Source organism: Xiphophorus maculatus, chromosome 16, assembly GCF_002775205.1.
Source record: "Xiphophorus maculatus strain JP 163 A chromosome 16, X_maculatus-5.0-male, whole genome shotgun sequence".
NCBI lineage: Eukaryota > Metazoa > Chordata > Actinopteri > Cyprinodontiformes > Poeciliidae > Xiphophorus > Xiphophorus maculatus.
The window spans coordinates 19,573,819-19,703,016 of NC_036458.1; the positions used below are offsets into that span (position 1 = coordinate 19,573,819).

The following is a 129,198-nucleotide window of genomic DNA, read 5'->3' on the forward strand; positions in this document are numbered from 1 at the left end:
TTGCATCAGACCAATAAAAGCATTATAATTCAGAAATGTGGGCTTGACAAAAGAATGCCTAAAATTTGACAAATGTGCCTCATCAGAATTCACATTCTACGTTATTTAATATGCCTGCATATATTTATATCACTAGAAACCTAATTATATAGCGCCGCATGCAGGCAGTAAGTGTGTTTTAACATTGCTATTAAACCTAATGTTGAAATAATTTATTTTCCATTTTAAAATATGTCTACATATATAACTGGAATACATATATTTCTGTTTATATGGCAATAAACATGTAAGTATTTTCTGTGTAATCCATATGAGCCGCCTCCAGTCCAGTAATGATGGTGTAATTATAGATTCTGCACTCCATAGTTTAACAGTAAACTATATTTACCATCAAATGTTATTTCACAACTTTTAGGATAATAATAGAAGGCTGTAAGGCAGTCTTTAATGGTAAATACTGTTTTCTAAAAAGTAGTTTGTTGGAGAAAATGTGGCAAAACATTATGAAAAAGAAAATTTAAATCTACACGGAAGTCACAGTTAGGCATTGCTTTATGTCTCTATGGAACTACAACTTGTAATAAGCACAAACAACCTAACAAGTAGAGAATTGGTCCTACCAAAGCAACATTTAGTCTATTTTCTTGAATTTATTTGAGTGGAAAAATGCAACAGCGGAGACAGGGAAGCTGATAAAAACATTGGAAAAGAATAAAGAACGTCATCATACAAAGATATTAAAAAAACCAACACATTTGGCTTCATGATGGGAAAGAAAGACGACTTAATCGTGAGTTAGAAAGCATGTGCTTTGAGCTGCTGACAATAATCTCGTAACTAGTGACCTTTCCCTCCTAATTATAGAAAAAGAGCGGCTCTACGTCTCCCTCTAGCGGCGGCTGTGGAGCACAAAGAGGAGGAGCGAGCGACTTGCTGGGTTTTATTCAAATTAACACCTATTTTATCAGGTCTTTCGGGAGACTTCGTGGCACTGGACATATTCAGACAACAGTTCTCCTCCCTGTTGAAACTCTGGTAGTTTTATAGTGGAGAAACCGAGTCCGCGGCTCAGTGAGAGTGAGAAGAACCGTGTCTTTAACTTTGGTCGTGGCTAAAACCTGCGGGGAGGAAAGCCGCGCTCTTTATACACTCTTTAGCGTGGATATCTTTAGGTGGTGAAGATGCACATTTAAGTGTGAAGAAATAACTTCCTTCCTGTTGCTTCGTTTGGATTTGGCGCATTGTTTGCGCAGTTTGGTGGTTTTGGCAGAAGAGGGTGAACGTTTCCTGTTCTCTTCACCAAACCACACCGTTCTGCTTGTCTTTCCGTTTGATGTCTCGCCCGTGAAAAGGGACATGTTTTTTTCCCCGTGCGCAACTGAACGTCGCGCAAAAAGATGGCAGCATCACCGAAGGCTCTGCTGGAGTGGTGCCGCGTCACATGCGCCAGCTACCCCGCTGTGGAAGTGAAGAACATGTCAGCCTCCTTCAGGGATGGGCTGGCGTTTTGTGCCATCATCCACAAACACCGACCCGACTTGATGTAAGTAGACCAAAGGCTCCAGCCCTCCATCTGAAATACTTGCACTTTTCTTGTCTTTTTTTCCCTTCTTCTTCTTCTTCTCCCTCCTCACACGGACCTTCAGTTCAAACTGAGCTGAAGAGGACCGACCCGTTTCGTTTACAGTGGAGACTATAATCTGCTGGACTAATCCCTCTTCTTAACCCTCTCCAGACCCAGACTGAGCGGATCATCTGACGTGTATTCACGCTGTTAAAGTCTTACTACGATTGAAACTTTAGAGAAAAGAATCATCTGAAAAGTGTGGCGTGTATTTATGTTCAGCTCACCTAACAGAATCGTCTTTTGTTGCGGTTACAACTGCGAGTCTTGTGCAAAGAACGTATATATATATATATATTTGGTTGCAGAGAGGCCGGCCAATTAGCAATAAATCAATTAATTGCATGATAAATGCAATTGATCAATAATTTCCATTTGAAGTATAATTTTTCACGTTTCTCTCTCTGTTGTTGCCACAAACTGGATGACAAAACTAGTACTAATAATAATAGTTTTCAGAACCTTCATAATTCATTGTATTTGTTGTGTAGTTTACTTATCTTGGATATTTAAAATGTCTTCCAGTTCCAGTGGTAAATGTTTATTTAAATTTAAAGTGGATCGATCCCCGAGAATGCATTATCATGTCATTGCCATTACATTACTTGAAAACGGTCTCAACGATGTTATCGTTTGTCGCGATAACTTCGGGGACAATTTATCGTCCAGCAAAAATCTGTTATCGTGGCGGGCCTGACAGATTATTTAATCTGCACTGTGGATCTCTGCAGCTCCTCCAGAGTTACCTCCTTGCTTGTTGACTCTAGAAAGAAGGTTTTGGTAGAAAAAGATGGAAATTACTGAGCTCATCTTAATTTTCCATGTGATTAATTGATTTAATGCTTGTTCCACAGGCCTGTCTCTGCCTTAACATTGGCATCGGCCCAGTAAATGTTTAACGAAGCGATATCGATCCCATGGGTAAAACCGGATCTATGATAATAACTGATGTTTGTTTTCATCTTGTTGATGTTTGTGTCTCAGGAGAGGTTGGCCATATTTGTTTAGGCATGTATCAGTAATGCAGCAAAGGATTGTGGGATGTTTAACTGAGACAGAGAATCAATGTAGGAGTCTGGTCGTTTTTTCCATGGTGTCGAAAGGGCTGTGAACTATTTGCAATACCAGTAAAAACTGTATAGTTACTGGTGTTGACAGTAATATTAATATCGGGTGTCAATATTGGCCTAATTTTTTCTCATCAGTGCGTCTGACCTGTTTGGTAATTATGTGACTTCTGGATGCAATTCATGACACTGGATGAGTTCACAGGAGGAGCCGCCATGACAACGGAGGCTTCGGTTTGAAAGGTTTTGTTCATAGAAACATTTTTAAGATTCCACTTTCCTCCCAAACCATGAAATTACGATAAAGCACACTGAAGGGTGCGATAAAACAAAGTCATAAATGTTCACGTTGATACTTTTTAAGAAACGGTACCGTTGCTGACTCCAGTTTAATCTAATGTGTAATCTTTCATTCATAAATTTTGCTTGTTTCAGTTTATGACAGTCCAACCAGTTGTGATCTTCTTTTCTCCTGCTTCTGACAGTTTCTAACAGTTTTTTTTTTAATCCTTGTTATTCTTGCTTTACTTTAGAGACTTCAGCTCTCTGTCCAGGGGAAATGTTTATCAAAATAACAAGCTGGTGAGTCACTCGCGTCTTTGTCCAAGCCGGCAGGAGTTTCCCGGGCAGCATTGTGTCCGACGGACCGCGGTGTCGCTGAAAACTCGCTCCTCCTCTCGGCTCTGCAGGCTTTCGAGGTCGCAGAAGCGAAGCTGGGAATCCCTCCTCTGCTGGACCCACAGGACATGGTTTCCACGGACGCGCCTGACTTTCTCACCGTCATCACCTACGTCTCCCAATACTACAACTTCTTCAGCGGAGAATCTCCCGGTCCGTTGCCGCGTTTCTGTGCGTTTGTCTTTGATTGCATGTGTTGCTCTTTGGTTAAGCCGCCCGGTTCGTTTTCAGTTTGTGAACTGCTTACCTCACTTCCTCGCGTAGACTTAGACTTACTTTACTGTCATCGCACAAAGACACGACGGTACAATTGGCAACAAAATGTCGTGTAACACTTCTGCTGGACTGGGGTCGTGACCTTTTGCTAATGAAGAGCTATAACCGCAGCGCTTCTTTTAAGACCTAAAGAAGCTTTAGTAAAATCATTAATGACTCCAGACACGTTTTAGTACAAAAGACTCTAAAACCCCAATGTCTATTTTAAATTAAAAGCTCATGATTAAAAGACTCCTGGCCCGCAGCATCACAGATCCTCCACTTTACTTTAGCACTTTGCTGAAAAGCTCAGGTCAGGCGGCTTAAAGATGGCGCCTAATGGTTTGGTTGTCATGGAGACGCTGTCCTCCAGATTTCTAAAAGTACTTTAGAGATCTCTGTTATCTTTTTGGTGGCAAACATCATTATAGGTCAGAGTCCAGCCTTAAAGGGACAGGCTTCTGTGTCACATCACATTTGGACCCCAGTTTAAAAAAAACAAAACAATTATTAATTAGGCGTTTCTAGAAACGTTTCTTAAAATTAAAGGTTAAATAAAAAAATATATACATATATTCAATTACATTAATTGAAAAAGGATAGCTGGGACTACTGTTTCATGTATTGTATCTTTTTCTTTTTACTATTATTTCTTAATCTAGGAACTTTCCCTCCCCACTGATCACATTTTTTAAGCGATCTTAATAAACAGTTTTCTGAAGATCTTTCAAAGTTCCCATTTGGACTTCAGCTGCTTTTCCCCCACAGTTCTGATGACAACAACATACTGCAGTTGATGATAAAGCAAGAGTAGCACTACTTCTACACGTTTTTACCTGAACAAAAGGAAAACGTAGCCAACCGAGTGTGAAAAAGTATTTGGTGAAAATGTTACTTGAGTAGCTGGTCATAAAATCTGATTTAACATTTTGAAAAATGTTGCCATCAACATACAAAATATACCTGTATGTGCAAATTCTGTCATTTTTAAGACGAAAATAAAAACTAATACTACAAATAAATACATAATAACACATCTATACAGAAGGAACACGTTTTCAAACTTTACCAATATTAATCTTCACTGAAAGGCATTGCTTACAGAAGGTAAAGTGCATAGGTTAGAGCAATTTAATCTACTTCCAGTGACAATATGTTGTGTTTTCTGTGTCGTATTAATATTCAAATGGCCCAACAGGCTCAGCAGATAGAAAAATAACATTAAAACAACAGAGCTGCTGGTTAATAAACAAGAGCTCTGCAGGTGTGTGTCTGCGTCTCGTACGTTTCTTTTTAAAATATATTAACTTTCTCTTCATTGAATTGTATCGAGTATCCAGGACTTTCACTCATATGAGAACAGCAGTAGTTCATAATCATATTACTCCAGCAAAAGTACAAAGATACTTCTGAATCTTTGAGTAAGAAGTTACTCAAGTAAATGTAATTGAGTAGGTGTAACTAGTTACTACCCACCTGTGCTTAACAAAGCTGTTTTGATCTAGTTAGCGACGCTAGCATAGCCGCCAGCATGTGTGCAGCAGGATTTAAACAAAAACAAGCAGCGTTTTGAAAAGTGTTGTTTTCAAAGCAACAATCTATAAAGTGACCGTGAGTTTTGTTTTTTTAAATCAACTGTAATATATTTATGGTTTCATTTCCCCAACTGTCCTGTGTTGACTTCAGGTCCCTGCAGGTCGTGGTCGTCGCAGGTCCTGAACGTCACGAAGGTGCATAAAACTCTGAGAAGCCAGAAGGTACGGCGCCTCCTCGCTTCCCGCTCTCTCTCTCTGTCACTCGCCTCGCGTCCGACTGCCCGGTTTCTCTTCTGCTTTCAGAGCCTGACTGAACTGGAAACCAGTAAAGAGGACGGTCATGCTGGCCTGAGGCGCAGGGCGGTGTGTTCCCTCTGCTTCAAGCCGGTTCACCTCATACAGAAGAGTCTGGCTGACGGGAAGGTTTACCACCGCCGCTGCTTCAGGTGAGAGACGCTCGTCTTTCCCGGTTGGAATGAACTCGACGTTTGTCTCTAATGCGCCTCAGTTCACCTCTTTTGACATTTGACCTCCACACCTGGCTGTGACTAGGCAGTGCCTTGTTGAAGTGTCCGTCCCTCTTGATGCGTTTTGCGTTTTATCTGCCACGTTCTTCTTTGGGATTTGTTTTGGGGGAATTGCTTTTTGTGAAACAGTTAGAAAGATCATCTGGAGACTGAAGTTTTTTCTCCTTCTTTTGTTGCAAAATAGGTCAAGATCAGTCAGATTGGACAGAGAGCGCGTGTGGACTTTAACTTTCTAGCTCTGGAATTTGACTAGGCCGTTCTGACACAGGTCACGCATCACGTCACAACGTTTTCTTCTCACAAAACGTAGGCAGCTTGAAAGTATGCCGAAAACCTGAATGTTGGCCATTCAGCGATGGGTTTTGTACAGCCTGTCCTCCATTTGTGGAGGGAACAACTAATGCATTTTCCAGATTATTTGTGAAAAATATTGTACTTTTCCTTTCTATGTTAGAATTTTGCGCTAATCTGTGTTGGTTTTTTCTTGAAATCGCAATAAAATACACCGAGGTTTGCTGAAAAAAAGCTCGTGTGATGCGTCTTTTACAGTCATGGGCAAAACCTTACCAAGCATCTTTGCTCTAGTTTCTTGTCCAAATATCTTATTACACTTGAAATAGGACAAAACTAACTTACAAGTAACTTTTCAGCAAGACATTGGAGCTTGTTTTAAGTTTATAATTCCTTAATATTGATGACAAATTACTAGTTATAAGTGAAATTATTTACCAGTAGAACTGATCTTTTTTAAATATCAAAATTAAGGAAATATAGAGTTAAAACAAGCTGCTGTATCTCTCTGAAAAGTTACTTTTATAGTTATTAGTCTTAATTTAAGCGTGTGCTAGAAAATAGGCCAAAACTACCTGATGATGTTTTGTGTTTTTGCGGTGAGTCACTCGTGTACTAGCAGCATATTTGAGCTGTAAAGTCTGCAACACCTTTAGCGTTACGTCAAATACTTTGCGTTTGGTCCGTTGTCTTTCAGGTGCAGAGTGTGCCTCTGCGTTTTGTTGCCAGGCTCCTACCCTCCAGGAAGTGATCAGACGTCCTTCATCTGCTCTCATCATGCAACGGACAGAAAAGTTGTCGGCGTTGACAGCGAGCGGCAACTCGGGTCTGCTGGTCATCGGCCCGGTCATCCGATCCAGACGGGTTTCTACTCTCTGAGCGGGTCGGCCATCTGCAGCGTGCCTCGCTACGCCGAGCCGCGGCGAGCCACGGAGGGAGGGGGACTTCCTGTCCCGGCTCCCAGGAGAAGCCTGGACTCCTCTGTGGCTCCTGTTCCCGCGCCCAGGTCCAGAACCGCTCAGGCAATGAGTGACTCCCCCGCTGGAGGTGAACAAGTTTTTACTCGACTTAATGTTCTCTAAATGACGGCGTGCCTCTCCATTCAGAAATTAAGACGAATAAATTGTTTTTGGTTTTTTTTCTTTCTCTTTTTTTCTGCGCATGGATATCAGAGTCTTCACCTCAACCTCCTGTCCTGTAAGTGTACTGCACTTTTTAAAAAAAATAATTATTATTATTTACAAATGACAGTAAAAATGAAGCACAGTTTCCAGTGGTATGGTGGCTGGTTTATCAAATCTTAAAAATACCCAGAAGAGATTTGAAAAACAAATGCGTTCCTCAATAAAAAGGATCTAAAATTTGCAGAAAGAGAAATGTAAAAGTTGCCCCCATTTTAAATGTCATATGCATTAGTTTGGATGAAATGCTTAAAACTTTTGATTACTTCATTTTTTGTAAAAATCTCTATCTGATTGCAGTCTGTCAGATTTTATTTGGAGATCTTGTCACTCAGTTAAATGCAACACAAAGAGCTTTGTGGAGGCTGAAAACTAAGCGCAGCAAATAGGAAAATAAACTTAAGTAAATAAAACAATAATTATGAAGCAAAATTGTGATACAAACCGAACAAACTGATAAAAAGTATTTGCAGAATGGAAGATAGAAAACTCTATAAACATAGTACGTATGAAACTACAAAGTTATATTCATGCCGTCTCTTATTATAGGCATTATATTTTGATTTAATTGTAATTATTTTGTAAAAGAAATAATCAATTTTCACTTTGACACTTGGGTTTTTGTAAAAAGTCTTTGGTAAAAAGCGAAACTTGGGTGGAGTGAATTTTACCACAATGTTTCGTAGTGCTATTGTGATAACGACAAAAATTATCAGAAACTATTTATTACCTTTTATTTTTAGGCAACAGCATTCATATTATAAAACATTCCCATTGGAAATAAGCTTCTTAAAGAAGTATAATTTATTTAAAAAAAAAAAAAATCTGCACAGACAGAATTCATTTAATCATATTTATGAATTTATTGATGCTCTTGTGGAAAAAAACGGGAGAAAATGGTCAAATTAACATTCCAGTCTTTTTTTTTTTACATTAACTGAAATTTATCGTGACAATGATGAGTCAAAATTCTTATCACGACGTGAATGTTTTATGATAAATGCCCATCTTATGCATAAACTGGCCCTAAATGAGGCAAAGCTAATCAGAAAGAGACTTAATATGCACTAAAAAAAGACACATAAAGTACAATACAAATTCAACATTTATTGTGATCACAGTTCAAACAGGCTGATCAGTGCTGAGTGGCTCAGCCAGATAAACCAAAGCTGTGCTTGGCGTTCGCTCCAGAACCGGACCGGGTCAGCCAGAAGTGTTTCCACCAATCAGAGCGCGACTTTACAGCCAAAGGGAATTGAAAGGCGGACAATTGACAAGAGCTGGAGTTTCAGATGTGATTGTTTGACTTGTCCTCTTCCTCAGTCGAGGCATGTTGAAGCAGGAACCGTTCTAGTTTCACAGTCAGGACTTTGACGAGGCTGGCGTTCAGTAGTGAAGCTTACAAAGATTCCTGAAGTAGTTTTCTTAAAATGATGCAAAGAGTTTTCCTTCATGATCGCTTGTTTTTTGTTGTTGTTGTCTCATTTAAGAGCTCTGCGGAGCTCCGGCTGGTTTTTATATAAACAGCCTAAAATGGTCACAAAGTCAAAGACTGTAAGGAAGAAGTGAAACGATCGTTTTTGAACGAAATGAGGGTCAAACAGGAAATGCGTAAGTTCCAGTTACTTCAAAAACACAAAAATCTTACCAAGTATTTTTGGTCTGTAAATATCCCCGTCCACGTGAAATGAGACTAAACTAACTCACAAGAAAAAGTATTTGTTTCATCGGCAGATTATTTCACTACTACATTACTCGAGTCGAGCAAATCTCAATCTCGTTGTAATCTGTTGATGACAATGACAATAAATCTTATCTTATCATTTTTTCCAGTGTTACAAGTGAAATCATTTGCCAATGGAACTAGCACTTTTTCAACAATGTTAAGAAATTATTGACTCAAAACAAGCTGCTGTGTCTTGATGAAAAGTGACTTTTGAGTTAGTTTGGTCTCATTTCAAGTGAACTAAGATATTTGCAACTGAAATTGGACCAGAAATTCTTGGTTTTCTGCTTTTTGCAGTGAAGGAGATCAGAAGCCTCTAACATTCCCTGTTTTCTCTTTCCTTGTGTAACCAGCAGGAGCCCCAAAGTGAAAAGCAACCATCCTTGGATGGCCATCGTGCATCCTGGACCCTGGACCCAGCTGCCTCCGGCTCCACCTCCGGTACCCGTCCCTCGGTCCAAACCCGTCTCCAACACGCGGACGCCATGGAACAGACCCAGGACGCCGTCTCTCAATCCGTTCGAGGAAGAGGAGGAGGTCGATGAAGCTCCGAAGCAGGAGGCGGCCAGTCGGACCGGGCCTTCTGCCGGTCCCTCTGAGGACAGCGGCATCGCTCGCGTCCAGGGCGGAGAGGAACCTGGCAGCGAGTCTGAGCGGAAGGTGGACGGAGGCCAGGACGGGCGCGTGTGTGTTTTTACGGAGGAACGTGAAGGAGCGGAGCCAGACCCGGTTCGGGGAGCGACCGCCGGCGGTAACTCGGCGGGAACCATCAGCGGAGAACTCGCAGACGGAGGTCAGAACGGTCCGTCACACACAACAGAGCCGAGGTCCTCTGAAGCACAGAGGAGCGCCGCTTTACCCAGGAGTCTGTCCGTGCCAGCGATGCCGTCTGAACGCTCCGAGAGCGGCGCCGCGGCCGCAGGGCTGCGTGACGCCAACCGGCCCGTCTCAGCGTGCGAAGGGGAGGTATGACTCAAAACCACTACAGGAAAGAATTAAATATGCATTAATACTTACTTGCTTGGTTCCAGACGGTTTTATGTTAAGAAACATTTCTTACAGTAAGTTACTATCATAAAAAACAAAAACAAACAATACACCATCCCTTGTTACGGTGCATGAAGGTGTTCCTCGAGGATCTATTTTAGACCCCGTTTTCTTCTCCGTTTCTATAAATGAGTTGCTTAGTGGTATCAGTTTCGGCAGAGATCGCTGCTCCCTGTGTTTTACACACGCTCTATAAAATGACACGCAACCTGTTTTTTCTCCTCACTGTCTGACATTAGTTCCCTTTCTGCAAGCAAAACCTGAGTCATGTTTGCAATAAATCAATTGATGGCATGATAAATCAAAACGAACCAGATCGTTTACAGTTGGACAACAGTCGTTGAAAGAGATGCTCCCCTTTAACGTATTTGAAAAGGCGGCATTTTGTGAAACGCTGCAAATATTTGACACCCAGTGCGAAGCAGTTGGCTCGTTTTTTTTGTTGTTTTTTTTCATGACAGTCCTAATTTCCAATTTTGCCTGTTTTCTCTTTTTGAATTCAGGTTTGGTTAAAGAGACTTCATAATACATTATAGTTATTGTGTTTTTTTTTTGATACTTAAAATGTTTTCCAGTTACAGTGTCAAATATTTGTCAGAAATTAAAGGTGTTTTTTTTTAGGTATTTTTGATTGGGCATAATTGCATTAATATGACATTATGATTATTATTACATTAGTTGAAAATGGTGTCAACATGACAATATTATCATTTATAGCAATAATTACTGGAATGATTTATCGTCAGTGAAATTTGTTATAGTGACATTATTTGCATGCAAAATGTCACTTGAAATATTCCACCCTCCAAACGCTGCTGCTCTTTTTCCACCATAAGTTCTGACACATAAATCATTCACCAGTGTTGAAGTTTATTTCTCCCCATTTCCAGTCCGCCTGTAAAGAAGATCCATTCTCGGAGCGACCTGGGATGTCCCGGTCGCAGACGGTTCAGAACCTGTCGTCCACCCGTGGGCCGGCGCCTGGACACGGTTTCCCTCTCATCAGGAGGCAGGTACAGGAAAAACCTCTGATTTGTTCGCAATCGACGTTTGCCCGCAGCAAAATGGCGACGTGCTGTCGCCACGACAGGTGCGGACGGACCGGGACGTTTCCACGGAAGACCTGCAGCAGCAGATGAGGAGCTTGGACGGCGACCTGGAGGCGCTGGAGCAACGAGGAGTGGAGCTGGAGAGGAGCATTCGAGACGGCAGGACGGGTACGGCTGACACTCCGTACCGGAAGGGTTTCCTACGTAAAACTTCGCTTCTCTACGGCGGCTCAGAGTTTCTAGCAAACGTGTTTGTTTCTGTTTCAGGCAAAGAAGAACAGATGCTGACTGAGTGGTTCGGCCTCGTCCATGAGCAACACACTCTGCTGCGCAAAAACAAAGAACTGGTCTACCTGTAAGTGGACCAGACGAAGGTTCCAGCTGTGAGATGCGGCGCCTTGAAATTCTTCCACATTAAAAACACAAACATTGTTGAACCTTCTCGGGATCTTCCTCCGGTAAAACCGACAAAAAACAACAAAAAAAATGTGCAGAACTGAAACGAAAGAACAATAACATGATTTCAAATTCAACCAAAATGAATGATCTGCCCCCTTTACTCTCATACCCCTCAATAAAATCCAGTCCAACCAATAGTCTCCAGAAGCTACCTAATCAGTGGAGAGACCTGTGCGTATTTTATTCCAGCTGCTTTCCGAAGGCCCTTGAGATTTGTTGGAGACAAATAATCAAGATTAAATTCCTCACTCTTAAGGACCAAATGCGACTGGAAGAAAGACAAATTTATTGCCTCCAAAAATATTGTTGAAATAAAGAAAAACTAAGCTACCCAAACACCCGAAACTAACTTCAGTTCTTTTTCTGCAAAGAATATTTTTGCAAGGAAGAACCAGAGAAACATTCAGCGGTCAGATGTGTACAATCTGCTACATATATCAAAACAGCTGCGTCTGATTCTGTAAGGGCGAGCCAATAAAAAGGGTTTTCATATATGTGTTGGTAAAAATGTTGCCGATCGTGTTTTATTGTCCTTCCATTTCACAACCTCTGCGCTACTTTGTGTTGGTCGATTAAACGGATTCCCGACTCGCACTGCAAAAACACAAAATCTTAGTATTTTTGGTCTCGTTTCTACGGCAAATATCTTAAAAATAAGACAAAACTAACTCACAAGTAACTTTTAAGCCAGAAACAGAAGCTTGTTTTAATTTAATATTTCCTTAATATTGATGAAGAAATTTTAGTTTCGAGTGAAATAACCTGCTGCCAGCACAGGTTATTTGTCGCGATAATTTCTGGGATGATATATATCGTCCAACAGAATGTGTTATTATGACTAATGTACTTATGGTTAACTGGTACTTTTTCATAAATATTAAGTAATAATTTACTTTAAACACGCTGCTATTTCTTGCTGAAAAGTTACTTTCAGCAATTTAGTTTTGTTTGGTGATCTAATTGTTTGTGTTGTTTTTGTTTGGTTTTGTTTTTTTCAGCACAAAACAGCAAATATTAGAGGACAGGCAAGCGGATGTGGAGTACAAGCTCAGGTGTCTCCTCAATAAGCCCGGTAGGTTTGAGTCCTTTCTGCTCAACATCGGCTGTCTTGGCAGTGGAAGCACGATTCCAATTTGAGTCTCTTGATTTTTCATGGTTTTCCTTCTGTTTTCTAATCAGAGAAAGACTGGGATCAGGAGGACCGAGGCCGGGAGCAGCAGCTGATGGCTGAGCTGGTCACCATCATTGAACAGAGGAACCAGATCATCAGCAGCTTGGATCAGGACAGGTAGATGGAGACAAATAAAAGGTCTTTCATAATAACAGGCTGAAAACTTTTGTTTTTGTCATTAGAGAAAGAGACGAAGATATGGAAAGCACGAGAAATAAGAGTGAGTCAGATAAAAAGCTTTTTTTCTCTCTCTTTTTTACGTCCAGAGTCGCTTATTTTGCGTTAGGTCGTGAATAAACTGATAACTCTCCTGGATTCTCATCAGGCTTTCAGAAGGACGGGCCGAAGAAGACCAAAGGAAAGCTGAAGGCCCCGAAAGTCTTTAAAATGCTGAACCACAAACCAGAGAGCAGCAAGGAGCCCGTGGAGAAAAAGAGCTGAAAAAGCATTCCCACCGCACTAACAACCCGCAATCCATGTTCATCTCGAGTTTGTTATAAAAACATGCAACATCAGTGTGCTAAATGTATGTATTTAAGTTCTTTATTTTTGTAAAATGCCACTTTTTTTTTTTTGTCCAAGTATCTGCCTGGGCGTTTAAGCCCGTTGATACCTGGTGGTGTGACGTCATTAATATTTTTTGGTCAGTAACATTTTAATTCACAAAGGATTCAGCTTCGTTCGACTGGCTTCATAATTACATTTTGTCTGCTGCTTCACATTTCATGTCATGTTTTTTTTTTTCCCAGTTCAACATTATGATGTGCTCCCAACTGTGTTCTTTCAAGGATCTATAATGATAAATATATGTACTTTTTACAGTGTTGGTGTCCTATGATGTGTTGAAATATGGAATCAAGCTATCAAGAGAGGTTAATACTGGAAGGCATAATTATACGTTTACCATAACTTACAATTTCTGAAAACAATTTAAAAATTTTTTTTTCTAAGTCACAATTGTCTAAATTAAATAAAAAGGTCAATAATAAGCAATCAGTATATAAAAGATTCACTTTAGGAATTGAATTACTCAACATGCATCTACTTTTCAGTTGTACTCTAATTTAAACGAGATAATGAGCAAAAGTCATGCTGGAAAATAAGTCAGCAAGAAATAAAATATAGAACTTGTGAAAAATATCTATATATAATAAGGTTTCTTTACTCACAATAACATTTAGCTGACGTAGCGGAGACGACTAATAATTTAAAGGATTTTAAATTTATTTTAAAACAATACACGAGTTTTTTTTATATTTTTTGTAGAAAACTGAAACAAAGGGTTTTGGCTTGGTTGGATGAAAATTAAGATTCAGTCTAAATTCGCAGGGGGTATTAATAATTTTGAGCAAAACTATTCATAATACGGACAAGAAATGTGTAAAGACTATCGAACTTTATGCTGAAGAAGATTTAAAAAAAATAAACGGAACTCAAATGTTGATCGTCATTGCGCACGGAATATTTCCCGGCGTACCACTCAACCGGAAGTTACATATACCGCTCATGTGGCCCAATGTTGACAACAAAACGAGTACCTGAAGGAGAATAACAGGAATATACAAACGTCTCCAAATAAAACATGTCCGACAACGAAGATAAGTAAGTACTCACTCAGCACTAACAGTGAACATTAAGCTCGGTGTTTGCGGAAATGTTGTATATGAGCTAACTGTGATGCTAACAGACAGTTAGCGATTTAGCTAACATGTTAATAAATTTGTAGCTTCGATGATGGAGATTTTGATTACGCCGAGGAGGATGAAGGATTAGATGACCTCGAGAACGTTGAGGACGTGAGTACCGATAAAACCCCCCAAACCATCTAGATAAATAATAAGGTTCATCCAACCTGGATGTTATTATATTTGTGGTCATGTTAAGTCCGAATCTGTGCGTTTTCTTTCTGTCGGAGCAGGAAGATCAGGAGAATGTGCAGATCCTTCCTGCAGGAGAGGGTCAGCAGGCAAACCAGAAGAGAATCACCACGCCGTACATGACCAAGTATGAGAGGGCCAGAGTGCTGGGGACCCGAGCTCTGCAGATAGCGTGAGTGTGTTGAATTTTTGTCAACAAATCTGAGATGACCTGTGTAATATTGAGTCAGCACAGCGTCACTGTTTCCTCTAAATGTAATATATTTCAGATCATCAAACGAAAATTGTCCAACAAAAATAACCTGAGTAATAAATAGAAAAAAGCATTTTTAAATGATTATTCCCCGTATGGAAACTTCTCCTACTTAACCGTAGTTATTCTGAAAAGCAGCATTAGTTTTATGCCACACGTAACACGATGCAAGCCTTCAAAACCTTCCTAAAGTTTCCCTTTCGTTTCATTAATCCACGTCATATTTTCCAAGAATTTTTGTCAACAAAGCTGAGATGAGCTTACTGACATAGCCGTATCTAGGTCAGAACGCCAGCGCCCAGGACTCAGATTTAAACCATGGCCAGGGCCGGATGCACAAAGACGTGGGACCCTGGGCTGGAGCCAGCTTTGGTTCCCCATGCTCGCAGGAAAAAAATAAATCTTCTACTAATGCAAATTGCAGTGCATAAATAGGTAGTCCTATACACGAATTGGTGAATGGTAAGTTTAATACCGAGCTGTAGCGCCATGTTGTTTCTCAAAAATTAAAATGTCATAATTTTCAAAAACTTAAATATGAGTTATATTCACAAAAATCCCAGAATGTCATCACAATCTATCTGATATGGGCGTATTAGCTTTTATAAAGTGTAATGCAAAACATAAATATATTTAAATTTTAAAAAAGTCTTGGGGGGAATTCCCCACAAAATTGTTGCCCTGGGCTACTGCCCTTTTTAAGCCCTTTTTAAAGTTTGGCCCAGACAATGACCCTCTCTGGAAGTTTTCCTGCTTGCTAAAAACGGTATGGGGAAACTCCCATGCTCCATCGTGCTTATTAGGAAGTACGCTATGTTTCTACTTCTGTGTTTACATTCACCGCCTTAACGTGACACTGGAATTTTGATCCACTAAATTCTCATAATAAAAGCTCATCCTGACGTGTTGTTTCGGCAGCATGTGCGCTCCGGTCATGGTGGAGTTGGAAGGAGAAACGGACCCCTTGCAGATAGCCATGAAGGAACTTAAGTAAGTCCTATTTTGCTTTTTTTTTCCCCCTCTCACAACATTTGAGAACCAAATCCCTTTTTTTTGTAAAGACTTTTTAATCCCTCCGTTCCAACAGAAGCAGAAAGATCCCCATCATCATCCGTCGGTACCTTCCTGACGGCAGCTACGAGGACTGGGGCTGCGACGAGCTCATCGTAACCGACTAGAGATCGGACCAATCACCTCTCGGCTCCTCGCATCACGTCCGGCGTCTCACGAGCTTCTACGCTGCAGTTTGCCACATGTTCACACTGACCGGAGTGAACACTAGTAGAAGAATTTATTTATCCTCACTATTTTAATAGCTGTAGTGCCAGGAAGCGCCACAAGAGGGAAACATAACTTTTTTTTTTTATTATTCATTCAATAGTGCTGTGTTGTAAGATTCCATTAGTTGTTTTCTTCCAGAGAAATAATTTGTGTAAAAGAAATGTTTTATTATTATTATTATAAATAAACTCTTTTCTATAAGATGTGGTTTCTCGTTTGCTTTAATTACACCGCGCCGTGTCACGCAGGCTTGTTGTGGATTACGATTTGCACATGAAATATCAGTTTTGTCTACGATTTGACTACATAAATATGCAATTAGGCAGTGACTGTGTCACGTTTGTGTTTTTCCACAAAACACCACTGAACATATTATTTCCTGTTGTGACCACAAACTTCAGTTTATTTTGTTTTGTGTGACAGACCGTCACAAAACAGCAAGATGATTATAAACTGGATGGAGACGTTTCTTTAACATCAGTTCTTGAGTCTTTTTTTTGACATAAATATGATTTAATCTAACATTAAATTGCAAAAGGCGTTTTACTTAAACGCCATTAACTTAAAGCTCTAAGTTAATGGTCCAACCTTTATTATAACAGGGAAAAAAAGAGTTTAATAAGAAAGATTTGGGTTAATCACAATTAATATGACAGGATTAGCCATATTGTCACAACATTATATTTACCTAATATCCTGAATCTCAAGTAGTGGCTCTTTGAATTATCCAAAGAGCCACTACTAACCTCTATTAACCCTTTAACAATATTTCCCCGCCCCCAGCTTTCCACTGAGAAGTACCTCATATAATAAGCTGAACAGATGCACAGGTGTTTGCTAATTGCTGCTGGCTAGTCTGAAGGAGTTGAGTGAGATAGTAATGGAGGAGGGCTGCTCTGTGAGCCAGAAGCTACAGAAGTTTGGAAATTCCAGCTCCGAGGAGGAACTGCACCGATCAAGGTGGCAGTAGGTCCCTGAATGGTTGCCGTAGAGATCAAAAGATTTGTCAAACATTCATGAAAGAGTCAAAACAACACTCCAGGTGTGTTTTTGATGAGGGAATAACATTATAGCATGATGTAAAACCTAAGAAAAAGGGAAAAAAAGTTGATTTTACATGATACTGCCCCTTTAAGCTGGCTCTTGTGGATTTAAAAACTTTGACGTGTTTTGTGTGGATGTGTTGGCTTTGGATTCCTGGATCCATAATTCAGAGTTCTGGTGTGTTGCACATTTGTTAGTGTTTCTCGATGTACTGCGGGTTAAGCCTGACTCCTAATTCCCTCCGTTTAATCGGCTGTGTGATACTTTGGAAAGACAAAGAGGGCCATTGATGGGAACGTTGGGGGAGGAGGGAAGGAAAGAGGGAGCCGTACCCAACTAACTCCCTCGCCTGTAGCTTCACAGGGACACAAAGGGACCATTACTCTCTGGAGTCCTTTTTCCTCTCTCCCTCCCCATCGCTTTCTCCGATGCTTACCTACAAAATAAACCCAATTTGCTTGTCAGGTTCACTCTGAGATGGAGTGAAAGACACGAAACGTTTTAGTGGTGTGATTTAGTAAAGTTTGCAACACTGGACTCTGGTTGTCAGAAGGAATATTTAGGGCCGGCAACTTTTTAAAAATTATTTTGATTTAAGTATCTAATCATTGTCAGAAATCCAAGGAAGCAGAATTTGGGTCGCACCAAGGAAATGTACTGAGTTGAAAGACGAAATCTGACACGGAGCCGAGCGACAACAGTGTAGTCAAAACAATTTAAATTAAAACCCAGATTATTACGAGTCCGCCATTCTCAATAAGTTTCATTGTCTTTAGGCCAGTTGATCAAAAATAAATAAAATCACGTTTCCTAAAGTGCAACAAGTGACCAAGAGAAATCGTGACTGATCAGAACAAACCAAACAGAGAGACCGTAGCAACCATAACTGAGAAAACTAATGGACAAAACATGAATATTCGGCTACAAAATCATTTTGTTTGCTGGCTTTAAGGTGGCCTGATGACCTCACAGCGGTTGGTAGGGTGAGCATCACATGGGCTGCCCTCTCATGAGACGAGCGCAGCATCAGCCTGAGGCAACGTCTCCAGAAAGGATTCTGTATCCTAAACTTGGGTCCTGGTCATACCCCCACATTAATTACAAAGGAATAAAAAAATGTAATATTTTATATTGGCTGTCACAAAGCCCTGAAAATCAGTAAGCGGAAGTAAGTAAGAAAGTAAACTCCTGTATGATACTAAGTGTGACCACAACGCAAAAAAAAAAGCAGACATTTTGTGATGGGACAAACAATTTTCGCGCCACTGTAGATGCCACTGCACACACACGCGCTAAGCAGATGATTCCTCGATCTTTTCCCCAGAGTCACAAATAGTCTTTTCTACAACAAAGCTGGTAATCCTGTTTCTTGCAAACTCTAAAACTCCCTCTCTTCCCCCACCCCCTCAGCTTGCATGTTTCCACCCGAACAGCAAACTCATTCCCACAAAAACAACAGCAACACAGGGACTGTTTGGCTGCTTTGCATGTCCGTGGTGAAGAGCAGGGAGTCTCGCCGGGACAGTTACCTGTTTATCAGCTGGAGTAAACTGGTTACTTCTGCTCAATGTTTATCGCCAGCTTTTATACCTTCAATAAAAATAAAATAAATAAAAATAATTAATAAAAAAAAACGGAGAAAATTACAATAATTGCAATTAGGGTCTTGACTTTATTGAATCTCTCATGTGAGTCAACTTGGAGGGAATTTTGGGATTAATATTTATACTTCCTTCTTTTACCACAGCAGTTTCAAGTTAGGGAGAGCAATAAACAGAGAAGTAGCCAAAAGACCCATGTTAACTTTGGAAGAGCTGCAGCGATTGACAGCTCCGGTGGCTCTATTGACTCAGCAGAATAGGATGTGCAACATTTAAAATCCAAGGAGGAATTTTATCCCTCAGTTCAGCTAAATAAAACTCAATTAAAACAGTTAATGTTTCATGATTTTTCTTAAAAGACAATTCATGTTTTTGGTAAATATCTGTTATAGGATTTCAAACATGACATATTTCTATTCTTGGGTGTTCAAATGCAGAATAATGAAACTTTTGCATAAATTGATGCATTTTCTGCTATGGAAAGTTGATAGTTGTGGGAAAAACGAATTAGAAAAATTGATCTAAAATATATTGTTGGTACTTTTAGTGTCATCCTGCTGTGGAAATACAACGCAATTATTAATTGAAAAACAGATAACTTCTTGGTTTCAGAAAGAGCATAATTTGTTAAAGTGACAGAGGCCTGATTGCAAACCATTAAATCAGGAAGTAAAATTTATTTTAAATCATATTTCATATATAGAGCATTTGTATTACAACTGAAGGTAACATAGTTACTTGATTATGCTATGAAACAGCACTATGTGACTTGAAAACATAATACTTTAACTTTGAAGTAAACTAAGCAGCTGCTATGGGTCTCCACACCAGCAGGGGGTATATATATATATATATATTTTTTTTTTTTTCACTGTAAATGGTAGTTTTATTTGACTTTTGTCTTAGTTTATTGTCAGTTAAACAGCCTTTATCTTCTTACAGAAATAATTAAAGAGGCAGTGTTATGTTCAATCAGACAAATAGCTTTATTCCAATAGAAAGTAAAGGAGCACAGCACATTTTCACATGTTAAGGCTTTTAGTTCCTGTTTTTATGTGGTTGAGCCATACTCTGCTTCTAAAAAACATAAAACACAAACCATATCAGTAAAATGGGTCATAACAAAGAGAACAAAACAGTGCAAAATAATACAAAACACACACATAAATAAGGAGTGCAGCACTCAGAAAACACTCCAGCCTCTCGTTGCGAAGGTAAATGTTCAAATAAGCACAAACAGCTTAGATAGAGAATGACAATAAACAGCTTGGATATGATGACCAATGGTGATACAAACAAGACATGGCAAATTATTTATTATTATTATTATTTGACCTTTGTTTAGGGTTAATTAGGTCCTCAGAAATGCAGATATGTCAGAATTACAAAAAGAAAGATTAGGCATGAAATGAAAGAGATACATTAAAGTTATAATTTAAAAATTCAATGACAAGAACATGAAACAGTCTAGAAGGTGTTACCCCTCTGCACCAATTATTAGCATGCATTATTAAGGGCAACACACTTTTTTTTTAAAGTTAATATCAGACTGCATTAATACACAAGTGGCAGCTGCTTCTTATTATTGGCTTGTCAAACACGGAATACTGAACTTTTACATAAACAATGAATAATAACGCTCAAGCAAAAAGCAAAGACAGCAGTGAAGGCTTCCAGTGTAGTTACGTCGTCATGGCAAACATAAATTCAGCAGTGTAATTACAGCAAACTGTTAGAGCTAGAAATGTGTTCTCGACGGCCCACTTCCACAACCAATAAAAATAGTTAATTGACATGCTGAGAAATAATTCATCATCGGAATTAATGCTAATGGACAAATAACGAGGCAAAAGTTAATTTTGACACATACAAGTAAAATTATACAGTAAAACAGACAAGAAAGGTCTACTTAGGTAGTTTTGGATGTCACGTTGGGAGAAACATCTTAAAAAATTCAGTTTCTTCTTTAGAAAACATCAAAAGTTTTGGTCATAAAACTTTGGTCAGCTTACATAAAGTTTACATAAATAAATGACAGGTGCTTCACATGCACTGCGTCGTCTTTCTCGATGATAGTGTGAAGTAGTAAAGTTGGTTTTGTGTAGATATACGACGCACTTTGTCTAACTGTTCATGTTGTTTACAAAGAGACGTCAGATTAACATATCGTAATGTCTAAGCTGAGTAGAATCCTGCTTTCTAGGTTTGTTGTGTAATTAAATGTCAATCCTGAGTTAGAGTGGAGAGCCGACAAAGGAAGTAGCCCTCGGTTTGTGAGGCATTTGATGCGTTTCATAACAAAAAGAATTTGGCTTGCATTTAGTCACACCATTCAAACCCTGATCAAGACCTTACTACTGTGGAAGAGGCTCGTAAAAGACAAAGTGCCGGGGCGTGCCGTGGTGGCGTAGGGGACAGCGCGACCCATGTTTGGAGGCCTTGAGTCCTTGACGCGGCCATCGCGGGTTCGATTCCCGGACCTGACGATATTTGCCACATGTCTTCCCCCCCTCTCCTTTCCCCTTTCCTGTCAGCCTACTGTCATATAAGGGTCACTAGAGCCCACAAAAAGACCCCTTGGAGGGGTAAAAAAAAAAGACAAAAAAAGACCAGCCAGCTGTAATTCACGTGAAGTTTCCACACTAACGGGAACACGATGCCCATGCATAGTTTTGATGTTGGAAGTGTCAGAAACTCTGCTGTGGATGTTTTTCTTCGCATTACCAAGGTATTATAATCCCAGACTCCTACACCAAGTGCCGGCGGCGACTTAAACTTGATTAAAAGGTCCACACTCGGTACACTCGGTGCTGTAACAGCATGCGCTCCACCTGGCCGAGGTCAGAAGGTGTTTCCCCCTCTGGGTCTCCAGCCGACTCCCCCAGTGCTGGCCCACTCCCCCACAGACCAGAGCACTTCTATCTCTGACGTAGCAAACAGAGCCGCCTCTCCTGCTTTGGTCTGACACTGGGGCTGAACCTGCACCGGCACTTTCTGCTATGGCCATCTGTCATGGCCGCGATAATGTTGTGTAGACGGGCTGCTCCCAGTGCGTGGGGCTGTGCGACTGCGATGCACTGGTTGGGTCAGTGATGGCGGTGTAAAGAGGCCTCTGCGAAGGCCCCATGTAAGAGAAGGCAGAGTACAACCCCGAAGCCTGGCCGGAGTGGCCGTAGTACGTCCCCGAAGGCTGGTGGTCGGCATATTCCGCAAACTGAGCCCTTGAGGCCAACGAGGGGAAAGCAGAGCTATAGTGGGGAAGGCTGAGCGGCGTGTAGGTGACGTGGGCACCTGCTGAGGCTGCTTCCGCAAAGTGAGACCCAGAACCTTCGGCCTCGCTCTTAATCTGCGCCTTGTATGGATCTGAGCCCAGGGGGGAGCTGTGATGTTGCTGCGGCTGCTGCTGCTTCGAGAGCCAAGCTGCGGAGTGACCGCCGGCTGCAGCCAAAGCCGACGAAATGCCGTAGGCAAACGGAGAGGCCGGAGAGGCTGCTGCAGCTCCTCCTGCTGCTGCACCAACCCCTGGATGCCCGTTGGGGGGAAGGTACTGGTCAAACTCATTGACATCAAACGGCTCCATGTTGGCCATCACCTCATGGCTTATCTCACCGATGTCCACGTTACCAAAGTCAATGTGAGGTTTGCCAGATCCAGGAACGCCTTCTGCTCCCGTTGTCCCCCGTGTGCCGCCATTCCCAGCTCCCTCCCTCTTACCATCTCCTGTCTTTCCAGACTGAAGTTCGGTCTTGGGAGTGGTGGGAGGTGTGGGAGGACTGTGGCTCTGACCTGTAGAGACACAGTAAGATTGTTACCCCATTTTTAGTTTTGCAGACTAAAAACATTTATCAAACACTGTGCCTTCTTTTGAAGTTGAATCTAAGGGTGAATTCACACAATCTCTGTTCAGTCCATTTTTATTGGACTCCAGTTCATTTGCCTAGAAAGTCCAATTCGTTTGGGGATGTATGGATGCACAATTGAACTCTGATAAAGTCCAAAAAAGTTAACTCTGGTCCGATTGCATGGGTGGACCTCCAAAAGTAGGAAGTCGATTATAACGCAGGGTATTCTTTGTAAATACAACCAAAACAAACATGTCTATCGCTAGTGGGTGAAATGGTTTGTGTTCTTTTACAAAAGTCAAAAGACTTTTGTAACTGCTAAAATCTAATGCTACTCCATTTTTGTTTACATTTCACAAAGAAGGAAGTTGTACTCGGTGTCTTCTTCAGAGGTTTTCATATTGTTTCCTCTAGTGGTTCTCGGTGCAGTGCCCCCACAGGCGGGGAGGGGAACAGGTTTTTCAAAATGTGTGTTTTATTTGACACAGTACAGTGTGAAAGCAAATCGCACCAGCTGAAAATGTAACGAATATTGTAATTTTGTTCCTCAATTGAGCCGAGTCTACCGGACTATCAGGTGTGAAGCCAGAGGGGACTCGGCTCCCCCGCTGTGGGCCACTTCCAGGTGGAGGCCCTTGTAGTGGGATTGGCTGTGGCTGACCTCACCCTCCAAATGGCCATCGGCCTCACTTCCTGACCCGGAGCCGAGCTTCCCGTTTTTACGGCGTCGCGGCTGGTATTTGTAGTCCGGGTAATCCTTCTTGTGCTGCTTCCTCAGCCTCTCGGCCTCCTCGATGAACGGTCGCTTGTCACTCTCATTGAGAAGCCTTGGACAAGAAGAAGAGATTTAAAGGGATGCTTGCAAAGATAAACGCTATGCAATCGATCCTAAATTGGATACGCCTACAGAATTTCAAAGACCTTTGCATAGCACTATAACTTAGGAAAGTCAGATTATCGTTTGATCAGAGAATCATTTATTGTGATAAGTTTCTCATCATATGATTTTTGATTTATCGCTCTTACGGTAAATTCCAATTAATGATGCTTAAACCCTCTCAAAACTGCCTTTATTGTCGAGTTTGATGGTTTTATTATATATGTTTGTTCCATAAAAGCATAAATAAATACCAATAAATTTAAAAATGCAAATACCATGTGCAGTTTAGTGATACAAATTACATTTCTTTATGTGATTGGTGTCCTAAAGAAACGCATTAGAAATATAGTATTTGTGTTTGTGGGGCTATAATTGCTGTGACACACAATTATAGTCATATGGTTACCTAAAAGACTGTGTAATAAATATTTCTTATTGTCAAAATATCGTGATAAAACTTTAATTCCATATTGTCCAGTCCTAATCGTAAGTCAGGGCATTAAGGGTCAGTGTTTGTCTGGAAGGTGAGCCTTAAAATAAAAAATATAAACACACAGTTTATGCTGTACTTTGTTTCGCTTTATTAGAAAGAATCACTTTTGAGAATCACTGTATACCACAAGGACAAGTCAATTCAAATACAATCTACTTCAGATAAATGTGGGATAATGTGTTTTTTGCATTTTAACAAACTGTGCTGAGTGTCGTTTTCTCTTTGTTTTCCCCCCAGATAGCTTAATTTAATCCAAGTGCACCACTGATTTGCCTGCCAGGGGCTTTTGACTGCAGGACAGTAATGAAATAAAAAGGCCAAGGTCGCATCCTGTCTGCGAACACGGAACTGAGCTCCTTCTATTACTACGACTGGAAGGGGGATGGCATGAGAAACCCCTGACCTCCCTTAGCCTCCCTGTTTATCGTGTTCCAGGACCAGTTAACTCATCCTGACTGAGCCCAAGGTCAGCTTTTATCTCATTAATATTTGATCCGATCAAGTTTAATTCCTTTAACTTTGGTGACCTTTATGCCTTGAATTGAGTATCGCTATCACACTTAGCTGCCCAAATGAAACTTTAGTTAGGTGTTTGCATGTGAAGATGAGCATCCAGAAAGCCATTCTCAGCTACTGGATACAGCATGAAATTTAGAATAAGACTTCTGGGGATAACTTTTTCATGCAGTTCAAAGTTTTGAAATAAACATGTAGTGGTATTTGTGTTTAGAATAAATCCCTCTTTTGACAGAGGATAAAACCCTTGACAATGTTTTGCCATGGTCATGTGATCATGATAGAAGTAAGTTGGTGAGCTGTGACCAAACGAGGCCAACAAAATGGGCAGAGCTGTGGTCCTGAGTGATGCTTTGGGATAACACAAGCTAACTAGAAAAAAAAGTGAGTGTTGGACTATTTCTTTTTTCATAAATAAGCACAGCAGGTATCTTTATGTGCCAAGAGGAAAATTAATAAGTGTTTGCAGCCTCTCCCCAAAGCAAAAAATAGTTGAAAAGACAGAAAACACTAGGTGGCCTTCCATCTGAACGACCTAATATTGTTGTTAAAAAAGTGAGTAGTAAAAAAAAAAATCCACAACATTAAATCTAAAGGTGGGTGATTGGAGATGATCAACAGGACTGACGAAGTCACTTTCAGTGTCTTTGGCCAAATGTAAATGGAATCTGTGACACGTAAAACAAGCTGGATAACCTTACAAACTATGCACTGCTACAGCTTTTATGATGGGATATTAAAAAACACGTAGATCATCGCCTGATAACTGGCGAGTCCAAATGCTTCATGCACATTTCTGTTTCAATGCTTCACATAGCTTTTTTTAAATTAATGGGTTTTTTTACTGGTGCCACTATGTAACAGCTCCTGTAGATTCCTAGGACTTAAGAGTTTGCTTTCGGCAAATTGCAGGAACTTCTACTTAACTTTGTGGTTGCTTTCCAGACACTTACTAGCGACTTTCATCAACTTCTTAATAGATTTTCATCTATTACAATTCTAGAGTATTCCAGAATGGCACACCTCAAGGTGGGGGCATGTTGGAGAGCAGCTCTGTAACACAGACTGCTACAGGAGTTTCTTCCTTTCCACTGCCATCAGCATCTACAACAACTCTTTGAAGAACCTTGGATAAGTTACAACATTTAACTTCCATTCAGGATTAATCTTTTTTTATCATTATTTAAATACAACTTATGAGCCTATAATTAGATCTGAAGAATGCTTTCAGGCGTGAAACATTTTTCGAATTAAGAAGATAAGTTCAGTTTGTTTTTAGCACTTTGGACAGCCACTTTCCTCATAATAGAGAATATATAGAAACATTTGGAAAGTAACCTCTAAGTCCAGAGAAAGTAGTTCCTGGTAAGTTCAGGGAAAATAAACAGAAAACGTTCCATATAAGTAGACCTAGTAAGATCTGAAAAATATCGAGAAGTTCATGAGATTCCACAAAAACTCAACACAGTGACATAAAACACCAGCAGCGCGGTGTGGGGCCCTCACCTCCACAGCTTCCCCAGGGTCTTGCTGAGCTCCGCGTTGTGCAGGTGTGGATGCTGGTCGGCCAGTTTCCTCCGCGCGGCCTGCGCCCACACCATGAAGGCGTTCATTGGCCTCTTCACGTGCGACTTGCTCTTGCTTCCGGCGCTCACGCGCACGGGCATCGGCACGATGGTCCAGTCGTAGCAGTTGAGCACCTGACTCACCGCCTCGCGGATGCCGGCGGGGAAGCGCTCGTCCTCGTCGTCGGACCTGGCGGAGGAGCAGCCCGCCGAGGCCTCGTCCAGAGCCGTCAGCTGCGGCTCCTGCCCGCCGAGAGGCGAGTCGATTCCGTCTGCCGCGCTGGAGGAATGACCCGGGGACAGGGAGCGACTGTCGTCCGAGATGCCGGGACTGAGCTCCAACTCTGAAATGCTCTGGACCTCTCTGGACATCTTCTTTGCCCCCCTTTCTCTCTCTCTATTTCTCTCTCTTAGACACTCTCTCTCTCTCTCTCTCTCTCGTCCGGAGTACCAAACTCTGTTCCTGAAAGCTCAGCTCTACCTGTCAGGCTCCGGCTTCTACCTATGTACCTCAGAATGACTCACCGAGCGGAAGCTCTCCCTTCTGTCTCTTTGGCCTCCAATGAAGTTATAATATAAACTGCCAGTCTGTCTCTACTCTGAGCCTGCGTTGCAAAACTCTGTGAGGGTTCCACATTAAAGTTCTTTCCATCCGCGTTGTTGGTATCATAGGCGGCTCAGTGCGCACCTTGGACCCCAGTTTACCTGCTAATGGACAGCGGTCCGTGCCAAACTCACCCAGTCCCACTTCCTTTCTGACTTCCCGTTCTCTCTCTCCTGCGGCTGTCCTGCGGTCGAAATCCAACAGCGAGGACCTGGAGCAGAAAATGTTTAAGTTTAACATCAACTGAGCAAATCCTGTTGGTTTATCGTGAAAATGTTCTCTGTTATTATTATTATTATTATTATTATTATTATTATTATTATTATTATTATTATTATTATTATTAATTCGCTAATGTTTGTGTAACTTGAACATGGGCGTCTCCAGAAAATTCCGTAAAAAAATGAGACCTAATGGGGGCCCGGCCAAAGAAAACAAAAATAATCACAGCAACATAACCATATAAATAGTAAAGTTTATTAAAACTTGCCCTTCCCACTCTTAAATTTATAATAAAAAATATTGTGCCTGTGTGTATGTTTTTAGGCGTTTTCTCCATTGCCTGTACACATTTTAAAGCCAAGTTGAAATGACTGAAAAAATGATCTTCATTCCAACAGTTAGGTAAAGCTATACAACAATGTTCTACATTATTCTTCATAAAATGTTGCTGCCAACCCCGCAAACAAGCTGTTGCGCCCCCCAGTGGACGCCATGGCCCCTTTAAATTTGCCTAACCTTCCAGAAAGTATACACGATGTTCTTTATAAAAATGAATTTCATGATTTAGAAGAATTTAGAATTTAATTCATTGACTTACTATTTGCTTATTCATTCATTTCTCGTTTTTTCCCCCCCACTCAATCTTTTAGCCAACCATGCAGAAACAACGTGAAATTAATAATTGAAATGATTAAAATGAGAAATGGTCTTTGTTCTAGCATTTTCAATGGACACTGCTTTTACGTGGGACTCAAAAAAATGAGCTGATTTGAAAGCACAAACCACACAGAGTTCAAAAGTTTTTTAAAAGCTCCTGAGGTGGATTAAAAATTTGAAAACAATGTAAGCATTTCTGCATAGCAACACGCCTTTAATTAAGTCACACTATGGTTTTCGTTTTTGTTTCTTTTCCGCTAAATATGATTATTTACAGAAAGCGGGAAAGACTTAGCGACTGGCGCAGGAAACATAAACCTCGTGCGTTTCCTTTACGCGTTAGCAAACTAGACAGCGCTTTTGTAAGACGAGACAAAGGTCCACAATCGTTTTCTCAGTGAAATGGACTCCTCTCGTTAACCTAAGTGGATGCATTAGCCGTGTCTCTCGATAAACGGGTTTCAAAAACTAGCATTTAATTGACGGGTGTCGGCGGTGTTCGTTTCCAGAAAACAGGTGAATGACGCTCCGCCACCTGTCCAACGTCTTGAAACTCGCTCACCACCTGGACTACAAGTCCCAATTAGCGGGCTGTCATTAGGTCCCAAGAGATTTCAGTGCGTAAAAGCCGTGCGTAAAAGGTAACCCAACGACATGTATAGCGCCACGGTTTGCTTGTTTGCGTCTCTTGTTTATGTCCGACTTTATTGTCAGATTGTCAACATTGTGTTCTGGAGAGGAAACAAGGAAAACTTTAGAATCTACTGCTGGTTTTCATTAGTCTATTAAGCACATTTACTGGGCATGATGAATTTGGGCGACGGGATCTCATTATCACCGCCTGACTGGCCAATAAGTTGACCTTAATTTGCTCGCTGCAAAACTTTGTTTTGTTTTGTTTTGTTTGTTTCCTATGTTAGGTTCATCCAAGCTGCAACATACCACAATAAAAGAACAAAATGTGATTTTAAACAGTGCGCAAAGTTTTTAAAAAGTCGAATCCAGGCCACATTTTTAAATAGTAAAAAAAAAAAGGTATAAATGAATAAAAGCAAAATAAATGGTCGACGTTGTAATCAAGAAATCCGTCTGCAACAGAAGCACTTGTTGCTCTAATGATTCCAGGAATCTTAATAATAATGAAACAGGACTTAAAGCCATTCAGAGCAAAAATGTTAAAACGTCAAACACACAAACTACTCCACAACTCTTTATCAGCAATCAAAAGCGATGACATTACATTTCTAATTGTGAAGAGGCGAAAACGATCAAACCGCGGAGCCGGAGCGGCCACCGCCGGCAGAGAGCAAAGAGTTGGAAATGCTGAGCGCCTTACTTCGGGAATGAGAAAAGGAGGTCGCCGGTTTAGCACGAGGATCCGTGAGTTCCCGAGTCTCCAGAGTGACGCTCGCTTCCCAGCCCCCTCGCTCGCAGCCCGAGAATGAATGCTGGCTCTGTGTGTCCGTGCCAGGGCTTAAAGAGCCCCTTGTGCGAGGACGGGAGAGGGAAAAAAAGAAAAAGATACAGGGGACGGGTCTTAAAGTCGCAGCGCGCATATATGCAAATTCAGAGAAGTCTGTCTATCTATCTATCTATCTATCTATCTATCTATCTATCTATCTATCTATCTATCTATCTATCTATCTATCTATCTATCTATCTATCTATCTATCTATCTATCTATCTATCTATCTATCTATCTATCTATCTATCTATCTATCTATCTATCTATCTATCTATCTATCTATCTATCTATCTGTCTATCTGTCTATCTGTCTCTCTGTCTGTCTGTCTGTCTGTCTGTCTGTTTATCTATCGTTACAATCTCATATGTTCAGTTTAGTTTGTTGAAAAATAAGATTTTAAAAGCATGCCACATCACACTAGTTGTTGTTTATCGATTTGTTATTCTAAAAAGTAGCTTAAAAATTTTGGCCCCCAGTTTTTCATGGAGCTGCAGACTAATATTTTCAGCAACCAAGAAGTTCTAGATTTGTATTAAATACTCGGGTTGACAGTACATTGGTTAAAATGTGAATGGAGCATATGGTTTATAAACGAAGTGTTCAAAATTTGTTGAATTCTAACAGCCTTAGCTGTTCCGTTGAGGCAACAAATCAACACTTGTTGTTAGAATTCAACTGGAGATATTTATTACATCAGTCTGCTGTTAGCTGTGGTGTCCAGCAGAGCATGTAAAAGCAAATAGCCTGTCCATATCGATTGTATTAAGGATGAATGGATAAATTCAGTAAAAAAAATGAAGAACCGTCCTATTGGCGCCACCGCTTTGCACTTGAAAGTCGGATTTTCCTACTTCCCAGCCGGAAAAGAACAAAGAATGAAACTTGAATTCTAGAAAAGTCAGAGCTTGCTGAGCAGTCAAACGTTCACTTTCCAATATGGCTGCCAGACAGGTAGCGAAAGTTGCATAAAATATTAGCACTTGTCTCTTTAAAGATCTATGGATGATCTGAATTGTGACATTTAATTTTATTGTGGTGTAAATGAGGTATTTTAATAGAATTAGATAAAATGGAAATAAATATACTGATTTTGGCTCGACCTGACCAGTTTGTGCCAAAACCTTAATGCTAGCGCTAATGCTAAAGCTTGCTAGCAAGCTGAGCTTCTTAACCAGAACGTTAAGAACTTTTTAAAAAGTCACATTTGAAGTTACTTTTTTGTAAAAAAAAAATAAAATAAAATAAATAAAAATAAATAAATAAATTCAACTTCGGTGACATTTCTGCCTTCTCAGGCAGACAGAATATTTACTGAGAATGTTAGCTTCTTCGGTTCCCCTTGAGAGATTTTATTATCATTTATAGTTTACCTGGCAACTACATATTTTTGAGTTTTAAATCTTTTTTTATTTATTTGATAATTTTGTTCAAACTTAATTAATTTGCTTTTTTTTTTTTTACAACTAATATGGGAATTCCGCCTTTAAGATGCGCTAATGCTAGCTGCGTATCATTAGCTGGCGTAGCTAACAGAGTTGCTTTCTACTGGTCTGTCTCAGATCATGTGAAATGCATTTCGTTGCTGAAGATTCTGGCTGGGCTTTACCTTTTTATTTTATTTCTTTATTTTTTATTACAGCATAACAGAATGTCTGTGTCCATGGCGCGTTACGCTTTACGCAGGCTTGTCGTGTTTTCTAACTGGATCAGCGCCTTTTTACAAACTGAGACATGAACGCTCGTTGAAATCGAGCATCACTTGTATATAAACAGAAAGGAGAGACTAGAGGGGACGTTATGGGTCGCTCCGACACAAACACAAGCGCTGTTCCCCGCTACAATGACCCCTTGTATCTCTGCCATGCGACACACACACACACACACACACACACACACACACACACACACACACACACACACACACACACACACACACACACACACACACACACACACACGCGCACACACACACACACACACACACACACACACCGGCCCCCAATCCAAAATTCACCACGTTTTTCATTAGCAATGAATGTTGACTCTGATAAGAGAGGCCCTAACAATGATGACCCTGTGCCTCTTTTATTCCTCCTCTCTCCCCTCCTTTTCTTTGCATTTGTTTCCATCTCAGGTGAATTCTAATCATGTGATCACAAACGAGCGCCCCTTTCCCCGTGTTAAAAGAGGAAAAAATGAACAAAAAGAAGTTTTGTGTAATGCAATGGGAGAGAGAAAAAAAAAGACGGAATGAAAATAGTAAAAAAAAAAAAAAAGGCTTGTGTCTTGTTTTGCATTGCCACTCAACCCTGACACGGAGAGACCGACCCTCCGGGAGGACGGCGGCTTGGCCCGGGGAGCTGCGCTGGGACAGTCCGCCTCGCGGTGCTGTGAACCGGGGGAACCGTCGGAGCGCCGCTCCGGGAGTTTGGTCCAGGACGGAGCTGAGGATGAGCGGCTCGGCCTCGGTTTGCTGTGAGTCCTTTTGGGTGCGTGTTTGTGGAGTTATGGCTGAGAAGAAAAAAAGATTAAAAAGTGCGACACACACATAGGCGTAAACAAGCGGATATTTTGTAGATGAATAGAAGAATAATTCTCTTTTTATGAGCTAATGGAGTAGACGGAAGCGGTTGTGCGGAAATTGTCATCATTCCTGGCGCTTTGGAAAAAAAATTATGTGAATTTTGCATTCGTCACATTTTAGTCTGACTCTATAAAGACCCACAAGAAACCAGAGTATGGATTTTTAAAATATATATATTGAAGCACTTTCGTTCTTGTCATAAAACTAACAAATGCACTGTCATTACACATACAATAACAATAAACTGTAAAGGCATCTACGTCAATTACTTCAATTCTAAATATAATAAAACAATACTATCAATACCTGTTTCTCGTTCATGAAAATATTGTCGAATTGAAAATTCCTTCCTTTAAAAAGAAAACAAAAGATCTGAACAGCACTGAAAACAAAACTCTCACAAATAATATTCATTAGTAAAATATTCCATAAGTTTTTATTATTATTATTATTATTATTATTATTATTATTATTATTATTATTATTATTATTATTATTATTATTATTTTTATTATTATTATTATTATTATTATTATTATTATTATTAATAAAATATGAGAATGATTTTTAAGTTAGAAAAATATAGTAACAACAAAAGTGCTAAAATGTTTTCAGTTTATGAAGAAATCTCCATGGAAACATGGAGATTTTTTTCTTCTTTCTTGACAATAAGAGATTTGTTTAAGGGGCGTTCTCTGTAAGATGCACTCCGTTTTGCCTGAAAGTTTGTTGTTGTTTTTTTAATAGCAAAAATATGATGGAGATTTGCAAACTGAAGCAGTAGACCAGTGGTCTGTTTGCTGGAAGGTCATCCTCTCTGACCATGCTATTAAAACTCTGACGTTTTCTCGAGCAGAATCATTTGTAAACATAATTATCAATAATGGTTCAATTCTTTCAACATTAAAGAATTGTTTTCGCAAATAAATCCTATCTTAATATTTTGAGCACCATTTAAAAGGATAATTCACAACCCAGATTTGCTAGCAAGATGAGCCACTGATCCCTGTGCTAATTTTTGTTGAAAAGGTTGTTAGAATAAATTTGAAATTTGTATTTCCATTTCCAATAACCTAATTTCCACAACCCGTGTTAGCAAAGCGCTAACACAAATTAAGGCCACATCCTGGACATCAGGATAAACTGTTCACATGCCTCCTCTATAGAATAGCTTTAAAATGTGCAAACAATACACATTTCACAAATATGTATTACTAATTTTGTAGCATTTTGTGCCTAACTTGCTTTGCTACAGCGCTGTTGTTAATGTCAAGCTTGTTAACTATAAATTTGTTACCTGAGGGAGTTTAAGAGTTCACTGCTACATCTTATCTTTTGTTGTCAGGGGAAAATAAATACATCTCTTTGGAATAGCTTTAAGAAGTTCAAAGCTATTTTATGGCCTCGTCACAAATCAACACTTGTTGCTTTTTAACATGAAGAACAAACTTTGATCTTAATTCTCCATTTTGAATTCAGCCTCATTAGTTTATTAAGTAAACTTTAGCAATTGCTTTGCATTTCAACAATTTATTTGCCTTTTAAACGGTTAAACTGACGTCATTTCTGATTTGAAGCAGTGATTGAAATGTACCCAAATTAAATATATTTAAATTGTTGCACTAATTTTATTCAGTAAATCTAAGTTTATATATTTTTTAAAGTTGCTTACATCAGAGTGGGTCTGACTCTACCTCTCTGTGTTGGGCTGTCTTCTTCTCTTTCATGCACCTGTGTGGGACAAAGCAGGTGAGTCTCTAAATGCCCTCACTGAAGTGGATCAGCCAACCCTGGTGGATCTGGTGCGCTATTAACCCAACAGTTATTAAGTCATTGCTAATGTAATCAAGACTGCCTTTTTTTGCAGTAACTCTAGCTTGACTCCCTCTGGCAAAAAAAAGAGGAGACATTAACAAGATACTGATCGATCCCTGTTAATTTTCCAACCCTGAAGGAAAATTAAGGAAGTCACAGGGTGAGAATAGCGCGCCGAATCACAACAGGGTTTCATTTTACCGATAGATAGCTGCAAAAAAACAAAACAAAAGTGTTTATATGGTATATTTGGGTTCAGTGATGTACTGCAGCTGGGGAAGGAGGCCGTTTTTTATTCTTAAATGAATGGATGAACGTCTGTGGGTATGAGCAGAGTTGTGAATGTGTGTGTGTGTTTGTGTGTGTCTTTGTGTTTCGCTGCTTTAATGAATAGCCCATTGTGTTGTTCTGTTTCATGTGCGCACTGACCAACCGAGGGAAAGAGTCCAGTTACCTCTTGTTGTGTGAGGGGGAACATCTAGAGGAAATTGATATATGGGGGTTAATGTGGGTTGGGGGGCGGAGGGGTCACTCGGGGTGAGCGTCCCAGATGAGAGCGAGAGAGCAAGTAGAGTTTCGTTAAGCTGATCCCTGCTGGTAATCCACGAGTATCAACCTGACGATATAAATGTTACCCCTTGGTCGTAACCAAGGTGTCTCTGTGCTCGGATATTGCTCAGCAAGCTTATTTTAAATAGACAAGTTATTGTTTGTGTTGCATTAAGGATTCGGTGGATTGCTGTTAGTTTTCATCTCTCTTTGATTGCCAGTTGTTATTTTGTAGCAACAAATCAAAACTAAAGGACCCCGTCTTCATACTTTGTCATGTCTCAACCACATATTGACATTTCTGGACTTTAGCGAATAGACCAATGATAGGCGTATTGCATGATTTTGCAATTAAAGGAAAAATGTACATGGTTTTCGAAATACTCAAAAAAAAACCCCAAAAAAAGCAGAAAAATGTGGTGCGCATTTGTAATCAGCACCCCAGAGTCAATAGTTAGCAAATCCACATCTTCGCTACAGCTGCACCTGGAATTAGATTGTATGTTCGCTAAAATGTAACAATTTTTTCATCATCTGACCAGATTAACTTCAACCGCTTGATCGTTGGCTCCTCCACATTTGCTGTGACAAGATGCAAAATTTTTTTGCCTTTCCTCCGACAATTTTCTTCCATAGTAACCAGATTAGTGGAGTGCAGCTGATAGCCATTCTAGCAACAGATTCTCCCACCCCAGGATCGGGGCTGCACAACTCCTCCAGAGTAACCATGACCCTGCTTGCTGCTCTGCTGATTAATGCCACCGTGTCCAGCTGGGAGGTGACTTGGTGGTTTGATATCTTAACGTTTGATATCTTCTTACTGGACCCCAGTACACACACATATCTACACACACAGATTTACCGAGTAGCTGACCTGTGTGAGGGGGATTCTTAGCCCTCAGCTTTATTTAGGGGTATCGCAATGAAAGGGTCTGATATTTCTGCCACCCAGAAAACCAACCCCACTTCACCATACCTTCCCCTCCATGCTTCAAAGTCATAACCGACTGGGAGCAAATGTCAGAATTGGACTAAAAAATGTGCAAGATGTGTGATCCACTGCAGATGTTCAGCATAATTGTTTATGCATTAAAGTGTTTTTATTTTGAAGGTGTTTTTAAACTAGCATTCTTTTTTCAGCTCTGCCCATATTGCTGCGCTTCTGCTGCCGACTGATTGCTCTTCTGAAATGATATGCAGTCACGAGAGCTTAACAAGTAACAAGTACAGATATTGTTTAGAAAAGAAGTGAGGCTAGACTTGGTTGTTTTATAAAAACACATAAATCTGAGGAATACGTCCTTACTTTGTTGTATAATCCCACAGATACACGTCCTCAGTAGTCCACAGTAATTGCTTTGTGCACCGTTATACATTGGGACAGCTTTAGCCAGACGCTCTGAGCATCCCTGTAACACTCCGACCAACATTAAGTCCTTTTGTATTAACCCGCAAACCATAACGTTGTGTGCTGCTCGGCTGCAGCTGCATCTGTAACAAGAGGCCAGAAATTCACTGGGGGTGGAGGACAAATGAGAAACCTCAATGGTTCCTTGTGTCCCTTTTCTCCCTTGGGATAAAGCAGCAAATTATTTTTATCACCGAGTTGCTCCGTGTGCCATAGAGGGAAAAGTAGTACATTTGTTTGCTTATTGTACTTGTTATGACTCAGAGATACACAGCTAAAACCTCCCAAACAGCTCACATCTCCGTGGGACGAGGAGGACGTGGTCGAAGAATGATAATTTAGCGGAATGAGAGGCGAGGGCCACGGCGATTGAGTCATTTGAAGGAAAATGTAGAAAACGATGTTCAAGAATTCGAGTTTGGGAACAAAGGTGTCCTTTGTTGGACGGCTTCTGTCTCATGTCTCGCTGGTTGCTGTTTTGGAGTTCATCACACAGCGATGATGTGCTCCTCTAAAAATATTCGGTTTTAATAGTTTTCCACCCCCGTGGACACAAAACGAAATTCTCAATAAAACAGCCATGTAGTTTGTTAACTTTGATGGTTGCTGAACAAAACAACGTGCTTTTAAGACACATGTAGTCACTGTGTTGGCATCATCGTTATTGTTGAAATGTACAATTTTTTGTTTGTGTCGGGAATTAAAATTTTGTTCAATTCGACAGTTTTGCAAAGGTTTTTTGCAGTTTGTTAGCACTGAAATACAAACTTCATTGTATTTCATTGCAATGTTATGAATTAACCCAACACAATCTAGTGGATAATTGTCCGTCCGTCCGTCCATCCACTTTCTTCCGGTTATCCAGGGTCGGGTCGTGGGGGTAGCAGCTTCAGAAGGGAGGCCCAGACTTCCCTCTCCCCGGCCACTTGTTCCAGCTCTTTTGGGGGAATCCCGAGGCGTTCCCAGGCCAGCCGAGAGACATAGTCCCTCCAGCGTGTCCTGGGTCTTCCCCGGGGCCTCCTCCCGGTGGGACGTGCCCGGAACACCTCACCAGGGAGGCGTCCAGGAGGCATCCTGACCAGATGCCCGAGCCACCTCAACTGGCTCCTCTCGATGTGAAGGAGCAGCGGCTCTACTCTGAGTCCCTCCCGGATGACCGGGCTTCTCACCCTATCTCTAAGGGAGAGCCCAGCCACCCTGCGGAGAAAACCCATTTCGGCCGCTTGTATCCGTGGATAATTGTAAGTGAAAAAAAAAAGATTAAATAGAAAATAGAAAATTTTAATAGAAATCTGAAAAAGTTTGTCCTCTTTTTAAAGGGGCAGTGTTATGTAAAATCTACTTTTTTCTATCTTTACATCATGCTGTACTGTTATTCCCTCATCAGAAACATACCTGGTGTTGCTTTTATTCTGTCATGCATGTTTCAGAAATGTTTTATTCCATGGCAACTGTTCAGCTGTACGAAACGTCTGGTTGGACCTAGCTCCGCCTTCAAGGCGTAGCTCCTCCTCGGAGCTTAAACTGCCTCTTGAAGGCGGAGTTTCAGAAAGTACACAAGTGTTTAGAGAGACAGAGGCCTAATTTTAAGTCTTTAAATTACAAAGTCATATTTTGTAGCATTTTTTACAACAACTGAGGTTACATAGTGTCAGGATTTTATAGTGCTATAAAATGCTTTAAAATTCAGTTGATAGTCTGTGGAAACACTATAAAATTGCTGTTTGCAGAGACTGTTCATTTAATCTGACTAAGTTTGAGCTGTTTTTACGAACAGTAGATATATAAGGGTATCTACTGTTTCAATTGCAAAGCTGGTGGTAACATACTGTAGTTAACTTGCAGCTGTGACTGCAGTGACAAGGGGCTGTGCAAAGTTTTGAGTCAGTGGACTGAATAAAAATACACGCCACAGCTTCTAGACTTTTATTTCTGAAACAATTGTAAACCCATGGACTATTTATCCTTTAAACGTGTTATAGTTTGTGTTGATTTTTCACATAAAATCCCAATAAAATATGTTAAAATTCGTGATTGTGGGCGTGCCGTGGTGGCGTAGTGGTTAGCGCGACCCGTATTTGGAGGCCTTGAGTCCTTGACGCGGCCGTTGCGGGTTCGACTCCCGGACCCGACGACATTTGCCGCATGTCTTCCCCCCTGTCAGCCTACTATCACATAAGGGACACTAGAGCCCACAAAAGACCCCCTGGAGAGGTAAAAAAAAAAATAATAATTTGTGATTGTGATGTAACAAAACATGGAAAAAGTCAAGTGTCATTAATAAGTAAGATAGTAATTTGTTGTCCTGCTCATGGTGCTTTGCAAGTTTAAATATACCAAAGAAAAGTTGGGTAGTTGAGATGTTTTTCACTTCGGCTGTATCTTTTCAAGATACACACAGACTGCAAATAAATAAAAAATTTGAAAAATCATCTCATGACAGTAGAACATCGGGATTAGAACTGGCTTAGTACCGATGCAAATTCAGTGCTGCCGGGTAATTATTGCATTTAAATCTGAATAGAGCAGCACTGACTAGATATAGACAGCAAAACGCAACTCCTCAAAATGACCACGAACCTCTCAAAGCCTTTCAGTTAGTTTAATCTCAGAAATGCTTAACATTAAAGTAAGTTTCCAATCTACTTTATCATTTACATGAGAACGGGTCAAGCAGCCACTTCGTTTGTAGTAAAAAGAAAACAATTCTATTTCTTTCATGCATTGTTGTGCTTTGGAAGTTTTTTTTTTAACATGGGTTAAATTTAGAAAATGAATCCGTAAACCAACTTCTTATCTTTCATTGAATAACAGATCTACCTTGTGGTTCAAAGCCCTATGATAACAGCTTGTTTTAAGTAAGTAAAGCTTAAGCATAATCTTTTTACAGATCCTTATGTAGCAAAGTTAGTTTGACCTTTAGCCTTTTGAACATACTGCTGATAGGTTCCACTGCTACTGTATTTACAGAGGTGCTACTCAAATATCACAGAAATGACACAAGAGATTTAACTTTATGCAACATTATGCAGACTCTTTGTTTGCATGGAACATTCCCTCACCTCAGCATGCTGGATGCTTGAAGTGGCTCCCACAGGTGGCAGCTACAAAGTAAATTGGTTTGCAAAATATACTAATTTATATATATATATATATATATATATATATATATATATATATATATATATATATATATATATATATATATATATATATATATATATATATATATATATATATATATATAAAAAAAAAATATATATATATATATATATATATATATATATATATATATATATATATATATATATATATATATATATATATGGTATATTTATTTTTGATAAAACTGAAAAACCACCTCATCACAGCACAATTAATTTTTTTAAATCAGAAACCTTTTTCTTTTTTTTTAGAAATTGGCATTTTTCCATTAAGCTAATTTATTTTTCATAATTCCAATTTGTGACATTTCAAGGCCAGAGGATATGCTGCTAGAGATTGGTTGATGTTCTACAAGGATGTTAGTTACAAAAAAACATTTAATTGATATCTTGTATGTGTATTTGATGCATTTTTTCGTTTTCCTAGAACAGAAAAAAAAAATTTCCCATTAGAACAGATTATCACATTTTGATAATCTAAAAATATATGAAGAAGAGCTCAAATGACCTTGCTTGGTTGGTGTTGTGTTTGTGTATCACTCAATTGGGCTTTAATACATGTAGGAAACTGAACATTTAACCGACAACCATCACGGACTTTCATTTTCTCTTTCGTGTAAAAATAGTTCTCAAAGCTCCATCATACTGACTTTTTTGTGTCTGTATCCTTTTTTTTTTGTTTATAAGCTCTTTTAGTATCACTGTGTGCTTTAGAGCAGAAAAGGTTGACCTCAGCTTTACTTCCTTTGAGTTGACGGGGGCAAAAAGTTGTTTTGATGTATCTGACAAAAAAACCCAAAACTGAACTGGGCAGAGCAGGAAGATACGGCAACATTTTCTTCGCAAATTTATCTACAAGGGGGAAAATTAAAAAAAAAAAAAAAGTAATTTTCCAATCATGAGTTTTTCTCGGAACATTGAGTTAAGCAGCGTGAACGTTCGGAGGCCTGTGAGGTCCGGGGGTGGCTGGTGGCAAAGTTGGCCCGAATCAAAGGGGGCCGTTGTTTGATGCTTGGAGCCAAAGATGAAAGGCAAGAAGAAGATGGCAAGTTGCACCAGCATCAGTCTCCTCTCGCCTTCTCACCCTGCGGCCCTCCCTCGTTCTGCCCATGTGAGCCAGGGTTCAAACTCAGGACCCACAGCTGCGCCTATCTGCACATCCGTGTGGATGTTGATTTTCGCTTGTTCCCAAACACATGCTTAGCTAACATATGCAGCCATATGTTAGCTAAGCTATATGACCAGAAATGTGGAATTGTGTGGAACCGCCTTGACTTGAAGGTATTGAGCTGGAAACAAGACGCTCTTCTTAGGAAGAACAGTTATACTTTGTGAGGGTAACGAGTCAGGCTTTAAAAAAAAAAAAAAAAAACAAACAAGCAAATTCATTTATTGGCTGATTTAAGATGTCATGAGTAGGCTTTTTAAAGCCTGAATCAATTCTTTTAATCTGCAAAGACACGTCTGAAACACAAATGGCAGTGGGGGTTAGAAACCCCCCCAAAAAAACTTATCACGTATTTAGCTGATTGAAGCCATTCAAAAGACCACATTATTTTTATAGAAATTAATTTTACTTGGCCAGCATGAAATATGTCATTGTATTGAGAAAATAATTACGGGAAGAAACGATGTGGGTGACACAGACTCGAGGCATCTTTCTGGCTAACATTGCAGTCGCGGTGGCACTCCATGGACTCAGACTAGTCATTTTGTCTTTTTAAGTCACTATCTAATCATTTCAAATTAAGCCTATGTGAACTTCAGAGTGATGTGAAGCCAATGTGGACAATGAAATGATGCCGTATGATGCTCTCATGTCAAATAAATCTTGTGCATGTGCTCTGCTTTTCCTTCCCCTTGTGCCTGTTCTCCTTGTCACTGAGCAAAGTAGCAAAGGGGACGCTTCTCTGGCATCTGCAACAATGCCCAATAGTAGTAAAAAGATTGTTTTTATTGTTTCTTACAAGACTGTCACAACCCTAGTCATAGTACTTGTTAATGTAGCAATGTGATTGCCATTTGGTTTAGAAAATAGCAAATATGAGGGTGTTGGTGTGAAAATGGCTAATATAGCAAGTTTTGAGTAAAGAACAATAGTACTTTTCAAGAAGATATAAAATTACAAAATGCTTCAAGAGCCAGCAGTTCAAAAATCACTGTCCACGATGGCATGAATAGTGGGGAAAAAGTTGTGAGAACAGGAAGCAGCTAGGGAAGAGGTCAGCCAGTAACAGAGAAAGCAGTGGGGGGTCAGTGCCTCGGGAAAAGATGGAGAGGAGAAAGGTGAATTGAAGGAGTGTAAATTCCACGAGAGGAATTGAAATGATTGAAATAAGAGGGATGGAAAATACCAGGACTTGATGGATTCTCACTGGCACAGACAGAAACACGCACATCCCATAATTAGCATGCTAGCAGGCAGTTAAGCGGCTCGCACAAAGGCTCATTGTCGGGCTCCTGTTGCTCACGTCAGAGACAATGCACAATAGGAGTCAGCAGGAGCCCCCAAATCACCCTAATAGCCAACGTGGTCCAGATCGGCCTCTCGTATTTTACCCTTCTGCCGATCACACTCCTTCACTCACTCACTGACTCGCTAATGAAAAGCGGATAGCCTCGAGGCCCAAAGTTGTTGAGCTGCTGGCCCCTCTATCCTCGTGTTCGTCCACCAGAATAAGAAAATCCTTCTCTGGTTATTTGGGAGTTTGTAGTTCAGAAAATAAACTGAATAGGACTAACAGTTCTGATGGAAACATCCTGAGACTGACTGACAAAAGATAAGGAATGCTTAATTAAAGAAAGATCAGGACTGGACCTTCATGACGGCTCAGAGCAAAACTTTCTTCGTCAGAAGAAGATTCAGAGGTTGAGCTTTCAGAGCCGACCTACATTATTTCTTGTGGTAACGATTGTATTTATTACAGGAACATAATCTCACAGTGAAAATATTAAAGAGGATGTGTGTTGGAATCCATGTCGGCATGGCAACACAGTATGCAAAAATTTTACAAGGGCAGTATTATATATTTTCTAGGTATAGTGTCATTTTATATAGCACAATTAAGTAATTATGTGACCTTCAGTTGTTATTAAGTCAAATATGCCTTAAAAGAAATTTGATTTCGTAATTTAACATCTTGAAATTTGGCTTATGTCTCTTTAAAAACTCCTGCTCTTTCTGAAACTCCGCCTTCAGGAAGTCACCACAACATGGCTCCTCTATTATTTACCCTTTAACAACGTTTTTTTTTTTACCAGCTGAGAAGAAACTTGTATAATGTCAGCAGATGTCAGCAGATGCGCAGTTCCTCCAGGCGGTTGCTAATTGCTGCTGACTAGTCTGAAGGAGCTGAGTGGGGGAGTCGCATTGCAGGAGGAAGCTCAGCTTGGAAGGCGGCGCTAAGTCCACCACAGAATCTACCTGAATGGTTGCCATGGAAATTAAAGGATTTCTCAAACACGCATGAAAGCATCAAAGCAACACTCCGGGAATGTTTTAGATGAAAGGATAACATTATGGTTCTCTATTTTGTTTTTAGTAAATTTGCTAAAATGTCTGAGGCATTTTTCCACATTGTCAGAACTGGGTATTTGTGAGGACATTCTACTCAAGTTTCCTCAAAATTTGAGCAATTCTAATTCATTTAGTTCTGTTAAATTAATTAGAATTCACCAATAAAGTCTTCACTGTAATTTTACGTGTTTCCAGCAGAGAGCACTGTCTGAACATAAACAGAAAACATTTTCCATTGTTTGCGGACTTTGGGAGATCAGTGGTCTGACCGGTTGAAACAGACTAAGAGCAAATGAGGGCAAAATAAATGCAGAGGAGGGGGGAAAAAAACTGAATTCTGCATTTTTACCCAAGAGCTGAAACCAAACCTAAACAATTATTTAGAAATGTCAGTAACGTCTGCTATGTCCATCAAGAGAAAATCTCAGTTCTAACTATGCATGAGTACAAACTTGTCTTTAATGGGGTAAAAAAGCATACTGTTCAGAAATCAGAAACAAAGCAGATTTCTTTACTCCAATGAAAATGTCCCAGTCAATGTCGCCCTCAGTGGTTTAAAGAGTTCAAGCTTCTTTGTGTTTTGGCGAAGTGGAAGCAGAAATAGACGTAGTTTTCACCTCATCCATGTTACCTTCCTTATAATGCCTTTCCCTTCTTACTTGTTTCCTTCATTTCTCCTTCCAGTCTCTTATTTTCTGTTTAGATTATAAATTGTTGTCTAAATGAGCTTTAGTGTTTTATTGTGCGGTCAATGCAAAGGAAGGGGAGCTGTTGAAAGTTTAGTCTGCAATACTTTTTAAATGAAAAGTGAAAAGTCAGCAGATAAAGAAGTGCTTTATAGTATTTTTCTCCAACCGGTTTTGAGGTTATGTTGATCTTTTTTTGTGTGTGTTTCCTAACTCCACAGGGACATCTAGTGGCTGGAGTTGGATATAGCATAAAGATCTCAGCAAAACTTATTGTAAAAGGAACAAATCGATAGGATAACATAGACATTTATTAACAACGTCAAAGATGAACAAGGGAAAGTAAAGTGCTCTGTATTTCAGGCGTTCCTAAAATAAATTAATAAAATACATTTCTTTCAGTAATGCTCCATGTTCTCTGCAAGAAGAGACTGGAATTGAAATAACAGGAATAGCAAAAAAATCTGCTTGCTTTACAGTTCAGGAAGAACCTGGCAGCAAAGTAGATAAAAAAAAACAAAAACATTTTTTATCTAGATATGCATTTCCATTGTGCACATGTCAAGTAACACAGCTCAAAACATTATTTTTTTTGTCATTTTCTAGAGTTCATCTTATGGAAGCAGAAAGTTAAACATAAAATGAAGTTATAAATTTAATCAGAAGTGGTTCTGATTTATGGGATATGGCTCACCGCTCAGGGCGCCACCCTAAGAGGGCGACAGAAGCGGTGGGGGAAAAAATTAAACCTGTTTCTTCTTCTTTTGCTAATTTGCTTGTCCAGTCAATGAGGAATGTAGTACGAAAATATGGATATAAAATAAATAAACACAGGCATTCAGACTGATAAACTTAGGTCTGTCATTTATAATAATAAAAAAAGAGAAACAGAAACAACAACTTTTGACTGGCAGTGTGCCTATTTCAATTTAAGGATAAATGTATCTGCTTAAAGTTTTTTCTTGGATTTTTACATTTATAAAAATATATTCTATTAAGATCTTTTACTCAGATTTGGGTGATGATACTTTCCTTCAATCAATACATGGACATACAATTGCTATAAAGAAAAGAAAAAATGTGGTTACAATTCTGAGAAGGATTAAAATCAGTTCTTTGAGATTACAATTTACAGTCTGTCTCTTGTAAAGCGGCAATGCTACGTTTGCTTGCTGCACGAGTGAACAGAAACTTAATCATTTAAAACAACATTTTGCCTTTAAAGTAGAAAAAAAAATCTTACATGGAAAGGGAAAGTAATTAGAATTTTAGTATTACCACAGTGACTGAATGCAGTTTTTGGGTAGAGTACATTTTCAGGAAATTGTTTACAAATCAGCATAAATGCAATGGAATTTACCTGCAAAATGGAAGAGATGTCAACAAATTATATTTTCTAGAGAAAGAAAAATTTAGAGCACCCTGTCTTCTTGTAGCTACCATGACAAGCTACTTACTCCACAGCATTTTAATAATCTCAATGCAATGGGTTTTGACTTTCCATTGCCTTAACTCTCTTGGTTAAGCTTAATTTTTGGTCATTTTTATGCCACCCTTCTGTTTCACCGTTCATGTTTTCACAGATGTTCCTGTTGCATGATGGAAGTCCTGGTGGATCCTACATGACCGGATCCTGCCGCTGCAAATGGGCCCCAAACCATGACTCTTCCACCTCCGTGCTTCACAGTTGGTGTGAAATTTCTACATTTGGTTAACGTCCACTGCTTGTGTTCAAATAGTTCATTTCATACATTATTCCAACAGTTCTTTCATAGGGTGTTCTAATTTTTCCCCCCGCTAGCCTTTATTGGCTTCCATACAAGTGGAAAAACTCAATTTCAAATATTTTTGTAGTTTAATGAGCTGCTTGTAAAGACATCCTGAAATAATCAAAATCTCAAACGTAACTTCTTTCAGGTTTTGTTTTTCTTTTCCAACTTTCTTTTAATGATTTCATTTTTTTTCATAATTTTATTTTTGTTTACATTTTCAAAAGCAAATCAGCTTTCTTGGTTTGGTGTTACACCATATGAATGACTTCTGATCCTTAACAAGCAATCATTTATACACAAAGTCCCTAAAATCGGATTTAGATCACATATAGCATCCAAACCTCTCGTCCTCCTGTCCCTTTAAGAAGAGTTGTCGTCCTGTAATATCATCTATTATACAATCATTGCACCAACTCATACCGAAGCACTTCCCATGACATTCAGTTACTCTTGAATTCATCCTTTCTGTGCAAATCCAGTGACATGCTGAACATCTCTGATGACTGTACCAGCAGCCTTCATCCCTTTTGTTTCCTGTTCGGGCCTCGCGGCGACCTTTCACCCTGCCTGCCGTCACAGACACCAAGTACACTTAAACTGCCCTGTTCTCCACATTAGCCACATATGGGATCAGAGGCACTCCTCCGCCTTTCGCTTCCAAACTCCAGACGTTTGGCAAACAGCAGCAGCACAAATACAACTTAAAGCCACTTCTCAGTGTTGTTTCTCTCATCACACCTTCACTAGAAACACAGCTGGAAAAACATAATTATATCTGCATCCAAGCGAATAATCAACCAAAAAAACTCCTACTTTGATTATTTTCAATCCTAGAAAATCAATTTATTTACGTCTTTATAAAATCTGAAATCTAGTTTACATTTTATATTACATAAATGTCAATTTAAGCACTGAACATTTGAAATGCGGGGTTTTTCGCAAAAATTCAAAACAGGCAGTAAAAAAAGCTGTCTTAGTTGTGAAGCTTGTTTACTTGTTTTGTGTGGGGCACCGTGGAGTAACTAGCAGCAGTCATTAACTTCCCTGCACTAGACAGCAGCCAGAGGAGTTTGTAGGATCAGGCATAAATAGCAATAGTTCTGATACTGCACACATACAACATATTACAAAGATATTTGTAATGCTTTACAATAATAATTCCTACCTGAAGCTAACTACTATTAGCAATACAAGCAATGACAAACACTACAGCAAAGCGTTCAACAGCAGAATATGTACAGCGCTAAGAATGGCAAGTGACTTACTGAGAACAAATTGCAAGAGAGAAAAAGCGCAAATTGACTTTTTACCACTGCAACTATTGCTATGTGTGAAACACATGGCAGCCATATTGGTTGTTGAGGTCTGGGTTGGCAGATTTGAGGCTAACTGGATAATCAGTGTCCAACAAAACTGAATAAACAAAACTGAAGAATATCTAAGTATTATATCCATCTGAACTGGTGTGTGATTTTAATGTAGCATTGCTTCAGCTGGCTAATATGTAAGTTGCTTTTCGCTTGACTCTCACATGAGAATATCTGAGTTCCTCAGATCGCTCTGACGACTGCTCCAGGTGAAATTGTGACAACCTGAAATGTTGATTTAAGAAATGCAAATAAACCCATCTGCTACACTAAGAGAATGCCCTGAAATGGCTAAGTTGCTTCAGGGATGTACTCAGAACCTCCCCCTGAAATTGTAAGCTTTTCAGTACAAGACAGAGAAATTTTAACTAAATCAGTTGCTTTCTTCTAAAATCTTTTAGTTACATTTCAAATAAAGTATGTTATACAAAGGTAATTTTGAACCATGTGAAATATACACACGTTCTAAAGTATACTTTAAATTCTTGGTCTTAACATGCTTGTGCTTTCATTTGGTTATGAACTAAAGCCTCAGCATCAGAGATATTTTGTCCACATGCTGAATCAGTCTCCTTGATCACTATGGCCCTCCAAGCACTGCAGTCTTGGAAAAACTGTACTGCTGAAATTTTAACACAATACGTGAAAAGACAATAACAATAAAAAAGAAAGAAAGAAAGAAAGCACTGGAAAGGCAAAATGAACTTCAGCTCTTGTTCTTGCTGATGTAAGCTGAACAGGCATCCAACTTTCTGGACAAACGACCCAAGCTCCCACTTTTTAGGCCTCTTGCTCACTCTTATAGCTGACTGGATCAAGGGGAATCGCAGTCTGTAGGATGTCAAACTCCATCTGGTTATTGTCCATGTCCAGAACACACATGACATTGTGACTGCCTGAGGTTATGGTTGCTGTGTCGTGAAACATACTTTGAAAGTCAACAGAAGTCCTCCTCTCTTCTGCCCTGTCCTTCCCTACCATCTGTGTGGAGTCAAATATGTCTTCCTCTTCCTCCTCCGCACAGCTCAGTGCGACCTCGTTCTCATAGCAGAAGGCGGTCAGAGACCGCGGGATCAAGTCTAGCGCAGACCTATGTGCTGATGCAGGAGATGCAGTGGAGGATGCTCGGCTTGCAGCTTCATCGAGCTCTTTTGCGCTGAGATGGGGCGTTGACGTGACCTCGTAGGTATTGTGGAATCGCGCGTAGTCTACCTTGTAGCGGTCCCGGTCCTCATAGATCACTGGCTCAAACCTGTGACCCCAGAAGATTTCTCTTGCGAGGTAAGAACTACGGAACTGCGTGGTCATGGCTGTGGCCTCCACCATCCCCTCCAAGATCACAACAATCTCAAAGTCGTCTGCTTCCAGATCAGCTCGGCTCAAGGTGTACAAGGGGCTATCCTTGTCTATCTCATGGACTATGACCAGCGGAGACACTAAAAACAGCCTGTCCGTGCCTTCGTCATAGCCCACATTGAGGTCCATCTGTTCCAAAGGGATGAACTCACCCTCAGCTGTGACATACGATCGTATGAGCTGCGCACGGACGTGAGCTTCCACGATGTGGCTCCTCCGCAGGTTGCCCACTCTCCACATCAGGCACAATTTGCCATCGCGAAGAGCAATGACGGCGTTTTTGGAGAACATCAGTGTCTGGTTTCTCTTCTTTGGCCGTGCCATCTTTGCCATGATGGTGCCAATCATGAAGGAGTCAATGATGCAACCAACAATAGATTGTATAACCACTGTCAACACAGCCAGTGGACACTCCTCTGTAACACAGCGCCAGCCGTAGCCAATAGTAGTCTGGGTCTCCATGGAGAAGAGGAGCGCCCCAACAAAGCCCTGAACATGCAGTATGCAGGGCATCCTTTGTGTCTGCCCACCGACTGTGTGCCCAGAGGAAGCTCCATACATTCCTGCCACCAGCACATTAGATTTATGATTAGTGGGCTCATCAAAGTCCCCGTGTGCAAGGGCAACACTGTAAAAGATTACACCAAAGATCAGCCATGAGATCAGGAAGCTGGTGCAGAATATAAGCAGTAGGTATCTCCAGCGGATGTCCACGCAGGTGGTGAAGATGTCGGCGAGGTAGCGCTGACTCCTGTCTTCCATGTTAGTGAACACCACATTGCATTGCCCATTCTTCTTCACAAAACGGCTCCGGACTTGGCTGGAGCCCCTGGTCAGGACCTTCCCGTTGTAGTTGTTCATGCCTCTTTGTCTGCTGGAGCCAGACACGACAGTGGAGGCTCCGGGCCTCCTTCTGCTGTCCTCTCTTTCTGCGTCGCTCTGCTCCTTCACCTTGGCAGAACCGTGACCGTTGTAGAGCGCAAGGCTAGAAATCTTCTGTAGCTCTTCCTCCGGTATGATGTCTGACACAATGCTGTACCTGTCAAAGGATTAACATTGAATATTTTATATGTATAGATAAAATACAACAACAATAAAAATGTTCTAATGAGGAACGATTACAAAATTAAAGTACACTCAAGCATCTGCATGAATGTCACTTTCTTTTGGGACCTTTGAGGATTCATTTGAGTTTTTATTTTGTTGAGGTCAAGTGGTTGTATAAGAAACCATTTGATAGAATAAAAAAAAACAGGAGTTTGAATTTATTATGTTTTTTTGGTATTTTTATTAAACATATGCTCCTAAGTAACTCATACACTTGAAAATGAATGGCCCAAATTTATCATTAAAAACTCAAAACTAATAGGACATACAGTACATTCCCATGGTAAGGGTGCATAAATATTTCATCCACATTGTATGTTACAGATTAATGCATAAACACATTACACACTTATCCTGACATTTGCTGAAAACAGAATAATACCACAAAAGAGTTGAAAGAACATCATGAAGATATTTTTGATGCAGAAGTATGTGTGCTTTGCAACTGTGAAGTTCAAGTTGCAGAGAAAAGTCCTACAAAAGAGTGGTTACACTACTTCATAAGTACAAGTACAAAAATTTAAATGTCTTCATAGGACAATGTACTGACATTGGAGTCAGCAGAAAATAATCTGTGCATCAGGTACCATAAAGAACTAAAGATCAAAGATCACTTATCTTTGGGATCCCTGATTATGTTTTAGGAAACATAGAGAATCTCATAGCAACATGCAGGGAAACATACCGCATGTCACACAGTCAAATGGAAAGATAGAGCACAGAGTTATTGCTTAGTTAGACACAATCCACTCAAATTTGCCAAATTACTGTTCGACAGAGTGGCTCATCCAAAGTAACCTGTCTCTCCTGGAGGATTACCTGCTGGGAAGGTGAGTTCAGTTTAGCGATCTGAGACGGATTGCTGTCATCAGATTACAGGATTAGATTTGAATCAGTGTCATTCTGACAACCTATTTTCAGAGTGACGCGTGTTTATGTCACTTCCATATCTAGGCAAATGGCAAAGCTCCCAGTTGATCATCCATTTACCCACTGACACATAATCGATGTGGTTGGGGAAATACTCCATTAGCAAAGTCAATGAATACTTGGTTGGCACACCCATACAAAACCCCGAGACAGAAGACGTAAGCAATCAGAACCTTGTGAGTATAGAACATTTTAGACCCAGTTATGCTGAACTTTCTTTGTTAACATTGTGAATCCGTTTCAGCTGAGTAACTGACGTAGATCTCTGCCTGCCTACATGCAGGACAATTTAGGGTGGCCTTGGCCTTTCTGAAGATCCTCTTGCTGTAAATACCCCTGAGCTGGGGCTGACTCACCCAGCCAAGCCATATTAACAAGCCCTCTATATTCTCACAGTACAATGTGAGACAGCCACAGCTTCAGTAGAAGGGTTTATAACAACTAAAAACAACATACTGTCAGTCAAACAAAGCCTAAAGGTGGAGGCCGTTTCTACCCGGATGGAGGCTACGCACCTGTTGGATCTACTTCCCACGGCGCCTGTCATTGCTGTGAACGGGCCGCGGTGGGATGACAGACTGCGCTGTACCCCCAGACTTTAGGTCTCCGTGGCTGATGAGGTGCATCTGAAGAGCCACCAAAGAGTTTAGGAACCTAAACAAAAGCAAAATGTGAATGAGATTCAGAATCAGAATAGCTGCAATGTAGCTTGGTAAAAACCAGCCCCTTGTTCTACACTTTGCTTTCTACAGAGGGTCTGGACGGTTGGTCCTTGGGAAACGTTTGCTTCCTCTGTTGAAGTTTGAAACTTTACTCAATTGCTAACATTGACGTATGTAATAATCCAGCTTGACAGTATAAAGTTTAAGATGTAAACAATCATCCTCGACTGTGAAAATAAAAGGCCCAAGTCAAACAAAATGGCTCTTACTGTTATCAATATTTGAAAGCATGGCCAACGCGGACTGAACGGCTTCGATTACTTCCTCCACTACCACTGCTAAAACTACGGCAGACTACAATACTAAAACAGTGCAGAAAAACGGTGTCATCGTTCACAACTTCTCCTTGTGAACGATGACCAATTTTCTGATTGGTCTGGCTGAAATTCTACTATAGGAATCCACTTCAATGGGAGAAAACCCAGATGGAGATGAGAATCAAGTGGAATTGTGTAGGAATTTCTAGGTGGTTGCAACTAGCAGCCGCATGATTGCTAGTTGCAGTCATGTGAATTTTAACTTTCCGCTTAAAGATACAGCACAAAATATCTTAAATTACTACATTTCACACAACTGTAAAACTCCAAATCATGACTTTTTGTCGTTTGTATTTCTCTAGAATGTTGGGTTTCATCAACTGAACATGTTGGGTTTGATTTTGACTGGTGTTCGTTCCATCCATCCATCCATCCATCCATCCATCCATCCATCCATCCATCCATCCATCCATCCATCCATCCACGCTTCTCCTTGCAGGCTTGCCGGGTATTTCAATCAGTGAACTAAAATCTGGATTTAGATTTTATTTTGATCCAATCATGTAAAATATATCAAGGCTCTGTGAACTCCTTTGACCTTCTCTTCTGCATAGACAGTGAAGACAGGATTATCTCGTCACAGCACCTCGCTCTGGGGAACGTCTCTTTGTGGTTTGCTAAATGTAGATGGGGTAATGTAGCTGCACACGTGTAACATTTAACATTCCTCCATGAAGTTCGGATCAGTTTTGCATTTAGATAGGAATTAAGCTAAAAAAAAACACAACAAAACACAGTCCTTAAACACCCATTTCACATGTTTTTATTTTAGCGTCTCACATTTCACTATATATATTTTTTTAAATCGGGATTTGTTGTGTCAAGCCAACACAAAATGGTACATAATGTTGTAATGAGAAGAAAAGAATTGAAGGATTGTTTGAATTTTTCTAACACGCATACATTTGAAATGTGTGGCATGCATTTGTATTCGGCGCGCTTAAATGGACCCTTTCTAGAACCATCTTTCGCTGCGGTTCCAGAAGCAAGTCTTGAAGGAATTATTCTACCAGCTTCTAAAGGTTGATATTTTTAATCATGTGCTTAAATGGCTCAATCAAAGTCCAGGCCCCAGTCCAATCAAAAATCTGGGACAAGGCTTAAAAGGTTGATGTCAATAAACACTATTGTTGCAATCTGAATTTTTGTAAAGAAACATTTGTGCAAAAAAAATAAATAAATTACAGCCATTAGAATTCCTTAAAGACCTTAAAGATGGAGAACTTTCCACCAATGTAGAGGTTTTTCAACTAAATCTTCTGTTTTGGTTTCTTAAAAACACAAAAGTACTTGGTGACAGAAGTGGAAGACTGCTTTCAAAAGAAAAAAAAAGAAGAAAAAAGCACGACTCGCACAATATGGACAGCAGAGTTTTATGCCCTGAGGGGGGCATTCCTGCCAAATGACATTTAGAGAAGCAATTATGCAAAGTAGTCTTCACGCAGGTCATTAAAAGGAGGAAATTAAGACACTGTCTTGGAAAAGGTTTGAATTATTACCTGACACATTCAGTGGCAAGTTATAGAACAAAGGTTTCCTGAGTGGCTTTAAATAGAAAGTTACCTTTGCATTTGTGTTGCTCCGATTGATTTTATTAAAATTAGTCGAACTCAGAAAGATTGGCACATTGATAATTAGTGTCATATTTCCTATTTTATTTGGCACAGTGGCCAGCAGTAGCTCAGACACATTAATGTGTGATCATAATTATGCAAATAGGTTACCTTGAAAATGATCATAAATACAAAGACATTTTTCCAGGACAGAAAAGCGTACTTAGGAAACCTGTTTAGTTGTTTTTATGACAGCAAACTTTCCTCCTCTTGAGTTTTTATCCCTTGTGTGACAGCGTGGGTCTTTGTCATGTTTCTCAACCTTTTTGGGAACAGTTAGAGGGGTAAAAAGCCTTTTTGAAGTAAAGATGTAGATTCAATCAACTCAACTAAGTTCATATTTTTGATTTTATACCATTACCTCTTTGCATTAAAAGCTTTTCATTCATGTAATTTTTAACACTTCTGCTTTATAAACATTTCTAAATCTGATCACTTTTAATCTCATAATAATAACAGTGATTTCTTTTCCTTTTTTTTCATTTTTATTTAATGATAAGACTGATTTCTTTTCCCTCCTTTTCTTTTCTGAAGGTGGCAGAGACACCGGCTTCACTCTGAACGAAAACCAGGCACTCCAACATTGTCGGCTTCTGTTTGAGCTTATAAAGTGTGAACAATTTGCTGAAATGCAAACATCTAAAGTAAAACACAACTTCCCTCATGTGCACATCTTCTGATTATCAAAAATAAATAAATAAAAAGGCTGTGAATTGATGAAAAGCTCTACTCACCCCACAGTTCAGTCGTTGTTGTTTTGCTGGGATGTGTTTTATCCTCCTTGTTCATTCTCTCACTTTTTTAACCTCACGTTCACTTCTCAGGGCGGTGCTCCCATATTCTTCCTTTCTTAGTAATTTTCCTTTATTCCTCCAGTTTTTGAGTTTCTTGTTTTAGTTTCACGCTTGTTGCACATCTTTTATTTCATCCCAGTTGTGTTTCTCTTTTTAATCCTTCATTGTCCTCCTCTTCCTCCTCCACTGATTGTAATCCTGTCTACTCTACTGTGCTGTGTGAACTCACAGAACAGACTGGAAGTGCTGCGTCAATCAGAGCAGGGCATGATGGGAGGGGGAGACGGAGAGGAAAGGAGACGATCAGGAGCTTCCTCCCTGTCTGAGCATCCGTCTTACTTACAGGCACCCCCGGTAAAGATGTGGGGAAAGAATAAAACATTCTTTATTGTAGAAGTGCATTTATTCTGTGGGGAAAATAAAATAAAATAATAATAATAAGTTTATTGTTTGAACAAAATCCTCTCTGTCAGCCTTATCTCTTCTTACAAACTCTGTAAAATGAATATACCAAAATATTTTCTCATAATTTGTAATAAACCTTTTTTTTGAGTTGATTGCTGTGTTTGCAAACTTTCACTTAGCAGTCTGTGACTCCTTGTTTTCACGTGAGACCGAGACCTTCTATGCACTCTTCAAAGTGGGAAAGACAAGAAAACGTGTCACTTCAGCTAGATTTTTGCTGAAGATCATAAATTTAAAAAAACACACACACACACACACACAAAATAGTTGCTGCTGTAAACGCAACATTTACACTCGCACTTGAAATAGGCTGCAAACAGATCAATTGTACAACCGTGCGTCTTTGAAAAGCAGAAGTGGAGCCTCCTGTACAACCAACAAGAATGCGCCAGGTGGTTTCTGGGTGGTAAATCAACAACAAAATGTTTGTCATTTCCAGCAACCATTGTACAGCACATACAGCAGTAAAACCAGCTGACCAAACGTGCTGGAGCTCTTTGGTTCTGGTTCTGGCCTGGACAGTAGAACATCCACCTCAGTGACCACCAGTGAGATGTTTGTCCATGTGTCTCTCAGGACGTTCTGTAGTTTCTCTTTGAGCTCTGACACAGCTGCTGTCACGTCCTCAAAGTGTCTCAGAGGACGGATGTTGATGCTGGATGAGTGTGTAGACTCACTGAGTGCTGGCAGTGAGGGGTAGTTAAGGAGAAACTGATTGTGATCCTCTGTGTGTGAGAGCTGCTCCAGCTCAGCGTCTTTCCTCTTCAGCTCAGTGATCTCCTGCTCCAGCTTCTCCTGAACATCTTTGACTCAAGTCACTTCAGTTTCCAGCTGGGATCTGATCTGCTGCTTCACCTCAGAGCTTCTTTTCTGGAGGAGACGGATCAGCTCGGCGTCTCCACTGTTTTATCAGCAGCGCGGTTGATGGCCTCCTTTTGAAGCAGATTCACATCTTCCTCCCTGTCCTGGATCATCTGCTGGATTTTTTTCTCATCTCTGTGGAGTGCAAAAATCCCAGTCCACATCTTCAGGTCCAGCATAGCGGGGATCAGCTTGCAGTTTAGTCTTCTTCGGCTTTTTTTCCTAAAACAACTGAGTTACCAAAACTCAGCTGTCTAAAATGTAATTTCTCCACAGTATCACATAATGAAATAAAAGAATTTGCTTTTTTCCCCTAATCACAAAATACATTTCATTTTCATGATATGAAAAGCTGATAGAAACATACTCTAGAAGATTGACAAATATCAGTGAAATGGTTGAGTATATATTTTTTTCCTTCCACATTCTGAACTTTGAGTTGATCCATTACATAAAATTCCACTACAATAATTACAAATTCTTTTATTTGTGGTTGTAGTGTGTTTTGTACAAGGCAGCTTCAAACATATCCACAGTCCTTGATGGGGGGAGTGTCACAGCCAGCTTAAAAAGTTTAAAAGCTAACTAACTGGATCTTTTTCTGCAAAAATGTAAATATGACGAACCAACGTGCCCACATTCCATCATCTGAGGAAAACACAACCAGTCAGGCACACTCACTATGCTGTGTGTCTGTATAAATAGCTTCTAATCAGGCCTGAGTGTCAGATTAGTTCCCATAACCTTTTGCTCAGCTCACGGTTATTGTGGCAGTCTTCACATGGGTCAGCTCTGTCTGGGATTTCCTCTGAGAAACATGTGCTGCTTTCAATTGTCTGAGAAAAACACAAACATTTGTAAAATAAATAAATAAATAAAATTACATATATATATTTGAAATCATAAGATATTTCAAATGTTTTGTTTATGGATGGACAGACTCATTCAATAAATTTGAATATTATTGAAAAGTCAATTTCTGAAACTTTATTACTAAGTGAAACACGTGATATAGATTAGTTACACACAAATGGATGTTTGAAAATCTTTAGTTCTGTTCATTAGGATTTCCACTTACAGTTAACGAAAACATGTCATTTAAAATTAGAATACATAAAACCAAAATAAAAAACAAACTACTTGTTTAAAGTTTGTTATTTTCAAAATGTACTTTTAATCTGACAAACGAGACGTATATTGTAATTTATTGAATAAGAGATGTTTTTATCCTTATATTTTCCTGGCGGCAGCTTCTCGCCACCTGCTGCTTTATTAAGGATTTACAGGTTAAATTGCCGTTTCTTCTAGATTGTTAAGTTCCACACAGTAAGAAAAAAACAACAGGAAATCCGTATAAAATGATGAGCTTTCAAAATAAAAGTTTTACAATTTCATTGCCCAAAAACACACAAAGAATTTAGCTTAAAATGACCACAAAACGACAGCTTATGTTTTTGTCTCTGAGTGAAACGCGTGTATGAGGCTTTTTCTTTGCTATTTTAGATGGGTTAAATCTGAACCAAGAGTAAGCACTTTTATTTTGAAAGCACAGACAGAAAACGACGTAACTGTCAGATTCTAATGGGGCTAGCTTGACAGCCACGTCACCTCCTCTTCCCAGCTTCGCCTCTGCAACCATCGTTGCTCTCTCATGCCAGAAGTCTGTTCGGGGAAATTGCGGACTTTTTTTTTTTTTTTTTTTTTTTAAACCTGTTGACATACGCATATTTCAGACAAGCGGCCAACGGAGCCGTCTAACGTCAACTGCGAAGCTGCTAGCTTGTTTTTTCCTCTCTTAATCTGCTCCGAGCTCATTTTCCCTTTGTGGGTCAACAACTCAGAAGTCAGTGTTGTGGGAGTTTGAAGGCCTGTGAAGACTTTAGGTGCGACAGGATGAACATCTTTCGGCTGGCAGGTGACGTGTCCCATTTGGTGGCTATTCTCATCCTGTTGATGAAGATATGGAGGTCCAAATCTTGTGCTGGTGAGCTCCCTCAGAAATCACTGATTTCCTGCTGTGTGTAAATGTACGGCGTCGCTGTAGGCGTGTGTGTGTTTGCAGTGTAAATGCTTCATTTCCTGATGGTTTGCATGCTCACCATAAAGCCTTTTGTAGTCACTAAAAAAATACTAATTTTATGGTTGCCGTTTGCACAGTTATGGTTGCAGTTACGTTTACTTGCATGTGTGTAAAGGCTACGTGGCAGTGTCAACAAACCACAGTGCTCCGCCTACTTTATCACGCTGGGGTTATCATTACACTCAATTATGTCGACTGTTAATGCTAATAATTAGCTTGAAGGTGCTATTATCCACTGCTGCTCATAATCAAGCTTTCCTCTGTCTCGTAGGCATCTCTGGGAAGTCTCAGGTGCTGTTTGCACTTGTTTTTACCACCAGGTACCTTGACCTATTCACAGTCTACATTTCAGCCTACAACACAGTCATGAAGGTATGTTGGAGAACTCACACTGTTTAATGGCCTTTCTTCCAAAGATTAAGTGTGGGGATTAAGTAACAGTGTTGTTCTCCGTTAGGTGAGCCACTTGTAACTTCCCCTCTGCACATTTACAGATTCATTTTCATAAATTTAGAGTAACGTGATGTATTTCAAGCATTTATTTGTGTTCGTTTCACAAAAACCTGCATGAGACCAATAGAAAAAAAATAAAAAATACAGAGAGTAAAACGTTGCGGTCTTCACCGTCACAGGGTAGAGTACCGTCCAGCAGACACTCAACACAATGAGACTAAAGACGTATTTGCTTAAAGAAGCTGGCTGTTTATAGAGTGTTGAATCCAAGCATGTGAAGCTAAGTGGATGGAAAAAGAGTGTGACTGAGGTGTGCATAAGAAATGGGGATGACTGCAGCCTCGAGGGGACTGTGAAGCAAAGTCCATATGTAGGCTTGGTGGGGAGAAGATGCACACAACGTTTTACAAGAGTTTCATCCCCCCCCCACACACACACACGTCTTCATCAACATGTCGATGCAACGTCTAAAACATCAAACAGCCCAACATTTAGTGCTTCAGAAAATGTCATTACTATGATTGCAGTTCTCTGGCCGATCAGTGATCGTTAAAAAGCCTGACCTGCTGATTCCGATTTCCAATTTTTGGCCGGTACCGATTTTATTTTAAAAGGTTGCTAAATGTAACGACTGAGTTGGCGACAGTGGGGTGACTATTAATACCAATGCATATGCAGACGTGACCTGGTGAACGGGACTTTCGCTCTCACGGCAGAGCGAAAGAGGACAGTGGGTGATTTTCAGACCTTTGTGGAGGTAGATAAGATCAATAGAGAAGATCGGTTTCTTATGCAAGTATTGGCCAATTTCCCACAGTTAGGGAACTGTCTGAATAAAGGATTGACACACAGAGTTTAAATGAACTATCAGCTACCTCATATGTTAGCAATTCAATGAGTTGAGCAGCTCTTTTCCGCAGTAGTGATGCAAAGCAGGTAGCTTTGTGCAAAGCAGCAAGTGATGAGTTGAAGGTCGTATCTGTAATCATTGTTTGACTCTGTTCCCAGGTGGTGTTTCTGGCTCTGTCCTATGCTACGGTGTATTTGATCTACATGCGCTTCAGGAACTCGTACGATTCAGAGAATGACACATTCAGAGTGGAGTTCTTGCTGGTTCCGGTGATCGGCCTGTCCTTCCTGGAGAACTATGCCTTCACTCCACTAGAGGTAAACGAATACGAGTCCGTAGGTCCTGGAAACTCTTTCGTTTTTGTTTTTTTTTACGTGGTCAAGGTAGAAACGGACATGTTTCCCTCTCCTCGATCTTTCCTCCAGATCTTGTGGACCTTCTCCATCTTCCTAGAGTCCGTTGCCATAATGCCCCAGCTCTTCATGATCACCAAGACGGGCGAGGCGGAGTCCATCACCACCCACTACCTGTTCTTCCTCGGCCTCTACAGGGCCCTGTACATAGCCAACTGGGTGTGGCGCTACCACACCGAGGGCTTCTATGACCAGATCGCCATCGTGTCCGGAGTCGTTCAGACCATTTTCTACTGCGACTTCTTTTACCTTTACGTCACGAGGGGTGAGGAAATCGCACGCCTACTTCTGTCTCCCGAGGGAAAAAGGGTGCGTTCTCACGGTTTGTTGTCTCTTTTTGCAGTTCTCCGAGGAAGAGGGAAGATGAGCCTGCCGATGCCGGTTTAGGTTTTACGTCAGTGCCTGCCACAGTTCAGCGTCGCGGCAGAATCCTTTCGCCTTTCCCTGTAGCTGTACTTTAGGAAAAGGGACTAAAGGTCTTATATTTGTAGACCAAAATTAAATAGATTTTTTTTTGTTTTGTTTGACTGGTACTTTAAGTCTGTGTTCGTGCATAATCGTATAAGTGCGTATGCAACAATGCGCTACGGATGTGTCATTCTGCTCATCGCCGGTGAACGCCGTGGCTCTCTACAGATTACAGCGTGCAGAGTGTGTATTTTTTGTCCCAACATTTCCTTTTCAGAAACTGCTTTTGACTCTGAAGTTTTTCAAAATAACCAGCCTGGTTTTTGTACTAACAGTCTTGAATGTCGAATGCATGAAAACAAACTTTTAGGTTGTTCCAGCAGGTGTTTTGAGCACTCAGGTAGACCGCAGCTTTAAACTAAACATCACCAAACGTCCAGGCCTACATGTGAAAACCCAATGTTTTATTTTCTCACAGATTCATAGGCACTCCCTGAATAACTTACTGTATTTACTATTGCCAAGTTTGTTACGGTTATTTCTTGTTTACCTTGTCTTGTGTAATTTTTGTTGTTGTTGTTGGGGGGGGGGGAAGGGGTAAAAAAAAGGGCTTAAAATCATATTGTGTTATGAAAAGCCAAAGAAGCTGCAGTAGCTAAACTTTCTCGTTTCTTTTTTAATTTCAAAAGTGTTAGTCAAAGAAATCAGAAACCCAAATTTTTTTTCTTTTTATTACGCGAGGAATTCTCTTTACTCAAAGATCTGGTCATGTTTTGTTTTCAGAAACATTCGCACTACTTCCCAGTCTCAAAGTGCTCTTAAGATGAAAGTGTTTGATGTGATCAACAGAACGCTGTTGCGAGTTTTCCTTTCAACGCGTCGCGTCTTTGTAATAAAGGTTATCCATCTTGATTCAGAGACTCAAACCAACATGTTGTCGGCGAGTCTGTCAGTGCAGCAGAGTTTTCTTGTGTTTCTGCAGCACCTTGCTGCCTTCTTTCACCGCTCCCTCCAGCACTTTCGCAGCCGATTTGATGGAGAGCGGCGACGCCGCCAGACCCATCGCCTTCTCCACCACCTTCACCTTCTTCACTGGTTTGCTTTTGTCCTTTCCCATGATGCCTGCCCCCTCTGCTGCTCCTCTGCCCAGTGCAGTTACCAGCTCGCACCAGAACAACCTTTCGGCTCTCTTCCTGGCTTCCTCTGCCTCTTTCCTCGCTCTCTCCAAGTCTTCTGCGTTCTCCTTTCCTTCAGTTTCCTTGAGAGACGCCGGACGTTTGGCTCCTCTCTCCTCCAGTGTCCTCTCCCATGCCTCCCTTATTGTACTCTCAGCCTCCTTGTACATCACGTTGCTGTAGCAGCTGCCTCGGTTGTTTGAAACAATCTCGTCAATCTTTTTAAGAAGGTTTAAGACTTGCTCTGGGGACTCCGACGTCCCTTCTTGCCTGCTGTTGTCAAAGACGTGATACCCCCCGTGGCAGCTGCTGACAAACCCAGACAGTTCCGGACTCTCGTCCAGAAAGGACTCAACCGATTTGCCTCGGAGCTGGTCGCCCCAGGTGAATAGGACCATGGTGAATCTGGATACCTCGGCCCCAAACATCGCCTTGATCCACTCCAAGGTCTCTCGCTCCTCCTGGGTGTACCTGCCTAGCTGCAGGGTCACCAAAAACACGTGGGGTCCTGGGGAGTACAAGCTAACGCTCTGACCCACCTCGGCCATGACTTCCTGTGGGGACAGGTCTGTATGGAAGAACCCTGGGGTGTCGATTACCGAGACACTCCGACCACCTGCTGTCCCGGTCTGTCTCCTGCACCTTGCGGTGATAGAAGAGGGGGACAACTCAACCCAGAAGGCCGGTCTACCCAGCATGGTGTTTCCTGAGGAGCTTCTGCCCGTCCCAGTCCTGCCCAGCAGTACAATCCTCAAAGGCTCCGTCTTTGATTCGAGAGATGGCCGACTGGCTGAAAAAGAAAGAAACACACAAACTTTGTTGATGCTTTCTTGCATAGTGTCCCCTATCCTGCATAGCTATTAAAAAGCCATTATACAAGTGTTGTATGCAGTAGCGGTAGGTTCTGCACTGCACGGTAATAAGAGCTGCTGTGCAGCGCGCATCCAAACCTCCAGAGCTCTGTTGGAAGATAAGCAAGCAAAACAATGTCGCAAAAAAGAGGAACTTATCCTTCAGGGAGCGAGGATAGAATAAAGACAAGATAAAGATATGGGTTTTTTTTCTTGGTAACGTAATGTTTATGAGAAAGATTTGTGGAGCTGCTAATAGAAACTTGATAGCGACCTGGAACGGTCCGGTTCAGCAGCCGAACATTTATGCTACAATGTTTGTATTGGTGTGAAACCGAGTTTTAACTTTAAATGAGTTGATTCTCGTGGTTGGTTTAGTATATTTCTGAGGGGTTTTTGGCTTCAAAACGGCGTGTTTGATAAAGTTTGATAATAATTCAAACTTTTCAATGTCTGACATTGTCTAGCAAAATGTTTTTTACATCAGGCTACATGGCTGCTGCATTAATAAATCAAATGAGCTACTCTTTCTGTAGTTGGCAATACATGTTAGTTTGCTGCTGTGCACGATCATTGGGGCCTGCCATGCAAAGCAATGGCAGGAACCTATTACTCTACACCCAACAAGGGTCTCTTTAATCTTTATTTTTCTTCCGTAACCGTTAATGCGGCTCATGCCGCTGCGTGCACACCTACAAATGAGGTATCAAAACGTGCCGAAAATTCACGCCATTGGAGCTATTACTTTTGGTGGGATTCGGGGTTAACGTGGCGACATAATTCGCAAAAAACTACGAAAAAACCCCATTATAAGTCAATGGGAAAAATCCTAAAAATATCCTATTTTTGAGGATTTTCTGTGTCGTCACGAATTCACGTAGAAATGCCATTCAAATTTCATTTTGTAGATACGTCTGTGATCTCTTCGAAAGTGAAGACGGCTCGTCGATACCAGTTACGGTTTGTCCACAATTTGTCTCTAAGCGACCCAAAGTTTCTCATTTTTCCTAAAATTAGAGTGTGCCTCAGACTGATTGCCCCTCTGCTAGAGTGAGAAATGAAGAAAATTTTTGACCCCAAAATAATTTTGAAATCGCCATCACGCCCACAAATATCGCACGATTGGTATCAAAATCGGTCCTGACATTGATATGCATGCCTGCTCCGGTAAAATGTTTTCGAAATTTATCTAGACCGTACGGTTTTCTGTCACGGTGCTTCAGAGCATAGTCATGCGACAGGATTTTCTGAGGCTCTCTGAGGCTGTCTCCCATGTATTTGACTAAAATTTCAGATCTGGGCTTACAGTACGCCATGGTTGTTGCTTTTCTTCCTGCTTACACGTATCGGGACGCAGAATAGTGACGTTTGTCGAGTATCAATGACATTCAGGTTGGATGAATCCCACCAGGACGTTAGATCACCTTTGAATCGGATACGCATCCGATCGGTCTGTGTCTTTCTAAGCAGTCATTCCTCCTGTTGCTTCTTATCATTAATGGGTGTTTATGTGTTCAGTTTTAAATTTTTCTTATAGAGAGACTGGTCCCTCTATTGTGAATTTCTTTCAATAATCAATTGACATTACAACGACTTAATAGCCTTATAATTATAATGGATGAATAAATGTTTGTTTTTAGTTTCACCAAGGGATTGTGCCTCTTCCTGAAAACCAACAAAGGCAGCAGAAAGTTTTCTGTGCATGGAGATTCAAATTAAAGTGGGCTTCATGCATAACACTCAGGGTGGCCATGGTGACAGGACGTCAGGCTCTTCAGGAGTTGAACCCCTCTGAGATCAAAAATCACAGGAAGGCTGAAGCGAACCGCTTTGGCTGTTTTTGTTTGAGCCACGATGTGACTGTTTGGAAGTTTACGCTTTCTTTAAAACTCTTTGACACTTGATGATAGACTTGATGTACTTTGATATTTAAATATTGATGTGAAAGCAGGCGAATGCTCGTGTTCTTGTTGGAGCTCTTTAACAAATTCTATTAAATCTAGCCATGAATGCTTATATGATTGCTTTTTCTCTAATAGATTGATTACAATAGCCTGTCATCAGCAATAGTTGATTCTGACTATCTGTAGTTTTATTGTCTTATTTGCCCAGTTTTCTCTGTCTTACTTTTCAGATACAAGATTGTTTTATTTCGGAGCTTACTCATTTTCTTTTCTTTCCTTTGCCATCCTCTTACGGTGTCTCTCAGTTTCAACCTCCACACTTGACTTATTCTTGTTTTTCTAACAGACTCTTAATCGGCAATTACTACAGCAACAAAAAAGGTTATGCACAGGAGTTGACAGAATTGTGTTGTCATGGGATGTGCTAAAGGCAAAACGCAGCATCCACTGAGTTTAATGATCCTGAGTGCCTCTGTTTAAAATCTGTCTCTAAATCACACATGTACATGACACAGTTGGTTAAAGAGCTGCGAGTGTGATTTTGCCTACATGGATGCACACAAGCAGGCCGTCGATGATGGATGACCTCAAGTTTTGGATAAACCATATTTGCATCAGTCTGCTTTCCTAAAATGGCAACGTTTCGTAGTCAAATTACTGAGTTTATTTATACAGAGCTGGTTTACAACAAGACATATCAAAACAAACATTTCTATTTCATATAGAACCAATTTTTTCAAATCAATCTGGCTGTAAAGACAGGTTATATACATTCCAATTCAATCCCAGTTGTATTACAATTAAGTTAGTTTGTAATGCCAGCTGGCTCAAATTTAATTGGTCAAGCAACGATTAAGTATGTCATAAGAAAAAAAAAAATGATGGTATCACACTGTCAATTGTACATCATTCATTCTAAGGCACGTGCAAAGTATGTAACAGGATGTATTGCAAATGAGAAATAGCCTACATATAGATTTGACGGAAGTTGATGTTTCAGAAAACTTTTAACTTCACATTTGAATCTACCTTTAATGGGGCGTCAGATAAACCAACATGAGTAAAAGACAGGAAAAAGCAGGCAGCTCTTGGCTCATATGGCTCACAAAAAACATTGTACGTTAACATTATTGCTCTCTTAGTGAATGATGCAAATTTTATTAATTTACTTATTCATGTATTTATCTCTTTATTATGTAAAAGACAGGAAGCAGAGTCACGATAAAACTTAAAGCAACAACTGTGAAACACTATGGGGAAAAAACTGTCAAACAGAAGAAGTTTTTGCCTGAATAGTCTGCATCTCTGTGTTTTTTTTAGAAAACGTTTCAGCATAGGTAATACAACTTGGTATAAGTTGGTATGGGTATAGAACTTGCTGCTGGTCCTCTCTGAAGTCTCAGCCCTCTTTGTTTGCTGGGATCAGAAGCTTTTTTCTGCTGTAGCTTCCTAATTCCTCAAAAAGCATGTGGTGATACATATATATGTTTTGCCTTCTTTGATTTTTGTTTCCATTCAATTTAAATAAAATGTCTCAAGATAATTGGGGCCTGCCCATAGCAATGCATAAGGAGAGCAGTGACTGACTTGCGAAGGGACAAGGGAGCACTGGGACCACCAGGGGCCGATGAGGGAGGACTGGGAGACACGACATAAAAATGAATGACAGGAGTTTGAACCTCCCGAGGTTCTAAGAGAGCAGTTGTTTGGATCCTGGCAGAGCTTTTTACCGTGTGCGGTTCTGGTGGGTCGTCGGTTTATGAGCTTCTTTGATGTTTGCCGAACTGGTCCATAAATTTATGCAAAACTGTAAGCTTGAATACAATAACTTAAACTTACTACCTGTCTCTTGGTGTTTTATTCACACTCGGCTCCTCAGCCGAACCTTTCTGACTGCCTATTACCATATTTGTAGTCAGGCGCCTAGCCTTAGTTAGCAATACATGTGACTTTATCCACAACAACATAGAAGCACAATTTATGCTGTTATGGGAAGATTCTTACTTGGCCTCACTAGAAGCTCAACAATTCAGAGTTTCTGATAAATCCTTTATTGTCACTAGCTAAATATCATATTCATTGTTCCAGGTAGAGGAAGCCATGCCTTGCTGCATTTTACCATGAAGTTAAGTTTTATATCCCGACCATCAAAGACAAAAAATAGATATTAAAACAATTGAAATCTGTATTGCTTTGAATGTACAGTTGGGAACCGAAGCCCCTTAGCTTGTTGCAATGTTTGTTGCAATGATTATTGCAACAAACTTAGCTTTTTCTTTTTCTTGAACATGTTTATCTGTATTTGTTTTTTCTCGAGGCAGAACAAATGTTTCTCTCTGTCGTTATACAGTGTTAATAAAGTTTTTTTTTAAAAAAAAACATCCCCCCCTTCCCCCCCCACACCCAACAGACTTCTTGTGGCTATGATGTTGAACTGTGATGTCACACATCCTGTTTGTGACATCACTGGTGACTGTCTTTGTATTCCCAGATTCCACAGAGAAATTCATTTGCAGTTTAAGGTTCGAACGAGAAAGAAACGATGGCGGAGAAAGATTTCACGTTACAAAAGTTAGAGATTCTCCAGAAGAACCAGATGAAGCTGAACAGTGAAAATGAGCAGCTTCAGAAAACAGTGGAGAGTCTGAAGAGGAAACTAGAGAGACTGAACAGGACCGATGACTCAACAAATTGGCATGTAGAGAATTGCAAACTCATAAGTTCGAATGGGTATTATAAAAAACAAATGATTAAAGTTAATTTGGAATTGGAGGAAGCAAGAACAACAATTGAAAGAATGCAAAATGATTATTGCAACATGCAACAATTAACAATTAAACTAGAACGGAAGCGGGCCATGGCAAAAAATGACGCGGAAAAATCTTTAAAAGAAAAGTCAGAAAAACTGCTGTGCCTTACTAGGGAGAACGAGGAATTAAATAAGCAGATCGTGACTTTAAAAATCAAGATAGACAGAATGGAATCCAGGGTGGAAAAAACCAAGATTGAGCCACAAATTGATCAAACACAGGAGGAAGAAACACCAAGACCGAATATATTCCGGAGAGTTGGGCGTATTTTTGTTGACATGTATAATTCGGGAACGCTGAGGTACTGGGTGCCACCCTGGATTTTTTAATAACTGAAAAAAATTTCAGGTAACTGGACGTAATTATTGGGGGGTCACTGTGTTGTGAAAACTGGTATGAGGAGGTGGGATCATTCCAGACTAATGCAGACAACAGATCATAAAGGCCTGAGCAAGTGAATCTTGCATTTTGATTTTTTGATGATTATGGGACAAGATATTTTGAATTTACTTATGATGATCATACACCATATATAAAACTGTAATTGAAGTAATAATCAAACAATGTGTTAGATACAGAGGCAAGGGAAAAAGGCAAGTCCGAACATGTCTGGACTTGCCCCAGAGCTGTGTCCCAATTAAGGATCTGAAACTAAGATGGTCACGAGGAAAGTAAGGGAGGGAAGCAGGGTATATGTGGGAATGGCTGGGACTTTCCGATGAGGTAGTTGCATGCTCAAGAGGTCATTTACGCCTTATAGAGGCATGGGTTGAAAGGGTATATAAGGCCAAGGGGACCAAGAAGAGAGGTCTGGCACCCTGGAGCCATGGGGAAGTTGAGACTTCGCACCGCCAGAAGGGACAAGACCCCTTGACCCTCAGCCCTGGTTCCTGATTTGGCTGCCTTACTCTGCCTCAACCCTAGGATCTCAAAGTTGCAGCAACAGACTTGGAGAAAAGACAAAGGTGACTGAGTGATGAAGATCTGAAGTGTTCGAAGGACAACAGCCAGGTCTGCTTTGCTTCTATTTCAAAGAGGATTTTGACTAGTCTGTAACAAGCGCACGTTGTACTTAGAGGGGGCGCTACCGTTAATAGGAGTGGTTATTGAGGTTGTGCAGGTGTGAGGGCTACTCAGCTGATTGCTTCTTAACTGGAAAAGGCCATAACTCTTGGACTGTAGGTAGTTAAAGGCTAGTTGAGTCTCCTTCGACACCAGCGTAGATAGATCATCTCTACTAGACTTGCTTCAGGGTAATACTCCAAGGCTTAGAGATTTTTTGGACCCGTTGGACGGAGAGCTGGTCAGTAGTCACTCCTTGGATGTTGTGAGGTTGAGGGCGGGGCTGACTATTGCGTAACGACAGCTGGTACCATAACGCTGTGGGGTTAGCGACAGCAGAGAGGAGAACTTGGGGGGTAGCTGGTACCAGGATGTTTGAGGATAGCGCCAGCAGAGAGGGGAGCTTGGGGGGTTGCTGGTACCAGGATGTTTGGGGATAGCGACAGCAGAGAGGGGAGCTTGGGGGGTTGCTGGTACCAGGATGTTTGGGGATAGCGACAGCAGAGAGGGGAGCTTGGGGGGTTGCTGGTACCAGGATGTTTGGGGATAGCGACAGCAGAGAGGGGAGCTTGGGGGGTTGCTGGTACCAGGATGTTTGGGGATAGCGACAGCAGAGAGGGGAGCTTGGGGGGTTGCTGGTACCAGGATGTTTGGGGATAGCGACAGCAGAGAGGGGAACTATCATTGTTTCCTCAAGAAATGCTTTACAAATGTCACAGTTAAGACTTTTAAGACATGCATATTAAATGTGCAGCTATTCACATGAAGTATTTAAAATAAGTTATGCTTTATGACAGGGGTGTCCAAAGTCGGTCCTGGAGGGCCGGCAGCCTGCATGTTTTAGTTCTCTCCCTGGTTTAACGCACCTGCCTCAAATGATGGCTCGTTAGAAGACCTAAAGTTTGTTGGTACCACCAGGGAGAGAACTAAAACGTGCAGGATGCCGGCCCTCCAGGACCGACTTTGGACACCACTGCTTTATGATATTTTCTTTGCAGAAAAGACAATACAACAATAGTTAATTGAGAACTTTCTAAGCTCTTCTGGATGCAGATCAGAGCATGTTTACTTAGGGAATATTAGAGCAGTTTACCATATATTTATTTCTCTGTTTTCTTAATTAACTAAGTGGGAGGAGACATTAGAGAAGGAAAAGTGGAAAAGACAGAATTATTAAAGTAGAAGTTTAAAGTATACCGTTGTCTTTCTCATTCACCCAGATTCCTTAGATCAGGGGTCACCAACCTTTTAGAAACTGGGAGCTACTTCACGGGTCCAGAGTAACACGAAGGGCTACTTGTCTGATACAGACATAAATTGTCTTGGCTATATATATATATATATATATATATATATATATATATATATATATATATATATATATATATATATATATATGATTACATGCTGCCTGATCATGTTAATGTTAGGGACTACTGACAGTAGTTATCAGTAATAATTTACCATGGCAGCTATGGTTAATTGCTATTATGTGATCAGAAGTTCTTAGTTCAGAGTTTTGAGTTTGATTCCCTTTTGGAGCTTTTCTGTGTGATTCTAAATTGCCCACAAGTGACTGAGAGTTTGGATTGTTGCAGCAGCAGCTGTACAGCTGGACGCACTGAGAGATTTTCCTTTAAATTAAAAAAAGAAAAGTTATTGTATTTCTATTATCCAACCCTGTTTACTAATAAAATTATGGAGAAGAAAAAGTTCTTTTGTGCCAAAACATCTTGTATGTAGCGCGCATCAGTGTGAGTCTGTGGGGGTCAAAGGGCACCCAAAGCCTAAATCCTATTGGTCAGTTTGCTTTTCCTGTGAGCTAAAAATGATGAGTGGAGTTTGAACCTCCCGTAGTTATAAGATTTCGCCAATCCTCCTCTTTCCGTGGATCTCACTGCTTCGCTTCAATGTCTTTATTATTTAGCATCGTTTGTGTAAAAAAAAAGAAAAAAGAAATAAAAGGGTGCGCTGCTTTAGTGGTTTAGTTTTGTGCCGATGTTTGCGCGTTGGAGAGGTGGTTGTGCTCCTGCAGGTCAGGTGCAGTGATAGTTTTGTACCTTCCAATCTGTCAGACATTTTTTTTCGACATCTGCTTGTGTCAGCCCGCAGGTGACCCGTCAGCTGTTCAGTTCGCAAAATCACAAAAAAGCTAATAAACCGACAACCCGCCAGAACCGCGCACTGTAAAAAGCTCAGGCAGAACCTGAGGTTCAAATGATGAGTGGTTCAAACTCCAGTCATCATTTTTAACTCACAGAAAAAGAAAACTGACCTATAAGATTTAGGCTTCGGCGTTCCCCACCTCACCAACTTAAAACTCTGAACTAAGAACGTCTGACCACAATATAGCAATTAACCATAGCTGTCCTTACTGATAACTATTGTGCATAGTCCCTAACATTAATATGATCAGGCAGCATGTAATCATATTTACTTAAATGAATTTTTGTTGTAAAGAAAATTTATGTCTGTATCAAACAAGTAGCCCTTCGTGTTACTCTGAACCTGTGAAGTAGCTCCCAGTCTCAAAAAGGTTGGTGACCCCTGGTCTAAAAATAGCCAGACTTACCATGATTTTATGTAAAAAGAAATCAACTGTTAAGTACTATTTTTTAAAAAAAGAAATGGTTTCCACTAGTATTTTAACCATTTTCTTTCTTTCCAACAAGAATCCAAACAAGTGTTTGTAGTTGGAAGTTCTCTTTTCCATGACATCATCTTCATTCCAAATTTCTAAAATCTTCAACATTTCAAGGTTAGAAAATTTGTATCCCTAACCTTCTTGAAAACAAGAAGGTTAAAACAAGAATGTCTTGCATGGCAGGCACCTATTGTTCCACACCTAATAAAACTTCTCTTTATTGGGGCCTAATATTAGCCTGCATTATCTTGTTATTTCAGGTTAAGGCACTGGCTTGCGCAGATAGTGCCTATCTATTAGCTTTAGCCTTTGACCTAATGCTAATAGATAGGACTACAAAAAGCCATATCTCTAGTTCTAACTAACACTGAATTAAAACAGAGGGCTGAGCTGCCATTTATGTAGAACTACTGGCTGTTTTGCCAGTAAATAACTCATTTAACCCAAACAACAATTCTATATGAAGCTTACTGAAAATTTCAAGATAAAAGCCTCAATATCCCTCTGAGGATAGTCACAGATTGACTTCCATGCATTTCTGAAAAATTTCTGAGCTCAGCACACACCATCTTTCTCTCATCGCTGTTATTACTGTGAGTGAGGTAGAGAATATGAATCGTGGTACTATTGGAGACGACAAATAGCCCTCTCAGATGCTTCAAACGGTTTTCAAGTACGTATCACGGTTCCCGAACGGGAAGGAGTTGTTAGGACTGCTTTTTTCTGTCAAACTGGCTGGCTCAAAGAAATGGAATTCTGTCAGCCCTGAGTGTCTGACAGACAGGCTTCATTACCATAGCAACAGAACAAAGAACAGGACAGAGCAGTGCAGCTGATTAGGACTACAAAAACGCATCACTGTAGTTCTAACTATGGCAGAACATGCAGGTTAGAACTACAACATGGCAGAACTGTCAGTTACTACAGAGGAGGACTGAGTCTGCCTTTAGAACTACTTGTGTTTTGGGCATTTTATAGCTGATTTTACCCAACCATTGTTACACATGGGATTAGTGTGGCCATTTTAAATTAATCTTAATAAAAATGTCAAAATAAAAGCCTTGACAGTTTTTACATCAGGTAATTGCTCTTTCGGGCATTATATAACTGATTTCACCCAATCGCTGTTACTCATGGGATTAGTTTGGACATTTAAAATGAAGCTTACTGAACATTTCAAAATAAAAGCCTGAATATTCCTCTCAGATCTTTCAGAAAAACAAACTACTTCAAACTACTGGAATTCTGTCTCTTCCTGTCTGCTTCATCACGCGACAGCTGAGCTGCTCTTTAGAACTACAATGACTCAAGGTTAGGACTACAACATGGCGGAACTGTCAGTTACTACAGAGGAGGACTGAGCCGGCCTTTAGAACTACTTGTGTTTTGGGCATTTTATAGCTGATTTTACCCAACCATTGTTACACATGGGATTAGTGTGGCCATTTAAAATGAAGCTTATTAAACATTTCAAAATAAAAGCATTGACAATTTTTACATCAGGTAATTGCTCTTTTGGGCATTATAGAAACGATTTAACCCAATCACTGTTACTCATGGGATTAGTTTGGACATTTAAAATGAAGTATACTTAAAATTTCAAAATAAAAGCCTTAATACTCCCCTCTGGTTAGTGCACGGCCGTAGGCGGTGCAATAATTTTAGCCTGTATTATCTTTCTCTCTTAGGTTAGTGCGCTGCCTTTCATAGCAAGGCAGTACATTAACATTAGCACAAACATTAGCACTTCACTGCCCTCCACTAGTGCACCGCCATAGGTGATGCAATAATATTACCTTGCATTATCTTTTTCTCTCAGGTCAGGTCACTGTCTTGCGCAGTAGCTAATCTTAGCATTGATGCTAATTTTTAGCATCCGAACACTGGGTCCAAACCGACAGGCACACTTTGGCAGGCCCCAGTTAAATTTCTTCAGGAATTTTCTAGTTTATATATATAAAACAAACATTAATTTTTACATCAGCTTCTAAGTTATGTGAAACTTCTCCAGTTAAAATTGTTTGAAGACACAGACTCAGCCCAGTACCGGTCCACATTCTCCGGTGAGAAAGACTCCTGGTATAAGTTACATTTTTAACTATTGTAATTACACCTAAGAAACATTAATTTAATCAAAGAATGTCATGAATATGTGTTCCATCTTAGGCTGGGCTGCACCGACTGCAGTTTTCTGGCCGATCCCTGGTTACCGATCTTCAAAAAGCCTGACATACGTCCAGTATAATTTCATGTCACAACCAGAGTTTGTAAGTTTAGCAGGTTTTTGAATGATTTAATAATCTGACTTTTTAATTGCAGCCGGTCCACATTGTTAGCAGAACAAGAGGGCCCCAAAACCAAATTTTACTTAAGGAGGCTTGGGCCGGCCCTGGTCTTTCTACTGATATTTTAAATAAAGGCAAAAGTTTAAAAAGATTACATATGTAAGTTACAGTTGGTGTCTTTGTAATTTGTAAGGCTTGTGTAGCAAGTACTCCTGTAAAAGTGCTTCTTCTGGGTAGTTTTTTTGGGCCTCGGCTCAAAAGGGTTTTGGGGAGGGGTCAGCTCAGCTCTCTCAAATCCCGACTGGGTAACGGCAGGTGGCTGTAAACGGTGATCCAGGTTTGGCGGGAGGTTTGTTCCTGCTAAAGGGGAGCTGTCCTTTCTACTGTTACCATATACATGCTCAGTTTGACGGATTGCTGCAAAGTTAACGGCTCAATGCAATCAACTATTTATGCAGTCAGGTCCTTTAGAACATATTTAAGTTATGAGTATAATAAACTCAACTGACAATTTATTTCTGTGTTTAAGCTAGATATAATGTTAATAGTGTTTGGTAAAGTGCATTGAGGTTACATTTGTTGGAAATAGGTGTAAAAAAAACCCAACTATCAATCAAACCGACTGAAAGACTTGCAAGTAGAGTCCTGAAGTTAACATCTTAGTCCAATATGGCATGATGCATAATGATTAGGAAAGTATCTCAAAACAGGAAAGGCTGATGTTGAAGTTGGGATTGTTGAAATTGTGCAGAAATGGTTCAATATCCTGAGGCTCAGAAGTAACCTGTGCCAGTGTGAGCCAGGGGGGCTTGTTTTTATATTTCTGTTACATTGAGCAAATTAACGACTAAATTTTTATTTAAAAACAACAAAACATTTAGTCAGTAGCAACGTTTAATAGGCTGAAATGGGGAGGGTGTGAAGTCTAGAGAACACAGAGCTCACCTGGAGAGCATGTTTACTAAATTTCATGAAGCATTACTGAAAAATATATTTTAATATTTATACCACATTACTTAAGCAGGTGGTTAAGGATTTAAAATCTGTATTAATTTTAAGTTCCGTGAATAGAGCCAAATGTAAGATGCCTGCCTGAACCACACTGCCAGTAGGGCAGAGCGAGGTCCTGCGGTATGCAGGAGGACACTTACCTTCTTGTGACGCAGCATTTTCAGATGACATCCTGTCAGGAAAATGCGATGCAAAACCTTGACTGTGATTATTATCCCTGAGCGGATAGTGAAGGAAAAAACGTCAGGTTGCCTGTTTTCTTGCTGTGACTCTGACGTCCTATTGGATGTTAAAAATAAATAAATAAAAAGGTTACATTTTCATCTAGCGTCAGAGCGCAGACGCAGCAGGGGGGAGCAGATCTCCACACTGACGCACAATTTGAGTAAGTTATTGTATGCATTAAATACTTACCGATGGTGGGAAATGCTATAATAATTAAGCAAAAGTCTATTAAATACAATACAATATTTAAAACAGTTTTTGTGAAAACTGAAGACGGTCTGTAGTTCACTTATTTGACCACTAGGAGGCAGTGATCACTCACCGTCGGGATTCCCCGGGAATCGTCGAGGTAGGCCACTAACTCACTTGACAAACATTACTCTCAGGATATTGGTCACATAAGATAAAATAAGACCAATAACACCAACTATATCTAGTTGGTGTCGTTTTTCTTCACACACCAGCTTTCCTCTTCCACACCAGGTCAACGTCAAAGATGCTCATATCCCAATATTACGCTTTCATTTGGAATCTGTAGTAAAAAATAAATACTAAATAACACAACTTTGGAACCATTATTGATGCGGTTAATCAGCCTCGGTGGGTGAAATATGCCCTCGGAGTCGGACACACTGTTTTGTTATATCCCCCTCCTTTTGAATATAAATGATCATTAAAATACCAGAAAAACAAAAGTAACACTGCAAGCCTGTAATGGCTAAACCTTACATAAAAAATTCAAAGGAAATGCTTTTATTTGACTGAATTGAACACAGCTGAGACAAGCACCAACAGAGCTTTGTCCTGTAGTGAGCAAGGAATATTCAAGTCATGACTGCTACTGTAGCTTATTATTACTTTTTGTACATTTGACATGTAGCTCTAGAGAACTGAAGTTGTGCTCATAGATTTACATACACTGACAAAACATGGACGATAACACGAAAACCTTTTCCAACACTCATGGTTTCGCCCAACAATAGACAGATTTTTCTAGTTTCATAACCAGAGAAAAAGTTATATTAAAGGGTCTGTGCTAGAAGGAAACTGAACTGTATAAAACAGAAAAGGGACATGAAAAGTGAAAAATGAGGCATCCAGTTGAAAGTAATCCAAGGTCAGGCAGACCAACAGGTTATTTGACATGCAACCCCCCCCCAAAAAAACAAAAAAAAAAAACATGCACACAACTTTGCCTGATGTAAAAAAGGCTGCAGGGTTGAGTCACCAGAGGAAAAGGTACTGCACCACGGCAACAAAACAGGCTGAGGGCAGAACCTGGAGCAAAAGCCAGAACTGGTGCTGGTTCCCTGAGGGTGCAACACATGGCATGAAATATGTTTTGTAAACTTTTTTATCAGGGTCACTTGGTTAGTTTCTGTTGTCCTAATGATTTAAAAAGAGCAAGCACAATTGCCTGATACCAAATGACTTCATCAACCACTAAGCAACACATGGTTTTGTATTTTTTTCATATTCAGAATGGAAACTTATGAGCACAAGTTTATATGCTAAAAAAATGCAAAATGAAAGTTTGAGAAATGTGCAAAAACAAGTCCAACTTTCTGTTTATACTCATCAAACTGGGTGCAATATATCACAGAGACTAAATCTTACAATATATACTCAATTTAGGGCTGGATAAGGCAATCAATAACAATATAGATAGCTATAGACACGTGATCAGTATCTATAGATGTAATGTCTGATAGAATGTTCAATAATTTCACTGAACTCCAATCCAGAACCGCACAGCATTCTGGGGGATGTAGGCAGAGGAAAGCTTTAGTCGCTCAACCTCTCACAGCTGGTTAAGCAAAGTCGGTGGCATCAACTAACTCACTCACTCACTCATTCGTTACCTAGCAACTCACTTACTCTTTGGTCGCTTAGCAACAACCTGTTGAGTAACTTGCGCAGCAGCAGTTTCAGGTTTCGCCACCGTGCCTCATAACTACTTAAAAAGTTTTTTAAAATGGCGTAGAATGAAAACTGTGGATAAAACAGGAAAGGCCATGTCACCAGTTTGGGAGCATTTCAGATATTTAAAACAAAAAACTAATCAGTAATTATTGATATCGACTGATATGAGCCCTAACATCATCCAGCCCTTACTCAAGTTTTTATACACCATGAATAAATACAGTGATCAAAAAAAGAACAAGTGAGGTTTTTCACTTCTTTATCGAGTGCTGGAGTGTGACTGCAACTTCAAGCTGACAAAGTTTAATATCAGGATGAACTGGTGGACGGTCTGTCCCACTCCACCAGGTTTCTCACTGGAAGTGATGCCCCCTTACTCGGAGCCTCCATCGTCTGTCTATCGTCCCGAGGCGAGGCGCGCCCTGAAAAAGGCGTGTCGCTCTCTGAACCATTTACAGTGGCACAAGAAGGCGTGACTCCCGCTCCGTTTAACACAATACCCTCACAGTGCGTCTCGCTCTCAGGGTTCACCTTTGACCCCCTCCTGTCGTCAATCTCAAAGACAAAGTGGGCGTTTTCCTCCCCGATCCCAAGTCCAAAGTTCTCCAGGATGTCCATTACAGACGGCGTGGATGGAGCACCGGGGTTCTCCTCCTCAATAAGACTCAGCGTCGGCAAGATGTCCACCAGCTCCGCCATCTCCATCGGCCGGATGACGTCTGTGATGCTGGGGTTGAAGTCTGTGGTGTCCAACACCGTGGCCTCTAGCTGTGCCACAGCAGCAGAGTCAAGTCCACTGTCCACTGAAGCGCCGGTGTATCCGTCCTCCGGCAGGCCGATGCCGGACAGGTCCGCCGTCGACTGAGAGCTGATGTCAACAGGGTACCCTCCCTTCACGACGCCTTCCATCAACCTGAGCGCAGCATTCTCCAGGACAACCGGGATTCTTTCTGGAGCGCAGACCTCGGCGGTAACTGGTATGGGGACAGCGGAAGAACTTCCTGAAAAGTGAAGAAAGAATCAGAAAGGAGTTAGGAGTGAGGACGACTTTCTCCACATTCACCCAGGTTTCAATCGTTTGCCTCAAAATAAAAAGAAAAAAAAAGGGTGGGGGTTTATTTCTACAATGAATATGTGAAGGTTTTCATCTTGCATTACTTTCTCGCATTCTGTCCTTTTTACAACCTGAAGCTTAAATGTGTTATGTTGGGATTTTATGGTAAAACTATCAACAGACACTCTCGACCTCAAGCTGCTTTGCAAAGAAAAAGGGGTCAACAATGCACTGTATGTGTAAAGCTGGTAGAAACTTTGTGTTGGTCTCTTTTACAATGAACTTTTGAACATTTCTTATAAAAAGATATGATTATAGAGGGAAGGTGTGAGGAAACGTTTTAGATGTTAGGTGATCTCAGGTGGAACCCAGTTCATATGTTAGTCATGCTAACATTTTATTTTATCTTCTTAGTAAGTCTCACAAAGAGCAACAGCTGATTAAAAAGAGAAGTAAGGGACAAATATGTTTGAATATGACCTTTAGTACAGAATGTTTTACTGTGATCAAACTCTTGTGCAACATTTTCAATCTTTAATCCTAAAAACTGTGCTAAAAAGTTTAAACGAGGCATGCTAACCACCCATGGTGGCGCCATTACTTGCTGCAGATCTTTGTGTTTGGATCCAGCTGGGCCACTTCAACCTTGCAGCCAAGCTGTCTTCCTCTTCTTCACCATCAGGACAAGGCGGTGGGTCCCCACCCATCACCAGGCCCAAAGGCACTGCCCCAACCCACTGCTTGGAGCGGACACACTGCAGACAGTCCATTATCCAACGGGTGTCCCTCCACACCATCTCCAAACGCTGCAGGAAAAATATTTCAATCAATTTTACCGTTGGTCCAACATCCAGGGAGTCCATTTCCTTCGGTAAATGCTCATCAGTCACACAACAAAGATATTTAAGACAATAATCAATTTTTGATTGATTATAGCTTTTATCCAGCTAGCAATATAAAAAGGTTGTTTTTATGCTCTTACACGAGAAAGGTCAGTGAGGTTATTGAGGCGCTCCCGCGCTTCCTGCACCTCTTTGGTGTCCAGCGCTTCACGCAGAGCCTGCTGGGCCAGGTGAGTGTCCAGCTCCAGCCTCACCCAGGCCTGGCAGTACTGACTCAGGAAGTCCCTCTCGTAGGTCCAGAAGTGAACTGGATGAGGAGTCACACAGCAAACAGAAGATTTGATATTAAGTTTAACTGAAAGCTTGAATAGTCAAATTCTTTCTGACAGTAATTTGACTTTTTTTGTTGTTTGTTTACTGCAAATATTTTTCATTTCTGTTCTTTACTTCGTTTGGATATGGCACAAACTGACCTTAAAGTGGCATTTCCATAAAACGAATGACTGCCTTATGTTTTATTAAACATAACGCAACCACACACACGTCTCTTTCTTATGCAGAGGACGCAACGCTTTTCTTGCAAGATTTCCTTCGTAGGTCCATAGAAGTCCCACATTAAAGTGAGGTTATTTTTTTCCACTCTGTTTAACATGAGATATCCATTTTGCAAAAAAAAAAAAAAAATCGCGCTTCTCTATATTCTCCCTGTAGTTTTACAGCCATCTGCAGAAATACACAACTCAGTCAGAAACAACCAATCAGAGCCAGGAGGAGGGTCAATCATGCCATGAATGCTAAGGCTAGTTAGCATGGCCACAGATGAAGGCTGATAAACTGTTATCCTGGAACATTAAGCTGTTTCTCCACCTCTAGCACATTGAGCAGCGAGTACATTGGGGTTCATTGACAGCAATAAAACCCAATTCCTGGCTCCGATTGGTTGTTTTTGACTGGAAGTGGTGCATTTCTGCAGATGCAAATAGTGGGACTGGGGGAAAGCTGAGGAGCTTCATTTGTTGTCAGTTTGTTTCTGATCCCATACTGTACTGTGACAGAGCAGTGACAATGTTAACAAATACACAAAAAAACATTGATTTTTTAAAATAAAAGTTACACAACGCAGCTTTAATCAAGAAGCGAATCACCTAGTCTGCTCTACCTCATTCAAAACAGCTCCAAGCCAAATGGGTTTTCCCTCTTACCCAGTTCAAAGATCTGCAGGGGCAGGGTGAGGCCGGGCTCTTTGGTTCCCACCAGAGGCCAGTAACTGGAGCTGAAGTCCTCACTGGGAGGCAGGAGCAGAAGCATGGAGACCTTCCCACCCAACTGTAGCAGCTCCCGCGTGTACACGCCATACTGGTAGGCCTGTGAGAACCACGGTTGCATAAGCAAAGATGGGGAATGTGCCTTATTTGTCAAATTAGAAAGGAAACATATTGATTGCTGGGTCAAAAGTATATATTACTACAATGGGATAGACAAGAACCCTAATATATGTGTGTAACTGTGAAGCGACAGGATAATCTGTTTCACAAATAAAGATCTGAAATGTTCTTTACAGCCCCCCCTTTTCTGTTACAGTAAATAAATATAATGCAACGGTCTCGCTTCAAAGATGACATAAGTTGCAGAATTCATTGGTTGTAGATATAAATACAGATTTTCTGTAAAGAGTTTCACCTTTATGGTTCACCTTTCTGCAGAACAAACGTTCAGAGCTACAGCTATAATGTGATGCTTAATAATGGCCTAGTCAAAGATCAGATTTAAATCCAACTGATAAATCTGTGGTAAGATTTAACATTTCATGTTTTTAGATGTGCTCCGTCCAATCCCACTGAGTTTGATTCGTTTTGTAATGAGAAATTTAAAAAAATAAAATAAAGTAAATTTCTCAGTGGGTGAAGCTGGAAGGAAAACGTCCCAAGAAGCTGCGACAAAAGTTGGTTCTGTACAGTGTTGGCCATTTTATCTATCACATAAAACCCCCTCAACATGCATACATACATCCACCTGGCTAATCTTAGCGTGATTACTAGAAATGAATGCTGTTGCAAGGCAGTGTGAGGCTTTAAGAAAAGTCATTTTTAGATGAACGTTTTGGTCCGGTTTTACCCTGTAGAGGGGGATGTTGAGCTTCGTCAGGAGATGTGTGACTGCGGCTCTCAGAGACCTGACAAACTCCTCCACTCCGCTGCTCTCCTCCTTCTCCTCCTCGCCGCTCGGCGGGCCCCGAGCGCTGCCGCCATGTGCGGTGTAAACATGACTCTGGAGCCAGGCCCACTCCTCTCTGTGGCCCGGCGACAAAAGAAGAAGAAAACAGGGATAAAATAACTTCTGAGTATTATTTTTCTCTGTGAACTTTAACACCACGGCCCTCGGCGTTAGCGGCGTTACCTGGTCACGTGGGGATTCTGTCGGACCCGCGTGTGGCAGAGGAGGTTTGGCAGCCGCTGCGGCACCAGGACCCTGATCTGGTCCACCGAGCTGCACAGTTTTAGGATGCCCACATACAGGCCGGGCTGGACCCACTGGATGCTGTGCCTGTGGAAGGACAGCTTGTCCTGGAGAGCAGGACATGTTCGATTTGCAGTAATTTAACGTTTGTCTTCGTTTCGGCCAAGCACAAACTCACCTTCAATTGCTCAAAGAGCGTATCCATGGCAGTGGGCTCGGGCAGCAGAGGGGTTCTGCTGCGGTTCCGCTCCAGCCGGTCCAGAGGAATCCAGTGGAATGGAGGGTCAGGAGGGCTAACGTACAGAAATAGAGCAAAACTTTGATGCTTCAGTAAAACTCGGTCATTTTCTTCCAGGAACAACGACAGAAAAGTACGGCAAGCAGAGTGAGAAAAACATCAGACATTGTTGCAGGGTCAAATATCTTGCATTCAACAAATGTTCTACACTGAAAGTGTCAAACACTTTTTCATTTTGGGCCATGTATAGATCACGACTGTCTTGAAAGTGCTGGTTGTGGAAGAATGAAGTGATAAAACTACCCAATAAAAAACTGCTACAAAAACACCCAATAAAAACTCATCTCTTTATTCGAAGAGTACTTCTTGAAATTTTATAATATTTAACATCTTTTCATATCAACATAATGTGGCAGTATACAGATAACAAAAATGGTTTAATTTGACTGATAGGATCACATTTAAGCACTCAGTTATAATCTTGTGTCCTTGAAGAGTCTAGAGGGCCACGGGAAAACTTATAGCGGGCTGGATTTGGCCCGCGTGCCTTCAATTTGGCACACATGTCCTACGGGCTGGATGAAAAGACTCTGTCTCACCTTGATGGAGGATTTGGGAACTCCCTCAACGTCACTATTAGCACATTGCCCTGCCTGTCTTTCAGCGGTTCGTAGTACACCTGACCCAAATCCATTGTTCCTAGAGAAGACTGACAGCAGACACAAGAGCAAAAGGTAAAACTGAGGATATTAAGGATTAGTGCGCGTTAAAACACAGCCTCGGTGCTCGTGTAGATTGGATGAGCTCGGCAAAGAGACGACGAGGAGAAAAGAGGGGGAAGGAGGAGATGTAAAGGAGGTAATTAAAATTGCAATTAAGCAAACATGACGGCGCTTATCTGGAGAATAAGAGGCTTAGCTTCCTACCTGCAGCTGAGAAACAGCTTTTAAGATGTTGTGCCGGTTCTGAAGGAGGGAGGAGGGAGAGGAGTGAGCAGACGACAGGCCCTGCTGAAGGCAGGGCACCTGCTGCCACGCGCAGGACAGCTACGATAGAAAATGGAGCGATAAGCAGGTTTTTTTAGGCATTCAAGTTGCAAAAAAATGGCATGTGCAGTTTTCTACGTTCATCATGGGCATGAACATAAATGTTTATGTTCATATGTTATGAGCCTGTTATGAATTCAGTCTTTCGCACGCTTGTGTTTGCGATCCGCTCACCTTGGCAAACCACAGGAAGTCCTGGGTGATGGAGGTGGAGCAGCACTGGATCTCCACCAGTGGGATCTGATCCTCAGCGGCCACCAGGATGTTGTCCTTGTGGTAGAAAACAGTCGCCAAGTACACACCCCTGGTAACGTAGAGGACCATTGTTAAGACGCTCACATATCACTCACATGAAAATGGAAATAAATGAAAGTAATTTCACATAGAAAGTGAGTGTTGATTTGTATGGTCTTCTGGTTGTTTTAGGGGGGAAAATAAGATCATTTGTGAGCTACAGAAGCCTTAATATGACAGGGTTTCCCACAGTGTAATGTAAGCCTGGCGGGCCACCAGGCTTTACTTGTGTCCCCACCAGGCTTAGCATTGTTTATTTATTTAAGTTTTTTTTAAATTATCATTTCCTTTTATTAAGACTTTATAGTTGGTGTTTAGTGATAATTTCACATTTCTTGTCAACATTTTGTATCTCAAAAACATGGTGGCCGGTCGGATGAATGACTGCCCCAGCGCCCCGAGCTTAGAAAGTTCTCTGGGGGAAACCCTTTGTGACAATTGCTCTTTTCAAGTGTTTGGGTTTAGCCTGTGCAATCTGCACGGCTCTCATTACATCCCATTTAACCGCTGTGCCTCGTTACTCTCAAGGTGAGCTGGGACAGGCCAGACGGACGGGGCCCACCTCTGCAGGAGACGAACAAACTTGGTGGCAGAGTGGAAAAGCTGCTTGATGCCCCGAGACATCAACAGGCGCTTGCTGGGACTCGCCGACTTCGAGCTGTCTGTCGAAAATAACAAGAGGAGGGAAAGTGATGTTTAGCCAGGTGGCGATTATCGAGCCGCTGAGTTATTTCTGAGACACGTTGCGCTAAATGCAATGGGTTTAAAAAGGACGAGTGACGGCTGCGCCTTGGGAAGTGCCGACTAAACGCAGCCAGTGTTGGTTGTTAAATAGAGAATAACCAGGTTATATGGATCGGAGCCAATGTCGTTGACCCTAAGCTGGAGGATGGGCAGCAACAGTTTATTACTAATGTCTTTATGTGTATGTGCTCCATGGCAACAAGCTGGTGTCATTGCCTACAACAGAGGGCTGCAGCCTTTATAACCCAAACAGACATTACTGCCCTCGGTCCGGCTAAATAGAAATTGTTTAGAGCCGCAAATGTCGCATGAGCAAATGTTATCATTTTTGATAAATGTCTATTAAAGAAAAAGTGTTTTCAGGTTTAAATAGCCATAATTTTATTTCTGTTTTTAGATTTCAAAATAAAGAAAGTCAACAATTTTGCAAGAAAGTGGGTGGACACATTTCCTAGAGTGGGATGTTGACATTTGTGTAAAACGCTAAAAAATGTTCTTTTATTTTATTTTTAATTCATTGATATAATTTGCTTGAAATCAAAGTCAAATTTTCTGTTTTTGCTCTTTGAAGTCGAACCTGATTCTGAAGTCATACATCCTTCCCAACCTAAAAACACAAAGAAATATCTAAAATATTTTCTTAGGGTCATTGTATTGTGAACATTTACTGCAATTATTCTGACAAAAAAACTGAAAAATCCCTCAAACCTGAGGAAGATCTATTTTTAAAAACATTAGTTGGTTCTTTATTTCTTTTTTCTCCAAAGTTATTCTCCATATCCACTCTGACCTGCTTCTCTTCCCTCCTACTGAAGAAAAACCTCCCCACAGGATGATGCTGCTGCCAACGTGTGTTCCTGTGAGACTGGTGTGTTTAGGCCAACGTGCAGTGTTAGTTTTCCACCACACGATGCTTTTCATGCAGGCCATCAGAGCATCTTTTTCCACTTTGCGATGGTTAATTACATAAAACACAATAACGTTTGTGGTCCCAACATGAAAATATGTGAAAATTAAAGGGATATGAAAACTTTTGAAAAGCCTGGCAGTCGACCGGTTATGTGCTTTTGCCAGCTTTAACAATTTGCATGATTGAGTGCCCTTTGTTACCTATATAATATCCTCTGTACTGGGATTCTTTGGCATCTTCCAGCAGTTTCCTCACAAGGCCCTCGTGGTTCCTGAGCGGCGTCTTCACACCGACACACTCTCTCCAGCCTGCATGGGAAAAAAACAAATCATCTCTTTCATGCAGCTGGGGTGGGAAAAAAATCATTCAAAAGGCAAGAATTAATTTGCTGCCAAGTCCTGAGTGCTGCTTTTTTCTCAAAGATAAGGAAGCGTTAGCGCTTGCATGACAAAACACCTGCATGCTCTAAAAGTTTCCACGCTTTTTAAAAAAAAAATCCTCAACTTCTCTGTAAGTTGGATGCGAATGAAACTTATCTAATGAAAAGCGTGGCGCTGTTAAACACTTTAACTTTTCAACTCAATTTGGGAAAAAAAATAAGACTGCGCAGCGTTTCTGGAGGCGTAAATTGGAAAGAAAGAGCGAGTAAAGAGAGCAAGAAGGTTGGAGGGAGGAGAGGAAAAGATTAACTCGAACTCAAGGGAGAGCCGCTACAGGGTCCATTGATTCACAGTGACATCCCTGATTCTCCGTGTTTTAATAATTCACGCCATCTGCCAAACCTCACTTGCTTCACGCGGAGCTCGAAGTCAGCTAAATCCAAACATTTTAAAAACGCCGCTCCGAGGACAGAGGCGATGACGGTCCTTCGGCCTCGTCCCGCAGTGCGCCGTACTCACCGGAGGGGGCGGCGCTGACCGGAGCCGAGCTCTGAGGCGGGCCCCATCCCTTCACGTTGTAGGCACTCGCTCTCACGTAGTAGTGCGTTCCCTGTGTTTGGGAGAAGCAGCAGAGCGCCAAATTATCACCGTGCATTAACCTCGCGAATCGGGGCAAAGGAGTGAGAAAGCTCTTTTTGTTATCAATTCCTGTCATTGAGCAAATGTGAGGCTGTGGGGGAAACGTTCTCCATGTGAAACCGGCTTCAATGAGCAGAAATCTAACCAATAAACTCTAGAGTCGCTGCATATTTTTATCAGTACGTTGTGTGTGTGTGTGCGCGTGCGTGCTGCTTAACTCACTGCTGTCAGTCCGTTGATGATATAGGAGGGGTTCCTCGTTTCGGTGACCTGAGCCGTTCCAAGGACGCGTTTGAAGCTGACCGAGGTGCTCCACTCCACTGTGGAGGGGGAAAAAAGAAGAAAGAAAGAAAGAAAGAAAGAAAGAAAGAAAGAAAGAAAGAAAGAAAGAAAGAAAGAAAGAAAGAAAGAAAGAAAGAAAGAAACTGTCTCACTAACAAAATTCTCTCTGGCTTTGCTCAGAGCTCCAATAAGGGAGAACAAAGGATTTGAGTATTTACAGTTCAAAGAACATGGGCTTAATCTACTCTTGGCAGGAGGATATAAAGCAGCTGCAAAAGTAACGCCTACTCTAGATGCACCAATAAAAAGGTTTTTTTTCCTCCTTCTTTTTTTTTTTCCTCCACGCCAGCTTGGCAGTGTGTGGGATTCTAATTTTATTGAAGTGATATAAGAGTCCATGAAACGCTTTTTTTGTTTCTTTTATGTCCCATTCCAAATAATTTATTGTCCCTCTCGCCATCATCCGTCTGCATCCAATAGGGGTGGAAAGATAGGATGTAACACATCCGCTCTGGCCTAAAATTATTTAAAACAAACCTGGATTATAAACAGATTTCACAATATCATTATTTATGTTAATAAAAAAAGATGAAGGCCCTAAGCCCACCCTTGTTGTGAACAAGAATTTAGGAGGAAAAGTAGCAGTCGCGTGCTGTGAATCAAATCAGTGATCACTGATCATGAATGAGCGTCACGACCGCTACAAAGTCAGGTTATTTTTTTCCTTCTTCTGAACATACGGTGTTTTTCTAAATCAATGCCAAGGCAGAAAGACACCAGAAATTATCTAAGGAACACAAATGCTGCTATCCACCAATCTGGGAAGAGTGATAAAGTCGTTCCCAACGTGTTTGAACTTCAAGCAGCAAACATTCAAAAATCTTCCCAGGAGTTAAAAAATCTAAGCAAATTCACCCCAAAGTAGCAGTGCTTTATCTCAATGCTTAGCAAAAGAAAAAAAGACCAACTAACTCCACAGACATCAGTCAATAATTTAAATCTTAAAGTTTAGTTTGAAACACTAAATGCTTGTTTTACAAAATTTCAGCAAAATGTAGGGTGGCAAAGTTTAATCTGTATGTTTTGACCCGCAAATCATCCGTTTTCTGTAACATGCAGAAAACGGATGATAAGGTACGACTTTGTCGCAATAACTACATGCAGTAGTAGCATTAGCAACACCGAAGGGCTCATTTTTACAATGATGCCCAGTAACGGTGGCTCGTGAGGTCCAAAAAGACGCACATTTCCTGCAGCTTGTATTCACACCAGAAGCGAACCACAATTACAGCCTCAGAAACACAAATGCTGCTCTTGAAAAACATTCCCATGCTTTGATTTGCACCATTAAACTGCGGCACACAGTATCTGTATTTTTACACTTATTGTTTATTGATGCTTTCAGTGAATGAACGGTGGGGAAAACAAAGCTATCAATATTGACAATAAGGACTAGCTTGAGGGGGTTTTAAACATCATTACTTGGAATTTATTGTGACAATACATCTAAATTCTTATCATGATAAGAAACTTATCACAATAATTGATAAAAGATATAATAAATGCCCACAACTGACCCTGACCAAGCATTGCAGCATAATTATGAAAGCCATGTACAACATATTTGTTCACACACGTCCTGCCAGTTGTCAAGCACGGCGGTGGCAGAGTGAGGATGTGGGCTTGTGTTCTGGGTACCTTGAGGTCACCGCAGTCTGCCGCAGCGCAGAAAAATACTGCTACCAGCAGATTTAAGATGGATGAACGGCCTGTTGCCATGGCGACCGCCTCTGGCAGTTTGCTGTTTATGGAGCAATGTGTTAACACACTGCTAAGGTGGAGAGACATCAAGAAGTTTAAGAGAAGCAATTCCCAAAAGAAAGTTGTGAGGCTGTTCCCGAACCATTTGAAGTCCATCTTTCTACAGTGGAAAACCTTTATTCAGGAGCGGAAAAACATTTAAGACAGTTGGCAAGTTTCCCAGGACTTCACATCACCAGCAAATTCACCTCAAGGTCGGACACAGAGAGCTTAGAGAAGCTGCGAAACGCCCGGGGGAAATATAAGAGCCTCTGTTAGCATCTCAAATGTTAAAAGTTCAGGACATCACAGTTATAAAAAGAACTTCTTTTTTGGAACGACTGAAGGAGAACGCCTGTTCTCTCTAAAGGATACAGCAGCACAACCTAGACTTGCAAATCTGCATTGGAACAAACCAGAGGGCTGAAGTAAAGATGTAGGTGTTGTGAATCAGCATATCAGCTCAGAGCATGGTGGTAGAGTGGTGATGATGGGGGCCTTGTTTTGGAGACTCATCACCTGCAGTCTTCGAGTTCACTAGGAATTCGTTCAAAGTTTTATATCAAGAGCATTTAAGATAAACGTTGCAGCCAGATTCTGCTAATAAAATGGAACTAAATCCACGAACCATCATCAGTAGGATCGTTTATGTACAGCAGACATTTTAAGAGTTATTATTATCCGAACGCTAAATAATGAATACTAATGAAGTGTATGTTATTTTCCCCACACACAGCTTCTCTGTTTCTGCTTTGTTTTGTTAAATAAGTTATGACTATGGGAAAACGTGCTGTGTTTATCAGGGGTGCACCGATTTCAGTTTTCTGGCCAATCGCCAATTACCGATCTTTTAAAAAGCCTAACTTACCGATACCGATTTTGGCCAATAACAGTTCTTTGTCTGAAATGTTGCTCACTACATCAAGAAAGCTGCTGAATTAACAACAATGGGGTGACTGTTGTTAACTGCAAATGTGCGGACATGACCTGGTCGGCCGGTTTGTCGGTCAAATCTCTCTCACGGAAGAAAAGGAAAGCACAGTGGTTGATTTTTAGACCTTTGGCCAGGTTGATAACATCGGTGGATACGATCCACCGATGTTATCACATGTAAAAATCAGCCAATCACCGATCTCCCAAAATTAAGGAAATCGGCACAGATAAATTGGCTGGCCGATAAATTGTTACACCCCTAGTGTTTATGAACATTTTGAGTTAAAACAACTTAATTTGCTTCGATAAACTCCCACAGCTATCACCACCTACCTTTGTAGCGGGTGATGAGCCCCATGCTGTTACCGTCCGGCTCCTTGATCACCACGCACAGAGAGGAATTGCTGGTTACCAGTAAGGACACATGACTGGGCGGGCCTGGGAGCTCTGGGTGGGACAAGATTACACAAGGTCAAACAAATATGTATGGAAAACATAAAACATAGTTATGACAATTGAGTTGTCATAGCTCCTGCATAGCGTGTCCTTCCCATGCTCCGGCTTCCAAAAACATGGCTGGAGATGGGAACCAGGACGCCCCGTTGTGTATTCATGTTAGGACTCATTTCGCATGTGGTGTTTTAGTAACACACTGTTGGAGTTTTATTAACTGAATCTACAGTCAAGTGGAAATTATCATATTTTTGGGAGCAACACGGAGCCACCTGCCATGTGTTTTAAGCCAACCATCCATCAATTCATCTACAGATGTGCAGATGAATTACACACCTACCTATTAATATAAATGTTCTGTAATTTTCAAGAGTAAAAGATTTTTTTTGCAGGGGTTGGGACGTGGAAGGGCACCGAATTCTCCAGCCCAGGGGCCATTGTCTGTCTAAATCCGGCCCTGGATTGTGAAATTCATGATGGATTATTATGGCCACGCTAAATACAATAAACACAATAAAATTAAGATAATAAAGTTGAAATAATATGAGAATAAAGTCATAACTATTCTATTCCGACTTTATTCTTTGGATTTTAAGACTTTATTCTATTTTTTTTCCCCAACGCTCTGCCGCATAAAGCCGTCTCAAATTTAAATGAATAATTTCACATTATTACCTCCAACTACAGCAAAAACAAATCTTCCTCTGAGGCTCCCTGCGGTTCTGAAACACAGTGGGAGCCGTTTGTTATCGTCTCACCTGTAGCAGCGGCTCAGACTTTCTGCTTTGTGATCAAACGTAGCCGCGCTCTCCCCGCCGAGTCTAGACAAAGAGATTTATATTTCGCTCACACTCGGCGGCGACCTGGAATTGAATGGATTCCCACTATGTCAAGCACCTTGGGCCACATTTCATGTATATTTTAGATTTTAAACATTCAGCCAACGTTCTCTCTTTCCCCCCGGAGGTTTGCGATGAGAGCTCGCTTAGTTTCACCGCGCACAGAAATAAGACCCGAGGCCCTGTTCTCTTCGCCAGTGCGGTAATAAAGAGATCTGAAGATCCTTAAAAGAGAAACGAATCGAGTTCTAACTAAAAGCGTTAAGAGTCGGTAATAAATAGACATAATGGCAAAACAACTCCCGCAACCATTCGCGCCGCTGAAGGGTTTCCCCTTCTCACACAAATGGGTTTGTGTGAGAAGCAAAAAAGCGCAGCAGCCTTGAGAAACTTCTCTTTGCAGACTCCCTGCTCATAAATCCGCCAGCATCAAGGTTTTATTTGATCCACGGAGCCGGTGGAGGGAGAGCAGGGGCATGGCAATGAGAATCTGGACAGGCTGATGACGAGGGACTCGCTTGGAAGTTTAGATGAGATTACAAAGGGAGACTTTTAGAGAAAACTTAGCAAAAGAGCTGAAGGAAAGGAAAAAAAAAAAAAAAAAATATATATATATATATATATATGTATATAACTTGAGGAAGATAGTGGGCTGACTAATTGATCTCAGCAGCACAGTCAGCAGTCGTGGAGGGTTTTGTAGATTAGAACTGGAGTAAAAAGACAATTCAATATAAAGATTTCAAGCCTCGTCAAAATATCTGGCGGGAGATTTTATACGATGCAAAACTTTGCATCCATCCCCTTCAAAGACGAGCCAGGCAGAACTAATGCAGGCGGTGTACAATTTATATCCCAGCTTCTCCACTGTTCACAGGGGCGGCATTTATGGCTGTTTTGGAGCCATCTTCCTTCCTTCCTTCCTTCCTTTTTTCGCCCTTCTGTCACACCGCCTCGGCGGAAAGACTTTGTGGAACTGACAGGAAATGGACGCACGTTAGCGTCGCCTTGAATGAAAGGCCGGCGAGTAAAAGGTTGTCTGCTTTAGCGAAGACGATCCCAATCACATTGCTTAGTAATTACAGCAAGATACCGAGACGCTCCAACCGTTTCACGTTTCGTCGCGCGGCAACAACAAACCGGAGTTTCATTCGTTGGGTTTTTATTTTATATGATCGATCATCACAAAGTAGAGAGCAGCTGTAAAGTAGACTGGAAATAAAGCTCTTTTTGTGAATCAAAATTGGAAAATTGCAGAGCGCCTCCACCAGCTCCATTTATAGGTGGATTTTTTAAATTTTTATTTAAGTTTACAATTCCCATATCGTGATGCTGCCACCTCTGTGTTTTGCTAAGATGCATTGAGAGGGTTTTTGTTTGTTTGCATTTTTGGCCTCAATAAACATTTGTCATGTAGTTCAATTTTGGGTTATCTGACCAGAGCATCTTCTTCCACATGTTTGCTGTGTTTCGCTGCAAGCAGCAGAAAAAGAAAAAAAAAAACTTTCAAAAACGTATTTTTCAGTAGCTTCACTCTTTGTCACTCTCCAATAAAATAAAAGTCAGATTTATGGCAGATTGTTTTAACTATAAGTGAAACAATGTTCCAGTGGAGCCACGTCTTTATCGATATTAAGGAACTATTTACTTTAAACGACCTCCTATATGTTGCTGAAAAATGACTTGTAAGTTAGTTTTGTCTCATTTCAAATGTAATATAAACTATTATAAAAAAGACAAAAAATATTCAATAAAATGTGTTTTTCCAGCGCAGTTGTCCCGTACTTTATTATTAGAGCTAGATGAAACGTTCAAAGCTTAGGATGTTGTTTTATAACCCAACCCTGTTTTAAACTTCACCGCAGTTGTTATTCTGACCGATGCAACACTGAGTTTGTGTTTGGACAGAGTTTGTTCACTGCTGTTCTCCTACAAACCTCTGAGGCCTTCATAAGAGAAAAACTTCGTCTATACTGAGATTAAGCTACACGGATCTGAAGACAATTGATTGCAGTAGATTTACTGGTATTAAAAATAAGGGACTGAATATAAACACAAGAAAAATGGACCCTCCCTTAATCGACAGCAAAAATATGCATTACTCTGTGTTCACAAAAAAAGACAAAAGAATCTCAGTAAGTCATATTGAATAATTTTTCAAGCACGTTGTGCGGATTTAAGCCGGTTAAGATTTTCCGGTCTCTTTCTTCTGCTCAATCAGAACACTTTGTTGTTAGATGTCTTCATTTGCAAACTAAGCACGGCGTTTCGGTCTCCTGTTCAATAAAACAGGAGTATCAGCAACCATCCCGGGTATGGTGTCATGCAGCAGGACCACCGGGGAGGGACTCGGGAGCAGCACGGGCATAAAGGTGACGCTGTCTGATTTGCAAAAGCAAAACTAAATGAAGCAGAAATGTAAAATTTAAACGGAGTCCTCTGTAAGGCATGAAGGGAGTGTTTGAAATCAACGAATAACGGGAAAAAAGCAGGACAACTTTTTACGGATGCAGATCCTAAAAGTCAGACAGCGTAAAGCAGAAGTGTCAAACTCATTTGACTCATTTTCACTTTGGGCCGTATCAAAATTATGAATGCTCTCGAAGGGCCGGTGGTGACAGAATATATGAATAAAATCAATTATCAAACTGTTCAAATATTAATAAACAGCTGTCTCTGCATTCGATAAGCACTTCCTAAAATAAATAATATTGAACATGTTTTCACACTGATGTTTTTTTGGCAGTATGCAGATGAAAACTGCTTAAATTGATAAAATAGTAATTACGCACTGTTTTCTTGAAGATAACTTGAAGAATTTTTGCAATCGCTGTGTTTCCTTTAAGTAAGAAACGCAAATAAAATCACACGTTTAAGCTTGTGCACACGATAAGTCTTTAAAAAACACGCTGCCCCTTCCTCTACTTCCTGTAGATGAAGGGGCACAGGTAGATGAACTTCTTCGTGGTTTGCGCCAACGGCAACCTCATCCCAGTGCCACGACGTTTTATTGAAGAACAAGAGCTTTTTTTTAGAAATTGCCGCGGTTCTATTGGGCAAATTTATTTTCAAAATGTCAAATTGCACAATCATACGGTGAATGGAAACTGATGTTTGTCTATCTCATAAAAAGAATCCTATGAAAACACACTGAGGTCTGTGGTTGTAACATAACAAAAATGTCAAAAGGTTCAAGGGGTTGGGAGAACTTCACTGCTGATTAAGAACCACGACGGCACTGACCCGTGTTCTGGAAGTTCTCTCTCATCCGGCAGTACAGCTGCAGCCGCAGTCTCCAGAGGCGGCTCTGTCTCTGGACCTCCGCCTGCGCCTGGGGGCCTGCTCCTGTTTTCCTGGCCAACTCCGACTTCCTCTCCTCCATCCGTCTGCTCGCCAGATCCACCAGGGCGTCCAGCTTGAGCCCCCAGTCTGCTGGCCGGCACACTGAGAAGTAACGCAGCCGTTAATCCAGACGATGCGCATCATTCATTAGGGTGAAAAATCAACCCTTACAGAGGTTGTTCATGCTCGTTATGATCAGTTAAAGAGTAAAACTTACAAATAGGGTTATGCCTGGCGCCAGCCTTCGTCAGCACGTGAAGAAGAGGGGAGTTGTGGGTAAGCGCGGCCACATCCAGAGGAACCAACCCCTGCTCGCTCACTCGGTTCACCCCTTTTTCTTTATCTCTCTCCCAGTCCGTCTCTTTCTTCTCTCCTCGCTCCCACAAGCTCGATCCTCCTCCTCCACAGCTGGCATGATCTTTGGACAAGAGGCTCTGCACAGCCAAAGTGTCCTCGTTTTCCACTGCCTCCCACAGGGTCTTGTACTAATGGGGCAGTGGGAAGAAGGGTGCACCATGGAAGAAGGCGCGAGAAAGGGAAAGAGGGTTCAGATGTCGAAGGAGATTTATTTGGCGAGGTGGAGGGAAGGGAGTTGCAAAGAAAGAGGAAAAAGAACACAAGATCCATAAATCAAAGCGGCCAAGGACGACAAACTCATACGCCAGCCTCAAGAGATAAAGAAAGCCGGGGAATTTGAGTTATTACTGAATAAAGGTTGGAGCTGTGGATGAAAGAAAAGGTGGTGGTGATTTGTTCAGGAATATTTCTCTCTTTCTCTGGTTAGAGAGAGAACAGCTCTGCAAAAACGCAAAATCTTACCAGGGATGTTTTTGGTCGAGTTTCAACCTCAAACATCTCAGTAGATTTGAAGTAAGACAAAATTAACTTAAAAGTAACTTTTCAGCATAATATAGAAGCGTATTTCCTATATACACGCTAAAATGTCGTGTTCCACTGGCAGATTATTCCACTTATGACTAGTACTTTTTCATGAATATTAAGAATTTATTTACTCAAATAAAATTTCCCATATCTTGCTGTTACTTGTTAATTTTGTCTTATTGCAGTATATTTGCACTAGAAACTTAGACCAAAAGCACTTAGTAAGATTTTGTGTTCGTGCAGAGAATACACCGACTGCAGGTTCCTAAGCAACTGCTTACCGAAAACAAACTGAAACGCAATGCACAACGGGGCCGAAAGACACAAACGCAGCAGACGCAGTCATAGCTCTTCACCATATAACTGGTGGAAACCACAAGGCCTCCTGCGAGCTCCTCTGCACACAGTCAGCTTAGTCAAAGTAAAGCGGCTGTTTGTCTCGTGTGAGCGACAGGAGGATTAGCTTTGTGCGTCAAAACAAATCTCCAATCAGCTATTCCACCTGAAAGCACCTTAATTATGGTGTTGCAGTGAGAGGTTCGCAGTGTCATTTTAATTTGAGGTGTAGGGGTGGAGAGACTCATTAACACGGTTCTAGCATAATCCTGGCTCAGTAACACTCCTCACAGTCTAGTGAGGAGTTCATTTATTAAAGGGGCAGTGTTGTGAGTTTTCCAGGCATGTAGAACCATTCTATAGCACAATCAGGTTAGAATGTTACCCTAATTTGTTATAAAAATGCTACATCAAATATGACTTGCAAGAACATTGACTTTGCAATTTAATACTTTGAAATTGGGCCTCTGTCTCTTTAAAAACTTCGGCCCTTTCTGAAACTCCGCCTTCAGGAAGTCACCACAACATGGCTACTTTATTAACCCTTTAGCAACGTTTTTAGCAGCGTTGCACTGAGAAGTAGCTCCTGTAACGAGCTCAGCTGATGCGCAGTTCCACCAGGTGTTTGCTAATTGCTACTGGCTAGTCTGAAGGAGCTGAGCGGGGGAGGGCTGCTCTGTGAGGCAGAAGCTTGGAGGAGGAGCTTTGACCTTGAAGGTAGATCCACCTGCACTTTTTGCACGGCTGAATGGTTGCCACAGGAGATCAAAGGAGGGAAACATTCGTGTCGCCAAATGCAGAACAACCAATCATTAGATTTAGGGGGAAATTACTTTTTCACTTGGTTGAACTGCTTATATGCTCTCCATAGTTATGTAAAAAGCAGCATATTTTCCTACAAAAGGTACAAAACAGTTTCAGCTCTTTGCCGATGCTAAATATGGTGTGGAGGGGTAGAAGAGAGTGCTAGCATCTTACAGCTTCTGCAGGCCTGCTGGTGCGTTTGGGTGCATGCACCTCGGCGGCGACGGACGACTCTCCTCCCCTCAGTCTGACAGAGAGGTTCCTGTAGATTCGCTTGGGTGAGACGGGACCCAGGGAGCGCCGGCGTTGAGGTGGGTTCCTCATGGATACGGACATGACAGAGGAGACCGAGAGATAAGAGGAGCCGGGGGCAGGGGGTGAGGTTGCAGGAAAAGATACAAGTGGGAGAAAAGGAGCTTAGTTGTCGAAAATGTAGGAAAATAAAGATGGGAATTGTTGGGAAATTGCAAGGAGGATTAGAAACTCTGAGAAAAGCAACGGGGGAGATTGACACAAAAAGAAAACAGGAAAATGGTGAAACGCAGGAGTGAGAAAGATGGGAAATACAAAGAGAAGAAAATAAAACAGAACACTCAGTGAGGCCAACTGATTCTCTACTCAATGAAGACAATTTTCTGCTAACTTGAGTGCCAAGTATCGGCTGAGAGCTGTTATCCGAGCGGGATAAATGGGCGCAAGTAATGCCTGTTCAAAGCAGATGAAAATAGCTTGAACGATTCAGCCTCTCTGCCTGTTCTGTTGTTTGTTCTCCTCTTACCTGCTGTTATGTGACAAGGCTTCTCTTGTTTTGCTTTTCTGGAGGAAATCTCCCCCTCAAAACAAAGCAACAGGCTCATCGTTTTAATTAGCAAAGATTTGCAAACTGCCATAAACACATAACTCCCTCTTGTTACTGCGAATTTAAATCTCTTTTGTCTCCTAGGCGTCTCAGCAAATCGTGCGGTGCAAAAACTTTCTTAAACTTGTCCGTGTCTTGTCACAGCACAGCCGCAAACCTTAAGGAATTGATGAGACGAATCAAATCGAAGTGGAAGGAACATTGTGCGCGGTTTCAAAAAGGCTTTGGTATTCACTCCCCTTTATTCTGATCTCCAGATGTAGCTAAATGCCTTCAGCGTCTAATTAGTAGTCAACGTCTCTGTGTTTTAATCTCAGTTTGAAGTTCTCTGACGGCTTCGGAAGTGGTTTTCTTTTAAACTTTATTTAACCAGAAAAGATTCAGTTAAATTTAAAATCTCTTTTGCAGGCGGTGTCCTTGCAATCCTTATTAGAGAACACACGTTTTGTTTTTAATCTATTCGCAAAAAGAAAAGAAAAATAATTTATATTTATATATATACACTATATGCAGTGAAACACAGTGGTGGCAGCATCATGCTGAGTCAGGGAATCCTGTTAAAATTGAGGTGAAGATGAATGAGGCTAAATAAAGACAGCTAAATCAACAATGAAATGGTTTAGATTCTGTGTTATAATGGCCTAGTCAAAGTCCAGAACAAAATTCTTGGAATTTACTTTTCTTTTCTCAGATGCTTTTCTTTAAATCCAGTTCAATTCAATAATACTTTATTAATCCCAAAGCGAAATGAAATGCTGCTGAAAGTCATATTAAATCGAGATCCTTCAAATATTTATTGTAACAATTTAGTGTGTCGTAAATCTGACTGAACTTCAGCTTTTTATTAAATTTCCACCTGGAATTTTTAATTCGTTTGCAAAACGTCTTTAAAGCAGCGCGTTAACGATCATCTTCTGTTTGAAACAGACCGTCTTCTGTTTCGATCTGCGGCTTTCAAGCCTTATGAAACGCGCTGAAGTTTTACGTGGCGAAGTGACAAAATGTGAGACGTTAATGACAGCGCGAGTCTGCAAACCATGTTATTATCATCGAGTTCTGGTGCCGTTTTCCCCTCCACCTCCCCGACCCCTCTCTTTTTCGGTCTCCTTTTGTGACGCCATTCCTCCTTTCATCCTCTCTCCAGTTTGGAGTCATTTTCGTGTCGCCTCGACTCGGAAGAGCATCTGTCTGATGGCGAGACAGTCACGGGATGTCAGACGTGAATAAGTGGATCTTGTCACCGTCGCCATATCTCGTCTCCCTGATGAACCAAGTCTTTATCCACTAAGTGGGGAACCGTCCTTGGGAGGAATCAAATACTCCCGTGGTGCGCTCTAGTTTAGCCAGAATGACACCACATCATCGTCAGGCCCGTTAACCCGCTACGTGATTCTTGCAGGGACTGTCGACATGTCTGGACGCAGGAGTGTAGGGGCGTTATCGGGTGTTACTGGTAGACTCTTCCTCTGTTTGTTTATTGTGTCCTGCAGGACTCACCATAAGTGCTGATGAGATGTTTGTGAGGGGAGATAAGCTCGTGTTTAGTGTTTGTCTCCCAGATAAAACAAGACAAAGTAGGGCTCTTAGAAACTGGAAGCTGCACTTTTAGAGAATACGAGAGCAGGTTGGCGTGAAACACTGACCTGCGAACAGAAATGCACCACTGACTCACTGTGGGGGGTTTTTCTTGTCAACCTCTCAACTTAAGGGGATGTTTTGTTTTGTTTTCTTGGCTTTGCTTCTTTCTTTAACCTCTCACAGCTCTCTGATGCAGACCTGAGAGAGCGGCGTGTTCGCAGGTGGCCTTTCCGGTTTTGTCAGACTGCGAAAGTGGCACTCGAGTTCAGCGATGCGTGGAAACGTGACGAATAATGTTTCTCGTCCCGCAGGAAGTGATGCAGCGCAGTCGACTGTCTGAAGAAACCACAGACTAGCCTTGAACAAGGTCAAAACGTCGGGATGTAATTGACTTACTGAGGCCTGAAAGTGAGCTTTCAGAATCAGTGGCATGTCTGTCTCAGAGGTCATAAAAGGGCACAAAACAGTGGAAAACAAAAAAACAAACCAACACCAATCTACAGAGTGGTAAACCCAGGGCCACAGGATGTTAAAGGTGGAATGGGTGCTAGAAAAAAAATCTATAAATAAATATACTGCGTGATCTAATCAAGTTTGCAGTTATTTATTGTGATTTCCAGTCAGCAGAGTGTGAGCATCAACTGTGTTGTGCAATATGGCCAACATGTAAGTGATACGGACAGTTTGATTTCACACAAATTGGCATTTTCAAAGACTACATTAGGCAGTAATGAAAAATACATGTAGCAACATTAAATTATTTATTCTACCGTGATTCTTGTGCAGTTTGAGTTTGTGAAATCTGTGAATGAAATGAAGATTCTTAACTTTGCCTAAAATGTTGTTTAAATTTCATCTTGTCGGACTCTTGTGAACCAAATATTGTGTATTTTTCATTGAACACAAAATAAGAAGCTGGCATGTGGGAGAACAGCCAGAACATTAAATCTAGACATTTAAAGTAAGTTCCTGTTAAAATGTCAGCTTAAGACACAATGCTCTGCAGGTCATTAATTTAAAGGTTTTTACAGACAAGTCACATCTTATCAGGTCTTAATTTCCTGAAGTCAAAATAGTGGAGCTGATAATGACTTGATTCACTGGAAGATTATTTCACTTATAACAAAATATTTGTCCCATTTTATAAGTGAAATAATCCGTCAACGAAACAGAATTATGTTGTTTTCATCAATAGTAGGAAGTTACTGACTTAAAACAAGCTCCTATATTTTGTTGAAAAGTGACTTGAAAGTTGTTTTATTTCAAGTGAATGGAGATATTTGCACAAGAAACTAACTAGATCTTGTGTTTTTGCGGTGTATTGCACAGCTCTGCTAGGTAATCTGTCTTATTTTATAGAATCAACGGGTCCAAATGTGGATCTCAATCCAATCCAAAATTAGTAGAATTACTAATTAATGTCCGCAAATTTCATGACTCATAGTATTTAAGTACAGCTAAAAACTCAGAAAGAAATGGTTTGTTTGCAGGTACAAAATAGATTTAGAAAGGGATAGAAAGGTAACGCGTTGGTACCAAAGGGTCAAAGGTCGGTCAGAGTGAATTTTAGTCAACTACTCTGCATGCAATATTCAAAACATCATATTACAAATTTCAAGATGGCATTGACTCAATGTAATGTTTTGATTGTTGATTCTAAGTTGCATGACTTTGTGTTTTTGTGTTTGCTATGAAATGCCTTGCTGCCGAAATGTGCTACAAATAAAATTTAAATTTGAATATTTTGCATGAATTGGTCACTTCAGGCTGCTTTTGACAAAAAGAAAATCCAACACCGTCATGGACCTCTACTGACTTTTTCAACTATTCCTGCTTAGAATCCCTTGTCACCACTGAGGAAACCAAGATGAACGATATTTGTCAAACAAACACTGGTAAATCGTGACAATAAGCTTCATCTCACAGGCAAACACCATGCTATATTTTTTTTTACTTTAGGACACAGCGAAGTCCTTAATTCATTGTTCCATGAACGAGAGCGAGATGCTCCAGTTAGCACGCATCATAACATAATTATGTTACTACACTTTCTGGCATGAAATGAGACTCTGACCAGCTACTGGAACCGTCTCTCTCTTTCACTTTAAACTGAAAACTGGGGGATTTCTTTCTTTGTTATTTTTTTTTTTAGATCAGCCCTCTGGTTTATAGGTCATATTCAGCAGACCACATCTATGCAGTCATAGTTTTCTCAGAAAGGAATTGATTTTTTTTTCTTTTTTGCATTGCAGCTGCTTCCTTGTGAACATTGTGCTTCATTGTTCCAGCACCTTATCCATTATAAGGATTTAAATGCCTAGAAGTTGCCATGGATACCACATTAAAACCTGACAAAATGCCTTGGAATGATGGTTGTTGATGAAAAGGACAACGGTGTAATTTAACGATTTGGGTAACAATGAGTCATTTAAACACAAATAAAGTTTTGGACTTTCATACTGATTACGTTTTTTTTGTTTGTTTGTTTTTATCATACACATTTACAAGAGCTCTTAATTTTCTTTCAGGACCATGTAAATAAATATCTCGATTAAGAATAGCTTTTAATCAATGTTTACTTTAATAAATTACTTTTCGAACAGACAAATTATAGATTGCGGTGCAATGTCCAACACTGGGTACCCCTTGAGCCAAGAATGAAGTCCTAACACTGTTTTAGAAACTTTCATGAAACTCTCGAGCCAAAGAAGAGTCCGCCTTGTGAGGGAGTTTCACCCTCGCATAATATCCTGTTCGGCGCTCCAAACGCGTCTCTCTTACCGTAAGCGAATATCTCCACTTCGTCCGACGCCGCAGCGACGCTACGACATAGTTTTCGTTGTTTGTTCAGAAACGTCCGCCTGCTTACCGGATAAAATCCATCGTTTCTCTGAGTTTGCCCCGCGGACCGACAGGCGCACCTGACTCGTTACCCGACTGTGAGACTGAATATTACGCGACACCCCTCACGCGCGCACGGTTCTCCTCGTTCCCGCCCACTTCCTCGAGACATACCTTAAAAGTTTTGCCCAAAACAAATACTATGAGGTCGTCTTGGCCTCTTGTTATATGATTTTGTAACACCGCGAGCGTTACTTTTTCAATACTTGGTAAGTTGTTGCTGCTTCTGTTGAGATGCTGTGTTGATGCAGCGGCTCCCTTTGGGCGTGGGAGTGGGCGGCATGTCTGAATCCTTTTATTTGTAGACCAAAAACTGCAACGACACAAAGAAGGCAGCCTACGTCTTCTCACGTCTTCTACGTCTGAAGTCCCGGAGGAGAAACCGTGACAAGTCCAAATGAAGTAGTGTTATTCCTTAAACCTGTAAAGTTAGTCGGAAGGATAACATCTGTGAGCAATATTTTAATTTCATTCATCTTGCCAGAGATTCTCAATTATACTTATGAGCTTTGACTGGACCATTGGAAGACATTACTTTATTTTGGTGAAGACCAAATGGCTTATCAAAAAAAAAAAAAAGTAAAATGCAAACGAGTTGAGCCGTGTTTTAAAAATGTATATGTAACTTTAAAAATGCCAGTTTTTGCAAGGCATTTTCATCCAATATATGCCAAAAATTATATGAAGAATGACACTGATAGTGTAAGAAATAGTCTTTTTTGTTGTTATTGTTGTTTGTGCGAGTTGGTTGCGAACTATGCGCTCTTGTTGATGTCATTTTCTATAAAAAAAATAAATAATTGAAAGTCCCACTGAAGAGAATGTATTAAACTTAGAAACAAAAGTAAAACAGCTCTTTGATTTAAATAGATTTCTTCTAGACGGTATTGACAAATTAGAGTAAAGTTGCTTGTGTGGAAATAAGCAGATTTTGTTTAGCTGGTCCAAAGGTAAAATGGCTCTTAGGGTTGTAGAGATTACTGACCCCTGTCTTTGAATCATCTTTGACCAACTTCTCTGTTCCACATGAAGAAATGGATCCCCACAGCATGATGCTGACACCACCACTAAGTTTGACCGTGGGGACATTCTTTTCAATGTAATATAGGATGTTAGTTTCCCACACATAACACATAATTTTGAGAAACATTATCCCTGAACTGTCTGATTCTTGGTGTTCATGATGCTCTTTGTTTACTGATGTTCAGCACTAACCACCTGAGGTAGAACAGCTGCGTCTTCAGTGAAGCCAAATTACCCACAGGTGTACTATATGTACCAGTTATGGGATTTCTGAAGGCAAGTTGTTTAATTTTATTTGGGTGCATTTGAATTTGGGTGAACAAAGTGGGCTGAATACATTTTTTTTTTAAATACATGACACACTTTAAGATTTTTATGGGTCAAGAGTTTTGAGAACCTTGCTCTATAGTTTTTTTAATGACTCTTATAGCGACTGTCAGGAAACTTAATAGTATTTCAGCCTGAGCTCAATAAATGTGACATGACCGTATTTAATGGGAAACGGCAAAGGGGCTATTTTAGGATTTTTCACATCTGTCTTCTGCATAGGTGGTGGAATGACATCAGTAAAAAAAAACGAAAAAAAAGAGCATAGCTACTTTCTGACTGTTTCACACTACAGACTGAGACATGCGTGGGCGTCTGGGGGCTCACAGGAAGCGGTTGAAAACAAGTGTTTCTGGAGACAAAGGTTAATGAGTGATGCGGAAACTGTTTCCATTTTAAGTCCTTCAAAAGAAGTGAGATTTTTTTTACTTTCTTCTCTCTGACGACCTCCCCGAATGCTGACAAATGAAATTGACAGACGTAACTCACGCCGCCTCATTCTCGGTGGCTGATTGTCTCCTTCAAGAGTCAATAGCTGGCCCGACTCGTAGCTCTGGTCCTTGCTAAAATGGAGGCTTTAAAACCAATTACCTTCCAACTTCTTGTCAGGAGTTTAATACTCCTCTCAGTCATGGACTTCTTTGACCTCCTAATTTAATTTCAGTCCCAACACGGCCCACTTTTTTTTGCCTCCAATATGTTTACTGGAGCACATCACATTTGCTGAATTTAACAGACTGAAAAACAATTAGGAACGAGCTTCCTGCTAGACCATTTGTGTGTGCGCTCATTTGCTACGCTGACACAAAAAAACACACACACACGCGCCCACACACACCGGGCTACGTGTTTCCCCACACTGACGTGCCGAGCAGTCTGCTAACGGAGGGGGGGATGGACAGAACTGGTCGTAGCTCATTCTCGCCCCCACACACCTATCAGCAGTTTGCCGCTTTGCTGCTGAGAGGATTCTGTTGTCATGGCGATGACCAAACGGTGCGGTTCATGGGTAATGCAAAACAAAAAAACTCACATCTCGTTACCTGAAACTCAATGGCCGATATTTAACAACAGATGACAAAAAAAGACTAAATAAATAAAAAAAATTAAAAAAATCAGTGGTGATGTCAGAATTTGAAGGTACTGCTATGGGCTTTTTGGGTTTTTGCCCATCCTCATTTACCTTAAACGTTAGAGCAAAAATATGCAAAAGGCGATGTTTATGCTTTTTGTAATGCATAAATTAAGACATATGGCAAATATGCACGCAACATGTACAAAGTAATTGAAAATCAGTCGTGAGTTGGTTTACTTCCCAGAGGAAAATTAATATCACACATTTTAAAAAGATCAGCCTGCCGAGTTAATGTCTCAGTGGTAGGTTTTCTGTTTTTAATCAAAGATAAGCTCATGTCATCCAAAAACCGAGAAAATTACTATCAGCTTCAGATCAAATCAAAGCATAGATACCATTTTTAATATGTTAAGAATATGTTTCCAATATATTTTACATTTTAAATGTATTCCAGACCATATCAGACTTTTATAAAATCCTGGAAGCAAAGACCTTCACTTCATTTGACCTTCTTATCTCATGGGAAAAATAAAAGGGATAAAAGGATTTAAAGTTCCCTTTTTCACATGTGTTGTTTCCTGTCCCATAACAGGATAGCAACACAGAATTTCCTCCACTTTTCTCTCTGTTGGAATGAAAACATTACTTGACTCTTGCATCCTTGGTGTTTGGGTAGCTGAAAAGATACAAATCTAGCTTTCCATTCTCTCTCTCTCTTTCTCTCCCTCTGCCCGAAGGAGTCTCAGCCTGTCGTTACTCTGAGGACGGAGAGGAGATAACAGGGCTCTGTCAAACAAACTTGGATATTTGGTCTCTAGATCCCCTGTCTGGATCCCGGCCCAGGCTACATCTCAGTAAAACAGCAGATAAAAGAAAGATGTTGCTTGCCAGGTTCAATTGGGTTCTCCAGGGGAGGATAAATGAACAGCTTCTTTAGGCTTTCTCTCAACAATGTTCGCAGAGGGAAAAGAAAAGAGCGGGGTCGAGAAAGTTGCAGGCGGACAAACAGGTGATGCTGATGAAAACTAAACTGGCTTTTCCAGGTCTTACTTGCACTGCTGATCGGAGTGTTGGATGGAGGAGACAGCGCAGGTTGAAGAAAAATGAACTTCACATTCCTGGAATGCTGTGGAGATAACCAGATTTTAGACCTTCTCATACCTCTGAGTTGTCCAGCTGACATCCAGTATGTATGCTACTTCATTAAGGAGGAGACGATGTGTAATATCAGCCAGGGTGAAGATGTGAAAATTAAGTGAAAACCACTGACTGAACTATAAAAAGTAGTCTGTTTTCAAATGAAACATCAGAAAATCTTCTAAAGTCTATAATTCTCTAAATATATAATGCAAGTAGAATTTAATACACTTTAAGCACAAAAATTAGCAAAATTAGCATAAAATGAATAACTATTTGCTTTTCTCCTCTGGTCAACAATGCTTGAAAATGACAAGTTATGGCATATGGTCCTCCTTTGACGATCTTATGAGAGGAATGAGATGTGTTGCATTAGGTTACAAAAACTGTTAGCTGATGCAATCACCTTCCCTCATAATTCATTCACTCTGGTAACAGGGTCTCCCATGTGGTGAGAGAAGATACTTTTGGCAAACAACTTATGCAATATTTTTGCAACCTTTGTGCTGCCTGCTCAGCACTCCTCTCTCCTGGTTTCGGCTCTGGCTCAGCAGCAAGCACAGCTCCTGTGAAAGCAGCCAAATAGGACCAGCAGGCCTCATAAGCGTTGCCAGGTTGTCTGATTATGATATCAAACCACTGCTTGTATTTTACCTCCTTGGTCCTCAAGTCAATTTATTCCTTTGATGGAATAATGACAACTTGAATGAGTGATCAATGCTAGTACACTGTGGGGGAAAATAAAAACAGCTTAGAAAGACTTACCTGCCATGTTCTGCCTTATACATTTTTTTTTTACAACCACCATCTTTAAGCTAAGTGATATATCATAGCATGGCTCATTACCAACTTCTAAACCTTCTCTTTCTCTCTTTTGTCAAAATTCATCCAACCACTCTAACTATTTGATGCACCTTACTGGTCCAAAGCCAATTGTTTTGGATACCTGACTGCTCGTATATGAACTTATCCACCTTATAGCTTGACTATTCCACCTGTCTTCCTCTCATTCAAACCAAATTAATCTGTCTTGCTTTCATTCTCCACTCCAGGCTTTCCTGCACATGCCCCTTACTCTCAATGTAGGTCACAATATCATCTGCAAACAACATAATCCATGGTTTCTCCCGGCTGATGTCATCTGTTCCCCTGTGGACAACTGTTGCAAACAAGTTGTCTTGTCACAAACAATGGAAACAGTTTGTTTCCATTGTATTTGGGTAATTTATATTCTCCACTGTGTTTTTAAGCATTATGTTGGATTACTTAACGATTCATGACACTACTTTGTAATATAGTTAAAGTTCATATGTTTAAAAAGGGTGTAAGATATCACAACAGATTGTAAAAATTAAAAGTATCCTTCACATTGATGCTACAATAAAAGGAGTGGAAACTATGTAAACAAGAGTTTCTTAAACTTTATTGAATGAGACCCACTTATAAGACCCACTTACTGCTTGTTTTTTCATTGCTTACATTGTGGTAGACATTTTAAAGCAGTAGTACCAAAGGGCCTGGGCATTTCTTGTCATGCAATGTCATAAAAAATGATTAGCATTCATTGGAAAAATGTTCGATTAAAAAAAGTATGTAGAAGTTGGGATTCAAAGTGGAAAATTTTACCATTATTCTTGACCGTAATGTCCAATATGGCTACCTTGTAAATTGCGATAGGTGCTGTGAAAAGTATTATATTTGCACTTCAAATTATCTCGATCTTTCACAGACACAATTTTACTATCTCATTTAGCAGACATTTTGCTAGAGTACTTGAATGTGCAAGATAAAGAAACATGCCATGTTAACAACTTGTATTGCTAACAGTTAGACTGGTGAGTGAACATAGCCATTAACAAATCTCATAGAGTTTGGAAAGTTGAACTGAAAGATGATCAAGTTGGATTTGACATCATCTTGAATATTCAAGTATCAACTTAGCAGAACAGCATGATTAGTCACAAGCATTTGTCTGTGGTTTGCTCTTGTCCACCTCAGTTCATACAAACTCTTATTAGGTTTTGATAAAATATTATTTGCAACTTGTTAAACACAAAATGTTTTTTTTGGCTCCACCAGTGGAAGTTGTATGACAGAACGGTGGTCTTAAACATTTCTTCTTTTAACAATTGCCTTATGCTTTGAAACACCAGTTCATTTCCTGTGAGCAATAAAAAGTGCAGTACATAAAAAAGAGAGTTAAATGGAAACTCAAACAAAATAGACTGTCTTTTTTTTTCTCCAGCTTACAGACTTTTAATTTGGTGTTTCCAACTTGTTATTGTTACTCGAAATAATAATTCTTCCACCACATAATATGAAACAAGAAGATAAAAATAAATTAGCAAATCATTTTTCTATAGCTAAAAACAAATACTTGCATTCAGTGAATATAACCTATATTTTCTTGCTATCTGACACTGAATCAGAATAAACATTTCCTGTTTTAGGTCATGTCCGTTCACCTAAACCAATTTGCTAAATGCCGGGTTAGTGAGATTTTTTAATATATATATATATATATATTTAAAGACTTTCTTCACATTCAGAACGGTATATTTTCTCAGAAATTTGTAGAAGTTCCTTTTACACCATTTAAGACTTAGAACAGAAAATGTGAATATCCATTCACAAACTTCTAATAATAGTTTGTGGAATTTTGGCCTATTCCTCCTGACAGAAAAAAGAGTAAATGAATCAGGTGTGTAGGCTGCCTTGCTCAGAAACATCTTTCAAATGATGTCACAATTGTCTTCCTGACATGCTGGCCAATTTAAGCCATGTGTTTGTGTGCATTAAAATAGATTGTGTTGGCTCCCAAGTGGCGTACCAACAGTGTCCTCTACGTGGAATGGAGGTTATTAGTCTTTGACAGAGCCGCCCAGGGTAACCTCTCAGGTCCTTTTCTACATGTCTTATGACTTTCTCTCTCTGCCCCTTTTGAATGCTGTAATTAAAGGTCCATTGTGTCATAAAAACCTTAAAGATATATATGGTATACCTAGTTCATCAACTGAAATTAATTAAAATCATGTCGGCATCCAATGCAGTAATCTTCCTGCATACACTTCTGAATTTAGAGATAATAAAAGATACCTCACGTGTTATTCTGGCATTTAAAGAATGAAAATAAAGTTTATGATCCTAACTGACCTAAAAGAGGAAAGGTTTAGTCTGAGATACTGTCAGATAAAGAAAGAAACAAATGGTCCTCTGTCTTTTGGCAGAGTTTTTGTCATTGTCTCCTGCTGTCAATAAAGTTTTGATTTTCCCGCCATTGTGTTGACAGTTTAAGCTAGCGCGCGTGCTGGGCGTTAGTTTAAGCTAGCTTATTAATTGCTGCGTCATTCGCTAGTTTGACAGGTGTTGGTCGTTTGTAGCGATTTGTTAATAAAACTGAGTGCAAAGAAAAGTGAGCGGGAGCAGTTTTGTGTTTGAGAGGCATAAATAACACGAATGTTACTTGGAGTTAACATTATAGTCTGCGGAGGAGACAACAAACTAGTCTCCTGTTTGTTTCGTCGACCTGCCCCTTCTTTTAACATGAGTCATGTAAGTCGGTAGATGAAGCAATGGCGAGCACGGATATTGTTTATGAGCAGGTTCACTTTAGACATGACCCAAAGTGGAGCGTCCGCCTGCGGTCTGCTGAGGGCGGCGGGCAGCTGCTCTGTCTGGCCTGTGCTATTGAAATGATGGAGACCAAAGAAATGGCCGTAAGTATCACGCTGTTTATGTCAATGCCGACCTCTCTCCCGCGGCCGAAACTGACATTAGCGATATTATGATTTTGTATTCAACTTTTAAGATGCTAAGTTGCATTTCCACTGGCACACTCAGCATTTAGGCCTCCATAGCTGTCTATTAACCCAGAAATCTACCATTCATATTAGGTAGAGGCATTCTACATTTAAATGTACTCTACGTGTTTGTTGCAGTCGGTGAGGAAATGTTTTGCCTTGTCGAGTATAAGTGGCATCCTGAAGAGCTCTGCGGGGGCTTTGAGAGAGCTGTTTCGACAGGACCACAGAGTCACTCTGCATTTTATTACCACGTTATTAGGTGAGGAAAATATGCATCAGCACATTAGAGGGTGAAGAAAGGTATTGGAAGATTGTTCCAGAAACTTAGAATTTATGTTTTGAAAGGAGATACGATGATATAATCCAGTTTATTTGTCTCACAAGTGGGAAATTTAAGCACTCTACACAACACGAGTAGCAGAAATAAAACACAGCAGAATAAAAAAACAGCACCATGTAGATAAAAATATATTTGTCATCTCTCTGAAGGACAAGTTGTTTATTCACCTTTGGAGCTTTTTATTTTGAGTATTTTTAAGCTACAGAACAATAGAGTGCCTTGCAAAGGTGTTTATGCCTCTTGAACATTTTCATCACACTGCAGCCCACACATCTCAATTGGTTTTTATGTTTTCTTGTGATAGAGAAGTGCATAACTGTGTAAGTGAAGGAAATGTATCGTTAAAGTTTTAAGCGCATACATTTTGAAAGGTTGATATTCGACTTCTTAAATACAGTCTACCTGGGCAATCTCCTTATGAATACAGTTGGGGGGTTTTTAAACCTCTGTCCCTTTCTTGAGGAAAAATTAGTGAACATGTCAGACATAAAGTTGTGAAGAAGTGTAAAGCAAGATATAGTTACAAAATAATATTACAGTTTTATTTATTATTATCAGACTCTCTTTGAATTATTGGAAATCTTTTAAAATTCTCGGGAATCCATCTGTGAAAAAAACATGAAGAAGAAGGTGCTCTGGTAAGATGACAGGAAACATTTTGGCCTACATGGAAAATACTAAAGGTGATAGAAAATAACATGGCATATCCCCCTCTTTGAACACACCATGTCCATGGTGAAACACAGTGGTGGTAGAATCACGTTGTGGGGTCAGTTGTTTTTTTTCAGCATGGACATGGAGACTGTTTTGAGTTGTTGGGGGCGGGAGGGAAGGTTGAAGCTAAATATACGACAATGGGAAATGTGAAAAAAATAATCAAAGGATATTAATATTTTTGCAAGGCTCTGTTAGAATAAGCATTGACTGTTGTGAGCTTTGTAAAGAACCTCCAATTGCCACTCACCATCAATAAGCAGAGCTGCTTGTTTTGGACATCCTAAAGGCTTGTGTGTCACTGGATCTCTGGAAATGTCGCCATCACTTCCTGTTAGGTCTTATAACATGGATTCGTTTAGCTTTTTTCTGGGTGTTTTTGGTTTTCTATTTACTATGCAGACGTTCCCTGTTCTGCACACTCACAGGTAGCTGTTTAATAACACAACGTGTGTGAAGGAGCAACACACAACTTTCATGTGTGTGTACGTAATGCAGTCAAATAAGTGATACCAATTTAGCTCTTTTAGCAGGCTTAAAAAGCAGTTAAAAGAGAAAATTAAAAACAAAGATGATTCAATTTCAACATTTTGTGTTTTCTAATGTGAAAAAAAAATCACTCTGAACTTTATAGTGGTACTAGAAAAGAAACCTTGTGGCTTTGTTGTGCATATTGCTGAACGTTACTGAGCACAATCTTATGTTTTTTTCTGACAGGTGTATTAAATATGATATCGGACAAGTGTAGTTGTCTTGTTTTCGGTTTAGATTAAATTTAATTAACCAGGTTTCCTTTTTTGTTTCTTTTGCATATGAATTCAAGGTGTGAGATTTTTACTGAATTTATAACGGTAATCATGTAAAAATCATACACTAATGTAAGAAGTCCTACTCTAAAAGTTAACCCGCTCACTGATTTAAGTTTCAGAGTTGTTTTTGTGGAGTTTTTCTCATGCATGCATGATCTCTTGCCTCACACAATGCAAACATGCTACATGATTTATTAGATTTGAACTGGCTGTAATAACATTGCTACACTACACCCACACCCACTTAGACTACAGTAAAGTATGGCAAAACTAAAATCACTGAGAAATATTAACATGAAAATAAAATAGAAAAATTAATCATAATTAAACAAATAAAATTTTGTTAAAATAAGATACAGACTCGGAAATTTGTTGACAGCCATCCAGTCCATCTGCAGTTTAAATGATTATCTTTAAATAATAATCTAAAAATAATTATAAATTGCTAACAAAGGTTAAACGCAAGCCTGCTTTATTGTGCACAAGATTACAATGATGGCAAATTATTGTGATTCTCTTTATAATACTTGTGGAGTTTTGGTTACATTTTTATGCCCGTCCTGTTTCCCAGGTATGCTTCAAACTGAGGAGGACCCAGTCACGGTGGAAAAGGTTGACCAAGGTGAAGGGATTCCTGTTTATGCTTTGGTTAACATTTTTGTGTGTTTCTCCACATGTACTCGCATACAAACACATCAATATTGCATGTGGACATATACGTTGCACCCACATCTAAACTCCCATAAACATAAGGACAGACTTTATGTTCAACCATGCAGGGTCACCGCCAGTAAATAAGGTGACCTGCCTCTACTTTTAAACACTTGTTAGAACAATCTGCAGGTAGATATTTGTTCATTTTTGCTTTCTAGAGAGTTTGAAGTAAATTCTTTCTTTAAATTTAGTGATTTATGCTGACAGCAGTGTTCACACGTCTCCATACCCATAAAACTTTTTGTCTTTCAATGAAGATATAGTGTTAAACCGACAGATTTTTGCAGTATGAAAATGTTTTTGTAAGAACTAATGCATGAATAATTTCATGGCTGCTGTCCCAGAATAGAATGCCTCTGGGACCGCTTTATTATAAAAGCTAGTAAAACCGTAATGACTTGATGTTCATTCCCTCTTTCCTCTGACATTTTTAAATTCATTTAACTAAAGACACAGCCATGACTGTAACATTAGATGTATTGTTAATGAAATGCTCCAAGCAGATCTAACATCTTGGTGACAGCTGGAAATGTGTTAAAATGTCTAACAGTCTCTTCACTGCTGTTTATTGAATTAATTTCTCTCTGATTCATGTCCATGTGTTGGCGTGTGTGTGTGTGTGTGTGTGTGTGTGTGTGTGTGTGTGTGTGTGTGTGTGTGTGTGTGTGTGTGTGTGTGTGTGTGTGTCAATCAGTGCTGGTTCAGCTGCTCCTTGAGTTTCAGAATGAGCTGCCATTTCACTTTGTTCTGGATGAGGTACACAAACAGGTAAGCCAAACATATTTATATTCTTCCAACAATGCGCGGCTACTTATACAGTAAGTGTAAAATATGCAGGGACAGGAACACGCATCCTAAAGTTTTACACAACACTTCTGGAACTGATATCACATCCACACCAGGCTGCTTAGGAAGCAGAGTTCTTGTCTTCGTCTCGCTGCTGTTGTGTCACCTCAGGGTTGATGAGATAGTTGAGCAGCATCATTGTGCAAACAGTTAAGTTGTCTGTGCTGCTGATGACAGGAAGGTTTAACACCTGGCAGTGTTGACAGGTCCCATAAATCTTAGGAGAATACATCTTATTATAAAAAAATTTCACACAAAGAACTCCCTGCTTGGACTAGGAATTAGACAATTGTCTCCTTTCTATCTTATCTGCACTTAATGTAATGTCCTGCCACTATTGTGTGAAGATTAGAGGCAACTTAGTAGCACTTTCAATAAAACAAATGTTTAAATGGAATATATTTTCCTACTTTAGTGTTGAGGAAAATGTTGAGGGAATAGAAAAAAATGCTCATTTCATTAAGGAGATGTAGAGATTTAATGAAAATTTTATATCAGAAAAAATAAACAACATAAATGCAAAAGATAATAAAAAATTTTAAGGAAAAATCTATCCAAACCAATCTGACCATAAGTGAAACATTTAATTGTCCCCTAAACTGCTTGTGTCACTTTCTGGATGAACTTTCCTCCATTTGTTTTTGCAGATGTCTTTCATCCAGCCACATTAATGTTTTTAGCAGGAAGAGATTGTTTAAGGCCAGTTTGAAATTACTATAAATTTGATGTTATGTCTTTTTCTTATTTTACGTAGCTGAACGGCCAGCTCAGTGCGAAGAGTCTCCTGCCGACGTTCAACTTCCTGGGGAACCTTGTGAAGACGGTGCCCAACGTGGCTCACAGCTTTATTACTCAGTATGGTAAGACCCTGCAACTCAATTAGATTGTCCATTTTAAAAAAAAGCCGAGGGTTGCAGATGAGAAATTAGTTTTAATAAGATTTTTTGTTGGTACTCAAGACTCTAGAATCAATATAGTGAATGACAGAAGTGTAATTATTACTATTATTAAAAAAACTATTTGCTGTTAATGTTGTTTGGTGATAAGATACTAGATTTTGGAGTAAGAATGTGTCAAAGATCTGTCTAATCATAGCATAATGTAGCTTTAGCTTTTATAAAAGCTAAAGTAATAAATAAAGTAAAAGCTAAAATTAACTTTTACTCTATTAGCTACTTTATAAAAGCTGCTAGATAAAGTAGCTTTTATATAGCGTGGAGGAAACGGGTAGGCATTGCCACAACACAAGCATCCGTTCTGCATCATGAGTGATGCTCAGCAGACCAATAGCAGTTCTATATTTGTTTGTTTAATATTCAACCGTTGTTGGATTGTTTGTTTGTATTTCTATGACAGCAGTAACACTTTAATCCTTTGGACAAATGTGTCCTGCAGTAGGCTGATGATTTTTTTCCCGCTAGATTTACTTTCTGTCTTTAAAAATGCACATGCATGTTGTGCTGATTTAAATACTACTCCACTGTTTTTATGAGTTTATGTTTTACCATTTTACCTTTACTTATCCATGATACTTTATTTTAGTTGAAAACAGACAGGATATATCAAAGAAGACATTCTATGTTTGTTGATGATATCATGAGTGAAGTAATGAAAAATATTCTAATATTTATGCTTCAGGAAAACCGTATATGCTGCTGGTTCCACATTCGTTACTATCATATGTTATAATGAAAACAATTTACATAATTACAACAGAATGTTCTCATACTTGAAGCCCACCTCTCTCTTTATCTTTTTTATCATCATGATGACCCCTCCACTGTCCTGGAGCTTTAGCATCCTGACCACTGCTGTGAATCAGGTGTAAAAAACTAGTCAAATATAGTATTGGCAAGCATAATGTGAATGCATAACACCTGAAATATATAGCCTACCCAATATTGATACCAAGCTCTCCAGTTGCAATATTGCACACTTTGAAATTGCTGTGATGGCTCAATATATTGTCTGGCTCTAAATAATCTCAGGAGATAAAAAAAAAGCATGTTGGTCTCATTGGTGATGTTCTTATTACTTTTATAATTAAAAAAATATTGGTCTATTTTCATTTTCTCTATCTGGTTCAAACTAGAAATTAGATGAAGTTATGAATTGGTTAGACGTGTTTATTTACCATGGTGTCCAAAAGTAGGAAATACCCTCAAGATAATGTATTTTTTGTTTCTTCTGATAAATTATAATTAGCCCCATTTTTTTCAAAACAAAAACTAAGTGAAAGTTGAAAACTAAATTTATCTAACTCTGTGCCTTGCACCTGATTTTGGCCACTGACCTCCTGTTGTGGCAAAGAGAAATTTCTCCAATCAGGGATGTGTAGAGTATCAACAAACATTGATAACACAATACTGTGATATCATGTATTGTGATAACACAAGGCTTGTAACTGTGGATTTGATGACTCAAGGTTTACTCAACAGGATACACAATTAAATCACAGAATTACAGAACGGATACACAATTAAATCATTTCTTGTTTTAATGACCTCATAAACTGACCTTTGCAGCTGTTTGGAGTGTGATGATATAAACATTTAGTATTATAATTACTGTGTACAAATCTGCTATGGTTATTAATGTGATATTGTGTTTAAATTATGCAAAAGTGTTATTACAGGCAGAAGTCATTCATTCAGTCAGTGAAGTTAGCAGGCAAGAAATGCTGGGCAAAGATCAGTGCGACATAGAAACAGGTACCAAGAGCCAGGCTGAAGAATCCAGCAAGGAGTGAACGAGAAAAACGTTAAATACTAGGAGCTTGATTATGAGACAATGGGCCAGTGCTAATTAGAAAGAGGGTACAGCTGTGAGGAGAGAGCAGAAGGCAGACTGAGGGAGCGAGAGATGGTACAGAGAAGCTAGGATATAAATTGAAAAGGCATAAAGAATAATTAAACACAAGAGATTAAACCTAAATGAAAAAACAACTAAGAAAACAAAAAGTAAAGAGAGAAACTAAAGCTGATTACAAAAGAACAAGAAAGTGAAAAAGCAAACACTGAAGAACCAAAACAACAAGTTATTTTATTTTCCATTGGTTGCTAAGCAGCCACAAGTTATAAACCACTCATCACCTTCTGTGCACAATACAGACATGTTCGAAAAGCCTTCCATGAGAAACTTTAAAGTCTGAATTATAGCCACTCATCTGTGATTACTTTATTACTAACCCTTGGAAACGTTATCATGGTAATCAGTAACATTTTGCTGCCAAAATGTAAAAAAAAAAAAAAAGCTAATTTTATTCATCTAACTTTCCTATGCGATACATTGGTAGATTTAGAGCTAGAAGATAGTCAGGTACAGTATTGAGAGAGAGAGAAAGTATTGCACCTGGCCACCCTTCCCTGACATAACAGTGATTAAATCTGATTCAACCAGTTACACATCTGTCTGCTAATGGATCAGTTGTTCGCTCTGTCAGGGGGCATTGTTAGCCGGGTTCAGGCTTGTGGATGTTGCGAGGTGTTCGTCATGGCCGACTGCTCGTCTTTACACTTACGAACAAAAGTAAGACCTATTCCAAAACACTGGCATTAGAGCCATTATGTTTTCCGTTTTGCGACCACCTTCTGTCTGTATTCCTAAGCAGACACTGGTAAGAATGCTTTGCTAAGTTGCTGATGTAAGATGTGGGCTGCCATTATTGACTGTGTGTATCTGTCTGTGGCCTGTCACTCAACACTTCTCTGTGGGCCTGTTTGGACTAACGACAGCAGCGAGGCAATGACAACAGAAGCCCAGCGCTCCCAGCAGATTTCATCCTTTTCCAGGCGCTCCGTCTGCCTCCCAGCCTGTAAAATTAACTCTGGCTCTGATGTTGTTCCCCTTCTATGTAGTTGGTGGAGTCGTTTGAGATTGAGGAAAATAAACAGAGATCCTACAGAAAGAACAAAAATTGATTTCAGGATTTTTTTTTTCCCAGACACAAATATAGAAAGTACATATATCCTTTCCTATAGTCTCTTGTTATTCCAGATGGCACATTAGAAGCCCGCCCTCCTTAAGGATACCTTCAATAACTCTCTCTATTTAGTCCTAAAAATAAGCTACAGGGACTGAAAAAAAATTAGACTATTGTAGTGCACATAATTGAATGGAGATGAATAAAAAACTGATTAAAGCTGTAAAAAGATGAAGGGAAAATGAGATATAGGAGAACAGAGGAGATCAAGATGAGCTTTTTTTCTTTCTCAGAGTTACGGATAATCAAAGATTCAAATTTCACAGGCTTGTGGATGAAATACTCCAGATTTGACAAGAACATCAGTGAAGGACACAGAAGCGCAAATATCAAATATGGTTTTAATTGAGAAGAGCAACAAAAGGGGGTTCAAAATTATATAATATTTAAAATGTGTGTTTTATACAGTGAAGACCAGTAGAAATGCACTGCTCATAGAGCTCTATCTACATGAGGATTTCTCTCCATTTCCCTTAAACATATCAGCCAAATACTTATTTTTTTTTAGGATGTATTGAAAACCGAATAACCTCAACAATAACATTTTTACATCGACATAAAACACTGTAACAATGCAAAACTTCTAATCTACATACATTTAAATCTTTTTCTTTGCTCCATAAATATTCGCTTAGCAGCTCTGTTTGATGCAGCTTATTCAGAGGGGTAATATGAGTTTACTTTGTAGTTTTGCTTGTGTCATCAGCCCTCCTCCTCTACACGAAGATCATTAAGGCACATTCTAAAAGAGCAAGCCCTCCAGCTTGGGAATTGCTGGTATTTACACTAGAAGTTGAGAGTTCAAAAGCCTCGTGGAGCGTCAGAGAAGGGTCCAATTAAATCTTCTGCGGTGATTTGTACACAACAACAAAGCAACACCTTTGAAAGTGGCTCGCTAGGGTAATGGAGTGATATTTCAGAGTACGCAGCATCACAGCTTGGCAGCAAAGCATGGAAATGAACCTTTGCTTCCTCTGTTGACAAAGGCAAAATAAAGTCATTTGTTTATCCTTTCATGTTGTGTCGACAGCTGTGTATATTTGTTGTGGAGTGTACTTTTTGAACAGCAGTGTATTACTGTCCTCTTTCTAAAGGTTTCACCCGCTCTGTCTTCTCCCTTTTCCTCCCTCTTAATGCCTGGCTCTCATCTTTGCTGCCTCATATTTCTTAGTTTAATCAAACATGTCCTCTCCAGGCTCACTTGGATTTTGATCTTCTTGACAGAGCAGCTGGCTTTCAGCTCTGCTCTTTGGCTCTGTCATCTCTTCCTTTCTTGTTTGCTACTTGCAGAGTCTGTGTTGACATCTTCCACTTATCTCTGCACTGCATGGATGATGTCTCTGTCCGCTGCCTTTGCTTGTTCTTTCTGGGATTCTGAAAGGCTGCCTTTTCTGTCAGCCAGCATACCTGGAAGTTGTGATTAAAAAAGACTCCCAGTCTGGTAGAGATGGAGGGCTTTATACCTGTTCTACCCTCTCTCTCTATGCAGCCTGCTTTTTCAGTTTGTGTTTAAGAGAAGTTTAATTTCCGGTATTTGATCCTTGCCTTTTTGTAGTAATATTAAAAGTATTATTATAGTTTCTCCATCATGCTGGAGTCTTTACATAATGCCCAAGACTCGGTATTAAGACCTACATACAGTACAACAAATGGTTGAGAAAACAGTAACTTGGAAGCTCTGCTTTGTGGCTGGTGCATCCTCAGTCTGAGTGTTTGCCGTAACTGTTGTTAGAGAGGCAGCCCATGCAGTCACAGCCACATGCTCTGTCAGCACTATCACTAATCTCCTAAGAGATTTCTGCAGATAGCCAAAGGAAGGAGCACTAAAGCAGATGGCTTGTGTGTTAACTGTGGGACAGCATAAAGACCATCAAGCTAATCTACTTTGAAACATAATATTTACAAGCGTTTCTCTCAGTTTTCTGATTCGTATCTGTGAACCACTCTTCAAAAGGCTCATTTTATAATGTAAAATATTATGTAACTTGTTTGTTAGATTTGCATTTGTGTTACAAATCTAATGCACAACTCTGTAGTATGGTGTAGCTTTTCATCAGGACAGGTCATTAGCAATAACCGAATATGCGGTGAAGTCAGAACTAAAAGACAAAGTATAAAAGCTGGTTTTTAAGAAATCTATAAAATGATTACCAGCCTGTCTAGCTTAGCAAAGACAGGTTGTTCTACAGGTTAGCGCTACCATTGAGAAAGCTTGGAAATACAACTACAAGATTTGACTTACTTTACTCTTTTTGCAGTTTTGTCAATTACTTTAACAATTTTTTCCGTTGTTCATTAGTTCCCCTGCTGGATCACCTGTGCTCAGCTTTGGCATATCCAGACGAAGCACTGAAGACTTCAGTAGTGCATGTTTGGCTGCAGCTGATGCAGACATCTGGAGACGCTGGGGCACAGGACCTGCCCATTGCCACTAGGGACAGGTTATGCACCCTGCTGCTGCAGACGTTTAGCAATGCTAGCTCAGCGCAGCTCATTAAAAACTGTGCAGGTGAGAAAATATTCACACTTCTTGAACACACGTTAGTAGTTCTCTGAAGTTTACGTTCACACATCTTGGACATTATTTTTAGGGTAGAATGCTGATGATTATTCCTTAAACAATATTTTAATAATTGTTTTAATAATATTTAGAAACGATAATAAGATGCACAAGCTTGAGGTTATTGTGAATTCTCTGTTTTTTTGTTACCTTCAACAACCTTCTAAGCTTAAAGGACTTAGTAGAGTAATTTTAATGGGTTTGTGTGTTAGGATGGGTCAGGGTTTTAAGCGTATTTAACAAACTTTTATAGGGTAACGGTATAGCTTCAGGAAATTCATTGCAGAAACTGATGTTAATCTTCTTTTTTCATTCCAAAACGGGATTCAATGTCCATCCATCCATTTTCTTACACCCTTGTCCCTTAGTGGGGTCGGGAGGTGCTGGTGCCCATCTCCAGCTAACGTTCCGGGGAAGAGGCAGGGTTCTCACTGGACAGGGAGAACATGCAAACTCAATGCAGAAAGATGCTGGAATCGAACCCAGGACCTTATTGCTGCAAGGCAATAGTGCTACCAACTGTGCCACTGTGGAGCCAAACTTAATTTCACTACATTACTATTGCTGTTTATTCATGCACCGATCTGCAAGAAAGTTGACTAAGAAAGTACGTGCAGGTGAGTTTTCCAGTGATTAGTCAGTAACAAAGTGCAATGGTTGGGGGTAGGTATTGTTAATCTGGCCTGACACCTGCTGAAGGATCAAGATTTTAATCTTCTGAGTCTCAAGGTAAGACCCAGAAAAGTTTGTTCCAGGACCCAACAAGACCTTAGGTAGCAATCTGGATTATCTGAGGACATTACACAACGAGAGCTTGATTATCGCAACAAAGGCTAACAATCAGGCGCCAGGGGAGACCTGCTGCAGTCTTGATGATGATTAGACAGAGGTGAATTAAAAGCACAGCAGGAGGAGCCCAGCTCTTCTATAGAATTAGAAACACAGGAACAGGAGCCAGGAAGAGAGAAAGAGGAGAGCACAGAAAACAAAAAAAAATGTAATTTTGAATTGTTCATCATTCATTCTGTTTGAATGATCTTCAAACAAAAAATCGACATCTTCAAACTCCACTGAAATCTGGGTCCTTCATATGAACAAGCTATACGCCTTCTGGGGGGAAAAAGCTATAAGATCGGATGAGACTTGAGTTGAGCAATTTAGTTGCTATGATAGAGATGCTAGGTAGGGGGAGGAATGTGTAACAGCAGGCTAACATCAGGCCTCTGGAATGAATTTCATAAATTCAACTATTTCAATCCAATTACAAATTGCTTTGCTTAAAAGCCATTTCATGGCAAGCAAATCATCCAATTTAATAAACTCTGTCAAATATCCAGACAAACAGACCTTCTGGGTGGCAACAAAAAACTTCAAGTCAAGGTCTAACTTGCTAATGGATATTTAACCAGGCATATCCTTATGTTCAATAAATTACAGTGTCATTGAAATGTTAATTTATTTCAGCAACTCGGTTCACTCAGTGAAACATATAGATTTATTACACACAGACTGATGTTTTCAAACCTTTATTTCTCTTGGTTATGATTTCCTTCTTATTCCTAAGGAAAACATGACATTTAATATACATCAGATCAATAAATGAACAGAAATTTGAGCTTAATGAAAAGTAGGTTTAATACCTGCTTTAATGTTATTTTCAAACACTATTATTTATCTGACAATCAAACCACATGGAAATACATATTCTAATGTAATTAGACTATGCACTCAAATTTTGAGTGCATAGTCAAGTTTTGTTCCCATAAGACAAAACTCCCCAAAGTGAAGTCAATTCTTGTATCAAAATGAATGCACCCGTTTGTTTTATAGAAAACTCAGGATTTAAACTTTGAATTAAAACTCTTTTTATTGATCTGGTCACAGCAGATGATGAAATAATGTTTCTTCAGAGTACACTAGCATTCCTCTAGTTTAAAGTGTTTAGTTTCAGGGTTAGGAATGTGTTTGTCATCAGTCCAACTTAGATGCTTTGATTTATATAATGTCTATCATGGCCTGTTTTCAACTTGAGTTTAAGAAATGATGTATAGATTAAATAGATTATCATAGTTTACGGACATTGGGATGTGTTTTGAGTGATAATTTCTTATACTATTGAAGCATGTCATCAGAGTCCGTTGTATCCTTCGTCTGTTAGGCCTGCTCTGGCAGCTGGTCAAGTATGAAGAAGCCGTGTCGGTTCTGATGAGCAGCTCAGGCGGTCCGCTCATGTGCGACACGAATGAGGACATCCTCACCAACAACAGCCAGTCCCTCATCCAAGACCAAGAGCAACAGCCTGCTGACCACAGCTTACTGCCTCTCCTGTTGAAAAAGGTCTCTGTCTAAACATCCTGCTGCCACTCCAAAGACCTGAACTCTAACACTATCGTCATAACAACAAGCTCTAATCCCGGATTAATGCTCCTTTGAGCAGGGGTTCAGTTTGGGCTTTAGCCTACACAAATATTTGTGCTAAATGTCTGGGAAATCAATGTGTAGATTATATTTGGGTGGATGTTCTCAGTGGTCGCTCACAGTTCATGACGTTGGCCGGTAACTTTCAACCACCATCGTTTTAGATGTTTTGTGTAAATTATTACTCTCATATTAAATTAATATTCCTATAACAACACAAGTAATCCTACTAAATATACTGTGATTTCATTCGTCCATGCCTACGTCAGCTGTGGTCAGATAATAAACTGTGTAAAACTGATGGGATGAACCCTACATGTCATCCCCCCTTCAAATCAGCTTGTGAGCTGCTGTTTGGAAACCTTAATTTCAGCATTTCTGAATATAAAAATCACCAAAAGTTGCAAAATGAAAAGCTGATTCATCAGAAGTGAATGTTTTCTGCAGCTATGCTAAATTGTTGATTCATTTTCAAACTACCAGACGACTCGGGGCTTCTGTGCAGCTTTACAAAGTATATAAATTGAGTTTGGTTTCAGTATTCTCCAGATGATTCTCCTGGATAAATATGTAAAAAGAAAAATAAGAGTTTATTCTATTTTATGAAGGATATACAATTTCTTAATGTAAGCTCTGTAAGTGATGAGTAATTTTCCCTCTAATTATAAGTAATTAATGAAGTCTTCAGTCAGTTGATCTTTCTAAATACTTATTACTTAAGAACTTATTTTTTTAATTAATGGAATATGCTAAGGAGGGGGTCATTTCTTCCTTAGCTGGACATGTTTTTTAATGTTATTCAGTGTTTTCAGTTGGCATTAAAACACTGAATCTGGTTTAATGTTGATTTATTTAATCTACAGTAACTCAAACTGTACATGGGAAAAAAATCATATTTATAGTTTATGGTCCTTGTTTTGGAATGGAAATCAGCTAAGATATATTTGATGCAGAGCAAAGTTGAACTCTGGTGATACTTTAAGGTTCATGTCTGATGGATCCTAATGAAAACATTTCATTTTTCAGTTGCTGCTGAGTGGTGATGAGACGCTGCAAATGACCAGTGCAAAGTGCATCGCTGCCATTTTGGTTCATTCTCCCAGTCAGTACTGCGCTCTCTGCATCAAGGCTGATTTACCAGGTAACACACAGGCACACTAGACATGAAATCAGCCAATCGAATGTTTTAGATATTCAGTCCTTTTTGCGAAAGGTTCACACTGATCTTGTATTTATTTTATTAAAGATGAAGAAAATTAAATTTAAGGTCGATTTTAGGAAAACAAACCTTGTTTTATTTATGAAAAAGCAACCAAATGCTTGCTATTGATGACATTTAAGACTATTTTCAGAATCTTGTGATCTGCTTTTGGGACAAACTTGATTGGATGACTCGACCTGTGCAAGTCTGTAGGTCCAAACATGCAAGTTTTGACTCTTTTTTTTTTTTTTACATAGCTGTATGCTTTTTGATTTGTCTCCCAATTTTTTCTTGTTTTTCTTTTACTTTTCCAGGTAAGTTTTGCTAAATATTCCCTCTCCCCCTGAATCGTACAGGCTGGTTAAGATTGCAATTTTCTTATTTATTTTTTGCATACCTTACATACAAACATTGTTGGAAGACGTCTTTATGAACTCAGTTAGGTGAACGATTTTACAGAGTCACAGAGTGACTGTACACTTTGTTTATTGTGCCTCCGTCTCTCAGGTTTTCTCTTTGACCGTCTGGCCAGCAGCAGCAGTGAGATGCTGCTGTGGTCCATCTACAGCTGTTTGGTGTTACTGACTGAGGAGCCGCTTTTCTTTTCCCAATGCCACTCCGTATATGGTGAGACCCCAGAACTGTTGAAACCCGAAGTTTACATACACAGAATAAAAAAAACGCATCTACTTTTTTTCCTCAATCTCTGAAGTTGAATCGGAACAAACGTTTCTTACTGTGGTATTTAGCAAATAGAAATAATTTTAGTCATTTTAAATGGCTCCAAACAAGATGTTTGGTTTGATTTAACTTCAAATTGTAAGAAAAAAATATGGATGTGTATTTTTATTTCATGTATGCAAACTACTGGTTTCAACTGTGCACATATTTGCTATGAAAACGTTTTTCTCCCACAGAAGTGAAGCTCAGCCAGCTTTGAAATGTGATCCCTTTTCATTGCACTTATTCGTGACCTCATTAAAACGAGATGACAGGGCTTTTTCATATTTTAGCTTCAATTCTGATCATTGTTCTTCTGTCTATCAGATGAGAGAGAGTTTAAACGGATTAGACACCGGTTTTCAGTTTTGTTTTTAATCACTATGTTTGCATATCTAAAAATAACTGATGATTGATCACTGACGGAGATATAGGTCATTAAAAGCTCATGCAGAGTAGTGTTGCTTTGTGAATTTTTTTGATTGACAAAAAGTTTTAGTAAATTTCCCAATGTGGGGGTTTGTGTTCATTCAGACTGATGTTGTTAAAATATTTTTAAAAATTAATCTTAAATGTAGCTTTGCAGTATTTTTTTTTAAAATTCCACAGTTTTAAAACTGAAAAACTGTCATTAAGTGTATCTTTGCAAAAATGGCAACACAGTTGATTGATTTAATTATTCTATTCCTTTCCAAACATGTTTTGAAGTTGAGTTTTATGATTTAAAATCATTAATGCTCTTTGTCCCATATTTTTATCACACCTGCTTATCTTATACACAAGATCCCACCTCAAAGTTAGTTCTCTTATTCCCTTTTTAGCCATCAGGTAATTACATCTGTAATTTTAGCACATCTGTAGTTTCACTTAATTGTATTTTAATCTTATTTATGTATTCTGTTTTATTTCCATGTAACAGCAGTGTTTATTCTAATTATTCGATTTAAATACTGATTTTTGTATTTATTTTTTCCTTTTTTGATTGTGATGTCAGTTTTAAGCCTCTTATCAGATTGTAGGATCTGTGGCTCCTTAAAATTTTAAAGTCTATCTCTTGTGTTTCCTTATCAACACAACTGCCTTTGCTTTGTCCTTCAAAGAATCATGACAGAACTGTGAAGTTGACAGGTTTGTCCTTCAGTGCGTCCTTTGTTATCTTGCCTAAAGCTCTTTGAGTTGATTGACTGGAACAGTTTACCAGCCACTTGCAACTGTAATATGCAACCTGTTGCAATTTAAGTAAACCTCCAGGGCAGAGCAGCACTCCATGAAAATGTAAGCAAGGTAGGACATGTAATAAAAGCAGAAATAAATACTAAAACACACATTACACCTAACAGTTTACGAAAGACCGTAAAACATGTGCAGTGATCAAGGTTTTCCAATAATGTTTGAACTTGTTTCGTGTTTCTGTTAGTTTAAATTAATTCATGTTAAATGCTAGTTTTAATTCAGAGGCTGATATAGAAAGATTTCATCCAGGAGAAGTTTTTCTTTGTTTGTTTGTTTTAACACAAGCACTCCTCTCTTGTATACAGCACTTCAAGTTATTGTTGCTGTTTGAAAGTTTTGATGTAACGTTCTGTAAAGTGGGATTAGTCTGACCATGATGGGGAATGAGCTTCCAAGAGCTGCAGCTGTTTCCTTCCTCCAGATTTCACACAAGCACCTAATTTCTTAGCAGCAGTGACCAGCATCCATCCATTTGTCCATTTTCATGAATCCTAAATTGCATGAAAGTGTAAATTCTATGATTATATTAGATCTAGTCCAGTGGAGTCTAAACATTGGCAAATTTAAGCTATAGGCGGGCCATAAAATTCATTACATTCAAAATTAGTTTGTGATTATTAATATTATTATTTTTTTGTATTTATTTCACCAGGTGAGTTATTAAAAACAGAGGTCAGAATAGTAAAGTTCTTATATCTGCACGCACAAATATCTTCAAGGTCAGCTTTTGTGTGTTTCTTAATGTTACATATTATGTATATGTTCATGGCTTTTTGTGCCCTTCATGGGAAATTAAAGTAGAAAAATAGCATTGACATTGCATAAAACCATACAATGCCCTTGGCAGATAGATTTCAACACTTGCAAACATTGAAGTGTGAAAGGTAAAGGTAAGAGCAGCTTATTACATAATGCATATATAATACTTCATACTTTTTGTGCTGTGATAGGTGTAGGAAAGGATTTCCCTCTTAGTTGGCCCTTCGTGCTTTTGCATCTCTTTAGTGTCTTCCAGAGGGCAAAGGTTAAAACATACAAGAGTGAGAGTTTCTTTAATAATGTTTTTTTGCCCTCTTTATGTTGTGTGATAGTAAGAAAGCAGAAGACAATCAGTTCCTATAGCTCTACTTTTCGTACGGAGGGTCTGGGCTCTCTGCTATTGAGAAACAATTGCTTCCTGGAGGCGTAGACTCTCTGCCCATGACGTATGTGATGCTCATACATCACATACTATGAAAATTGCCTGCACTGTGAACAACCATCCTTCACTGCGAAGAGAGAATTAGCAAGCAGAACAAAATGGCTGTTGATGTTAATTCAGTATTTGGAAGCGCGGTGAACTTGGACTGATTGGCTTCGTTCATTTCCTCTGCTCGCATTGCTAAAACTACAGGCCGACTAGAATTTTAAAACGGTGCAGAAAATCAAGGCCATCTATAACAACTTGTCCTGTTCGCTGTTCGCCCAGGAGAAATTCTACCGGAGAGAATCAGAGTGAATGGGAGAAATCTCAAACTGAGCTTTGAAGGGAGATGAGAATCGAGCGTAGGAAGGCTAGTAGACATACTGATGCTGTTTAAGATACTTTTTCTTCATGTGACCCTTTCAAACAAAGTGTCATCTCCATTCATGAAAAAATATGCCTGCATGCGTAATATCTGCCTATCTTGATATTATACTGATATTGGATTCTGTTGCTAGATCAGTAAGAAAATGAGCTCATTACTGCAGCGTACATGTAGCAGTAAATTAGAAACACGGCTCATTGCCGCTGTGTAAAAACGAATGAAAATGAGGGTCGCTTTCTGGGTGCATAACTTCTGCTATTATTTAAGGCCTTGTCACATATTTTAATGTAGGAAGTTATTGTAGTTGATGGTGTATAACATGTACAATGTCAGAACACTTGAGCAAGATGCTGCTGTTTGTTGCTTGTTTTTCTCCCATTGTATGTTTGGTTTGTGTTTGTGTGCTAGGCATCGAGTCCCTGGTGCGCAGTCTTAAGGAGGCTGTGCAGCTGAGCAATCTGGAAGCACCGAAACAAGGTTTTCTGCTCCTCACTGAAATACTTGAAAGGTGCGCCTTTACAAAATTGTGAGATGAATTTTGGAGTCTGGTTACCAAAAATACAGCTTAAAAAGTTATTGACTTGTTTAACTGTATGTTTTATGACATAACAATATTTTATCAATTTAATTAGGTGTCTTTTTATTGCCTGAATCAATTCAAGGTAGGTCAAAAACATTTGACTAAATTAGTAAAGTATAGAAGCTGTTTAATTTCTTTGGTAGTAAATCAACAAAAGAGAAACTTTTCAATCACCTCACAATAAAAGTAGCGACTTGGAGACTAAATCAAAAGAGTAAAAGGCAAATTTGGTGTAAGATTAAATTTCTGTCCATCCAAATGAACTTATAACTTTAAATATCAGTGCAAAACAAAATTTGGTTAAAATGACTGATTGTAGTAAAGCACAGGATGTAGAACGGCACACCTAGTGCTTCATGTACAAATATTGTGTGTTTAAACTCAGAAAACAACATTTACAAACAATTTCAGCTGAATAAATTTTCATGAGGGAATACCTGACTGCCTTTCCAAAACGGTTTTGTTGTATTTATGCGTCACTTATAGTTTATGCATTTATTGAAGGAAAAAGCTTCCTGTTGACACAAACAGGTTCACCGTGTACCGTGTGTGCAGTCAGTAGTTGCCGTTTCATTCGGAAAACCAGCTCTTGCTTCATATTGCATCTTAACATTGGACTCTTCAGCTTCATACAATTGGAGCTTGATGAGCCTGGCGATATCCAGATAACTACATCCACAGAGTTGGCATTGCTCAGCTCAGGGTTGATTGGCAGCGTCCCTACAGGTCGGCCATATCCCCCCCGAAATGCTCCAGTTGCCAGTTAAACCAGATTACTAATCATTTCCTCTGCTACTGATTATATAGTTTCTCACAGGCAGGCTGCAGCTCAGGAGCGCTGCTGACTTCACATTGAATGCTATCTTGTTCAAATTGCTTCTGGGTTGATAAAATTGACCCATATTTTGCCAGTGGGCAAGTACTAATTTCCACCTCTTGTTAACATTTGCATAAAAACTGTCTAGTCCTTTATGTTAATTGGTTTGGTTAATAAAAATATCCTTTTATGTACATTTAATGACTTTCCAATGTTCTTATGTCTTTGCATAATGTTATGTTTTGAGGGATTTATTACAGACTTAATTATTCACTTTTGACAGTATGTGAATTACTCTTGGATTGGATTGCCCAAAAAGTAACCATAAGCCGTAACTCCAGCTGCACCAACCGGCATAGTGAAGTGACTTCTTGTAAAACATGTTAAGTACGGTGCACTGTTGAGTTTAATTGGATTTAAATTAACTGTCTGGTGTCCGCATGACGAAAATGTATCACTGACTAATAAAACACCATCCTATTTTTGCAAGGTTGACATAATTTTAATGGAATGCCACCGGTCACATGGTAATGATAGAGGAGATAAAAGATTTAATAATCCAAGAGTGAAATTTGCCCTTTAAGAGCTACGTTTAAGCACTGAAATGCTGAGCAAGCCAAAACGAGTGTGTATATGGGTGAATGAGGGTGTGTGTGTGGTTTTTAGCAGAGTATGGAGTTTTATTTGTTTAGGATTTTGAGAGTTTAACAGCTCGATGTGAAATTTTTGGCGTGTTTGTACACATGACATCGAGCATGCCTGTGTTATTTAGAATGTTCTATGCGACACTTATTGTGGCAACAGTCCACAGATGTTATGGTAGACAAACTTTGGTGATATTTGTAACGCTAAGAGGTTGTCAGGTTCATCTACCTAAGCATTCTTTAACTGAAAAAGAAGAGAGAGACAAGTGAGTTTTAGATTTACTTGCAAGGAGAATGGACAGGAGTGTGCTTTAGTTACAGTCTCCTACCCACTCTAAAACAGCTCCTCCCAGGCCCTTTCTTTTTATTTCCTTAGGGCGGTCCTAGTTACATAGCTTATTTAATTATCGTGAGTTAATCACATAGCGTAGCTGCTTCTTCCGTTCTCTTGAGTCACAGGTGTGTTGCACCTACAAGCTGCCGTAATGTAGAGTGCAAAGTTTAGAGTTCTAGTTTACTTCCTTCTGTAGAAACAATGCAGGAACTGATGAACCCACAGAACAGTGAGGTGTCTTGTACATCCGTGGTCTCATGTACAGTTCCTCTGTCTCTGGTTCATAAACTTCGACCCTTAATCATCCATTGTTTATTCTGCCACGTCAGTTATCACTCTTGCTGCAGACCATCTGGTGTCAGCTTCCAATTTGACACGTTTAGATGTCTTCCTGCAAGCATCTCTCACAAGGCACACATTCCAGAAGCAAACAGACATAGAGTATTTATATTTGTAATTAATTTAAACGTATCAGAGGTCAATGCCATTTATTTACTATGTGTACTCTGCTTAGCCTAGAGGAAAGAAAACACAGTGCCCATGGATATGTGGGCGCTAGTGACAGAAAAATGCTGCTAATGTCCACACAGCAAACCTTTGAGCAATACTCCAGGAAGGAGACAAACAACGTGTCCGTGGATCCTTAAAGAGACAATATCATGTGTTTTCCATTCACATGGTGCTGTTTGGTAGAGTAGTCCATTATCTTATTTTCATTTGTTAGAAAAATGCTATATATGTTTCAAATATGACCTGAGAGCAATCTGACTTCATAATTTAATGCCTTGAAATTAGCGTTAAATTTCAAGGCTCTGTCTCTTTAAAAACTCCTGCTCATTCTGAAACTCAAGATTTAGGAAGTCATCATATTGAAAAACAGCAACTCCGAGGAGCTCAAAAAGTCTATTTTACATAATACTGCCCCTTTAAAATGTGTGTGAACAGACAGCCACCAGGCGTACATCTGTTCCCCAGTGCTTCAGGGTTCGTGGCGGTGTCAGAGGCGGTGAAAGCCGGTGTCTCCTCCTCCTGCCTGCTGGTCGCCGCACAGGCCGTCAAAGCTGCAACCGCTTTATTCAGGTACAAACACCCAAAATGTAGAAATGAGGCGCATTTTGTCAAGGAGGTTCATATCACTACATCCACCCTTGAAATGCTGTTCTATTTTTTCTTTTTCTTTCTTTTCTGTCTTGCTTTTTTAGAGCATGTGTTATATTTTTTGTTAGTTCTTACTTGCTTATGGTAAAGATATGCATGAATAATGAAAGTCCTGACTTTAAATCGGTGTCCTTAAAATCTCATCAAAGCCAGTTGGTAAAAGTGCTGCAAATTAGCGTCTCCCCTCAGCTGCAACGTATCCACAGTCAGAACTGAGATGAGGACAAACAAGGAGGAAGGACCAAAGTTTATTTTGCCTGCATTCAAAATAAGTAGGATGGAAGGAAAGTTAAATATCTCCAAAGCTTATCTTTACAGACCTGCAACAAAAAGTGGCATCTTGGGGACACGGACTCTCAGTAATAATTTATTTTAAGGCTTTTGTTCATATCTCTCCCAGTAATAGTGGAGAGTGCTGTAATTTGTCTCTTTTTGACAAGTTCAGAGGGAGATAAAGTAAAATATGCTGTACTTAATTAAATTGTATTTCCAGGGTATGAATATGCATGTTCTGCTAAGACCTGCACATTTTTTAATTTTTTTTCTTAATTTGACTTATGATACAGACAAACATTACCTCACTAAAGAATCGGCCTTCAGAAACTTCAGATTTTGAGATTTTATCTGGAGTCATTTTACAGCACATCCAAAACTACATTGAAAATAAAATTGATTTTTTTTTTCTTTTTTGTTTTCGTAATTCTTTCTCACTTTTGCCAAGGTGAAATTTTTTTGATCCACCCAGACCTCAGAAAAATATTCTGCTTGGAACCATTTGGTGTGCATCCGGTTACATCTGGTGTAACAAAAAGCATTGCAGACAAAAGAAAAAAATCAGTTTGTGAGCTTAAAATCAAACCAACTCGAGTTTTACAGCAAAACAGGAAACGGACAGTAAATTGTAGCGTTGTCCGTTTTCTATAGTCTGCCAAGAACTTGTATCCACATTGCAGCCCACATAAATCATAGCTAATGTGCGGTGAAGTGGCCGTTCATTAGTTTTTATCTGGCTTTATCTTTGCAATCCATCTTCTTAATGTATCAGAAGGTGCTTCCTTTAAGGAATGTCTCTGCCTTCTTTAGACTCAACCATCAGTCCAGACCAGTCCAGTACCAAGAGCTGGAGGAACTGGTAAAGGCCATCACCAGCAGGTTCCCTGAGCTGATTCTGACTTCCCCTTCTCATCGACGCAGCCTGGCAAGTCACAATTTGTTTTACCCGCAAATGTAAAATTTAAAAAGAAAAACCACAAAGCCAATCTTTGGATAATAATTGCACAAACTGTTTATCTATTTTGTTATTATCCGACTCGTTATTGACTCTTTGACATTGACATAGCAAAATAACTTGATTCAGAGGGTAGTAAACTTGTTTTTTTTTTTTTTACAAGCCTGTTCAAACTATTAAGGTGCCTGTCTGTTCTGCTCATAAATCTCTACATCATTATGTTTTTCAAGCACAGTCAAGGTCACTGTAGGTACTGTAATGATTAATTTGGTAAGTCAGTATGTTCTGAGTCTCTCTGTGAGCGCGCTAATGGCAACAGATGTGAAAGAATATATAATTGTGTAAAATAATTTAATAAGTAAGTCTTTTAAAAGAGTCTGCTAAATAATTCCTTACTGGTGTATTTTTATTTCTGTTCTTCTATCAACATAAATGCAAAGCATTGCCGCACAAAACAATATTAATGCAAAAATAACAATAATAGTAATTGACTCAACAACAGAGATTAATTACCTAAATAATTACCAAAACAGATTACAAATACAACAAAAAAGAAACATGCCAGATTGTCAAGCCATGTTTTTTTTTCTTTTAAAGAAGATACTTGATCAAATAAAACTGTCTCCATTACATTCACATTTAAAAATGCAACAAGAGGTGTTTTTGGTTGGCTAGTCGTCTGTGTTTGCCTCTACAAGGTTTATGTATTTTTTTTAACTTACCAGAAAACAAAACATAAAAAAATATAATTTTACCAACTGCTAGACATTTACATGCCTCAAAGCTTGTTAGGTAGCAAGTACTTGTTGCCTTGGTTACTTACCTTATTACGAAGTAAAACATCTGTTTAAATAAATAGTTTTATTGCTACATTGCCAACCCATAACATATCACACTTTTTTTTATTGAATATAAGTCTTACTGTGGTAGAAATTATATTGAATTATTTTCGAGGACGCTAAAGGATAAATCACATTTCCTTACATGAGCAAGAGTTTGTTCAACTGGGTAAAAATAGCTGAACTCGGGGGTGCAATAATCTCTACAAAAACAACACACCGCATAAATACAAATTTGTCATAAATACAACTTTGAGATTTTACGCTTCTAAATGCAGTCAGGCAGGAATGTACTGGACGACACCCAGAAATGAGGAGGCAGAAATAAAAAGGAAGGTTGTGAAAAAGTCCTCATTAGGGATCTGGAATCAGGTGAGGTGGGTGTGGCAGGGACAGAAAAGGCAATGAGGACGTCTCGTGGTTGTGAGGAGCCTTACAAGTTAAGCTGCAGAGATAAGTAAAATGTTCTGGCATTTGAATATCGCAAACGTGAAACCAAAACTCTGCGCACAAGGCAGAGTTTTTCCCAGTTTGTACTTGTGCAAACTGCAACCTTGTATTCAGTTACAGCCCTTTTGCTTCAAGGTTTGACTTATTGCGGATTCATTACTCCTCATTCTTTGGTTGTAATTAGTGGATATTTAAGCTACTACTGCATTTCTCTCAACCTTGAACCAGTTTGCCCTTTGACCTCTGAACCATCAAGGTTTTTTCTTTCCTTCAGAACATTTTCTGTAAACCTGATGAACGGTTGTTTCAGGTTAGGACATGAAAAACTCACAGCTGATTTTCAATCAGAACTCTGTTAAAAAAGTTTTTTTTTTTTTACTAATACAGAAGTAAATAACCCAGAATATGAACATTCCTTGCGCATAAGCAAGGAAGGTTAGACATAATAATTATTAATATTGTTTAAAGCTCTTTCTTTTTGAGTTTTACAGTGTCTCTGTTATTTTTGTTTTAACCCAGCTCTTGTTTTATGTTACAGGGAAACAAACAAAGTTCAGATTCCAGCAACCAGACCTTTCGGTCCAAAGGATTTCTGCTCCAGGCTCTGATCTGTTTCCAGGCAGCCTGCAGGTAGCAAACTGCTCAATGAACTCAATAAAATAATCAGTGAGGACCTCTGCCAGTAATTTAACAAATAGGCAGCAGTTTGTTCAAATAAAACTCTCTAATGAATGTTTCTAATTTAGAAATAACGAGTGAAACATGTTATTAGATTTTATATGGAATTAGATCAAATAATTCTTTGCGTAAAGGTCACTTTTTTTTTTAGTAAAATTGGAAAGAAAAATATAATACTCTGGTATTTTTCTGTGCATCATTTGCGTTTTCTGAGTCTCATCCTCTCCTTTGGTCCTGTGTGCAAGCTGTGCTCTGTGTCTGCGTTTAAACAAAAGTCCTGTTTACATTGAAGGCTCGCTGAGGAGGTTGCGTCAGAGCCGGCGCTGATGAAGAACCCGTTCACAGCCCCTTATAA

At 39.9% G+C, this 129,198-nt stretch overlaps 7 protein-coding genes and 1 long non-coding RNA gene across 13 annotated transcripts; 4 read left to right on the forward strand and 4 right to left on the reverse strand.

Moving 5' to 3' along the window:
* The first annotated feature begins 870 nt into the window (after positions 1-870).
* LOC102237177 (MICAL-like protein 1) lies at positions 871-13,432 on the forward strand. Of its 3 annotated transcripts, none has more exons than XM_023349500.1 (15): positions 871-1,543; positions 3,225-3,273; positions 3,381-3,522; positions 5,311-5,381; positions 5,463-5,605; positions 6,675-7,024; positions 7,150-7,174; positions 9,238-9,850; positions 10,822-10,944; positions 11,022-11,148; positions 11,248-11,335; positions 12,438-12,511; positions 12,619-12,727; positions 12,793-12,830; positions 12,936-13,432. In XM_023349500.1, exons 1-15 carry the CDS (start codon positions 1,398-1,400, stop codon positions 13,049-13,051), a joined length of 2,214 nt encoding a protein of 737 aa, XP_023205268.1. In that variant the 5' UTR covers positions 871-1,397; the 3' UTR covers positions 13,052-13,432. The 3 variants fall into 3 exon arrangements, with proteins under 3 accessions (XP_023205268.1, XP_023205269.1, XP_023205270.1); XM_023349501.1 differs by having other exon boundaries at positions 9,241-9,850; XM_023349502.1 differs by lacking the exon at positions 3,225-3,273.
* A 632-nt stretch (positions 13,433-14,064) lies between these two features.
* Positions 14,065-16,222, forward strand: polr2f (RNA polymerase II subunit F). Its single transcript, XM_005803333.3, has 5 exons — positions 14,065-14,212; positions 14,337-14,406; positions 14,529-14,659; positions 15,659-15,730; positions 15,828-16,222. The coding sequence occupies exons 1-5, from the start codon at positions 14,193-14,195 to the stop codon at positions 15,916-15,918; spliced, it is 384 nt and encodes a 127-aa protein (XP_005803390.1). The 5' UTR covers positions 14,065-14,192; the 3' UTR covers positions 15,919-16,222.
* Positions 16,223-19,628: 3,406 nt separating this feature from the next.
* sox10 (SRY-box 10) lies at positions 19,629-28,904 on the reverse strand. Its single transcript, XM_023349343.1, has 4 exons — positions 28,782-28,904; positions 25,904-26,777; positions 23,175-23,335; positions 19,629-22,452 (listed from the first exon to the last, which is right to left on the reverse strand). The coding sequence occupies exons 2-4, from the start codon at positions 26,332-26,334 to the stop codon at positions 21,677-21,679; spliced, it is 1,368 nt and encodes a 455-aa protein (XP_023205111.1). The 5' UTR covers positions 26,335-26,777; positions 28,782-28,904; the 3' UTR covers positions 19,629-21,676.
* Positions 28,905-31,170: 2,266 nt separating this feature from the next.
* On the forward strand, positions 31,171-53,169 carry LOC111611729. Its single transcript, XR_002754188.1, has 3 exons — positions 31,171-31,386; positions 44,218-44,324; positions 52,353-53,169. It is a non-coding gene; the product is annotated as an uncharacterized LOC111611729 (long non-coding RNA).
* LOC102237692 (ATP-sensitive inward rectifier potassium channel 12) lies at positions 44,331-52,328 on the reverse strand. Its single transcript, XM_014470344.2, has 2 exons — positions 49,682-52,328; positions 44,331-48,168 (listed from the first exon to the last, which is right to left on the reverse strand). Exons 1-2 carry the CDS (start codon positions 49,711-49,713, stop codon positions 46,554-46,556), a joined length of 1,647 nt encoding a protein of 548 aa, XP_014325830.1. The 5' UTR covers positions 49,714-52,328; the 3' UTR covers positions 44,331-46,553.
* A 2,386-nt stretch (positions 53,170-55,555) lies between the features above and the next one.
* kdelr3 (KDEL endoplasmic reticulum protein retention receptor 3) lies at positions 55,556-59,060 on the forward strand. Its single transcript, XM_005803334.3, has 5 exons — positions 55,556-55,922; positions 56,290-56,390; positions 57,480-57,638; positions 57,747-57,999; positions 58,078-59,060. The coding sequence occupies exons 1-5, from the start codon at positions 55,832-55,834 to the stop codon at positions 58,119-58,121; spliced, it is 648 nt and encodes a 215-aa protein (XP_005803391.1). The 5' UTR covers positions 55,556-55,831; the 3' UTR covers positions 58,122-59,060.
* On the reverse strand, positions 58,250-72,189 carry LOC102237951 (GTPase IMAP family member 4-like). The gene is made up of 2 exons (XM_023349333.1): positions 72,025-72,189; positions 58,250-60,107 (listed from the first exon to the last, which is right to left on the reverse strand). The coding sequence occupies exons 1-2, from the start codon at positions 72,053-72,055 to the stop codon at positions 59,092-59,094; spliced, it is 1,047 nt and encodes a 348-aa protein (XP_023205101.1). The 5' UTR covers positions 72,056-72,189; the 3' UTR covers positions 58,250-59,091.
* A 1,787-nt stretch (positions 72,190-73,976) lies between these two features.
* On the reverse strand, positions 73,977-97,891 carry LOC106700206 (ankyrin repeat and fibronectin type-III domain-containing protein 1-like). Of its 4 annotated transcripts, none has more exons than XM_014475028.2 (19): positions 97,614-97,891; positions 92,482-92,626; positions 90,503-90,770; positions 90,187-90,387; positions 85,985-86,098; positions 82,859-82,956; positions 82,517-82,607; positions 81,818-81,925; positions 80,526-80,625; positions 79,844-79,973; positions 79,550-79,669; positions 79,223-79,332; positions 78,564-78,678; positions 78,326-78,492; positions 78,044-78,218; positions 77,131-77,293; positions 76,069-76,235; positions 75,667-75,892; positions 73,977-75,033 (listed from the first exon to the last, which is right to left on the reverse strand). In XM_014475028.2, the coding sequence occupies exons 1-19, from the start codon at positions 97,625-97,627 to the stop codon at positions 74,342-74,344; spliced, it is 3,204 nt and encodes a 1,067-aa protein (XP_014330514.2). In that variant the 5' UTR covers positions 97,628-97,891; the 3' UTR covers positions 73,977-74,341. The 4 variants fall into 4 exon arrangements, with proteins under 4 accessions (XP_014330514.2, XP_023205388.1, XP_023205387.1 ...); XM_023349620.1 differs by having other exon boundaries at positions 92,482-92,792; XM_023349619.1 differs by having other exon boundaries at positions 92,482-92,792; positions 97,526-97,891.
* Between the last annotated feature and the right edge of the window lie 31,307 nt (positions 97,892-129,198).

What these genes read in the sequence shown, in the direction of transcription:
- LOC102237951 (XM_023349333.1), bottom strand. Translation starts at nt 72,055, where the DNA reads ATGTCATCTGAAAATGCTGCGTCACAAGAAG. An exon ending in AAATGCTGCGTCACAAGAAG is followed by an intron (nt 60,108 to 72,024) that starts GTAAGTGTCCTC and finishes TTTCTTTTTCAG; the next exon opens with CCAGTCGGCCATCTCTCGAA.
- LOC102237692 (XM_014470344.2), bottom strand. Translation starts at nt 49,713, where the DNA reads ATGACAGGCGCCGTGGGAAGTAGATCCAACAG. An exon ending in GTGGGAAGTAGATCCAACAG is followed by an intron (nt 48,169 to 49,681) that starts GTGCGTAGCCTC and finishes ATCCTTTGACAG; the next exon opens with GTACAGCATTGTGTCAGACA.
- LOC102237177 (XM_023349500.1), top strand. Translation starts at nt 1,398, where the DNA reads ATGGCAGCATCACCGAAGGCTCTGCTGGAGTGGTGCCGCGTCACATGC. An exon ending in TTTATCAAAATAACAAGCTG is followed by an intron (nt 3,274 to 3,380) that starts GTGAGTCACTCG and finishes TCGGCTCTGCAG; the next exon opens with GCTTTCGAGGTCGCAGAAGC. An exon ending in TACCACCGCCGCTGCTTCAG is followed by an intron (nt 5,606 to 6,674) that starts GTGAGAGACGCT and finishes GTTGTCTTTCAG; the next exon opens with GTGCAGAGTGTGCCTCTGCG.
- sox10 (XM_023349343.1), bottom strand. Translation starts at nt 26,334, where the DNA reads ATGTCCAGAGAGGTCCAGAGCATTTCAGAGTTGGAGCTCAGTCCCGGC. An exon ending in ACCCTGGGGAAGCTGTGGAG is followed by an intron (nt 23,336 to 25,903) that starts GTGAGGGCCCCA and finishes TTCTTGTCCAAG; the next exon opens with GCTTCTCAATGAGAGTGACA. An exon ending in GGCCGATGGCCATTTGGAGG is followed by an intron (nt 22,453 to 23,174) that starts GTGAGGTCAGCC and finishes GTGTCTCTACAG; the next exon opens with GTCAGAGCCACAGTCCTCCC.
- LOC106700206 (XM_023349620.1), bottom strand. Translation starts at nt 92,643, where the DNA reads ATGTCCGTATCCATGAGGAACCCACCTCAACGCCGGCGCTCCCTGGGT. An exon ending in AAGCTGTTTCTCAGCTGCAG is followed by an intron (nt 79,333 to 79,549) that starts GTAGGAAGCTAA and finishes GTCTGCTGTCAG; the next exon opens with TCTTCTCTAGGAACAATGGA. An exon ending in CAGAATCCCCACGTGACCAG is followed by an intron (nt 78,219 to 78,325) that starts GTAACGCCGCTA and finishes GCCGGGCCACAG; the next exon opens with AGAGGAGTGGGCCTGGCTCC.
- kdelr3 (XM_005803334.3), top strand. Translation starts at nt 55,832, where the DNA reads ATGAACATCTTTCGGCTGGCAGGTGACGTGTCCCATTTGGTGGCTATT. An exon ending in CCTACAACACAGTCATGAAG is followed by an intron (nt 56,391 to 57,479) that starts GTATGTTGGAGA and finishes CTCTGTTCCCAG; the next exon opens with GTGGTGTTTCTGGCTCTGTC. An exon ending in TTACCTTTACGTCACGAGGG is followed by an intron (nt 58,000 to 58,077) that starts GTGAGGAAATCG and finishes CTCTTTTTGCAG; the next exon opens with TTCTCCGAGGAAGAGGGAAG.
- polr2f (XM_005803333.3), top strand. Translation starts at nt 14,193, where the DNA reads ATGTCCGACAACGAAGATAA. An exon ending in ACCTCGAGAACGTTGAGGAC is followed by an intron (nt 14,407 to 14,528) that starts GTGAGTACCGAT and finishes CTGTCGGAGCAG; the next exon opens with GAAGATCAGGAGAATGTGCA. An exon ending in ACCCGAGCTCTGCAGATAGC is followed by an intron (nt 14,660 to 15,658) that starts GTGAGTGTGTTG and finishes TTGTTTCGGCAG; the next exon opens with CATGTGCGCTCCGGTCATGG.